Source organism: Perna viridis, chromosome 7 (genome assembly GCF_037379345.1).
Source record: "Perna viridis isolate PV_CMFRI_1.1 ecotype Kerala chromosome 7, ASM3737934v1, whole genome shotgun sequence".
Taxonomy (NCBI): Eukaryota; Metazoa; Mollusca; class Bivalvia; order Mytilida; family Mytilidae; genus Perna; species Perna viridis.
In genome coordinates this window covers 21,750,984-21,865,610 of record NC_142451.1, presented here as the reverse complement: position 1 = coordinate 21,865,610, position 114,627 = coordinate 21,750,984, and the positions used below count along the sequence as shown (strand labels likewise).

General features: G+C 31.7%; 4 protein-coding genes and 2 long non-coding RNA genes across 20 annotated transcripts; 4 read left to right on the top strand and 2 right to left on the bottom strand.

Annotated features, from left to right (window-relative positions):
* Positions 1-18,709: 18,709 nt before the first annotated feature.
* LOC148611787 (non-homologous end-joining factor 1-like) lies at positions 18,710-31,628 on the top strand. 2 transcript variants are annotated; one of them, XM_088592676.1, is made up of 8 exons: positions 18,710-18,984; positions 20,199-20,411; positions 21,134-21,272; positions 21,844-21,905; positions 22,564-22,672; positions 25,019-25,048; positions 27,229-27,404; positions 30,954-31,628. In XM_088592676.1, the coding sequence occupies exons 1-8, from the start codon at positions 18,790-18,792 to the stop codon at positions 31,053-31,055; spliced, it is 1,026 nt and encodes a 341-aa protein (XP_088448802.1). In that variant the 5' UTR covers positions 18,710-18,789; the 3' UTR covers positions 31,056-31,628. The 2 variants fall into 2 exon arrangements, with proteins under 2 accessions (XP_088448802.1, XP_088448803.1); XM_088592677.1 differs by lacking the exon at positions 25,019-25,048.
* Positions 31,629-36,886: 5,258 nt separating this feature from the next.
* On the top strand, positions 36,887-55,599 carry LOC148611786 (WD repeat-containing protein 37-like). Of its 6 annotated transcripts, none has more exons than XM_088592663.1 (14): positions 36,887-37,007; positions 41,609-41,803; positions 42,531-42,601; positions 43,559-43,657; positions 44,211-44,393; positions 45,252-45,433; positions 46,083-46,143; positions 46,650-46,829; positions 48,352-48,490; positions 49,973-50,107; positions 51,185-51,299; positions 52,340-52,366; positions 52,607-52,651; positions 54,436-55,599. In XM_088592663.1, the coding sequence occupies exons 2-14, from the start codon at positions 41,670-41,672 to the stop codon at positions 54,559-54,561; spliced, it is 1,497 nt and encodes a 498-aa protein (XP_088448789.1). In that variant the 5' UTR covers positions 36,887-37,007; positions 41,609-41,669; the 3' UTR covers positions 54,562-55,599. The 6 variants fall into 6 exon arrangements, with proteins under 6 accessions (XP_088448789.1, XP_088448792.1, XP_088448793.1 ...); XM_088592664.1 differs by having other exon boundaries at positions 36,939-37,080; XM_088592665.1 differs by lacking the exon at positions 36,887-37,007 and adding an exon at positions 37,816-39,590.
* An 895-nt stretch (positions 55,600-56,494) lies between these two features.
* LOC148611785 (uncharacterized) lies at positions 56,495-64,982 on the bottom strand. 8 transcript variants are annotated; one of them, XR_015924210.1, is made up of 7 exons: positions 64,704-64,972; positions 63,001-63,408; positions 59,610-59,780; positions 59,305-59,427; positions 59,075-59,113; positions 57,843-58,070; positions 56,495-57,222 (listed from the first exon to the last, which is right to left on the bottom strand). XR_015924210.1 is itself a non-coding variant. In XM_088592674.1 (6 exons), the coding sequence occupies exons 1-4, from the start codon at positions 64,750-64,752 to the stop codon at positions 59,306-59,308; spliced, it is 609 nt and encodes a 202-aa protein (XP_088448800.1). In that variant the 5' UTR covers positions 64,753-64,982; the 3' UTR covers positions 56,495-57,222; positions 59,075-59,113; position 59,305. The 8 variants fall into 8 exon arrangements, 6 of the variants coding, with proteins under 6 accessions (XP_088448800.1, XP_088448796.1, XP_088448797.1 ...); XR_015924211.1 differs by having other exon boundaries at positions 57,843-57,924; XM_088592674.1 differs by lacking the exon at positions 57,843-58,070 and having other exon boundaries at positions 63,142-63,408; positions 64,704-64,982.
* LOC148611784 (uncharacterized) lies at positions 64,313-65,527 on the top strand. Its single transcript, XR_015924212.1, has 2 exons — positions 64,313-64,435; positions 65,243-65,527. It is a non-coding gene; the product is annotated as an uncharacterized LOC148611784 (long non-coding RNA).
* Positions 65,528-70,130: 4,603 nt separating this feature from the next.
* On the top strand, positions 70,131-72,999 carry LOC148611783 (uncharacterized). Its single transcript, XR_015924209.1, has 3 exons — positions 70,131-71,595; positions 72,132-72,314; positions 72,824-72,999. It is a non-coding gene; the product is annotated as an uncharacterized LOC148611783 (long non-coding RNA).
* Positions 73,000-93,187: 20,188 nt separating this feature from the next.
* On the bottom strand, positions 93,188-100,502 carry LOC148611782 (uncharacterized). 2 transcript variants are annotated; one of them, XM_088592662.1, is made up of 5 exons: positions 100,364-100,502; positions 96,758-97,156; positions 95,758-95,919; positions 95,421-95,586; positions 93,188-93,625 (listed from the first exon to the last, which is right to left on the bottom strand). In XM_088592662.1, the coding sequence occupies exons 1-4, from the start codon at positions 100,380-100,382 to the stop codon at positions 95,435-95,437; spliced, it is 732 nt and encodes a 243-aa protein (XP_088448788.1). In that variant the 5' UTR covers positions 100,383-100,502; the 3' UTR covers positions 93,188-93,625; positions 95,421-95,434. The 2 variants fall into 2 exon arrangements, with proteins under 2 accessions (XP_088448788.1, XP_088448787.1); XM_088592661.1 differs by lacking the exon at positions 100,364-100,502 and adding an exon at positions 99,613-99,824.
* Between the last annotated feature and the right edge of the window lie 14,125 nt (positions 100,503-114,627).

Here is a 114,627-nt window from a genome sequence, read left to right as displayed (position 1 = left end):
AATGGTCTCATACTATGCATAGTATCATCAAGGTATATTAAGGGGGAGTAGACCTAGGGTAAGGGACACAACTCATACAAATCATTGGAACGTTTGTATTCAGCATTTTACATTAATCTCATGTAAGCATCAAAGTAACTTAGACTGATTTCATTCTGTTTCAAAAGAAAGCTTAATAGGCTCTGGTGAACTTGAATATATAAACATAACACTGATTTACTGATTTCAAGAGTTATTTCCCTACCGTTGGTCTACCTCATTAAGGTTTAATTCAATATATTCACTGACTACAAATATTCAAATTGTTTGGGGAAAGCATTTGATTGATAACACTAATCAATTAATTACTATTTGAATACTTCTTACCAGATGATATGTGAAATATTGGTAAAAATAACTAAATCTTTATTTCTAATATATAAAATAATCATTGGTACAGAGAAAAATATCAAAGTAATGTATATGTACAGTAAATGTATATGTACAGTAAATACACACTATGAATGAGCTCAGCGTAAGTTTAAAGTCCATTCCTTGAAGCTCGTGGCAATTTGTGTTGATGATTTAAAGATTTGGGGTAACTTACAAAATCTTGGATGAACTCTTTCAAGAATATCAGATTTTCTATAGCCCCATATGTCACATCCGTAAAGAAGTATTAGTTATTCATTGAAAGACAATGCAGATAAATCAATGATCGAAGTAAATAGCCATAACATGAAAACAGTCAAAAGATCTCAAGACAATTTACATAAATAACCAAATCCAGTTGTAAGTACATAAATAAAACTGAAGATATGAAAAACAGATCATTACCAACAAACTAAAGAACGTGCAATATGAACTTCCGAAAAGCCGGGGACACCAGGTGATCCAATAAGGTAAGCAAGTCATATACGTCGCATTACAAGTGAGTAAAGTCAGCTAAACGTCAAGTTCACAGTTTTGAATTAGGTAAGATTTGATAAATAACTGAAGATCTGTAATAGAAACACCATGTCAGTCAATTGTCCTGAAGATTATAAAGCGAAATAAATATTATAACGTCAATAATTTAAAGGATTTAAAAGATTTCTTTTAATGTCGACAAAACATCATCCCTACTGCTTATGGAAAGTCGGATGCTCGCCATCTCAAATGTTTTATCAACCAATCAATTGCCTTTTTTTTTAAATGAAACCAGAAAACACTAAGTTTTCTTGAATTATCTTCCTGAAATAAAACAAACTAGATCTGGTCAGTGGTGACTATTCAATATTTTGGTCAGTTTGAACATGAAGTTTTAATTTGACATACATCGTTCTCTCATCATGAAGTAACACAGCGTGCATTTGTTGTTTCTTTTAGTGTGAAATAAGTATAATATGCTGACATATTTTTCTGATAATGTAATAAAAAAGTGTCCCTTTGTGATCCGTAGACGAATTTGTCGTCGTAAATTAGTATTTTAACTTCCAGAATTGCCTCCCTTAAGTCAACATTCGATATCATTTATGGCCAATTATTTTCTTGCACACGCAAAATCAAACACACACAAAAAGAAACAATTATTCTTTAAAAAATACCGAGATTGAACGGAGAAGAAATGGAAGCCAAGTTTAACATCAATTCCATGGCATTCATTGAACATAGACTACGACATTTATTTTATAAAACGTAAATTCACTCAAGACTCCTATGAACTGCTGGTTACAGAAATGTCAAACTTTTGGTATGAGGAAATGTCTATAACGCGTTAAAGAAACGTATTCAGGTGACTAATTTTGATATTCAAAGTTATAAAAAAATGTCAGAAGATGGTATGAGGAGAATAATGAGGAAAGCAACGGCCTTCAGTCGGGGAAAAAGCTGTTGGATATTAGGGCAATCTCAGTCTAATCCCTCAACATCTGTAAGGTTTAGTCTAAAAACAAAATTGAATCAAATTACATTTAAGTTGTCAGACAAACTAATGGATCAAGCTTCACCACTTAATTCACAGAATGTCATTATAACAATCATGAGATGACAGGGGCAATAACAATTAAGATTATAATTTCATATATATATATATATATATATATATATATATATATATATATATATATATATATATATATATATATATATATACGTCGCAGAATGTGACGACTCTATTCGCTACACTGCTCCATTGGATCAAATTGATACAGGAAAGATAACGTAAACTTATAGAAGGGTCTGAAAAATTCCCAACGATGTTAGAACTTTTGGTCGTTCCCTCCGCGGGACTCGAACTCGTACCGCTGTGACATCTATGGCAACACCGCCTGCACTAAGTCCAGCGCCCTAGACAACTCGGTCAGCTAGGCTATATAAAAATATAGCTTTCGCTAAATTTATGTTTTATATGAAACTGCACTTATAAAAAAATAACCACAGAAATGCAAGCATTTCTATAAAAAAAATATTGATCTCCAACAGGGGAGGGAGGTAAACAAAATGATGCATCCACATTTGGGGTTTTCTTACCCCATATTTGTATACAATACAAAATGTGAAGTACATGATTATATGAAGAATCAAATCCCTGTTGATACCCACACACTACAGGGAAATACCAAAATTTCATTTTTCGATCTTTTTGTTTTTTCCTCCAGAAACTTAACCTAAGTGTAGAAACTCATATTACTAGAATACAAGATCAGATTAGGAATTGTTTGAAGAACCAAGAAAGAGGAACTAACGTATCATTTGGATTTACAAGAGAGGGGAATGGTGACACAAGAAAAATGATTCTAAAAATAAATTCACGGTGAGCTAGTTTACCATTCTTTTTTGGCAATTTATTGGTATTAATGCCGAAAGAGAATTAGTAAATGTCTTTTGAGTTAATTTAAATCAAAAGCTATTACGAAATTGATGTGAAAATTTGAGACCTGGTCAGTACTTTTGCGAATTATATTTTTTCACATACTGTAATAAAATCAAATTTAAATATGCACTTACAGGAGAATTTTCATGGTTCCTAAACAACAATATAATATACACACAATGTTTCGTTCTTATGCATACAGATGTTGATGTAATTTCATTCTTTATATTTCCCCATCTAAATGCATGTACATGAAGGTTACAGTTGCATGTGCAACCATATATGAAGCCTTTTGTTAAAGCTTTGACTAATAAGTTATTTTGTTGGCAAATTTACTAAAAAGTTGTAATCCAATATTAGCTAAACCAATAAAATTAGCAATAAAATTAAATATGAACATTTAAACAAAATCCATCGAACAAATATTGCTTTTTTGGTTGTACATACATGTACATGTATGAACATGTATACTATATTCTTACCCATCAATAGTCATATTTTAAAGAGATGTATATTTTGCAGACAACAGTTGTTTTATATCCTATGTAAAAAAAAAAGAATCAAGAACTGCAAATTCGATCCCAAAGTTCCTGTCGGGACATGGCACATTGTGGTACCATTTCGGAGCAATCCATTTTTTCTCACTCAAGTCATCGTTCAAAATTCAGAAAAAAAACCTGTTTTGTCGTTTTGTTTCCCCTTATATTTACTTGCCTCAAGTCACAACTCCATGAAATAAATCTCAGTCTAAATAAATTTGGTGGTGTAGCACCTTATAATACAATATCAAAGATATCAATTGACTGATTTGTCTGACCATTAAGGAAATGTATGATTCTGACCCTCGTTTGGCCTTTTATTTCTTAAAAGTTTTAGACTTTACTCCAAAAATCAATCCAAGTCTGACCATTGTGATATAGATTATTGTGGTACAGTATCATAGACATTCATAATGTTTTTTACAGGTGTTACATAGTAAAAATTCTATAAAATGCTTGTTTTATGCCACTTAATCAAAAATGGTTGAGGCCATAACCCCCAATTTAATAACAACCGTCGTGTTGTGGTTCGGAACCTTATCATTTAATTTTGAAAAGATCAAACGAATAAAACACAGATTTTTGTACAAAAACCAACTGTCTGCTGAAGACAGCGCCATAGCAAAATATCACTGCATTTTTCTTTTGCGGCCATATAAAAATTAAATACAGTTATGTTGTCTGTATCTGTTTCAGTGAGTTTTGTGGTTTTTTTACATGCATGAAACACCTCCTGCCTGTTTTTAATAGTGACATTTCTGGAGTTTTACTATCACAAACAATTATTGAAAAAAAGTTTGCTGTAATTGCTAAAAAACAAAGAGCTGCTGCACATTCTGTTTATGGTAGATTCACATTAAAGTTTTTCATTTTTCTATTTGATGAATACTATAAAAACAAATGCATTTTCGGTGTGTACAAAGTGTTACTATTTAGCGGTGAACAGAAAAAAAGGGAATTTATAACTAACACTGTATAACGCTTTATCATCTGACAAAAATGTAAAAATTTATATTTCCAAATATGTTCATTGCAGCCAAAATTGATACATTTACAATGAATTATCCTGATTTATAGCCATAGATAGTACTTTTTGACACAAAAGTCAATAAAAATAATAGTCTTGTTTTCTGCTACCAGCAAGAAAAACATAGGGTAGGAAGGTAGGGAAATTATTCCGTTTTTGTCAAAAACCTTTTACATTGAGTTGATTTGGAGGGGGGTAATCTAGACTTTAACAGTACTTGAGCCAAAGTGGCCATAAAATATTCAGGGTATGCAAACAAAAACTAGGCTTGGTAGGATAGCAGGAAATATACATATCATTTCGTTTGGCCTATATTGGTATAATATACAAAACATATATTAAAGTGATGGATATATGCATGTGTAGAACAACTCTGAGAGTCGTTTTTAACTTTATAAACATTTTCTTGTTTAAATTCACATACTTAGTGTTGTTCATAATATTGTGCACACTCTAACTATACAGCTGACACAGAAGTAGAGTTATCCTCTATAGATTTGTTATGATGTATACGCATGTAGATTTAGTTGGCTTTCTATCAGTTTTGCTATAATGCTTATGGGTACGGTAGCTTTTTGTCCCCCGTCGCTATGCAAAAGGGAACATAGGAATACTAGTGACCATGTATGGATTAGTTTATCAGTCCATCCGTCTGTCCTTCACATTTTATGGGCGCAACTCCTATGAAACAGCTCAACGGATTTTGTTCAAATTTTGTAGGATATTTTGTATTAAGTTGATCATATTGTGAAGCCATTCTGATTTGATAAATTTTACAGGGGTAAGTGGACTATTGCACGTGAGTACATATGGCTATTTGTATCAAACTTGTACATTTAAAAATGATATACAATCAGGTCTCTTATCCGAAGTTGCAAATCAGGTCATTGTAACACCATTGTAACAACATTTGCTGTGCAAAACTGGTTTTCAACAAATCTTCATCTTTAGTTAAAGTAGAGTATTTTCTCTAATTAAGTTTTTCAGCCTAAATTTTTCGGTGTACATGCTTCTTAAAAATAATCGAAGAAATTTATCAAAATTATGTTGTGGTTGACAGATACACCAGTAGAATTGAGAACAAACATCCAATTTATCAGTTTCTCATATGGTACCATGTATACTGTGAAAGTAATATTGTCCGTTGTACTAGTTTAAAAGCAATTTTCATGGTTTCATTGGTAATAAGTTTTTTCTCCAGTTCCAATTGTTCACGGTTATGTAAGAGTAATCAAGGGAACCAAGGTTATAGCGGTAATCAAAAGAATGTAATCCAGGGACAAAGACCAGACATGGAAAACAGACATACACAACAAAGAACATAAAGTAACTAAAATCATACAAAGTAACTGCTACAGTGGTCTTAGGGAGCATGTTTGCTGTAACTGCAGGAGGTCATGAGTTTGATCCCCGGCCAAGTTACACCAAATATTTTACAATTGGTATTCACTGCTTCTCTTCAAAGCACACAGTATTTAAGGAGATAGAGTGACAACTGGTTGGCTTGTAGTCCTAATGATGTGCTTAGTGTGATGGCATGCCTAATTGCGAGCTGCTTCTTCTAAAAAGTAGCACAATAAAGATCTGGCTAAGCTAGTTGGTCTAGTACAACTGTACAAAGCAGAGATTTTTCAATCGTCCTGAAATTCATGAAATGCCATAGGACATTAGAACCGTAATCAGTCATGGTATGATGGTTCAGTTAAACCACAAATTCAAAGTCAAATGAAATGTAAAATTTCATTTAAAAAGCAGAATGTTCCAATAAATTTCAAATTGTATTTTATAAACGTCTGGAAATTGATACCCACGAAAAAAAAATACCTTCACCTTATTTCAGTAAACTACCATTATTATCATCATGTACTTTTTACTTTAAGATACCAGTAACTTCTTTTACATTTACAACATTGAAAAAGAATATTTGTCCTACTCCTATGCTATCTGAAACTAAATAAAATCAATCAGTAAAATTATTATTTTGACTTGTGAAATACTACCTTAAGTACCAGTTGTACATAAGTTCTTTGTGTGATCACTATTTTTCTGTTTTAGAAGATGAAGAAATTAATGATATAAGGGAGAAAAAGAAACCATCAGTTGGTACCTCATTGAGCAGTAGTTGACTCCCTCCATCTGCTGCAGGACTAACAGTATATTTTCTAAGAAAAGTCCAAACAAGTCATCTGCATCATTCAATTCTAACACATCTGATGCATCACCTGTCAAGGTAAACAATACACACTTGGAACATGATTTTATATGTTTATCTTTAAGTACTTAAAATACTAATAACTATATGGTGACGCATTAAATCATCTTCATCACTCGAAATTCGGTATCTTTATACACGGACCTGCAAATATAAACGTCTGACTCTAATAACGTTAAAGGAACAATAGTCGATCAATGGTTAAAATAATGAATTTTCGTCTAATTCTACACATTTTACTCCATATATGGACTCTTACTTTTGCTGAAGCATTTTTTTGCTAACATCTTTGGGGATTACGTTGAGAAAAAAAATGACACACATGCAGAAATCACAGAAATTGGAATTCTGAAAGCGGTGGCAATATATTCTGAAGAGACACCGGCAGGTGGATCACAGGCTACACCTGGTTCTCTGACTGGAATCAAAGACATAACAGCAAAACAACTTAATGATCAAGTATATGGAGGTAAAAAGTCAATTCTATGAACATTTAAGTATTTTGAAAATTACAAATTCGAAGAAGCGGTTCTACATATTTAAATTTCAAATACCTTTTTTAGTAATGTCTTTATCAGTTGTATCTAAAGTACTTTTGAAATAAGTTAAAATTATCCTTTATAAATTCTGAAATATACCGGCTTTGTTATTTCTCAATAATACTCCATTTTTCACATTTTCTTCCATCAAAACTACTCGTAAAACTAGTTATAAAATTATAATCACTTTTTTATTTGCATTTATATAGACGTCGTTGTCTAATGGAATTTGACCTGTAAACACTGCAAATAATCTATTTTTTTCTTATCTAATCTGAAACAATGATATATTTGTTCTAAATCCTTATCACATAAAGAAATTCATGTCTAATTATTCCTTTAGAAATTTAATTATACCAGTTGATTTAGCTGTTCTCTGGTACTCAGTTATTATACATTCCAGCAGTCATTTATATGCGCTGGACGAACCACTATAAACATCACTCTCGCAGCAGCTTCATTTACAATTTAATCATTCTAGACATCTTTGACAGTTATGGATAAAACCTTCAGAAGTTTCCGCAATATGAATATCAATATGAACATTTGATTTATAGCCAATGTTTGATTTTTTATTGGTTCTATTTATCTGGCTAATTATTCATTTAATGTTCAATCATTTTAATTGTCAAATCTGAAATTCATTTTGGGCTATTTTTGTGTGTGTTTTGTTTTGTTTTGTTACGTTGGTTTTGGGTTTTCTTTTGTTGTTTTTATGCATCTCATTAACTCAAATACAATGTTTCACGGAGCTTTAGTTTTTCTATTGTTTGACCGCAGTCAGTTTATTTATGCCAACTAACCCATATCGAAAACAAGTGATGACATAATGGCATAAACTGTCTGTTCCATGATGAACATGGATAAATTTGAGCATTCATGAATAATTTGGTTTTGACAGATCCAGTATTTTTTTCTATATTTTTGAAGACTTGGGGTTACGTAATGGAATCGGTCATATGCGTAGCACTCTCATAATGTAGGCAGAGTTTGATTGCAAATGCTAATTTGTCCCGTCCGTATCAGGCATACGTTACATTGCTATAATTTATGTTGAATACATTCAATCCTGACCATTCCTAAGTTGACAATGACAGTTACTCCTTTTACCTTTTCTATTTAAATTTACCCACACCATCAAAAATGTCCAGGTGAAATGTAATCTGGAATAATATAAAATATAAATGTTAAATGATCAATAAAATGGATCCTTGTTTTTTTTAATATGCAGGAATACGAGACATTTTGAACGTTTGAGTATATCAGATAGCTTCCATCGTATTGTAATAATAAGAAGACCGAGGTGTTTGTTTAATGAAACGCAATAGATGTGATTTTCATTATCATCTATAATAATAATTATTATTAGAAATCATCTTGATCTAAAGGTAAAGTGCAACAATGTTTACATCAAAATAAGGAATTCAAGGAACAAAGACCCTGAATAGAATCTGACTGCAATATCTAAATACAAATGTGGTTTACCGTGAATTTGTTTTCCCGTTTCCCAGCCGATGCACATATTCATTGAACTGAATAATAAGTCCTTTATAAAATGTTTTAACCTTTACTTAAATGTATTTGTGTTAGAAAGAAGGAATGCATGAACATTTACAAAATTGTTTTCGGTCAGCAAGCTGATAAAGTAGTTATCAGTTCTAATGTGACTCATGTAGTCTGAAAGGCGTCCGTTAACTACACAAATGCATACCCCAAGTAGTCCTAGTGCAATCAAATCTTTGGTCAACTTCTCATATGTTCCGTTGTGACATCACAATATCATGTGGTAAATTCACGTGCCAAAAACCTTGCACGTATGCTTACGGCCAATAGTGTTACAATTTGTGAACTTGCTCCCTGGATTACATTCTTTTGATTACCGCTATAACCTTGCTTCCCTTGATAATTCTTCTACTCTGAAGACAAATACGATCATATAACAAACAAAACTCAATAAATAACACAAACTCAATAAAACATTGATAACATTACAAATTGTCCCATGAGATAGTGCTATTTTGATTTGCTATACTTTCTTCATATTGCAAAAACAAACGTATATCAACTCATTTTTTTATGTATAATTTTATTCAAATTAGGACATAAAAAACTACAAGGTTTGCGTTCTCATGTATTATCAGAGCTAAGCAAACAAAGCCCTGATTTTAAAATCGCAAGGGCGTTAATCGGACAGTTTCTTCACATAGTACAGATATTCTATAGCAACACTAATTGGTGTGATTATAACGGTAGCAGCATGTATCCAGCCATCGATATGTTCACGCAGTCTTGATTGTATGTACAAAACGTGAAGTTTAATTGGAGAGTGATATTGCATAGGTAATGAACGAGAATGTACATGAATCAAATGATTGGTATATATTGTCTTCTTTTCACTTTCTATAACAAAATCATGTTGTTTCGATATAGCTTCAGCTCAATGTACGTAAAGATCAATTGTGAAACATTTTTTAACAAGTTGTCTAATTTCATATTCAGTCACATATTCATGTATTATATAGGTCGAAATGTCAGCAAAGTACTTCCTACAGCCCCTACTAACGTGGATTCATGTTCAAACTGCACGTATGTATAAATATGTTATTATATTTTTGTTACATCAATGTTTTTGTTTTGACGCTTAATTCACAATGTTCAGCTTGTGAAAGTTAGAAAAAAAACCGTCGAAGTACACTTTACACTTCATTTTTATAATGAAAATTTAGGCTTTTAAAATGTATCAATATATCCTGGTCTCATTTAAACAGCTGAAAGACGTATTGACAATACGTTGACGAATGATGAGAATTCTAATGCTTACTCAAAGGGTGTAAATATTTGACTTCCAGCCTTCTCTAAGGAGCAACAAATGAGAACTAAAGAAAAAGGGAGGCTATATTACGTCCGAACTTGAAATTGATGCTAATGATCTGTCAAAATTAAACGTATTGATTAATAAATAGATAGGAGCATTATTCCACCTTTAAGTGTGGATTGCTACATGTAGTCTTGTTGTTAACCACTCATTACCAGAACATGTTGGTAGGCGAGACATAATAGTAGTTTTAGGTCGAGTAAGTGCAACCAACCACCCACAACACTTTACAATGTAAGATAGGTAAAAATTTCAAGGTATCAAATTTATCACCTGTTGGCGGATGGTATTTTTCTCGACTTTCAAATGCTACGAAAATTGTTATTCTTAGATCTTTTATATAACTTGACATTTAATACTTGAGGATACTAAGATACATTATAAAACAGTCTCATATCCATGAACCATTTTTTAAGAAAATAATAAAAATAAGTTAACAAAAAGTGAACCAAATTTAGTCGAATATTTAATGCGAATATGATCAGTTGATTCTGCGTCAATCTATAATGGAAAACTTGTTCACCTACCCCTTTTAAGAACATTGACTAGTAAGTTCATATCACTCAAAATTGCCATATTTTCATTTCACTGCAGAATTAGTTATTATGTTAAGTCATTGATGAGTAGTTTCTCAAGGAAATCAACGAAAATCCTGATCCCGGCACCACAAAATGTTGCTTAACTTAAAAAAACGAAACAAGTCGACCGTCAAATTCAATAATCTTAATATACAAAATATAGTTAGCGTCGCCAATAATAAAAAGGTACAACAGAATGTGAACGTACTTCGCCCTGTATTCACGACAACATCATCGAAAGGATAATTATGGGTAAAAAATGCACATTAAATCAAATTTGTTTATGTGCTTAATTTACATAGTCTTAAAGAGATGTGTATATTTTTAAAGCAACAATAAACATAGGGATTAATGCCTCAAACAACTTTACATACAAATGACTAGTATTTGCTAATATTCAATCACGCATGGGTGTGTACTTTCACGAGAAAAGGAGAAAACAATGTCCTGCTACATGTGAAGTTTAGTTGCACACGGTTAGATATTTATGGAAAAGTAAATTGAAAACTTGTTTAAAAATGTCCCTTTACTCAATTTAATGTCGTAATTCATAATAACACCTGTTTGTTTACATGTTGCTACTGTATAAACAACAAATGCTTTAAAAAGCACAGACCTCAACGGACGGGATAACTTCTGTGGTAAGAGCTTCTTTGGATATTGTCCAAATTTATTCGCAAATCGGTTGTCAAATGTTATAATGTGTGAGCGATACCGTGAGGAGTATGATATACACCTTTACAACATACATTGACGTAAAAAGATATTTATCAAATTAACAATCAATTGCTGTATCTATGTTTCAGATTGCCATGTGTTATGCAATATTCATGTTGATTGCACAAAATGTGCACTGATTGATATAGAAAATATTTTTTTACAGTTTGAAAGTCATCGCAGCCACTGTCATATAAGAATGCTATGGAACGTTTCTGCTACCGATTGTAGTTTATTTTCTTTTAAATTGCATTCAATGCAATTTCTGGGGAAAATATTTGTAAAAAAGGACGAAACGGTGTTAAACTGAAGTCAATAATGCACCGCTTTTTCAATGTCGTTTATTTAGAAAATGAAAATAACTTTTTTTCATTATCGATAAATTGTAAATATGGGCTGAACAAAAAATATTAGTTTTGTAAAATAGTTTACTTTGCGGGAATACTTTGTATAGATTATACATGTTACGCGCATTGCATGTTATTGAATATTCCATGTTACGAATTATTCCATTCATCTATTATGTTTGAGAGTTTATTAACTTTGCTCGAATTTATTGCATTTCAGTGTTGTAAACGTAGTACCATAATCTGTACTTTTAGGATAAAATAACATTAACCTTGACAGCTCAATTCTTAGCATTACGAGACCCCAACCCATCATTTTCCACAGCGTCATATGCATACAAACAGATACATACATACACACATACATGCATAATAACCACCATCTTCGCTTTGCACGTGGTGTATCAGCCAGGTTTCCCCACCTGACCTTTGGCATTCTCCCTAGTTAACCTTGCTATATCCGTGCTCCCCTTATTCTTTCTCAACTGTTCTTTGTAATGTGTATGCGTTTTGTTTAATATCAGATTCTGTCTCCCTTGCTTTTACTTACCTTATGGGGTCCATCTTAGTGTTCTCTAAACAGGTCTTGGTTGTTTCCTTCTGGGCACATGCTATATGTTTTTTTAAATATGTTTAATGGTCAATCGGCAAAAAACTTAAATAAATACTATAGTATTATATTTTGTATTCAATGAACTGATAAGGCGTTATCAATGGATTTTAAACTATGCTAATTGAAAAAGATACTGTACATATTTTTTATGACGGAAATCTTTACTTTCAATATGTTAATACATTTATGTTTTTATTTCCATTTCCTATACTCCGCATTCAAAGCTTCGTAGAATTGGAAAAAAAAAACTTCCTCAGCAAAAAAACATGCAAAAAATGACTTTACAAATCTGATCTAAAACAGCATACATTTTTTCAATTACGGATGTTGATTATGATTTCCGACGAACTCCTTTGATCATCATTATTTATCTTTTATGTGCGTCCTTACATTTCTCTGCACAGTTAAGCAATTTCTTGGTGCATTTTTGAAATTCAATTGCGGAGTTAAAAAAGTTAGTGTGTAATAAAAACTTTGAGTGTGTTATTAGAAATTTTGAGTGCGGAATAAAGATTTTGAGTGTAAGTTTACATCACATTGTATTCCCATACTTTTGACGTAAACGGCATGCCATAAACACGGTATCACAGTGTTATTATCGAAGACGTGTCTAAATCAAATTAAGGGTTACTAGTAATTAGAAGAAATAATTAAAATTTTCGATGATCAGCGTCTGAAGCTGGAGTTGGTTGGTAAGTAAAATTTAACATTTCTATTGGAAAAATATTATTTTCGTTTGAAAAGGTCTCTATGTTTCATAACATGAATAACTGAATATTACATTTATTGTGACTAATGCTGGAAGTCAAGATGAAGACGTGAAGGTTACTATTAAGGATGACAAAAAAATTGTAAATGGAAAACAGGCGATAACTTTCCATCTGAAAGCATGAACAAACCAGACTGGTTCAAGTACGCGGGGGTCTTTAAAAGGGAAAAGTTACGTAAGTGCCAAACTTTAACCATAATAATTTTGTAAGCTATTTATGCAATGTATTTCTTTACTTTTATAAACATATACTCACTGTACTCATTGTAATCCAACAGGATCAAGAATCCACATAATACAAATCGAAAATTTGATTTGTCGTAGTATTTGTTATTTTCTTACAACTGTAATGGGTAATGCAATTACGTATGCAATTCTCTATCCCCAAATGAGAAAAATCTACGCGGAGGGGAAAAATAAGTTATTTATTTGCCCTGCCTGTCTGTTTGTCCGTCACAATTTTGTAAGCGCAACTCACCGGAAACGACTGCCCAAAATGTCATAAAACTTTGAAGGTAGTCAGAATAGGATATGGAGTCGTGTCAATTACCAGAAATTCATTGTCAACTGAATTTGGTGCGGGTTATACCCTTCTGAACTTTATAATGATTGAGAGAGAGTAATCAAGGGAACCAAGATTCTAGCGGAAAACAATAGAATGCAATCAAGGGACTAACGCCACTCATGGAAAACAGACAAAGACAACAAATAATATAAAGTAACTAAAATAATACATACAAAGAAACAAGGTGAATAAACAACTCAGACTCCACTAAAACTGGGAGTATGGACCAGGTACACATCATCTGCTTTTCTAGAAACACCCGCCGTGTTATGTTGCTCATAAAAAGTCCGGGGTAGACAAAAAGAGGAAAGGAAAACAATGACAGGTTGAAGAAATCAGTTTTCATGAATACACTGTAATGATCCACGATTTCATTATGTCGACTATAAAACTGCTGTATTGCTGCCTTTAATCTTGTGGCAACATAACCCTGTTTGTAACGTAACTTCATTTTTAATTTCTTGTACTGACCCGTGTATATGTAGCCAGATTAATGAATTTATTACTGCTGAGATATGGGACGAGGGTACTAGATTGAAGGAAATAAAAGAGCCGAATACTACAGCCAATTATTTACATTCGGTTGGATTCTCAATAGCTTTAGTCAAGCAGAGGGGTATGTCAAGGCAATATTAGTGTAACTATTTTAACTTGTACAAAGCATAGTTGCAATCACCATTACCTATGTTCATGAAACATTGGTGTTGGTTTTTTTCTGCAATATTATTAATATATTTTATTGAAAATTAAAAGGGTTTTCTACTGTCGTAAAATTGTATCAATAATAGTGAAGGATCTGAAAAACATAACTGGGCTCTGTGATATTCCAATCGACCCAACTTATGTTCCAAATGCTTGTACAACAATGTCGACCACATTGACGACACGAGTAATTAATTCGTCATCGACGACACAATCTTCGATTTCATCGGATCGTCGAATGCTGCACTGAAATCAACAGTTTCGTATGGAACGCCTACACTGTCTGATGAGATACACATTTGTTTACGCGTTGTCAATTTTATATTTCTCGCTGTGGTTTTATAATTATATGTGGTCATTTTGTATTTACGTTATGTAGGAACATCTTTACATTATGTCGTTTTGTCTTTACGTTCTGTCATTTCGTCTTTACGTTCTGTAATTTTGTCTTTACGTTCTGTCGTTTTATGATTACGTTATGTCAACATATATTTACTTTATGTGGATTTATCTTTACGTGCAGTGGTTTTCTTATAACGAGAGGTCGTTTCATCTTTACGTTATGTCGATCTCTAAATACATTATGTGCATTTTCTTTTTTTCTTTACGTGCAGTGATTTCTTCTTTACGTGATGTGGTTCCGGTGTAAACTTCAAATCAGTCCGTAAAAGGCAAAATAGACGTCACAACACCGATTAGAAAAAAGCTAAGCGAAATATACTTGGGTAGTCTATCCAGTCACCCTAGAGTGTTTATTTTATAGTAAAAATAGCTTATTTGTTATTTACGTTCAATAATATCACAATTGATACACCTGGGACTCTGTTGATGACTTGTGGCGTTTTTCGTATTCAGAATATATTTTTTTAATTCCTAAAACATGGGAATTTCGACTCCACAGTTCCATAGTTTCGCCATCTTCCAGTGTATATTCGTCAGGGTCCATCACCAATAAATCGTCAAAGACATCTGTAAATCCTGTGTCGATTAATCAGGAGGCTAATGCAGCTACCGACACGACAACCGGAAATGTCACTACAACCGCTTCTGCAGTGCAGTCCCAGGTTTGTTTGTTTAGTCCTTAGACGAATATCATGTATCACATTGCTAGTTCAACAAATTAAAACATCATTCTAAATCTGTCGGTAAAATGAAATTACAGCGTGTTTGTGTAAAAAAAAAGACTTCATAAAATGACATCATAAATTATTTATCAAAGAGGAAACATTATGATCGATATCAAAAACGTTATATAGTTTTAATATATGCTTATAACAACCAGTAAAAACCCTTTATTAAAATAAAAAAAGTATAGAAGCATATCCATTGGTCACTTTCAGCAAAGCCCATGCACTACTCGACGAGGATATTAACAAAGACATAGTGCGATTCAATTCTAATTGTTAACTGCTGCAGTTGGTAGAGTTACCATGGCAACCACATGGTATAGTCATTTTCGTCATAAAAAATGCTTGCAGGATTTTCAAAGACTAAACCCGAAAACACAAACGCGAAGTGATTTTTGTTTTGTTTTTGTTTTGTTTGTTTGTTTGTTTGTTTTGTTTGTTTTGTTTTGTTTTGTTTTTTGTTTTTGTTTTGTTAATTTATTGATTGTTGTTATTATTTTTATTAAATGATCGAAATTAAATATTAAAAAGAGAAAGAAACTAATTAAGACGAATTTAAAATGTTGTTAAAATCAAAATTAATCTAGTGAATTTTATTGTAAAAATTATTTTTGATACGTTAAGAATTAAGATTAGTTCTATGATTTTTAGTTGTAAATAATATATTTTGGATATATAGCTGTATCTTTTTAATTGATTCAAATCTATTTTGGTAATACTACTTGCTGTTTATTCTTATTCTTTTCGTCAATCATCAATATGTGGTGCCATTCACTGTTACATCTGTAGTCAATATACTCTGTGATAAAAATAAACTTTAGTTTTTTATTTTTGCTTTGTATATGCGATCATAATCTCCTCGCAATTGATTTACTACATATCACTCTGCCAGGTTTTAGGGTGTAATATGGCGAATTACCCTCTTCGCAGATTGAATCCTACAATGTTGCACTTCTTTCTGTGCTTATCTTGTTTTGGTCAAATGAACTATAGTCAGTGTAAAATAATTTTAATGAAGAAATAGCACGCTTTCTGATTGGTAAAAAATATTTTGTTCGTCATCTCATAAACTAATTTTTGTAATGTGACTGTGACGTCATCAACCTTTTAAAATGATTTACTAGTTGAATTTTAATACTAAATTAAGTTATAAAGAATTACTGTTATATTATTTCGGACAATTTGAAATAACATCAATGCCCGCGGTGTACACTTGAAAAATATAAGCCTTTCCTTAAAAAATGGATAGGCAAAATGACCATAGTATCATCAAAGTATATCAAGGTTTAATTCAATATTTTCACTGACTACAGATATTCAAGTTGTTGGGGGGAAGTATTTTGATTGATAATACGAACCAGTTTATTACTATTTGGATGCGTCTATAGTAATTATATATAACCAGATAATACATGTATGTAGAATATTGGGAAAAATTAACTATATATTTAGTTCTCATAGTTACATACAATGGTGACTGGTTCAGAGAAAAAAATGAATTACAGGACACAGTAAAGTATATGTAAATTATATATACACAATAAGAATTAGCTCAGGGTACATTTAAAGTCCATTTCCTGAAGCTCCTGGCAATTGATGTTGTTGATTTCAAGTTTAGGAGTAACTTTCAAAACCTTGGATGAACTCTTCTAAGAGTATCAGACTTTCTATAGCTCCATATTTCACATTCGTGAAGAAGTATTGGTTTACCATAGAGGAACAATGTAGATAAATCAATAATCAAAGTGCATAGCCATAACATGAAAACAGTCAACTGATTTCGAGACATTCTACATGCATAATCAAATCCAGTTATAACTACATACATAAAACTGAAGATATGAAAAACAGAACAGCACTAACAAACTGAAGCACTTACAATATGAACTCCCAAAAAAAGCCGGGGAAACCAGGTGATCCAGAAGGGTAAGCATGACCTATACGTTGCAATGCAAGTGCATGGGTAAAATCAGGTGAGCGTCAAGTTCACAGGGTTGTGAATTAGGTAAGATGTGATAAATAACTGAAGATCTGTGATAGAAGCACCATGTCAGTCAATCAAATTATCGTAACGACTATAAAACGAAGTAAGTAATCAAACATCAATGCTTTAAAGGACTAATTAAATCTTTTATAGGACCGGGGTACAGGGGCACCGTATTTTGTTTTCTTCTTCTTCTCGATAATAGGGAACTACTGCATCACCTCAATTTTTCCAACCCCACACTTATCAATTGCCATCATATTGTAGCTTGAGTGTAGATGAAATGCATGGAAGTATGTAGCGATACACGATATGATTAAAAACTGTTCTGTATAATTATCAATTGATCGTTTAGTATTATCACAAGTAATACTTCTGGTGTTCTTTTGATGAATTTTGGCGATTTTTGTGGTCAGGATTTATCCGTAAAAGCGAAAAATGGGATTTTCGATTTTTCCGTAAAAAGTCCCATAAAGTCGACTCTACAAGTTTTGCTCAATTATAACGTCTCAAATTTTGTATTATACATGTATTTGGTATCATTCGAAAGATAACTCAATTTTCGACATAAATAAACTACGAAGAACTAATGTCCAAGAAGGACTTTTCAAAAAATGTTAAAAATACTACCACTACCTCTAGAAAACTCCTATCAGTATCAAACAGAATTCTCATTCACAGCATACCAACACCGTAATTAAAACTCCCGAGTAATGAATATTTGAACTTTTCCAAATCAAATTATATGAAAAAAAGCTTTAGAATAGTATACATTAAAACCACCTGTTTTGTGTTACATTGATATAATACGTTTGATCACTTGTGACCATTTTTAGAACAAAATTTATCATGAAAATACTGGAAGTGGAAATCTTTAGTTTTCCTTAAAAGTCGACAAATCTAATATCTTGTCGGTTACTCGGCATCTCAAATGTTTTAGCAACCAATAAATTGTTTGTTTGTTTGTTTGTTTTGGTTCTTTTAATTAAACCAGAAAACACTATTGTCTCTTGAATTATCTTCCTAAAGGTGCTAGACCTGGTCAGTGGTGATATGTTTTGACTAGATAATGAAATTTTAATGTGACATACGTGTACATCTTTCTTTCATCGTGAAGGGACACGATGTGCTTTTCTGATTTCTTTCAGTATAAAACAAGTGTAATATGCCGCCATATCCGATATTATAATAAAACGGTATTAACTAATCTTCTAACTGTAAAAATGGTGTTATTTTGTGATCCATTGACGAATTTGTCGTCGTAATTTAGCAATTAAACTACAAGAATTACCTCCCTTATATCAACATCCGATATTATTTTCTTGCACTCAAAAGGAAACAGCTTGAAATAATTCTTTGAAAATGACCGAAATTGAATGGAGAAGAAAATGGAAGCCTAGTTTAACGTCTATTCCATGGCAGCCGTTGAACATAGATGGCGAAATTTATTTGATAAAATGTAAATTCACTCAGGACTCCTACGAACTGCTGGTTACAGATTTGTCAAACTTTTGGTATGAGGAACTGTCTGAAAACGCTTTAAAGAAACGTATTCAGGTAACTAGTTTTGATATTCAAAGCTGTAAAAAATGTCAGGGGATGGAAAGCAAGATATGGATTAAACTCTTCGTTAGCCTGAGATTTAGATTTCTCTGAAGTCTGATGTCCAACGGTTTTTTTTTAGACAATCTGGGGTGGCCCAACTTGTCTTGGAAAAAAGGTGTTGGACAGCAGACTAATCTCAGACTAAACCTTCTACAATTTGTAAGGATACTACAATTGAACAAGGTTTGTATTATTACGCAGCTGACAGTATACCCTCAGGCCATTCTAAATTTCATCTTAAAGGCAACATTGTGTTTCACCATATCTTTTCCATTTTCTTTAATTTAGTAACATATTACTAATCATTATAAATGTTGATCTGTACATCCAAACAAGGAGTGTGCATGTATGTTAGATCAAAATCGTGTGTATACATTTGTTACATGTATATATTCATTTAATTGCATTAGCTGTGAATTTTCAACCCTATTTAGTTTAAAATTTTGGCCCTATAGTAAAAATTTCCTAAATTTTAGTAGTGTAATACCCTGTTGTGATTTGAAACATTGTCTCAAGATATGTTTGTGATTAAAATGGAGATACAAAATATATGTAAGATGTACATGTACGTGTAATGGTCCTCATTTTGCTTTGAAAGATAGTCTCAAGATACAGTTACATCTATGTATATGATTAAAATGGATATACACATATGTATGTAAGATGTACATTTTTTTGTACATGTAATGGTCCTCATCAAGGATTTTAATTACAAATTAAATACTGTTTAAAAATCCTTACCTTCATGTACAAAGTACTTGTATATAGCTTATTTCCAAAAATTACAGTTTTCACTCTTTTTCTCAATTCCCCAAAACAGAAGAAAAATCACTGCCTTGCCCTAGATACTTGTTAAAAGGTCAAATTTCCTTTGATCATTATAAATGTATTATTTGTCAATAATTTATGTTTTATATGAAACTGCACTTTTTAAAAAAACACTATAGAAATGTTATCAAGTATTTTTAAAAAAGAAAATTATTTATTTCCAACAGGAGATGGAGGTCAACAAATTATTGTATCTACAAATGTACATTTTGTGTTTTCTTATCATATGTATAAAGTACATGATTGTATGAAGGATCAGCTCCATGCCGATACCCAAACTCTACATGTCAAGGACATTGTTTGCACATTTTTTTTTATCTTTTTGGTTTTTCTTCCAGAAACTTAACCCAAGTATAGAAGCTCCTGTTACTAGAATACTAGATCAGATTAGGAATTGTTTGGAGAGCCAAGAAAGAGGAACTAACATATCAGTTGGATTTAAAAGGGAGGAGAGTGGTGACACAAGAAAAATGATTCTAAAAATAAATTCACAGCTAGCTGGTTTACCATTCTGTTGGCAATTTATTGGTATTAATGCAGAAAGAGAATTGGTAAATGTCTTTTTAGTTACTCTGAATTCAGAAGTTATTGCGATATTTATGTGAAAATGTGAGACTTGGTCAGAAATGCATATATATTAGGTTTTTGTAACTTTTTCTTATAATTTTTCCACATATCATTAGAAAATCAAATTTAACTCTGCATTTACAGGAGCATTCCCATGGCTCCTAAACAACAACAAATAATACACACAATGTTTTGTATGCATAAAGATGTTCATATAATTTCATTCTTCACATTTTCCCACCTATATGCAAGTACATGTACATGTAGGATACGGTTGCATGTACAACTGTACATGTAACTATTCAATTAAAACAGTTGACAAAACCAGAGGAATTTTGTTTTGTTATACAAATTTATAAAAATGAGAACATTTAAACATGCTAAATTAATAGAGAGGTCAAGTTTGAAATTTTGACAAATTTAAGTTCAATATGATAAACATTGCACATTGTTTTTTTTTAATGTACATGTATATAAAGTATTCAAAGAGTAATCAAGGACCCAAGATTATAGCAGTAATCAAAAGAATGTAATCCAGGGACAAAGACCAGATGTGCAAAACAGACATACACAACAAAGAACATAAAGTAACTTAAATCATACAGACAAAGTAACAAAAGCAAATAAGCAACTCGGACTCCACTAAAAACTGGGAGCATGGACCAGGTGCACCGGTAGGGTAAGCGTCCTCTGGTTTTACTTATAGGCATCAGAAAATCTTATAGTTCCACTGATGGCCATGGTTGGTGAATTGACTCGTAGACAGAAGGAGTTGTTCAAAATAATGCAAAGTAAAGACAAAGAAATAGACGATTACAAGTCACAGGGTGTGAAAGCAAGTAGAAGTAAGTATAAAATTCAATGAAAGAGATATGGTGTGACTATTGCACATTAGCAGTATTCACTGCATGTCTAGAAAACTTGGGTTTTCATTTACAGGAAGTAAAAATACCAAAGTTTCAAATATAGGGAGATCTGTAGCCATAATCAATTATGCAAGGAACACTGTAAAATCCCAGCAAGTGAAGAAGAGGCACAAAATGGATTATACAAGGAACACTACAGAATTGCAGCAAGTGAAGAAGAAGCTCACATTACCCAAAGGAAATTTCTTAAATACAGAAACAATCAGCATTCACTACACTAAAAAAATAATATAAGCAAAACTTGATAACTATCAACAAAATTATTCCTCTTGTTGTCTAAAGTTAAGAACTTAAATTAAGGAAATAACCTCCCAAAAATGATGCACAATAGGTGAATGAATGAATACACACATCCATGCATATCTTGAGAATACAGAGTTAAAAGCAGGAATTAAAACATTTTGTGCTGGAAAGAAAAACTTCTATTGTTTAAGTATAAGTATTCATAAAATTAATCATGCATAATTTTGTTTCCTGTTTAATTTTTCAGAGCACATAGAAACGCAAGAATTTGTACAAACAGCATTTGAAAATACAATGTTAATGTCAAAGGTATGATTTTGTATGAAAAACTGAAAAAAAAAAACAAAAAAAAAAACAAACATGCAAGAATTTCTCTTTTAAAAGAAGCCGTTAATAATATCATTTTGTGTCTTTTTCATTCTGACTGTTTGCATTAAGATTATAATTCTGTATTAAGTACATGTACTTTATTCAAATTAATGCTCTAAAACATATACATCTGTTTGTTTACAGCTTATGTATTGCAGTATACTTATAAAACTTATCTGCTAAAGACTCATTTAAGAATTGGCTATTATAAAAATTTTGTCTATTGAAAAATAACATAAATTTTCCATGTGCATATTGTTTATTGCGCGAAGTTCAATAAACATAATATGCACATGGAAAATTTATGTTATTTTTCAATAGACAAAATTTTTATCATTGCCAATTCTTATAAATTATTTTTAAAACATATTTTTATCTTTAAACATGAGAAAAGTAGCTCTGAATTTAACTGAATAGGGGTGTGTCAATATTTTATTATCCATTGAGATATAACAAAATTATTTTAACCAATCAGATTACTGTATTTATCTCAAATTAATTTATTCATGAATATCACTTTCAATTGTTATAATACAATTTTAGATTCAGATAATTTTTGTTATCACATTGTAGTTGATGATAGTTCTTTTTTATTAAGGGTTTTGAAGAGGAAGTAAAAAATCTAGGTAACACAGCTTTTGATGAGGAAGGACAAGACTTGTATCGACAGATAATGACAAAGCATGCCTGGTTACACAGGGAGAAAAGTAAGTTTAGGATATGTTTTTAATTCCACACTATAAACATTTCACACATTGACAAAGCTACTTTTTAAAATTTCTTCTTATATACAAATTATCCTCTCTTGCAGCACTCTTAAGGCTTGTAATGTTTAAGTTTCAGTAAAGAGTTTATTAGTCCATTTTTATTGATTTTCAAATTAAGAGTTTCGAACTATTTTTCTTAACATTCAATTCTTTTATAGCCTTTGCATAACAATCATTTCTTTTTCATTATTTCACCATGTCATACACTCACTTCATTTTCTTATTCATTAGCTAGTAGATCAAAAAGTATTCTTCAATCTCTCAACCTAATATCAATTTGGCTTTCTTCTGAATTTATAAATTCTATATAAATACCTGTACCTTTCCATAAATGTTTAGACGTTGAGGTGATTCAAGTTGTAGAAAAAAACACTGAACAAACATTGCTTTTTTGGTTGTACATACATGAACATGTACCAGTATGTTATATTTTTACCCATCTATAGTCATATTTGTAAAGAGATGTATGTTTTGTAGAAAACAGTTGTTTTATCTCCTGTGTAAATCAACCAAATCAAGAACGATAACTCTTGCAAATTTATTTCATACACAAAATATATAATTTCTTTTTCAAAAATGAAAGATCAGAATGAATAAAATGTTTGGCTGTATGCAGCTTGATACAACAACAGGGATCAAACTCTGAATAATTTGGGCAAGTATGACCTCACATGTCAAACTTGATACATCTTTGAATTTTGATAAAGATTAGACATTTTACACAAGATAAAAATTTGTCCAGATCCAAAAATAGTCTCTTTGGCCCTTTTTTCCAAATTTTTCAACCCAAAACCTGCAAATTGGATCACAAACTTCCTGTTTGTATATGGCAACTTGCGGTACCATTTGAAAGCAATCCATTCTTTCTCACCCAAGTTATCATTCAAAAAATTTTTAAAATCTTGTTTTTGGTCCTTTTGTGGCTCCTAATTCTTACTTGGGTCAAGTCACAGTCCCATAAAATCCATCCTTGACTTTCTTTGGTGGTATTGTACCTTGTAATACAATTTCAAAGAGATTAATTCACTAATAGTCAAGTTGTTGTCCGGATATCAGGAAAATGTATGTCTCTGTCCCCTCTTTTTGGCCCCTAATTTCTTAAAAGTTCAAGTCTTTACCACAAAAATCAATCCAGGTCTGACCATTGTGGTATGGAGTATTGTGGAACAATATTATAGACATTCCTATGCTTTTACTGGAGTTACATACTTAACTTCTATAAAATACTTGTTTTAGGCCACTAATTCTAAAAACAGTTGGGACCATACCCCACAATTCATTACCAACCTTCTTTTTTTGTGGTTTGCAACCTTATTATTAAATTTTATAAAGATCCAGTTTTTGTACAAAAACCAAGTGCCTGCTGACAACAGCACCATATCAATATAGGACCCCAATTTTTCGCAGCCATATAAAAATTAAATACAGTTATGTTGTCTGTACCTGTTTCAGTGAGTTTTGTGTTTACATGCATGAAACACCTCCTGTCTGTTTTTATAGTGACTTTTCTTCAGAAGTTTCACCTTCACAAACACTTTTTCCTAATAAATTTTCTGTAACTGATAAAAACAAAGAGCTCTGTACATTCAAGTTGTGGTAGATTCTCATTGATTTTTTTTCATTTTTGTATTTGATGAATACTGTACATGTATTCATTTTCGGGTGAATTAATTTTCGTTATTTAGTGGTGAACAGAAAAATAGGAACTGTGAAATTTATATTTAAACTATATAACGCTTTATCATCTTACAAAAAAATGTGATATTCCCAAATATGTTCACTTGCAGAATCTGCAAAAGTTTATACGTTTATAGTAAATTATCCTGACTTAAAGCCATAAATTGTAATTTTTCACACAAAAGCCAAAAGAAATGCTAGTTTTGTTCCTGCTGTCAGCAAGAAAAACATAGGGTAGGTAGGTAGGGAATTTGTTTTCTTTTTTGTCAAAAACATTGTGCATTGAGTTAATGGGGGGGAATCTAGACTTTAACAGTGCTTGAGCCAAAGTGGCCGTAAAATATTCAGTATATGCAAAAAAATAAAAAAACTAGGATAGGTAGGATAGTAGGAAACAGACATACTGGTAGTATTTCTTTTGACCTTTTGGACTTTTAAAAGCAATTAAAAACAAGCACAGAATTATTAAAATATACAAAATATGTATTGATGTGATAGATTTGTGCATGTGTTTCACAACTCTGACAGTGGTTTTTGACTTTAAAACATTTTCTTATTTATATTCTCTTACTTGGTGTTCATAACATTGTGTGCACTCTAACATTACAGCTGATACAGAAACAGAATCATCCTCTCTAGGTTTGTTCTGCATGCATTATTTGTTTTTTTCCAGGTTGTCTTGTCGATACATGTGTATGTTTTGTATCATGATGATGCTATTGTATGTTTACGCATGCTTTATTCTTCATTACTGGTTAAATTATCTCCAGGAAATTTTATTACAATTAATTACCTTTATGTTTAAATATATTAATCAATAAATTATATAAGTGGTTATGGTGTATACACATTTAGATATAGTAGGCTTTCCATCAGTTTTGCCATAATGCTTATTGGTATGGTGGCTTTTTGTCCCCTGTCGCTATGCAGAATGGAACATAGGAATACTAGTGACCATGTATGCATCAATCTGTCCATCCATCCGTCTGTCCTTCACACATTGTGGAGGCAATACCTTAGAAACTGCTCAACGGATTTTGTTCAAATTTTGTAGGACATTTAGTTACCATATGTAGTAGATCATTTTGTGTAGCCATTTTGATTCGATAAATTTACAGAAGTAATTGGACAATTGCACTTAAACTTTTAGGGACAAAGGAGGATGTATGGCTATGTGTAGCAATCTTGTACTTTTGAAAATGATATACCATCAGGTAGCTCATTCAAAGTTGCAAACACTGTTTCCAGGTGTTTCTAAAAAACATTGTTCAAAGAAATGTTATTACCCAATCAGGTCATTGTACCACAAAAAATATTTGCTGTGCCAAATTAGTTTTACTCAAATTTTCATCTTCAGTCAAATTAGAGTATTTTCTCTTGTAAAGATATTCTCCTATTCAAACATCTTTTTTCCAGCCAAAATTTTTCTGTGTACATGCTTCTTAAAAACATTCTTAGAAACTTATCCAAAATATGTTGTGGTTGATAGATATACCAGTACAATTGACAACAAAGCTCCAATTTATCAGTTTCTCATAAGGTACCATGAATACTGTGACAGAACTATTGTTCATTGTTAATAGTTTGAAACCAATTTTCATGGTTTTATAGGTAATAGGAGAGTTCACCAATCTCATTAGTGATGTCATATTCACTAATTTGCATATCATTAATTGTCAGATTGGTTGGCAAATAAACAACTAAATAAACAATTGACAATTTCATTATTAGAATCCATGTTTTCAAAACTTTATAACCTAGTTATTTTATATCCAATTGTGGTTCTGTAAAATGTCTCATTTAGATAAAATAATTCCCATTTTTCAAATTTATAACTCTTTTACTTGAAAAATAAATTTGTAATAATACAATGTATTTATATGTAAACCTCTATTTTTGTATAAAATTACAATTAAAATCTTATGCATGTATTGTCTTATTACGGAATATTTATTTAAAATTTCCATTGATGAAATAAATTTTATTTGCTATTTTGGGAACCAAAAGAATTTTTTCAATTAAAATTAAAAAGTTATGATGATTTAAAATTGATACCACTCAATGGATTTTTTGCCAACCAAATCCAAATCACAGGTAAGTGATGACATCATGAAGAACTCTCCTTTAAGTCTCCTGCTTGTTTTTTTTTTCTTCCAATTTTCATGGTTTTATAACTGCCATACTGGTATCAGGGAGCATGATCCCTGACTGAGTCACACCAAAGATTTTAAAACTGGTAGTCACTACTCCAAGCACATAGTATTTAAGGAGATAGAGTGACAACGGGTTGGCTAAGGCTTGAAGTCAGAATAATGTGTTAGAGTAGGATGGCATGCCCACTTGCGGTTGTTGCTTTTGTGAGCTAGCACAATAAAGATCTGGCTTAGTGTGTTGATCTAGAAGAAAGCAGGGTCTGTTTGATTGGTCAGTTGTGCTGAATGTATGAAATACCTGCCATAGGACATCAAACTAAAATCAATCAATCAATCAATCAATCATGGTTTTGTGGTTCAGTCCAACCACAAATTCAAATTCATAAAGAAATGTGAAAGTTCAATTGAAATCATAATTTTCTAATAATATCCACCAACAAAAATTAGATAAACATGGGAAGTGATACCTGTGAGTAAAGATACTTTTTCCTTATTTCAGTGAATTAAACTATTCAAGTACTTTTTAACAAACTCATATTTACTGCATTGAAGAAAGAATTTTTTTGTTCTATGCTATGTGAAATAAATAAAAAATTATTTTTTGACTAGAGGAAAGTACCTCTTGTGTATAAGTTCTAATGTGTGATCACTGCTTTTCTATTTTAGAAGATGAAGAAATCAATGATATAAGTGAGAACAAGAAACCATCAACTGGTACCTCATGGGGCAGTAGTCGACTCCCTCCATCTGTTGCTGGACCTAACAGTATATCTCCCAAGAAAAGTCCGAACAAGTCACCTGCATCATCCAATTCTAACACACCTGATGCATCACCTGTCAAGGTAAATGAAACACACTTTGTATATGATTGTGTATGTTTAATACACATTGTTCAGTTTGATGTTGTTTCTTGTAGTACAATCCACTTTTAGATTTCTTCTACAAGTACTGTAAGTGTACTAACTTAAGCTGTGGATAGAAAACTGAGAAAAATAATACCCACGAAATTGATTTGAAAACTTTTTGGTTTCTGCTTCTTCTATTAATACTGTAAACGTACCAACTTAAGCTGTGTTAAAATTTTCGCTATTTTAGCATTGAACAGAAAACGTAGAAAAATAATACCTGCGAAATTGATTTGAACAATTTAAAATAACACTAAACACTTTTTTTGAAACTATAAATATGTTAATCTGATAGAATCCATAAAATTTAGCAACTGCAAAAATGAATGCATTTGGAGTATGATGGTTTTCTGTAAGTCTTCCCTGTTCTATATAGCTTATCCTTGATAGATGTTGGTAATGGCTGTATCCGTTGTCTCAATGCCTGATGGTTCTTGCTTGTATGTAAAATGTGGGTTGTATCCTGTTCTGCCTCACCACAGTGAGATAAGGGCAACTTTCATCTCTCTGTTTAGGTGTTGATTATTCAATCTAAATATTATACTCCGGAAACATCACCAATATAAATTAACTCACCATATATCACCTATCAAGGCAAATAAAACAAGTTTAATGTAACTTTCAATTGTAAAACAATGGTAAAACAAACTCATTTTAAATATATTCTTCAGATTGATAGTTAAGTCAATCAAGATAACAGACTAACAATGTCACTTCTCTTAGGCTCCAATATTAATTTCACTAAGTTCTTCTACCTTTAGTTTAACCTGAACAAGTCTATATATGACCTAAATGCTTACACTAATAGTACTGAAAATATCATAGGTTTACAACCCTGCAGTGCAACACTGGCTCCTAGAAGTCAATGGACTAAAATAGAATGGGAATCCCCTACATTTCACAAAAGAGATCTTCAAGCAAACAAATTAAGTCAGTTACAGTGACCATTTTATACACAAATAAAGAAAATATGACTCTCTGCTAAAACAGGTTCACTTTGTGCAGATTTAATGAGTACTTCTTCAAAAGTGACACAACACAAATGCACTAGAATTTGTATAGGACTATTTTTGCATACATTCTAAAAGCTCATTGGTTGAACTAGTGATGTGTAACCTAAATTTAGCAAAAATTTGTCTTTTACCTTAAACTAATTGAAACAGAAGATTTTTATTAGTTTTAATCTATAACTTTATATCCCAGAAGAAACATATTAAGTCTTATCAAATCTTAGTTGTGGGGACCTCAAAATAAGCATTTCAAATTTTCTATGTTAATTTACATAGAAGAGGGGAGATAATTCTGTAAAAAATATTTGAAATATTAATAGAATTTGATGCAAGTCATAATTATGTGGTAAGCAGACATTAAGATCCTCTACAACTTAAGAACAGTTATAATATATTTTATCAAAGAACAACATAGGTTTAGTAACATAATAATATACCATGTGTCTATTTTTCGAATTTTGATGAAAATTTAACTTTTTTTTTTTTGGCTCACCTGGCAGAAGGCCAAGTGTGCTATTGTCATCATTTGGTATCTGTCATCTTCATCGTCTGTCGTGGTCGTTATTAATAATTTTTCAAAACTCTCCTCCTCTGACACTACTTGACCGATTGGAATCAAACTTGGTATTAATGTTCCTTGAGGGTATCCTGCAAAGAACTGATGAAGGGATTTTTGATTTGTGGAAAAACCTGGTTGCTGTTATTTAAAATAGAACATAGGGGTCAGGCAGTAGTTTTTCGCAAATTATATTTCCAACACTGGTGGGTTTAGCCACATTCTTTCTGTTGCTGAAATGATCCTTATTACAAGGCCTACAAATGTCTTCAGGGATAAAGTTGTCAGCAGACTCCTTGTAAGAGTTATTGCCCTTAAAAGATGAAAAATTACATTTTTTTTTGCAGTTTTCAGCCAATATCCTGAAAATTATGATAGATAGAGACTTCAAACTGCTGAAATGATCCATATGATAAATCCTACCAAAGTCTTCTGGAGTCAAAATTTTTGGACAACATCTTGTTAAATTTATTGTCCTTGAAAGGCAAAATTTAACAGAATAGTTAGTATAGGAAGACATACTCCTCCAAAGTAATATTCTTCACATGCGAGTAACAAAACTGACAAAAAAAAAAAATCATAATTTTATGGAGTTATCTCCCTTTCATGTATTTTTTTTTTATGGTTTTCCTCATATTAGATTTTAATAGCCTTTTTCTATTTATGTATTGGCATAATGCTATAGAAGTCATTTTAAAAACCATAACGAAATGCATTTTACAAAATCAACATAAATCAAACACACCTAAATTGTTACCTTTAATGGTAAATTAAACACACCTGATAAATCACATGAGAAGATATCTAAAACACACCTGACATATCCCTTGTCAAAGTAAATCAAACACACCTGATTAGTCACTACATACAGTGAAGGATAATCAAACACACTTTGATTGGGCCAATGTAATGCATCTGATCAATTCAAACTTACCTAATGCACCTGTAAATCATTCGCAGGTTTTATCAAATACACTTGTTTTACAGTTATGTAAATAAAAATTGCATTCTAATATGACATCTTTATATCGTCAAACAGTACATGTCAGTACAACCCCACCTTTAGCACCTGCGTACTGACTCTTTTTTCACTGTTGCTTCAAGACAAACCACTCATTTAAAAACGTTTACACGATGATTTAACGGCTCAGAGGCTATCTAATTGAAATCAGTTATATAAATACACACATTTAACACGTACGATGACATAAATATACAAATTTAATCCAACTGTCATACAGGGAGGTTAAATGGAACAGCCGCTATTTTGGCTGCGCCCAGGGAAATTTTTGTCACAAAAACTACCGTATCTGTCATGTAAGAAAAGTAATACAGTAATTCCTTCTGAGGGTAGATTTGTACTCAATTAACATGGATTTGGCATTTATATTCTCATTTAACTCCTCGCTGTTGCTCGATATTAAATAATCGAATATAAATGCTGTACCCATGTTAAAATGAGTACAAATCTACCCCCTCCACGAATTATTTCTTAATTGTTCTGATTGAAGCAATACACAATACACATTACTTTAAAGATAAAAAAAAATACATCAGGTTATCTCACATAGACATCCATATCAGAGTCACTTCTGTAGCAATATTTTTTTTATTGTGGAGTATCTACAATGTAAATAGAAAATGGGTTTCTAATGAGTGTAAGTGACAATTGTCCTAAGCAAAAAGAATATGTACTGTATGTACACTGTACAGGTAGTATATGTATCATTGCAAGTTCATTCATATTCAGTTTTCTATTCCAGTGATTTATGAAGCTGGAAATTGTAAAATATATGAATTGCTTAAATAAAGAACAAATTATGATAGTTTTGAAACTTTGTTATTTTTTCTGATGACTAATATTAAGGATTTAAGTTAAAAAAATCACATTGTCATTACCACCTGCTATGCTATTTGTAGGATACAGAATTGATGAGAAGACAAGCACTGGAAAGAAGATTAGAGACTGAAGAAGCTAAAAAGCAGGAAAAGACAAAGAAGAAAAAGAAGATGGCATTCTAATTCTTTCATGTTTTACATTTATCAGGACATTTATTTAAAATACAGATGGGTTAATGGCATCCATTTCACATAAGCTTGAAAAATGAACTATTTAAGATGTTCTAACATTAGCTCAATAATAATATCTGAAATACTCTTTATAAAAAAGGTTCTTAAAAAGAACTGACAGAAGAGGCTAGGGGTTTAGGTCTTATGATACTCAAAATTACTCATTATTGAACTAAAGAATTGTCTTGTTCGTTTCTTTTTTTTTGTTTTTTTAGGGGAGCAGCAGAGGTGCAACATTTATCTTTTAATGAAATGAAATATAATATACAATTTTAGTGGACATTTATCCACCCTTCCAATCACATGGGATCAGAATTTTTCTTGCGTTACTCCATGAAGATAAAATGATCATTTAATAAGTCAACTTTCTGAATTCTTATCAATACAATTCAGTGAAGTATGGTGCAATCATCATTATTACATCTCCAATATTTTGTATCAACTCTTAAATCATGTGATGTAATTCATTAATTAGATTTTATTGAATATTTATTATGTAAAATAATAAATGTGATATGGCAGCTACTTTGTATTACTTTATTTTTTACGCACCAGTGTTTCCAACAGTGAAAGCAGGTCTATAAGCCACTTGACTGTCCATCTGTCTGTTTATCATTCTGTATTATAATGAAATATACAGTGAAGCCTGTCTAAACTGAACCCTGAATAATCCAAGAACCTGTCTGAACCAAAAACTTTTTAAAGTTCCCTTTATATCAGTTTAAATGCATTTTGAACCTTCGTTGACCAAGTATAAAAATATTGGCTTCTGGTAAAAAAAACCTACCTGTAAATAGTTTCAGTTTAATTTGTGATAAGTACAGTATTGAACACATGAAAGAAAATTTCCTTAATGTTCATATTTGTTTCATGATTGGTGAATCCTTCATTATCAATACTATGGAAGTGTCTATAATTTAATTACACATCCTAGTAACATTGTGTCTGGTTATTCATCTGATAGAAATTGACCTGCAGTAATCAATTTAGTTAAACATATTTTTTGGTGAAAAAGCCTTTATTTAAAGAAAAGAAGGGATAAACTTTAATGACATTTGGACACAGTTTCACAGTAACAATGGGTGTACAATGTTCAGTGCTGTATCTATTTGCATAAGCAATGACACACTTTGACCTCATGACAGGTCTACTCTGATTGGTCAATTTTACTATTGGTGTATTCCTGATCATTTTTACTACAGATACTCACCTTGAACTTTGGATCCAACAATGTTATTCCTTAACATTAAACCGAAAAATAACTTGCCATAAATAAACTATAGATTTTTACTTTAAGTTATGAAGATATTAATTCATTTTTTAATTTCCTCAATATAGAGACCACAAGTATGTTTTAAACTGTCATTCAAACTGCCATCCTAAAAACGACATTAACACAAAGTTATCCATGAAAAGGACTATAATTTTAGCTCAGTTACCACAGATATCTTGGGCGGCTGAATCGAAAGTGAAGATGAAGTAGAGTACGACTTAAAATCAATGGATCCCAAGCCCAAATACCGAAGAAAAAATTACCACAATTCGGAGACATTCTAAAAAATTTGTAAGTCCAATTATTGAAACAAATAATGCAAGCGAATCTACAAACTATATTCTCAAGTTACCAACAAACTGGAAAAATCTAAAACTGTGAACCTTTTGAGCTTAAATGTTGATGTTTATAAAACAAGGATATAAGAAGAGCCTCACATGGCAATGGAAACTACACATTAATACATTAATTTTTTTCGCTCCCTGGCACTTTTTAGTAGAACACGGGAACAGGGAGAGTCGGGAAAGAAAGAGAAAGGGACAAGAGAAATTAAAGAAGGTAATAGAAGAGAAGATAAATTGTATGTTTAAATGTATATAATGTGGATATCGTACAGAAGTACTTCGTAACAAAATACCTCGAGTACTTTTCCAATTCATATAAATTCAATAATGAGTGTAACACCAGAACATCATGAATCCTTTTAAACATGATCTGCTTGGTGCATGAATTGATAATACCTTTAGATACATATTTGATATTTTGACCGTAAATAATCATAACTTTGAAAATCACATTCAAGATCTAACAATTTATTACTCTTCCGTCATGTTAGAAACTGGCAACCTAAGACAAAAGAGATTTTTTTCCTTTTGTTAATTTTCGATTACTAGATAGTGATATTCCTGAAGCTCCTTATTACGGTATTTAACTTTCACAACTGGTCCGTTTTGCTCGCATGTAAACTATGTAAGATATGGCAAGCCGTTGTGGAATTTATTCCTTATTTATTGATATAATATTGACATAATGGTTAGGCTAGAATTAATGATTTTTAAAATGTTTTTAGAAAAAAATATTTTTCTGTTTTCAAAAGGTCTAAAATGTGTAACCCGAAATTCCCTTACCCAAAATGAAAGTGCGTTATTTTTGTTTTCTGTACAATTTTAAATGTATATTTGACAATAGAATATCATAATATTATGAAAATTTCATTGACGATAATAATTAAGACTGTTTATGATACTTTCTTTTCTTATTGTGGATAAGATTGTATACATTCTTTGCAAGTACGGGGATTCAAAGTCAATCAGTTCTTTTTATAATTATAACAATGTCAAATCTTTCAATACTTTATCAAAAGTCTAATGGCGAAGTTTTAACCCCTTAATGATTTCAGAAAAACGTAAAATTCGGACAGGAAAGGGAGAAATAGTCAATAATTAGTTTGGTACGGAAATTTTCGGTTACATATTTAAGACCGTTGGAATTCAGAAAACCGATCAAACAAGAATTTTTAGAAAAAATATACATATTTTTCTTGACTCGAAATGAATTGAAATAGACGTTTCCACATCTCACGCAATTTTCAGTTCTTAACATACCGTAAGAATGAATATTTTAGCAAAACTTATCTGGATACCGGGAAAAGTTGGTACAGTACGGGTACGCGTTACACATTTCAGGCTCGAAACCACTAATTCCACTTCCCATAGGCTTCTATGCTAATTTCACAATATTCAATGGCTTCTCTGGACTTTACCTTAACTTTAACCTGCAGAGGACTATATGTCAGCATGATTCTACATATGTCAGCTCACAATGCCCAGAATGGCATGTGGGGTTAGCAGACTTGCAGTGCAGTACTGGTCACCGGAAGTGAAGGGTCTATAAATTGAATGGGAAATCCCAGTGTTTTCACAAGATAGGGGTATATTTAGAAACCATTATGGAGATTAGGCTTCACATCACAAGAAGCAAAATGCACCTATAAAATGTACAGAAATGTTTTTCCTTTCAGAGACTGTTTAAATTTTTTAAATAAGATGAGCACTTTTTTCACAGCACTATGAGGAACAGGGGTAATTTCTGCGTGGGACTATTTTTGCGTACGTTCCAAATGCTCATTGGTTGAATTGGTAGTCTGTAACCTAAATTCACACCATACCTTGATCGAACACGTAATTTATTGCACAAAATTTAAAGAAATCAGCAGCTTAATATTTTCTTCTTGTCGTCTTTTTTTTTAAGAACATCTACATTGATTCTCTGTTAGAGTGGTTAAGGCACGAACCATTTTTATGGTGGGAGGGCCTGGGAATTCCTAATTTTTATTTTTTTTTTTTCAGACCAAAATAAAATTCGATTTTTTTTTACACTTTCAGCAAATATTTTCATTTATTTATTTTTTTTAATTTTTTTTTTTTTTTGAGAAACTAATCTATTTTTTTTTATTTATTTATTTATTTATTTTTTTTTTTGAATTTCCTGAAATATATGCTTTTTGATCTCTACAAGAGCAATATCTCAACGTATGCTTATAGGAAAAATGCATATTATAAAGCACATGGTTCAAGGTGATATTTTATTACGGTAATATAAAACAATTTTGTCTATAGCCTTGTCTTGGTTTTGGTGAGCATAGTTTCTGTAGGCCAGTTCCTGCACTATGGTACTCCTTTAGACCATCATAGAGATACCAAGATCCTTGAATTTTCATGTTGCAATTAAAATGTCCTCCATTTCCGTATGTTATCGCAAGCAAGGAATACCTGAAAAAATCATAAGTAAATACATACTCAAAAATCTTTTTGCATTATTTTTGTTTTGTTTCAGAGAATATCAGGTTTGAACAGTGACTACAAATGATCCCTAGAGATATTTAGCGTCAATAGTAATAGTTCTATAATGTAAATTACACCATAATATATGGTATAGAGTATAAAATGATATTAACAAAACATAGGTAAAAGCTACGTGACAATCATCTTAGCTAAACTTAACTATTCAATATAATAAAACTGAACATATAATTATGAAGAAAGAATCACTGAAAGGTCTGGTGTTTCGGCTAGAGAAAAGGGGATTGTAAGAAAAATACACACAAAAAAACAAGAAAAAAGTAGAGAAGAGGAAAGCTCGAGCAGTTTTAAAATGTGGTAAACCAAAAAACAAAACAAAGTTCAAACAGACAATATTTCCCGCTTCCTAGTAAAAAAAAAACAACAGATAAAAAAAAACCTTTAAAAATGTTTATGTTCCGCCATTGTCTTGCATTGCTTGGAAGACTATGTTTTAGACATTTGCAATATTTTCCTTCGTTTCTAGTTAAAATCACATGTTGTGATCTGCTTTTTTGTTTTTTCTTATGAAATATTAAAGTGTTATGTTTTTCTTTCAGTTTTGTGTTTGGTATTTATTGGTTTTGTATTCAGTTCATATCCAATCATTAAATCTATGGTACAATCATTTAGTATATTACAAAGGCTAGGTGCAAAAAAAAACAAACAAAAAAACAAAAAAAAACAAAAAAAAAAAAAAAAAAAAAAAAACAACAGAAAATAATCAAGAGATTACAAATCCAAGGCATAAAAAGAATGGAAATCGGGAATATGTCAAGGAGACAACCACTCAACCAGTAATGGAAAATCGACAGCCCTATAAATCTTCAATGAACGGTAGCCTGCAAATCAGATAAAACAACCAACATGCATATATACAAACGCATATAAAGCACACAAAAAACTAAAATCAACAAAGACATAAGAAACATGAGTAACATAGACCCCTATAGAAAATAAACTACCCCCCCCCTTTGCCCACCATAAGAAAATGGTTCATGCCCAAAGGCCGTGGGCTCTTTAATTTTGAAACTAATAAAAGTTTTAAGTAGATCAGTGAGTGCCAATGCTACATCAGTTAACAAAGACCCCGAAGTAGCAAAAACCTTGTCTACTATACATGAATGGAAGCCCCGTGCAGGTCCGAGTGTTAAAAGAATAGGCCTGCAGCAGCGCTAAGCTTGTCGTATAAGGCGACTAAATAGTGCTCAGAAATCTAGCCGGGGGCTAGGCGCTCTGCCCACAGAGCAACTGGGATGTGTGCCCCAGGTGGTGGAATGGGGTACCCCTGGCGTGTTACATGCTGGGGTTGTCAGGCTATAATACGGAAAACCTGACCGCAAACCATAGTGGTGCACCGTGTTGGGAAAGATGCCACGTTCCTCGCACGTTAAAGAACCCTGCTGTGGTATTCGATAGGAGTAGGAACCTTTGCGCTCCGCCACAGGAGGCTAAATTGCCCGACCTTACCCATCCCCCCTTTTTTCAGGGGCAATCAAAATTTGTCGACCCTATTATCCTTGTCACCCATCCTTTCTTATTTTCATTTCATGTTCATTTTATCATCCATTTCATGTTCATTGTCTGAATATAGCTGAAATATTGCTGCTCGGACGTTAAACCCCAACAAACAAACAGATAGATAAACGGAAATGTATTCGTGTCTATGTCCGTAATTGTTAAGAATTATGAATTTTTATACAGGAAAAGAGAAATATGTTAATTTTGACAGATGAAATATCACACATCTTAATCAAAATATTAAGAAAATTTACTCAGTTATGTTCTTAGGTACTCTTTTTAATTTACTTATTACAAAGCAATGAACTGTTAGGAACTACATGGAGCGGATCCAGGATTTCAGGTCAATGCTAATAATGGGAACGGAACGTCGGAAGGCAATAGAATAAAATGCCGAGTTGAGCGAGCCAAAACAATTTCTGGAAGTAGAATTTGTAAAAAAGTCTAGATTTAATGCAATTTTTTCTTGCATTTATTGGTAGGGGTATGAATGTCCCTTGATCCACTCCTGCCATAGAATTACATTTAATTGTACATGTATATACACTATACATGTATGAGTATACTAGATCAGTGCAAGTCCTTTTGGTCATAGTTATCTCAGCTGCAGCTGGTATACTTTGTCCATTCAATGTAAATATAATTTTAAACACATTTTCTTTTGTTTTGTTAATACACAAGAATTTAGCTTTTCAGCTCCAGAATCTTTAGAGATCTGTAGATCTATTGTGAGATATATTCATCAGAGATGCACATTATTATAGAAATGCTAGTGACGGGAATTTTAATTTCCATTTTGGTAATATGGCTGGACAATGTCTTTTACTTGATGTTACTCCAGCATTGTACCGGTAATTCACAGGCATCTTGAAGTATAAATTTCTCTAATTTCTTGTGAAGTAATATACCAGCTTCATCTCATAAGCTGCCTAAAAAGTTTTTTTTTCGATATTGATATCTGGTTTTTTACCTGATATTGCCATTTGCTATACAGACTTTTCTTTCAACTTTTCATTGACTGCTCCCTAGATTTCATTAATTGGTTAATTTTATTATTACCTTTCATTTGATGACTAAATTGGTTCTTTTTATGACATTTAATTCTGATTTGATATAACATACATTTAAATATTTAACAAATTAATGTTGACCCAAGAACCAAGTGTTATCCATATTAGCTTTATATCTGTCCATTGCTACAAATCATTCTTAACAAGGATTGCAGTTTGTAAATCACCAGCTCAATATAATCAAATTACTTGGGTATTTTTCTCTGCTTCAAATGCCTAACAAGACATTTTTAAATCTAATTTTTTAACATTTTGCCTTGAAAGAAACATGGTCACAAGACTAATATATTAAATGCAATTTTTTTATACAAATTAAATTAATTGAAAGCCTCACTAGCAGCAATTCAACCAAGCAAAATAAAAATTGCCTCCCAAGATGGTATGATTATTTGGACTAGAGTATAGATGACTTTCACATTGTGAAAACTAGTTTACAGTTTAATACATGTTCTACCAGTAGACAAAGTAAGTATTTTAGATTAGAAGGATTTATGACCAGGAATATTTATTCAGAAATACAAATGTACGTCTGCGAACATAAAAGATTCTGAAGTACTTCTAAGTTAATGAATCACTTCATAAATTCTTTGCAGTCAGTACAGTTATCAATTCAAGTTTCTTTTCCCTTGGCTTCCATTACAATGTCTCTGATCTTATGCTTGTGGACCCTAGACTATAGACCTTGATTTAAATAAAGAACTTTTCTGGAACAGAAGTGAATGTGAAAGTTGTCTACAGTGTTTTCTCTCAACACAGGACCTTGTTCCTATTATCAAATATGTTGCCTGATTAGTACATTTTTGTACATGTAAATATATAAATAAACAAGAGAAGGTTGATCCTAGACTGGGAATGGGGTGCTTCACTTTAACGTAATTTTCTTAAAAAATAAGGTGGAACATACATGTACTGCTATTCATTGGCGGATCCTGAGTGGGGGTGCAGTGGGTTTGCATACCCTCTTTTTGTTGGAAAACTTGTCATTTTCATGCGTAAAATTGACAAAAAATGGTAATTAATGACATAGCACCCTTCCCCCTTTTTTCTGAGGAACCTTGGCTGGAACCCCGCCTGTTCAAAATGTCTAGATCTGACCCTGCTATTTACTGCTCTGCAATCACTGAACAAAGTTGGAATCAAGTAACTTAGTTTTTAAAAACAGGTTCCATGATCAAGAACTTTTTAAATCAAAACAAGGATTTGTGCATTTGAACTCCGTACGATATTTCTTCAATTACTTGTGGAGAGAGTGAAGCTACCATGACCTTCACATTTCTAGACAAACAGGATTAGCTTGGACTGTATCATTAGAAATAGTAGAAAATTTTTAATTTTTTGACTTAACAGGTACCAAATGATGAAACTAGTTTGTCTAGAAATGTCATGGTTTGATAGTTTCACTTTTGCTGCTGTTGTTTTGAGGGGAACTGTAAAGTTGACAAAGTATTGACATTGCTGCAGTGATATCTGTCTAAAACAGATACTTTTTGAAGTCACTTAATATTAGTTTAAATGTATTTTAACATGGATAACTCTATCACCTAAATTCTGCACTTGCTATTGCCTTCACTTGGCATCCGTTGTTATTATCAATTTTTCTAAAATATTCTTCTATGAAACAACTGGATTAATTAGAACCAAACTTAGCATGACTGTTCCTTAGGGTATTCTACATAGAATTCATGTGTGGATTTTGATCCATTTAAAAACAAGTCTGCTGTTACTAAAAGTAGAACAAAGAGGGCTGACAGAAGTTTTTTGCATACATCTCCATAACTGTCAGGTAAAGCAAAATTCTGATCGGGTTGGGGTAAAAATGTTTAGCATGATGAGATCTATCTGTGTTGAGCCATGTTAGATATGTTGCCCTTTTCAATGTTTTTTTTTGCTATTGTACATGTAATTAATTTCAAAAATGTTCTCAGAAAGAAACTACAGGATAGCATTCAATGATAATTAATATGATTGTTTCTTAGATATGAGCGTTAAAACTTTTTATCTAAGAAAAATAAATGGCTGCTTTTACAAAAAATAGAATGTTGCTTCTCAAGCCAGGTAGGCAATTCAGGCTCTTTAGAGCCTCTGGTTTTATGTTACTGTACAAAATGTAGCTTGATGTTGTCATACACTAGCTTTGAAGTCGTATATTAGTAGTCTGATTGGGTCACGAATTTAGGAGGTACATGTAGATCATATCTAATGCTTTTTATATATAGATGTTTCCATTTTTTCTCTCTGATTATCTTAAATGAGCATACTGTAAATATAAAAAAAAAACATAGAACTTCTTATTGAGATAATTGAGCCTTAAAAGGGGTCATTTTTTCGACATCTTATATACACGTACTGGTAGATTCTGTAGGTATTTTGGACTATTTTGCAAACTATTCAAAACTGGTATCTGAATTCTTAAATGTTGCAAAAAAAAAGTTGGAGGTAACAAAACTTTTTTTTCTTTTGATATCAAAATAACTAAAATTCCTATTACACTTATGTAGAGCATTTTCCTCCCTTAAAAAAGCTTTTTTAAAATAAATCTTGTTTGTAATTTTACTGTAATGTATTATATAGTTTTATACCAAACATTCTTTTTAAATGATTTAAAGAAAATTTCATAACATTATTTCCAATTTTTTTTGCTCATTGAAATTAATTTATACCTCTGTAAGAAAAAATGCTCAATGTTTTGGGTATGATATACCTTAATGACAATGGGTTTTTACTATTCAAGTACAGTGTACATCAAACATGTACCAGTATACATACATGTAATACATTTGAATTAGTCAAAGATGGAATTGACATGGTAGGCTTCTCAGTATGAGAATAATGAGAAAAATGGTTTTTACTCTCTCAACTTTAGACTTAACCATACATGTATAACTCAATGCATCTTAAGACAGAGGCTTTTTTCTTGGTTATTAATTTCCTGTATACATGTACATTTATGGTTGTAAATTAGTATAGTATGTGGGCTGAGATAACCCCCTTTGCAACCCCCCCCCCCCATCAACCAAATTATGATTTTCAGGTACACCCTTAAACCTCTTACTTATGAATCATTTTGTCACCAAAAATAAACTGAAGCCTTTTTGTATTTTTTTGGTCACTTTTTATATCTCGTGGAGGACAAAATCCATTTAATTTTTTTTTCTTTTCTTTAAAACGAAGTCAACTAACATATATAGGTATTGTCAGACAGCCAAATATATCAGCTTTTCAATGATACCAAAACTTAATGGTAATACTTGGGGTTTTGGAGTAAAATAAAAAATATGTAGCCCCTAACCCACTGAAAAAAACAGTTTAATGACACATATTCAATGTCTAAACCCCTAAAAAATTAATGCTTCAGGAAGAGATGGCTGATTTAGTATTTTCCATTCTTTATCAATTATGATACATGTACATCTACCTGTATTTTATTGAAGTGCAAGAAATACATTAAAGTAATTACATTAGCTTCTCCAAAGAGAATAACAGTAACACACTGTACTTTGAAAAATCCATAATTTGGCAAACAGATAACAATTAAGGGTTTAATATAATAAGTCACTTAGTTGAGTCTGAGCTGTTTTTTTTTTCCTTTTACAAATCTATTTCTCCCCTTGGATCAGTTTACTAGCTCAGACATCTAAATTTATTAGCAGACACCTGATTAAAGTTCATATGGTTAGCTAAAGAAGAATCAATTTTCTGTACAGCTTGAATTATTGACTGTATTTTTCTACAAAGAGTTAATTACAGTCTTAAGATAGCTGTGAACAGAAGTTCATTCATTATTTACTTATTTAATTACAGCATGGTGGTTAAGGGTGTAAATTTCAATTTCTTGTGAAGGATATACAACCTTACACTAATCATGCCTGGAGATAATGCTAACAAAACAAAACAGAAAGTAGTACGAGGAAATAGAAGACATCAGATGAGGACTGATGCTCCCACTATGACCAGATACGAATCTGAATGTGATGGATTTTTACCTGCAGAATACAGGTAAGAGAAATGACATTTTAAAGTTAATGTGCTTTATGCATATATATTCTATTGAAATGTTCAAAATTCATTAAACATTAAAAAAATAGTCTCTTTTCTGTATAGAAAGAGGTACTCAATTTATGTACAAATGTATATTCTACTGACAATGATAAATCACGATGGATGTTTGGATTTAAAATGTATTATTTCTTTAGGAAATCACTTTCTCCTTATAAGGATGATATAAAATTTACATGTACTAGTATAAGCTCCTGATTTATCTGTAATCATATCTTCATTAAGTCAACTGTATCTAGTTTTAGTGTCACATTTATTTTTATATAACTAAAAAAAATTCTTTTAAATATTCTTTCTCAACCAGTGTTGGAGAAAATACATTTTTTTCAGTATTATTTACATGCACATTCACTTCTTTACTCATTAAAAAATGGTCAGTAATACAAATATATTTGTGCAAATTATTGAAAAATAGTGGTAAAGCTTTAAATTCAGTTATGAGTTTATTGTCTCAAAATTTGTAAAGCTTTCCAGATAGAAATCTATCCTAAGTTAAAAAAAAAATTCTGTACAAGTGTGAATACATTATGTACTACATGTACTTCTTTTGGATGGAATTGACTCTTTTTGTATTTGTCATGAGAGTACTTAGAAGTTTTCTGAGATACTGTAGGCACAATTCTTTGATGCATTTTTAGTACCAGTACATGTAACTTTCTACTTTCAGAGAAAAGTTACACACATATTTTGGACAGATTGAGAAAGAATTTGAAAATTTATATGCTGAGAATCAAGCTTGTAAGTCACAGTAGGTTAAATATATCTTAAGTAAGTTAATAGTAATGCATTTTTTTACTTTGTATTGTAAGTGAACATGATAAATTTCATGATCGTATAAAAAGAATTTTTAGCTGTTTTTCTGATCAATCCTATATTATGAATGTAAAAGCGGTGTCACACTGGAACAATTCATCCGTCCATTCCCTTTATGTTTCTTTTTCATATTTTCTATAAACTTTTCAAGTTTATACTTGTTACAAATCAAGTTTCAAGTTTATACTTGTTACGAGTTGCTCATTTACTTTTGTTACTTTGTATATATGGTTTTAGTTACTTTATGTTCTTTGTTGTGTGTGTCTGTTTTCCATGTCTGGCCTTTGTCCCTGGATTACATTCTTTTGATTACCGCTATAACCTTGGTTCCCTTGATTACTCTTTCAACTTTTGTTTTAATTGTACTATAGTTTTGTTTCAATTTTTTAAATTGTATTGTCAAATCAAATTCAAAACTGTCTTGTTAATATTTATTATGATATAATGCATGCCCTTACTATTTTAATTTTTGTATTGTATATTATTGTTGGGAGAAGGCTTAGTAAGTTCGTAAAACCTGTATTCTACCCGTTTTGTAAAGTTAACAAATAAAATTGTTGTAAACTAAACCTGTTTTTCAAGGAAAGGAATTTTACTATGGATGATGAAATACATAGTACATTTATAACAAAGGGGCTCTTTGTTGAATACCAATATGACTACAAATACTGGTTCATGTGATGTAAATATGCATTAATTACATAGATGATGAAAATATCTGTTTTAGGAAATCAATTTTTTATTTTAATTTGAACTCAGTCTCTTCATTTTAAAGTAAGTAATTGTAATAGCTGTATGTAACTTAATTATGTTGCTGTTCTGTGCTTGCAGTAAATCATTACATTTCTCTGTCTCCTTAACTTTACAACTTTTTTAATGCAGTACATGAGAGAATCAATGCTTTAGAACGATTAGAGACTGAGAAAACTTTAACGGACAGTTTAGATGCTCCTGATCTTGGGGCTGGCAAACCAAAGAGAGGTATGTTATTTTATTAAATAGTGTTAGCTGTTTTTGTAAACCATCACATATAGCACGGTATAATAACCTCAGTGTTATTCATTTAATCTGTCTATCATCAGTGGTTTCCAGATAATTTGAGAAAGGATCTAAGGATTGGTTCTAACTTACTATTGTTTAGTACTATAAATACATATTTAGTTCCCATTTATAGTTCTTGATGGTGTTTGAAAATTTTTTCTCAGTGGTACATTAATTAAGAACAGAGTTAGATCTGAAATTACAAAATCACTAATGTTGCATGCAATAATTTCCCGATTTACAGTGACTCTTATATCACATCTAGTTCTGTTGGACTTAAAAAAAAAAATATCTGTGTTGTCCTTCAATACATGTACTGCTGTTGTTTTATGTACATGTATATTCTGTCATAGATCTTAAATTGTTTTATGTGATCGTATCATTTGATATCTTATATGCTTCTATTTGCATTGCATTCTAAAAATATGTGTATGCTAAATTTTACTTCCTATTACCAATGCTTCAGTTGATACAACAATCCTCTATATTTCAGCCACACAAATATCTCAGAAAATAAAAACAACATACAAGGCATCAACCAGTAAAATTGTGTCCAGTTTTAGAAATCCGTCTCCTAACTACACTGTTGTTAGGAGTTACAGGGGTCACAGAGATGGTGTATGGGAGGTCAGTGTGTCAAGGTCAGAACAGCCAGTTCTAGGGACTGCTTCAGCAGGTATGGTTAACCAAACATGTTATAAAAAGCTAACACATTCAGTAGAGTTAAATGACAATAATAAAGAACAAGTGCACATATTTTTAAGGAAACAACCATTTGATATTATTGGGGGCTAGTATGAAATTTGATGAAAAAGGAAGGATCCAAATTTTCCTGAAGTAAAAAGACAGGACACGCCATAAGGTAAAATATTATAAGGTGGGATATATAATTACTGTAAAAGTACATTAATTCGTGAATACCAGTTTTCATGGATCAGGGAAGAAAAACAAGTCTGCGGATTCTTGGCAGGACCAATATTTTGCTTAAAAAAAAAGGCAGGATAGAAAATTTCATCCTCTCCCACTTCATAAAAAACAGTTGTTCTTTAAGTGGAAAAAACTGCATTCATTATACATTCCACTTGCAAAGTCCTGTCCTTCTTTCCTTCCATCCATACTTCCTTCCTTCTATTACACAGGGGTGACCTATCTCTTATCCGTTATTCCTCCTACACCACTGAATAAAATTGAATGAAACTTTCACAAAATCTTTATTACATGTTTCCTTTGTGCACCTCCTATTTTAGATTATGATCCAAATCAAATCGGAGGTTGACATGGACTTAGTCATTTGTGAATATAGGGAAAAAGGGGATTCATCTCTTATCTGTTACTCCTCTTATATTGCTGAATGGAATTGATTGAAACTTTCACAGAATCTTTATCACATTCTCATTGTACAACTTCTATTTTAGAAATTGATCTGCATCAATTTGGGGATTTCACATAGCAAAACATGGACTTGTCTTTATGAATATGGGGACATGGATATTATTACAACATTTCTTAATTGATGATTTTTTCATGACTTTAGACAATACTGCCAGAATATGGAACATTGGAACCAGTCAATGTTTACTACAGTACAATGGTCACCAGGGGTCAGTCAACTCAATCAGATTTCATCCCAACCAAGAACTGGCCCTTACTGCCTCGGGTGATCAAACTGCTCACATTTGGGGTGCCCATGTTACTCAACTCACTCAGAATATCATGGTAAGAATAATGAAACACAAAAAGAAAACTGACAGAATTATTGGAGAAAGTTAGCCAGGAATATTCATACTTGTAGGAGAAATTATTCCAATAAATCTACATTTGGGAGAATCGTATGCTCTTTATCTTACCAAGAATATCAGACATGTATCAGTAGTGATTTAATTTTGCAAATGATACACATATGTGCAGTTTGAGTAAATTTTGCAGATGATACACATTTGTGCAGTTGTGAGTAAACTATAAAAAAAACACTTATCTAAGTTCAATGAATACCAATTTCCATATAGCGGGTTTTTTTGGCAGGTGTAAAAATTGGCAATTTTGAGGTTAAAAGGTATATGAAAGATTTTGCCGTTTCTAAATTTGGCAGATGCTAAGTGTTGAATTGAACTCTTATTAAAGCCCAGAGTAAAATTTTGCCTAATTTGTTTTGGCAGTTTTTGAAAGACCCCTAAAATACACCAAAATTAGTACCCAGTGAAAATTTCCTGCTATACAGTTTTTTTTTAGATAATCATATTTATTGCTTAAAGGGAGGATTTCTTGTTATAAAGATGCCAATGACAAATAAAATGTTAATGAAAGGCAATTTTCAGCATTATTATTTTTCTTTTGATCATTGTATGAATATAATTTTAATTTTTAGAAGTCACAGTCTTCTGGAGAAGATGAGATAGAAGGATCAGAAAAAGAAGATATTGTTGACGGTATGTTTAAAACTTAATCCTGAAGCAATGCTAATATTTATCCAATTGATTTTGAATTTGTAGGTATATTTTTATGCACCATTAATGCAATGCTTCATAGTGATAGATTTTATGTTCATAGCCATTTTTGTTGATGTGTGATTTGAACATTCTGTTGATTTGATTTGAACTTGATTTTTTTAGTACATGTGAGTGAAAATTTCCATAACAAAAGTTTTTGCTCACTTTATTGGAAATATCTGAAATTTGGTTTGTAGCTTCAATTTGAGGATTTGTATTTTGAAGCAGTTTTTGTTGCTGCATAATGCTAATTTACTTGTATGTATAAATTTTAATTTTTCTACAGGTATAATGCTTCATGGAGTTAACAACTCCACCAAAGAGTGATGACACTAAAGCAATCCTTAGTAGGGATTTTTTTTACCCAGAGTGGAATATACCTATAGTGCCTTACAATATATACAACTTCTTGGTTATAACTTTTACTGATTTGTTGTTTATTGTAGATCTGTGTGATCAAGAGGTCAGTTCATTAAGGACACCTAAAATGGAGCTTACTGGTCACATGGGTGTGATAATAGCAGCTGATTGGATGGCAGAAGGGAGTCAGGTGATAACTGCATCATGGGATAGGTCATCCATTTTGTTTGATGCTGAAACTGGTGATCATATCATTACTCTAACTGGTAATTGAATTTTTAAAGATATATTTCTTTCATTTTCATATCTTACATTTGAGTATGGACATTTTAAGTTTTTGTCTATGCTGCATTCTGAACTTTTCATCTCACCACCAGTTAAAGTTTCCATTAAATTTGAAGTTTTAAAATATTATAATGACAAACTTGGTGTAATGAAAGAATATTGTAATATCCATTTATATGCTGTTCTATTATTTTGAGGAAAAGTTCCCTTTTCAGTAATAAGTACTTTATCAATTATCATGTGCTTTAAATTGGAAGTAACAAAAAATTTTTGTGGCATTAAAAGAAGAATTTCACACTTCTGAATTACATACTCACAGTTGCTAAACTTAATGATTAAATATTTTTTCATTATGAGCAGTTTCTCAGTTTCATTTTCTGTTTATTGGGCAAAATTAAATATTAATTTGTTTTCCATAGCCTGAATGACATTTTTAATTTTATTGGTAATTGTTTCTGCTTTTTCAAGATCTGTTTTGATCTTATTGATAAGAATTGTAACATCAACAACAAAACTTATTAGTAATGATAGTATTAATGTAATACACATCACCATAATATGATGAAGGTGACACCTTTTAATGATCCCGAAGAATCATTAATTAAAAACAACTTTGATAATTTTTGTCAGCTCTGATTTGATATATTATATTTATAACCTTCAAATATGATAAATTTTGTAATGATATATGTTCTAAAGCATTATATTGATTGTCATGGTGTTATATGTGTATTGGCCGAAATGTCCGGCAATCATACGGAATTATTGATTGTCGTGGTCTGAAATGTCTTTGGGTCGAATTATCCGGCACCGGCAAACATTATGGTTCTTATAATTTGCGAAACGTCTTATAAGATTTCTTTTATTCAATTTAGTTTCGCTTCATTCTGTTTCGATCTGTATCGTTTAATTATGCTTTTATTACTACCTGATTCATTTGACGGAAATGTATCGTTTTGATTCTTTCTTTTGTCGATTATTTTCGTTTCGTTTCGTTTTCGTTTCGCAATATTTATCACCTGAGAATTATGGGTAGTATTGATTATGTAATTTTCGTAAACATCTGGGTGCCATACTTCAGAATATTATGGCCAACCCTATGACTTGGAAAAGCTATGATTCGATTTGTATTTAATTATCAAAACTAGCGAATATTTTCTGAGACTGGTTTGGCTCTCATTCACATATATACAAGTATAACCAAATGAAGCTGCCATTATGCTGTTTTTCAGCTCCTGAAAATGAAGGTACAAACCGGATATTGATGCTTTTTCTTGCTATAAGTATACAGGCAAGTTGATAATACAACCATTTTTCGGGAGCATATTAATCTTTTGATAATGAAAGTACAGACATGAAATGATTGGAGAGAAAACAAATTACTTAACGTTCCCACCCACCCTTTTCCTAAGTCTAGCCTTTGCTATTGTATCATCATGTGTGTAACATTTCCTTCTTTAATCTGTAAAGGTTTAAAACAGTTTTTGTATGTAATACTTTCAGGTCATGACCAGGAGCTGACTGATGTTAGAGCTCATCCTAGTCAGAGATTGGCTGTGACATCATCCAAGGATGCCACATTCAGATTATTTGATATGAGGGATCCTAACTTACTAGTCAATGTGTTTCAAGGACACTCACAGTAAGACTTATTTACACCTGATAGACATTCCTTTTCCACACAAAACTATGTATCGACTATTAATTTCAATAAGCCTGATTTTTTTACCAGCATATTATGGCATACTGCTGGCTGGTGGCATGTCTGTTCATGTATAGTGTGATGGGCAAAAGTTTTTTTTGAAGATTTTTTGAGAAAAATTAACTGTAGTAACATTTTTCTACACAAAAGGAAGCTTCATTTCCTTATCAATGTTTTCTATGCTCAACGTCAGTTCAGGCCCATTTTTGATTTAATCATAGTTTCGTCAGCCGTTCTTTAATTGAGACAGAGTTGTCTTTCTTTTCATTTGTTATGGGTTTCTCATTTTATAAAAACCAAACATCGGTACTTACATTGATATGATTTAATCATAATTTTCTTTAGACGTCATTTTAATGAGGCAGGGTTGTCTTTCTTTTCATTTGTTATGGGTTTCTCATTTTATAAAAATCAAACTTCAATACTTACAATTGATATGCACAATCAAAAAGAATTGTATAATTCCTTACGAGATATTCCATTGAAATTCCACCAGTTTTGTTGCTAAGTGCCGATTTTTGACAAAAAACTATATTTTTTAATTTCTGTGTTGACAAAAACATAATTTCTCACGAATTTGAAAATAAACAATTATTTAGTAGGTACAATAACCTTCAGAAGAATTTTTGACACAAAATAAGGCAGTAAATCTTTATTTTTGTCAAAATACCAACAACAAAAATTCATCTTGGTAACAAAATCATGGTTAATTTGACAACTTAAACATTATGATCTGGATTTAAAATGTCATCGGATTTGAACGATTCACATTTAACAGAGAAGACGTTTTGTGATATTAATGAGCGAGTTATTTTACTTATTTTAAATATTGGTAGGCGTCAATAATACTGTAGACTTATTTTTATTTTAAATTTGTATGATATGTTATATATGTGATAGTATAAATATATTGTTTTTGAGTTGAAGCATGAAACTTCGAACAAGGGGAATGAGTGTATCAAATACTTTGGTGCATCAATATATTCGAATTTAACTGAATTATTAAGTAGCTGTCTTTATAAGAATCATCCAAAATCTGAAAAATGTGATACACCCTAAAAAATGGCTACATATTTTTATTTTTGTAATTAACTTGTTTTATGGATCTATACTATGAAGTTTGTAATTATTCATTCAAATCTGCCTGCTCTTAGGAGATAATCAACATTGAAATTCCAGTAGATTCTATTGTATTTGAGCGTCATTTACAGAGTTATCTCCCTTAATTTTGAAATTTACAGTGCATTCTATACAATTTTTATCTCCTAAGAGCACGGGTTATATGAAAAACTGAATGTTAATTTCTGTTTACTATGGCAATTCAAACAAAATATCAAAAATAAAAATATGTAGGCTTTTACCCATGAATCACATTTTGCATGATTCTTAGCTGGAGTGCTACTTAATTCCTTTACATTTAAGACCTGTGACCAGTGCTGTGTTTGCTGAGACAGAGAAGGTTGTATCCGGTAGTGATGATCGAACAGTTAAAGTTTGGGATCTGAAGAACATGAGATCGCCTATATCAACAATTCGCACAGACTCTGCCGTTAATAAGTAGGATATCTAAAGTCTAATTCGTCATTTGTTGTAACTTTAAATTTCATGCTACAGATCATAAATTTCAGAATATCAATTTCATGATTGACCACCTTAAAATTTTATGCATTTATAGATGTTATTTAAAAAAAATTAATTACCATTTTCACAGATATATTGGTAATTGCAGAGATAATTTTGGTCTGAAGATTTGTTATTATCGGTCTGATTTGATATTGTAAATACTGACAATTACAAATGCATGTTTTCACCTGAAGTCTTTAAATACAATACTTTTTTCTCCCTTATGTTAAAACTGTTGTATAAAATATTCTTTGGAAGTTTTTTTTTGTGGATATTTATTTTCTTGTTTTGACAAGATTTTATAATGTAATGTTTGAGTGTTAATGTTTTCAATGGAATTAGATTTTAAGTTTGAATTTTGAATTGTTGGTATATCCCTACACATAAAATACATAGAAAAAGTACCCACAAACAATTCTTCTTTTATTGTATACATAATTTAGTTCATTCATAAAGTAAACTTCTTGAGTTTAGAAACATGCTAGGTAGTTTTCCAGGTGTGATGAACTTGTCATTTTAGCTGCAATTTTTCCAAAGTAAATATGATAAGGATTTGTTTATTTATATTTAAAATATGTTTATGAGGCAAACCGTAACAGTAAAGAAAAATAAAACATCCACAAGGCTTGTTTAGAGGATCTTATATTTGTACAGTATATTAACAAAATGACAGTGTGTGTGTGTATGTGCATTGGCCTTTCCTAGTCTGACAGTAGAATATTTTGTCCTGCTCTTTTCAAGCTACCTTTCTATAAATGTATATAAGAGCAACTATATATCAACATGATTTTTTTAGGGGGCTTTATATGCAAAAAACAGGTCTACTTATAATTTTCTAACAATATATATAGTAAAATCGAGGCATATTTCTTTCACACAAGATTCTTTTCCACCTCAATCAAAACACAATACATCAAAATCTATCTGTTAATTTTAGGATTGCTGTCTCTCACAATCATAGCTGTATAGGTATTCCTCATGACAACATCAAAATCTATCTGTTAATTTTAGGATTGCTGTCTCTCACAATCATAGCTGTATAGGTATTCCTCATGACAACAGACATATTCGTTTGTACGATATCCATGGCAACAGAATTGGTAGATTACCAAGAAGCAACAGACAGGTTTGTTTTCTACTCCGGTTGATATTTTATTACTCTTGAGTTGTGTTGGGCGGATAACAATATGTTAAAGTTTGTTTTATGATTATGCTAATGTTTGATTTCAGGTTCCACTTGTCACTTTATTTTGAGAAATGAATATAAACAATTGCATGTCATAAATGTCAATAAGTTTATTATGTCAATTAGTTATTTTGTGTTGCATGTCTGTCAGTCAGTCACAAGATATTTCCCTTGTATGTTAGATTTTAATGAAAACTATCACATTTATTTGGTACAGTGTGAAATTGCTCCTGAATACATTTAGATTTTCATATGCTGTGGCTGCTCATAGATAAAAAAAATAGCAGACATAATGTATTTTGTTAACTTTGACTTATTTTTATATTTATCTTTATTTGAAAAAAAAAGAAGTCTCTTTAGCTTAAACTAACTGCCCTTTGTTTCTAACTAATATTGGTCTTTATACCAAGGAATCAGATTATTGTAAGTCAGCCATTATAATTATCTAATTTAGGATAAAACAGAATATATGGTCTGTGGGCATTATGGTCCTAAGTAGTTATGACAGTCATGTATGCTAATGGCTAAATCCATTTCATCATTCATTTCATTGACTGAGATTGAAACATAATTAACATTTGGCAAATCAGAAATAAATTTCATAATATAAACAATCCCAATGAATAATAATGTACTTATATTTGTCTTTTAATGTTGTACCTCACTCATTAGAGTGGAGGCTATATTGCAATCACTTCGTCTGCCTGTCTGTCTGTTACATATTTCTGTAACTGATATCTCAGCGTCTTTTTGAAGAAATGCTTAAATATTTGGTATATTTGCTTTTACATGATGACTTGCACCATGTCCGCCCTTTTCAGGTTCCTCACTTATCTACTTCTTGCTTAGCATACAACTTAATTTGACAGAAATGGTTGAGTGGGGGTATTCTTAGCACAAAGTACTGTGCTACATTTTGTTTTAATGCTTTCATTTTTAAACTATTGATTGACAATGTCATGCTTTGATGTGTTTTTTAGATTAAAAAAAATAGGGTTCGGGGTGAGGTAAATATCTAATGATTTACAATCAGAGAGTTGAGAAATTATGTTTTTTTTGGTGATGTCTTATAAATCAATACTAACTTGAAATAATACACAGTATCTTTAATAGATGCACTATTTAATTGCTTTATTCAAATGTTATAAATGATTATTTAAATTAAGAATGACTTTGTGATGTATGTTTGGCTTTCTAGTAAATGGAAATATCACTAACTGCTTCCAAAATATGTACATGTATTTCAGAAAATTATGGGAAGCAAACCAGATTTTAGCCAGGAGTTACTTTTGGTGATGGATTTGCTTATGAACTTGTCTTTGCTATATCTTATTTTCAGCATATTCCTTGAGCTAAACCATTGCTTGATTGAAAGATTGTCTTTGGCTTATAAGACTCTATTTATCAACTTTTAAATGTTTGAAACTTCATCTGATTTTAAAAAAAAGATAAATTTTGTATACTGAGCCTGAACTATTTTTTAATAGTCTAAAACTGTGCTGTGATATTTAAAAGCATGAGTCTCAATATTATTTAATGATCAGTTTCACTGCTTTCTGTATAATGACTTGAAAATTAATTATGTTTTTCATTTTTATTCAAATTATACTACAAAGATTAATTTAAAACCAAAACTAGAATATTTTTTGTTCTTCTCAAAAGTGCAAACTTTATTGTAACTGCCTAAGATATATGTAAGACCTGAAATCAACATCTTCATTTGTGCATTACCTAGATTTGTTCTGGTGTATGTGTCATGTTTTATTATGAAACAATGTATCTTCCTCCCATTATTCCTTACAGGCCAAACATATTCCAATAGTTCTAATATATTGATTAAATTCTATAAACACAATTCAATATGAACAAAATATTATTTGAATTGAAATTATTTTGAAATAAGAAAATGTGTAAAAAAATTGTGAAACAAACGTTTACTTAGGGGGTAAATATTGGCAAAAAATACTGAAGTGTCAGCAGTGGGATGATTTAAATATGTAAAAATTAAAAAAAAACATGGTATAAACATTAACATATAAGACAGAGAGGATCCATATACACAATGTAGGGAACCAAATTAAAAAGATTACATACAAAAACTGAAAGTAAGTCATGCTGGCATGGCTTAAGGGTTAAGTTAGTTAGATAACAGAAGACAAGGAAAACTTCTTACCCTATAAGTGGGAGATTGTCTTACTAATTTATATTTTTACTCATTTTATTAAATCGAAAATAGTTTCGAATTCGAATATTACCAGATTGATAGTAAAAGCTGAAATGATTACTGTCATTGTCCATGACTCTTGTATACTTGGTATTGTATGTTTGTGACTTTTTTGTATTGTTTTGTTTATAGTTATATGTTTTTTGTCACCATGGAATAGTTTGAGTGAGAGATGTACTTTTCAAATTCATTTTACAACTTTTCATTACAAAATTCGTCTTGGTATTTGACATTTTGTTTGGTTACATGTATTCATGGATAATAAATATCTTCTAGCAACTAAAAATCAAGTGGAAGAAAATGTCTTTGTAATCTATATTCAACCATGTAAGAGAGTATTAATAAAACCTTCGTTTGCTCTGACAATTTATAGAAGTTGACATTTGTAGATGCTTATTAAAATATTGCAATTAAAAACTATAGTTTTATTGAACTATGTCAGAAAAATAGGCTTCAAGTTTGTGATATGCATAGTTAAATATTAATATCTGTAAAGAAATGATTATTTAGTTAGATAAACATTCAAAGTATTTTAGTATTTGTAATAAAGTTAGGAACTGTGCATTGTAACAAAACTGAAACATTCAAATTAAAAATTATCATTATGAAAAGAGTATAATCATTCTGCATTTTTATCAGATTCTGTTTGAATTACCTCCCTTTGAAAACTGAAATGAGATATTGTGTTAGATGACGGGAAATGGAATTAGCATCTTTTTGAAATTAAGGTATTTCTGTATACATGTAGTTTGTACATTTGTGTCTTTTTTTCTGATAATCAATCTTTTTTTCCTCAAAATGTCAATTGCTGAGTGATACTCTTAACACAATATCTTCGTTTTTTTATTTTAGGGTCACAGTAAGATGGTAACATCAGTTTGTTGGTCAGAGACAGAGCATGCTACTTGTAACTTATTTTCCTGTGGATTTGATAGACAGGTCTTAGGATGGACCATTGATATTCAGAATAAGGAGTAACTCATTTTAAATTTGTGACTGTAATGTTTTAATATGTCTTCAAACAAACTTAATATAATGAATAATTTATAACTGCATGTCTATCATTTTCTAGTTAATGATGCATATAACCTGCACAAGCCATAATTACATAATTTATATCGTAAACAAGACAAACCAAAGGTAAGTAAGAATATTCAGTATTTTTAAATTGACAAAAATATGCCCTTGAAACATTTTTTTTCCCAAAATATTGAAGACATATCAAATTCGTGACTTATTTTGAAAAATAATAGGCTTCTATTTCTGAAATTTTTGAAGGATCTATATTTGAAACACATTTATAAGTGCTATTAGGTGTCATTTAAATGTAATTATTTGAAAAAAATGATTTATGGTACTTTGAATATCCAAACTTTTTAAAACATTGAATGAATCTGATTTGAATATTTTGCAATTTTTTTCTAACATGAGTATGGTACAAGTTAATTTTTTGTATCACTCATATTGGACAGAAAGATGTTATTTTTTTCTATTTGTTAAGACACATTTCACTTTTTACTTTTAACGAACCATATTTATGAATTGATACTCATAATAACAGTAAACTCTTACAGTATATAATTCAAGACTTTTTTGCATTAGTAGAAAGGTTTGAAAAGAATATTTAAAAAATGTTGAGTTCTCTAGAAATGTTATTTTTATGCTTTTGTATTCTTATTTTATTTTTTTTGTTTGTGGTGATGTATTATCTGTAGCATATACAATTTACTTACAATATACACCAGTAATATGTAAATTCTCATTATTTGTATGAAGAATGATTTTTTTCCTCCTGTGTTCTACAATGTAACTGAATTTGTTAACAATATTTTTCTTAACATCTTTGTAAATTGTCTAATGGTTTTTAATCAAATTTATTTTCAATACATTGACATTGACTGCCACAAAGTGTTATATGTTGTAAGTTATTCATTATGTGTCAACCCATTTTGCTGTACTGTAGTAAAAGTTATGGTGCTTATATAAGAACTAGAAAATAAAATTAACTTAATGATACTAGTGACATCTTTATCATTCCCTGTTCCCTCCTTTACTTTATAAAATATTGGTACAAGATGATCATGCTGTCTATCCACCAATCTCCTTCAAAATATTGGTAGAAAATACCGAAACATGAACAATGGAACAAATTAATGAAACTGCATACATTCAAAATCACATAATGACATTATGCACCTCCTTTTTGTATTTCCATATGAAGAACTTTTTATACCTTGCCACACGTAGTGGCAAGGTATTATGTGATAAATTTTGGGGTTGTGTGTCAGTATGTCCTTGGTCTATATGTCTGTCCCCTGTGGTTTCCAGTTGATAAATTTAGAACATATCAATAGTTTTAAAACTCTGCACAGTTCTTTAATACTACAAAATACGGGTTAAGAACAATTTTTAGTTAAATCCAAAATCGAGTTACAAGATTTTTCACTCTTTACCACCCCCTTTTTTACTGATACATGTTTTCAGATGATAACTTCAGAACAAATGAAAGAGTTTGTTTGAAACTTTGTACATTTGTTTTTACTGTGAAATACTACTCCTTTATTTACATGTATAAACAACGTTATGGGATATCATTTATTGTCCCATTAATGTTTTTTTAAGGTTTCCTGATGCAAAACATGGGCTTACTCGTGTAGATAGAGTGGGCAGTTATCTCTGCAACTACTATAACAGTTACATGATATTTTGACAAAAGTCATTCCTTTTTTGAGCTTTGCTGTCAATTTTGTAGTTAATGTACTAAATGTAGATTGACAATAGACTTGCTTTCCTATGACACTGCATAAGATGGTTCTGAATATATTTTATTGTCTTATGATCTTCGGATATTTCTGTAACTGTTGACTTGTATGTTGTATGCATTGGTATGTAGGAATCATGTATCTTAGGATTACCTTTTAATGCTTTATTTCACATTAAAACAAAACAAAACAAAACAAAAAACATGTCAATCATCATCCAGTTAACCATTAAATATTAATATTACTTTGCCAGCAATATCAGTTTTTTTTGGGACCGTGGTACGGTCAACACTCACATTTCAAGTTTGGTGAATAAAACATGATGCTTTTTTGAAAACCACAAATATTGAAACTACTATGTTGGAAAATTGATACCAAACAAATTATTGTACCTTCAATAGTTACATGGTTTTATTCGGGGACTGTAAGTTTTTATTTAAAAAGATACTTGCCCCTTCTTTCATTTTTTTATCATTTGACTCCCAATTATTTTCTCTCAAAGTTGAATTCTACACATGTTTATATCAATATTAGACTGTTTCTTGTTGATAATTTGACGAAAAGAAACAAAATATATTTCCATATAATTTTTCATGAATGGCCATTTTAAAACAAAAAAAAATAAAACGAGATTTATACGAATAGTAACGTATTAATCTAAAAATGTTCATGATACATGTCTTGTAGTAGCGGGATTATTGTCAGGATAGTTTCGAACAACTCCGCATAAAGCAGTACACACAATTTTTCTGACTCTGCGTTGTTCCTTTCTAACTAGATATATTCCCTTCTCGAGCACTGCCGTCGAATGGCACTAAATAGTGCACATCTGTCATCATTCTTCCGTCGAGTAAGAAACTCACGCGTCATTATCCATCTAAAACAAAAAGAAGCACTTTTATCATTTCATCAATGCTCACACGGCATTTATACTACATACTACCTTATGTAACAGATTAGAAAACAGTACTTCAGAAATTTGCATCAATGAGCGCACTGAAACGATACAGTAAAAATGCAAAAATAACATCAGAATCCAAAGATATGGCTTGAATTTGGAAACAGGAAGCAGAGTGATCCAACAGGCAACACAATAAATTCAATTAAAAAAAAAAAAAAAACAAAAACAAAACAAAACAAAACAAAAAAACAAAACAAAAAAAAACAAGATGGCACAAAAAAAAAACCCAAAGCATTTGCAATGTGAACTCCCACAAAACAAATTGTGACTGACAACATGTAGCGTCAGATTTGCAAAAAACAGATCGACTAAGAAGGTATTCCAATATGATTAAGTGAGTGGCAAAGATACTGTTAATTTTTGTACTTCAATTAACTATAAGTACAATCAGCAATGAGCATTGACAGTTTTTTTACAGTTTAACGATAGAACGAAATAAAAATTACCGTTGGTATACTCTCGTTAGGTATTAATGTGATGTGATATTTAACAAGTATCTGAATTCTGCTAAATATAAATATTGCTAACAAAATTACCGAACACTAATCCGATCCATAATCAAGTCAAGTCCAAAACAAATCTGGCAAGATAGATATTACACCATAGGAGCAGCTGGTACTGCAATGGTCATAACTTCGTACATGCATTTCAAACATAAGGGTGGATTAAATATAGGTTTTACAGCGCGATAACCATACTTCTTCCATTGCGGCATGAATGTATTGCTGGTGATTAAATAACATTTGCATGCTATTGCGTCAAGTCTACACAATTTAAAAACAATTAAAAAAAACAATTATTACTCATTATTTTACAAGAGACTGAGTATTTTTTAACTAAGGACTGATATATAAAAATAATTTAGTAAGAGACATTTTAAGACGCATTTCCTCATCCCCCTGATTCAGGAGTCTGTTTCGCGATATATATATGGCGTTCTAGGAAATAAGAGAAGTTTGTCTGTTAATACTTACTCCAGTGTAGTGAATAAATTGTGAAATATAAACCAAATATGTAGGAGATGAAGGTATATTCCTGCACAGGTAAGGTAAATTTATATTGTTAGAATTAAACTCGGCTTTTTTTTTATCACAAATCCAAGGGCTGAAATGAGCACTGTGGTCTTATTCGAGATGTAGATCCAAAAGACGCAGAACAAGCAGATTCTGAAGTTTCCGTTATCGCGTGCTCTTGGGGATACATTGAAGTTAAGTATTTACCAAAAGATGGGTTGTTAATGGACAACACATAATCAATATATTTGCATGTGAAGTTAAAGGATTTAGCATCTTTTATATTTTGATTCTTTACGAGATTCTGAAGAAATTCAGTCTCGTATGAATATAAAAAACAAATCGGGTAGAAGACGAGCACATTTAGTGCCCACTGGAATACCAAATTGTTGATGAAAAATATCTCACCCAAATGTGGTAAATATATCTTACCAATGAGGAAATCAAGCATATTGCAAACCAGCTTTTTTGGTGTAGCATACTACACCCTTCTGTGATATTTTAGAAAAATATATAGGTTTGGAACGAAGAACAACAAAACATTTTCAAATATGTCCTTTCAAACGAGATTTCAATTCATCATGTGGCAAACGTAGTGTAAAGAGTTTGAGAAGTAAAAAGTATGGAGAAAACTTATTTCCGAAAAGTTGTGGGATTTCAGGTTTTGAAGTAAATCTCTAGAATTTTTAAGTATCCACATATAAATAATGCCACTACGAGAGCAGGTAAAAATAGAAAAAATATAAAATACATACTAGACTTCTGAACGTCTTCAAACTATGTCCGTCCTGGATCTATAATAATGAATGATGACACAATATATATGTAATATGTAAACCAGTAAATGAGGTTTTCATTACAATATAATCAGTCATTTTTCCAATTCTAATTTATATATTTATTTCACTTACCGCAAAAGTTGTGTCAAGACTCTTCAGACAGTTCTTCACTTTAAATTAGTGTTATTTTTCTACAGAAAGCATACCTCATTGTTGATTATCTTGGCTGCTTTGGCTCTTATTTTCACAGAAGACAGCAATGACTATAATAATCATGCATACGAAGGCAGTTATACCGATGATACATCCTATTTTCACAGTATCTGACCCTGTAAATTATATATCAAATGTAAGTGTATGTTGATTTGGAAAAAGGGAATATCAATGCCATGGGAATCTTTAATAAAAGGCAAAATGAATTAGATAAGCTAGTAGTTATAAATAATTATGATACTTTTCACATCTAGCGTATAAACACATGAATGTGTAATCATAAATCAAGAACGCTTACCATTCTCTTCACCTTGAACATTGGGTATACCAGCCGTTAACATTGTCGATATAGAATCTATCGTTGATGTCGTGTCATTCAAAAGAGAAGTTGTCACTTCAGTTGTTGTTGATGTTGGTGTTAATGTTGAGGGTTCAACAGAAGGCCTTGTTTCTGTTCCTGATACTGAATCTTTAAAAAGAAATGTTATTGAGGGTTACTGACAATTCAAGTGAACCTTGAGACAACGTCATTTTTCTGCTTAAGTTACCACAAATCACATTATCAGGAGCGTAGTGCCTAGTATAATGCAGTACCAATCATTTTCGTTAATACGGCATGCATTACCTAACATTTCTCTAAAAAAATATTGAAAACATGATAGTTTACTCATTCTGCAGTCAATCAGTCTGCTATGCCCCTGATTGTGCATGGAACATAAAAATATCATAAAGTATCACAAAATTATAATTCAAATATGCATAAAGAACGTGTTGTTAAAGTAATGGGACGACTGCTCATTTAAAAAGGAAATGACAGTAAATAAAAAGGCGCAACGTTATAGAGTGAAAAACGTATATCGCTAAGAAGGCGTAACGCTTTACCAACTGTTTTGCATGGAAAAGTTTAAGCCAGAATTAAAATTATTCGTATGAAAAGTGAAGTCAACGCTTAACATCGAATGCGTATTCAAAATATAATCCAAAGGACAAATAAAGATCTATTTAATAAAGGGGAGGGAGACAGCAATAATGACAATATAAAAAACTACCAGTATGACCCTTGGAATATATCTGTTTCCATTAACGAGATTTATAAAATGAATTGTTAAATCAATCAGTTATACATGTATAGGCTAGTCAAATGCAGGGAATTTACAAAATACTTACAGTACTCGTATGGCGTAAACTTGCCATTCTATGGAATGGGCGTGGAAAATGGGGGATTTCGTATTGAGGATTGTGAATGAGGAGAATGGGGAAATCAATTAGTTTGTATACACCTAATATAAATAATTTATAAAATAATAGTTTAAATTCTGACGAAGTAAAAGATACAAAAGAAATTGGTTGATAATGTAATATAATGATGAAAAAGCAAGTAAAATAGGAATATTTCTAAATGGAATCTGGAATTATATATGGGGAATAGGTAATGAAGGAATTGTAAATAGTGTAAATGTGAAGTTTTAAAAAAGTCAAGATAGTCTTTATATGGTTGAATCTCTTGGTGATGGATTTGGCTCCCTCTTTTATAATTTTGGGTGTTTTCAGACTTCTTGTATATCACTAATATTTTGATTTATGATCTTCCTATATATTTGATTTAAATGCTGCTGATGAGAGGTTACTCCTTGAAACACGTGTACAGCATATCGACATTTACAATATATAAAACTGGTATTTTGTACAAACTAACAGATGAATTCATTTCTATCACTCCGAATCGACATAATTGACCATACAAATAAATAGGCCTGAATCGTATATAAACGCAAAACCCATATGATAAAAATTCTTTTGAAGTGAGTATACGTGAGTATATTTGGTATCTCGAAATTACCCATTGAATAAAAAATCTTATTTGTATTATTTGTTTAAAACTAAAAGTTTTAAATATCTAAGTGAATCTGTAGGTAATACTCCTGTTGGTGACGATCAGGACTTTTTTGTATCCCTTAACTATACTCGGCGTCACATAAATAACTGTTAAAAATAGAATAAAAATATTTGCTACGACTTTATTGACATCGACCGTCGTTTAAATTGTCTTAAATGACTTGCTCATTCGTTTAGCCAAACGGCTTCTCCCTAAACAAGTCGCTTATTAGCTTAAATCATGCGTAACAAATCCTTACGGAAAAATCCCATACTAATATCCGCCATGTTGGTTTCTACGGGACGATTTGTTTACAAACGAAGTTCGTAAGTTCCCGTCGAACTCCGGTGACGATCGTCTGCTTGATCAACTTTTCGGTATTGTACGTTGTTCGCGTAAAATAAATCCGAGATATCCGAAATAACGCCGAAGTGCATTCTGGGTTCTTCGGTTTTTGGACAAACCATTTAAACGTAAACAACATCTCCTAGCAACCCGATCACTGTAAACATGGCCGACTTTTTACAATGTAAATATTGGCACCTAGAATTAAAATCTGACCGGAATTTAACGATTCATTGTTTAGGGAGAAGCCGTTTGGCTAAACGAATGAGCAAGTCATTTAAGACAATTTAAACGACGGTAGGTGTCAATAAAGTCGTAGAAAATATTTTTATTCAAATTTTAACAGTATGTTATTTATGTGACGCCGAGTCTAGTCGAATATCAGTTTGAATGTATTTTTGTCATATATCGTTTCAAATTTAAATACAAGTGCGTTCATGCACGAATTTGTCTATGTTTGTTTTGGAACAATAATAAAAAGACCAATCTATAGTCATAACTTTGTCAATATATTTTAACTTTAAATAATAATCAATAAAATAGATATAAAAGATAACAAGAATCAATAAAAAGGGAAATATATTTAAATCATAACCAACAGATTCCCCAGTTTCAAGTCGAATATATATTTATACAGTATATACAGTAGTACAGCAGTACTGTAAAATGCTATTTTTTTTCGACAAAGATAGAACTGTTATTTTCACGAGTTGATAAAACGATAATTTGAAAAAAAAGGATGAAATTATAATAAAAAGAATCTTAACCAAAAGCTATGTATAAAACGAAGTACCAGAGTTTGGCTAGAACTGACAGTATTTTCCTCTTTCAATTACTACTTCGCACTTCTTAGAAATTAAGTTGTTAAAAGATATATGACGTCTTCAGGTCATGATTACCCGTTTGTTTTTGTTACAAAAATAAATAAATAAATAAATAAATAAATAAAAATAGATTAACATTTTTTTTAGTATTTTTATCAACAAACTTGCTCTTAAAATAAAACTTTCTTTTTTTAAATAAAATTTTTGTATGTTTAATCAATCTTAATTTCCACACAAATTCCAATGACAATTTCGGATATTTAGTCAACGGATATTTGACCGACTGGAGAAATTGCGCAGATTCTTTAGGATTTACAACTTACATCGAATGAAAACACGAGCTAGCTTATCCATCAGAAATAACAGTACTTAAAGGTTTTAAATTCTGCATAAATATCATCATATTTTAAGAAGCTTCATAGAAAAAAGAATATACATTTTCTATTTTCTAGTCGAATACCGACGTTTTGTTCTAAAGACGAATTTATACAAGGCTAATTCTTTTATTTTTGTTCCGCACAATGCTAGGGACAACAAATAGCTGTCACGGGAACCAGCATCTTTTTGACTGACTTCACTGTGACCCTTATACACCAAAACAGTTGCAGGTTTCGAGAAGGTTCTTTTAAAATCACCCAACTTACCAACAACTTCAATATATTTTGTGGCATTAGGAGTGAAAACCTCAGGTTTTGGTTGTAAAGTAAGCCATTTCGCCGAACATTTGTATATTCCAGAATCGTTAAACTCGACAATTTCAGCAGGAATTGTAAAATAAATTATACCGTTCAGAGTCATCGACGAATTAGTTATTGCTCTCTGTGCAATGCTATTGTTGCGCCATTCCAAGCTCAATATTCCTGCATGCGGACGAATGATAAGAATGCTCTCTATTTTGATTTCTGCATTGAACTTGAATAGCTCCATGAAATAAAAAGTGTCCACTTCCATTGTAGAGTTAATTAAACAACTAATGGTCAAACTGTCGATGTTCTTGTTAACCTTTTCACTAACATTAAATATGACATCTTTTCCGTGGAGGCTTTTTATTCCTGAAAGATAAAAGTACTGCAACTTATATAATGTATAATGTTTGTTACCCTTTCAATAAAGTTTAATTTACATTTGGCAAGAAAGAGTAATCAAGGGAACAAAATTCGATCAGAAATCAAGAGTGTATTCCTAGGATAAAGAGTAGATAGGGAAAACAGACTCACACAATAAAGAACATGAAAAACTTGCACAGGTGGAACAGTACTTTCTGCTAGTTTTGCCAATATTTCATCGTTTAAATTTGGAATATTGAACATAGGAAGAGAACATTATCTATACGGTCTATATCTGCAATTATTTCCTTTTTTATTTTCCTTAGTATTATTAACCAATGAGTTATCTTGAACATTGTCTTGAAAGTTTTGTTAGAGTGAGTCTCTCGCTTACAAAAACAATTTTTAAAACCAGCCAGCCAATGCACTATTCGTCTTATATGTTTAATTTCACTTTCAAACATGCGCTTTCATGCATACTTACGTGGTAAAAATTGAAATCAAAATTTTACACCACAATTACAATTTAATAATGACAGGTCTATATTTTTGAGAATATTTCTCTGTAATAAAACACTATAATTCAATATAAAAGATATATTTAGGAAATTTTCTCAGGTAATTGTTATATAATGGTTTAAATGCATGTAATATGAGTACTAATTGAAACGCAATACAGATAATTCACATACCAGACATGTGTATACGTTCTCTGTAGTTTTCTTACGAAACACTTTATAAAACAGTCATATATTGTTGATTAATGAAATACCAAAAAATCTATTAACATTTTTAATACATGCCTGAACTGACCATCGTCAACCTCTCAAGTGACATATTGGTTTAGAATTGAAAACTACATATTCAGGAGCGGACTGAATATAACCATTAACAAATAGAAAATGATCAATGACGGCTTACCGAGGCTTTGTTCTGTAACGTATTTTGACGGACGAACGGAATGAAGGACAAATGGAAAACCGAATTCAATACTTTCAAGAAATGGAACAACAATCACGTTTCCACAGAAACGGTATCATTATTCAGTCACCACTTCATGTTTTTATCTTGAAATACAAATGAAATGTTTCCAGTGTATATACTTGTGTACATTTCAGCCGATGTTTTCATATCTCCATATCTCATGGAAAGTATCAAATAAAATTAGAATACAATAAATGAATGTGTATTATGGCAAATGAAAAATAATATATCATTTTATATCATTTTCTGTATAGATAACGGACCAAAACGGTGATAAATTTATATCTATGATTACTGTATAAATTTTTAACACTTACCGTTCAAAATAAACGAAAAAGGTAGGGCCCAACAAATTAGACGTGCCATTTCAATCCGTCTGATGAGAGGTTAGTCCTTGAAACACGTGCTCAGCATATTGAAAATATCTGGATTGTATTTAGTCTATATTTACTGGTTACATTTTTCGATGTCGGGTATTTACGGTTATATTTATAGAAATGATGAAATTTTAATTTGGTTAAGATATTATAAAACAACAATAAAATTAGAGTCTTAACTTTAAACACAAATTTTGAATCATGATTTGATCATCTGATCTATTTTCTTTTGATTATATTTATTCCTGTTCATATATGATTATTGGACTTTCTTATCAATAAAATATTTCGTATATCAGTTTTAAAGAGCACTCGCACTCAACAAATATTTTAAAGGATACACTAGAAAATAATATTACTGCAAATATCTTTGACTATTACATCCACTTCCACAGAATTAGTCTTTATCTAATATTTATATAAATGTTTACTCCAAGAGAAGTGAATTATAAAGTAATATTCAGAAATTTCATTTGCAGGTGTGACTTAAAGTACATGTATACACCAGTAAATATCAGCTGTACAACTTTGGTTTTGTTGGTTGAATCTCTGTTTAAGTGAACTGCATGACTACAAAATGAACATCCTAGGGGACATACATCCTATCTTGAATTACTTGCCCAACTTTATTCCATACAGTTTATGGACATCGGAACACTCAGACTTTTATATAAAATATGAAAAGAAATCTTGTATAATTGTACCTTGTTATCTAAATGACTCCATTAATGTGTAAGAAGTCAATTATATTCATTTGATCGGTATTTGTGTAGTAAATCAGTTAAAAGTTTATATTGTAATTGTTGGCAAATTCACAGATAAATCGGTGGATAATATAGATCATATATAAAACCTGTCCGCAATTTATTTATACTTATCTTGTAATTCTGGAGATTACCAAAAGTTCATGACTTTGCTTTCAATTTGTAATTATATGAATAAATGCCGGATTTATCGAATTTGTCAACAATGTGTCCGTTCACAATTTATGAATAGAATATTAATTTATCCAAACAATTTGGAACATATTTACATATAATCGATATGCACACACACTTTCATCAGGTCAACATGCAAATAGTTTCAGTGCTAGTTTAAAATGTCTCACTAAAGAAATCATAAAAAGTATCAAAAGAAATTACTTTTAACGTTAATATCAGTATGTATGAGTTTCTGATTTTCAACTCATTTATGGGGGAATGGAAATATTGCCAATACAAAAGAGGAAAAAAGTGATCTTGTTCTACACATATAAAAATAGTAAGATGATTTTATTTATTACGTTTAAGTCAGTTTTACAGTATTGATGGTCGAAGCGATATTCAGGTCGAAAATGAACGTTTTAAGTAGGTCGATGAGTGTCAATGCTACACAAGTTTTCAAAGACCCGATGTAGCAAAAATCATTATCTACTATATATGACAAAGCAGCAGACAAAGCCTAAACCAACATTGTTTTTGACTGTAAAATGTTTTAAATCCAATGTTTACTATCAGCGGTAGACGTAGAAAATAATAGCAGTATTAAGTCCTATATATACTGCTACCACACTCTCCAAAGAAGAGATTGTGGAAAACCATAAATCTGCGCTATCCTCTTTTGATCTCTCTACCAAGGACGATGATTGTGATTTACCGTCTATGTACTGGATCTAAATTCCACAATAATCCATACAAACAACGTCATATAGGTGGATCTGTAAAATGTACCATCAAACCACTTTCAAAATACTTCTATACTCACAGCTGTCAAAGAGGGTCTGCAGTCCTACCAAAGCACTTGTTATTCCCGTAGTGGTATTAATTCAATGTGGATCCTGAAAAATTTAAAGATCTTTTTGAGACAATCAGTTCAAGACTATTATCAGAATATAATAGCATTACAACCTATGATTTTTCAACACTGTATACTTCTATTCCCTATACTCAGTTACAATTCCGACTTAAAATCATTATACATCGTTGTTTGTTTTCAAAAAAGATGGTACACCTAAACACAAATATATAGTTCCAGGTAGATATTCCTCATACTTTGTAAGAAATAATTCCAAAACCATCTTCCAGAAGAAGATGTTTACAAAATGCTGGAATTTCTAATCGACAACACATTTGTCCAGTGTAGTGAACGTATTTTTTTTTACAAACGAACGGCATTCCAATGGAACTAATTGTGCTCCTCTTCTTGCTGACCTATTCCTTCATTCTTATGAGGCTGACTATATAGCTGATCTGATCCGAAAGAAAGAATTTCGTTTAGCTAGATCCTTTAATCTCTGTTTCCGCTATAAAGATGACGTATTATCTTTAAAACAATCCTAATTTCGGGGATTTCATACATCGCATCTTCCCCAACGAACTTGAGATAAAGGATACTACAGACACTGTGAAGTCAGCCTCATATCTTGACCTACACTTAGAAATTGATGGTAAACTATTGACCAAACTTTACAACAAACATGATGAATTTTCATTCAGAATTGTCAACCTACCTTTCATCTGAGGCAACATCCCTTCAGGACCTGCATATGTAGTGTTCATATAACAACTCATACGTTATGCCAGAGCGTGCTGAAACTACGCAGACGTTTTGTATCGCGCTGGAATTCTAACAAATAGGCTTCTGGAACAGGGTCATGTTGCTACATGATCGAAGTCATCACTGCAGAAGTTTTATGGATGTCATCATGAACTCGTGGATCGTTCTGGTGTATCTTTCTGTACCATGAAAACTGATTTATTCAACGGGACATAGTTTTCCTTTCCTCGTTTGTCTACCTCGGACTTGACTTTTTATGAGCAACTCGGCAGGTGTTTCTAGAAATGCAGAGGACGCTTACCCTACCGGTGCACCTGATCCATGCTCTCAGTTTTTAATGGAGTCCGAGTGGCTCATTTGCTTTTGTTACTTTGTATGTATGATTTTAGTTACTTTATGTTCTTTGTTGTGTATGTCTGTTTCCATGTCTGGTCTTTATCCCTGGATTACATTCTTTTGATTACCGCCATAACCTAGGTTCCCTTGATTACTCATTTCTTTAGCATACCAAACTTACTCTGACAGTTTGATTGCCTGAAAGTTCATTTTACATTTTTAAATGATACATAATCATTTCATACGTCAGTTTTTGGACTATCTTCATTTCGTTTATCTAATTTATGACACGCGTCTGAACGTTCATCTCGATCTATACAAAAATGGAATTTTGACAACAAAACTCTTCGACAAACGTGACAATTTTGATTTTCCCATCGACAACTGTCCATTACTATGTAGTAACATCACAGTCGCATGTGCGCATGGCGTTATCCTTTCACAGCTTAACTAATAGATTAGGCAAAAAAATCACGTAAGGATTAAGTAGTTTGCAAAAAAACTACTAGAACAAGCATGCGTTGTCCCAAATCATCATTTCGAATTTTCTACATGATATAGTTACTAGTGATGACATATCTGTTTCAATAATAACTGATAGATTTTGAGTTAGATTGTGTTCCTTCTTTTCGGAAAGATCTCCATCGGGATTCATGACGGATGTATTATAAGAAGCAGGGGCTGTTAATACCCGGTTTTTTGGTGGGGATCGAGCTGCTCGTCTTAAATGAAAATCTGTCAAAACAAATAAAAAAAAGTCTGACTCTAACGTAAATTAATCAAAAATTGTACATGAATATTTTAGTTGTATAAATCATTACGTTTAATAGATCTATGCCAATATATTCGAATCCTGTCTTTTATAAGTCTTCTTTAATTTCACTGAATTTTATACATATCTTATACTTAATGCTTCAATAAAAAAATGCACATATTTTCTGTGGTATAATTTGAAACAAATCTTAAATTTCATTATTTTCTGCAATCAGACTGCATGGTCTACATGGCCTCATGAATTGCATATCATAAACATAAACATATCATAAACATTATTTCACATGAAATTAACTTTTTTCTGTTCAAGTGATTTCGTTTCTTTAATGGAGAATATAAAAAAAATATATTTGATAAATAGAATAAAAAAAAAAAACACTTACAGACAGGATCTAAATGTACACCCTCTACTTTGCTATCATTTTGCTATCACTTTGATTATACATTTTGTAACTGTTCTTCTATTTTTTTCCGTCACCAAATCCAAATAAACAATACCAAGGAAGTAACGGATATTGTAAGTAATAATCGAAGACCATGTCACAATTTCAGTCGTGTCGAAGCTGTAAATGACCAAGAAGTTAAAATTACTGATACAGAATATTAGGTACGTCAGTTAGAGCATTGTGCTTTTTACAGTAAATATCATATTAGTAAGTTATTTTGACATAATTGCATTTGAAATCATAAACAGTGACAGAAGAACTTACTCTCTTTATTTTGAAGTTCGTATATTTATAAGACTTTGATACAATTATTACTGACTTGTTTGTCTATTCGTGTATAAACTTTTGTATTATTTGAAACAAAATATGAGAACGATGTTGTTTTGTATAATATTGTTCGTATGTCATATGCCGAGGTTGTTATTAATGTTGTAGATTCTTCAGACCCATCACTTATTGAACTAACTGTTAAAGTGGATGTTGCTAAGTTAGGGCATGCTAAGTGAAATAATAATTGGGTTGAGCCTATAATAGAAATTGATAATTGGTAGGGCCAATTGTAAAAGGAATAAATAATGATGTATGTTCAGATTAAAGTACTTTGAAATGTAATACTCTTTTCTGTGACACGAAAGGGTAAGCACCGTATGTTTTTTTTAGAAACACCTGCCGAGTTGATCATAAAAATCAAGTAGACAAAAGAAAAAACTAGGAGACGTTGAACAAATCAGTTTTCATGGTAGTTTTTAGGAGGTCACCCTATGTTTGCTTTTAATTACTATTTTCTAGAGCTAACCTAGTGTCCAAATAAGCATCTAAGATAAAACAGAAAATGAAACGTCGTCCAAAACTTTTTCCATAGTGAAGCTAATGCATATTTCCTAAACTGTTCTAGAATCCATTGCATATGGTTTATTCATAGATGATTTTTCACTAAAAGTTTTATTTTGAATGTTAAAGGTACATTTTTGGCCTAAACTATCGTTTTTGTACAAATGTTTTGTATAAAGTATTTTTTATTCAAAGGAATATATATGTCATTCTGAACATGAGCCTATTATACTTCACTATCGTACACACTCTATTTTCAGTCAACTTAAGAAGTTGACTGAAAATGTTGTTATTTATATTGTCTCATAGTGTGACACCTTTATCGTTATCGTTGCATGATTCTCAAATATATATTGTCCACAGACCTATACCCCAACCAACAAAAAAAAAAAACACCAGTACTTTACCTTTTTTATTCATAAGTTTATTTTTTGGGCGTGGACCAATTTCGTACCCTTTGACTCACTCCAAAATGGTAAAAGATAAATAAACCCTGTACAAACATTCTAAACACAAAGTCAAAAGGAACACATTGACATCTGAACCAAACAAATTGAATAAAAAAACCTCAATATCAAATATAATGATAACTTCCTCTGCCCTTAATCTCCTTATTGTCTAAGGGGTAGACAGAAACCTCAACAAACTGAATAGTTATCCGCAATGTCCCTAGGAACAATGTGCTAAAATTTAAAACAAAAGATTTTTACTCAGGTTATCATTAATGAACGAAAATTAACAGACACGAACTACTACGCCAGAGACGACGACGATGGTAGGGTGATACCATTATACGACCAAACAAATGTGTTTGCTCTCCTATAAAATTGAAATTTTAGGGCATCAATTCTCTTGCTAGCAGAAATTCTTATACCTTATAACTCGCTTATTAGCAATTTAGTAATCCGACTTCCTAAACACCTATTCAAATTAAGGTCTTTATCTTTCATATGACGATGAAATCTGTCACCCAAAAAGATATACAAACTGATAATATATGTCATTTTTATATGTCCAATAGCAGCATTAAGAAAACAAAGACACCCATTTACCAAAAAGGCTGCCATACAATATCAGTTGCATTTTCGTTGGGAAGTTGACAAATGTGTATTAATATCAAGGGCGGACTTTGCATCCCCAGCTTCAAAGCAGCTCCAGTTCCGTACCGTTGACGTTCTATTTCTAAAAGTAGTGCTGGAATGGAAGAGACCAATGCTGTGGACTCAGTATGCAACCGGGGAACTTCTCCTTCGAAACACTGATAAGTTAATTTTTCTGAGATGATTTTGTCATGTTAATCGTGTGCTGATAAGAGAAAATGTTTACTTTTATTAAAAAATAAACATTACTATCTTAACAAAAAGATAGCTGAGGCATATTCTCTCTTTGCTAATACCCAAATCTGATTAAGATTTTATTTGGTGAATTGTGTGATCATTGTGCTATGTTTCGTATTTCAATTCTTTTAGTGGCCCGAAGAGTAGACTATTTCAAATTATTCAATTTATAAAAGATTATTCAATATAGAAAAGTGATCAAAATATTCTGGACACCAAAACTCCAATGGAGTCTTAAATTGCACGGTTGCCACCACAGTTGTCCAATGAAATGCGATTTTGCATTAATTACGTACATGAAGAATATATCTGTTTTTGGGAAATCAATTTTTTATTTTAATTTGAACTCAGTCTCTTCATTTTAAAGTAAATAATTGTAATAGCTGTATGTAACTTAATTATGTTGCTGTTCTGTGCTTGCAGTAAATCATTACATTTCTCTGTCTCCTTAATATTTCAACTTTTTTAATGCAGTACATGAGAGAATCTATGCTTTAGAACGATTAGAGACTGAGAAAACTTTAACAGACAGTTTAGATGTTCCTGATTTTGGGGCTAGCAAACCAAAGACAGGTATGCTATTTTATTAAGTAGTGTTAGCTGTTTTTGTAAACCATCACATATAGCACGGTATGATAACCTCAGTGTTATTCATTTAATTTGTCTATCATCAGTGGTTTCCAGATAATTTGAGAAAGTATCTAAGGATCTAACTTACTATTGTTTACTACTATAAATACGTATTTAGTTCCCATTTGTAGTTCTTGATGGTGTTTGAAAATTTTTTCTCAGTGGTACATTAATTAAGAACAGAGTTAGATCTGAAATTACAAAATCACTAATGTTGAATGCAATAATTTCCCGATTTACAGTGACTCTTATATCACATCTAGTTCTGTTGGACTTAAAAAAAAAATATCTGTGTTGTCCTTCAATACATGTACTGCTGTTGTTTTATATACATGTCATAGATCTTAATTTTTTATGTGATTGCATCATTTGATATCTTATATGTTTCTATTTGCATTGCATTCTAAAAATATGTGTATGCTAAATTTTACTTCCTATTACCAATGCTTCAGTTTATACAACAATCCTCTATATTTCAGCCACACAAATATCTCAGAAAATAGAAACAACGTCTAAGGCATCAACCAGTAAAAATGTCTCCAGTTTTAGAAATCCGTCTCCTAACTACACTGTTGTTAGGAGTTACAGGGGTCACAGAGATGGTGTGTGGGGGGTCAGTGTGTCAAGGTCAGAACAGCCAGTTATAGGGACTGCTTCAGCAGGTATGGTTAATCAAATATGTTATAAAAAGCTAACACATTCAGTAGAGTTAAATGACAATAATAAAGAACAAGCGCACATATTTCTTGACAGGACCAATAATTTGTTTAAAAAAAGGCAGGATAGAAAATTTCATCCTCTCCCCCTTCATAAAAACCAAACAATTGCTCCTCCTATACCACTGAATAGAATGGAATGAAACTTTCACAAAATCTTTATTACGTGTTTCCTTTATGCATTTCCTATTTTAGATTATGATCCAAATCAAATTAGGGGTTGACATGGACTTAGTCATTTGTGAATATAGGGACAAAGGGGATTCATCTCTTATCTGTTACTCCTCTTATATTGCTGAATGGAATTGATTGAAACTTTCACGGAATCTTTATTACATGTTCGCATTGTACACCTTCTATTTTAGAAATTGATTTGAATTTGGGGATTTCACATAGCAAAACATGGACATGGATATTTTTAATTTCTTAATGGATGATTTGTTTTATAACTTCAGACAATACTGCCAGAATATGGAACATTGGAACCAGTCAATGTTTACTACAGTACAATGGTCACCAGGGCTCAGTCAACTCAATCAGATTTCATCATAACCAAGAACTGGCCCTCACTGCCTCGGGTGATCAAACTGCTCACATTTGGGGTGCCCATGTTACTCAACTCACTCAGAATATCATGGTAAGAATAATGAAACACAAAAAGAAAATTGACAGAATTATTGGAGAAAGTTAGCCAGGATTATTCATAATTATAGGAGAAATTATTCCAATAAATCTACATTTGGGAGAATCTTATGCTCTTTATCTTACCAAGAATAACAGACATGTATCAGTAGTGATTTAATTTTGCAAATGATACACATTTGTGCAGTTTGAGTAAATTTTGCAGATGATACACATTTGTGCAGTTGTGAGTAAACTATAAAACAAAAACACTTATCTAAGTTCAATGAATACCAATTTCCATATAGCGGGTTATTTTGGCAGGTGTAAAAATTGGCAATTTTGAGGTTAAATGGTATACGTAAGATTTTGGCGTTTCTAAATTTGGCAGCTGCTAAGTGTTGAAGTTAACTCTTATTAAAGCCCAGAATAAAATTTTACATAATTTATTTTGACGGTTTTTGAAAGACCCCTAAAATATACCAAAATTAGTACCCAGTGAAAATTTCCTGCTATACAGTATTTTTTTAGATAATCATATTTATTGCTTAAAGGGAGGATTCATGTTATAAAGATGCCAATAAAATGTTAATGAAAGGCAATTTTCAGCATTAATATTTTTCTTTTGATCATTGTATGAATATAATTTAAATTTTTAGAGGTCACAGTCTTCAGGAGAAGATGAGATAGAAGGATCAGAAAAAGAAGATATTGTTGACGGTATGTTTAAAACTTAATCCTGAAGCAAAGCTAATGTTTATCCAATTGATTTTGAATTTGTAGATATATTTGTATGCACCATTAATGCAATACTTCATAGTGATAGATTTTATGTTCGTAGCCATTTTTGTTGATGTGTGATTTGAACATTCTGTTGATTTGGTTTGAACTTGATTTTTTAGTACATGTGAGTGAAAATTTCCATTACAAAAGTTTTTGCTTCACTTTATTGGATATATCTGAAATTTGGTTTGTAGCTTCAGTTTGAGGATTTGTATTTAGAAGCAATTTTTGTTGCTGCATAATGCTAATTTACTTGTATGTATAAATTTTAATTTTTCTACAGGTATTGCTTCATGGAGTTAACAACTTCACCGAAGAGTGATGACACTAAAGCAATCCTTAGTAGGGATTTTTTACCCAGAGTGGAATATACCTGTTTGAATTACCTCCCTTTGAAAACTGAACTGAGATATTTTGTTAGATGATGGGAAACAGAATTGGCATCTTTTTGAAATAATGTATTTCTCTATACATGTAGTTTGTACATTTTTGTCTTTTTCTGATAATCATTTTTGAGTGATTTGTTGAGTGATACTCTAACACGATATTTTCTTTTTTATTTCAGGGTCACAGTAAGATGGTAACATCAGTTTGTTGGTCAGAGACAGAGCATGCTACTTGTAACTTATTTTCCTGTGGATTTGATAGACAGGTCTTAGGATGGACCATTGATATTCAGAATAAGGAGTAACTCATTTTTAAATGTGACTGTAATGGTTAAATTGTCTAAGAACAAACTTTAGATAAATGTAAATTTACACCTGTAAGTCTATCATTGTCTAGTTAATGATGCATATTACCTTCATAAGCCATCATAATTGGTTTTTATATCTGAAACAAGACAAACCAAAGGGTTTAAATAAGAATATTCTGTATTTTTAAATTGACAAAAAATATGCTCTAAAAACATTTTTCAAAATATTGAAGCCATATCAAATTCATGACTTTATTTGGAAAATAATAGGCTTTTATTTCTGACATCTTTGAAGGATCTAAACTTGAAGCACATTTTAAGTACTATAAGGTGTCATTTAAATGTTATTATTTAATCATAGATTTATGGTACTTTAAACATCCAGACTTTTTAAAACATTGAATGAATCTTATTTGTATATCTCGTAATTTATTTTCAAACATGAGTATGGTACAAGTTAATGTTAGAATTTTTGTATCGCTCACATTGGAAAGAAAGATGTTGTTTTTTTCTATTTGTTAAGACACATTTCACACCCCATTACTTTTAACGAACCATATTTATGAATTGATTGTCATAATAACAGTAAACTCTTACAGTATATAATTCAAGACTTTGTCTTTCTTGGCATTAGTTGCAAGGTTTTAAAATAACACTTAAAAACTATTGAGTTCTCTAGAAATGTTATTTTCATGCTTTTGTATTCTTATTTTTGTTTGTTTGTGGTGATGTATTATCTGTAGCATATACAATTTACTCACAATAGGCACCAGTAATATGTAAATTCTCATTATTTGTATAAAGAATGATTTTTTTTCCTCATTTGTTGCTACAATGTAACTGAATTTGTTGACAATATTTTTCTTAACATCTTTGTAATTTGTCTAAAGGTTTTTACATGGACATTTTAAGACTACCCTAAAGTGTTGTATGTTGTAAGTGATTCATTATGCGTCTACCCATTTTACTGTCCTTTAATAAAAGTTGTTATGGTGTTTATTTAAGAACTAGAAAATAAAAATAACTTATTGATACTAGTGACATTCTTTATCATTCCCTTACTTTATAACATGGACGTACAAGGTGATCATGCTGTCTGTTCTTCATTCTACAACTCCTTCAAAATATCGGCAAAAATTCTGAAGCTTTGAACAATGGGACAACTCTGATATGTCAAATCAATAAAACTTTCATAAAATCGAAATTACATTATGACATTGTGCATCTATTTTTTGCAATTATCATATGAACAACTTTTCACACCCTGCCACATGTTGTGGCAAGGTATTATGTGATACCCTCAGAAAAATTATGTAGTTGTGTGTCCGTTAGTCCATCAGTCTGTCTGTTCCAGTTAATAGATTGAGAATATAATAATAAATAGTTTTAAAACTCTGCACAGTTCTTTAGTACTACAAAATAGGGGTTAAGAACAATTTTCAGTTAAATCCATAAAACAATTTTCAAGTTATGTCATTTTTCACTGTTACCATCCCTGTTTTACTGTTACATGTTTCCACATGATAAATTGAGAAAGAATCAATGACTTATTTTGAAATTTTGCACAGTTGTTTAGTACCAGTACAGAAATATACAGACCAAGTTAATTTTTCGTGTAAAGTAAAATAAATATTTTTCTAGTTATGCCATTTTTTACTGATACATGTTTCAAGTTGACAACTTGAGGACGGATGAAATAATTGCTTTGAAACTCTGCACAGTTGTTTAGTACTATGAAATACAACTCCTTCATTTATATATATAAATAACATGGACAAAATCAAGTAGATAGAGTGGGAAGTTATCTCTGCAACTACTTTCACAGCCACATGATATTTTAACAGAAGTCAATCCTTTTTAGCTCACCTGGCCCAAGGCCATATCAGCTATTGCAATTACTTTGCGAATGTCGTCGTCGTCGTCCGTCGTTAACCATTATACAAAACTCTTAACTGAAACTACATGACTAATTAGAACCAAACTTGTTATGAATGTTTCTAGGAGTATCTTGCATAGAACCGAAGTGGTGATTTTTGATTTGTAGAAAAACATGGCCGGCGTTACTAAAAATAGAACATTGGGTCAGACTAATTTTTCGCATATATCCCCAAAACCGTTAGGTTTAGCTAAATTCTGAGGTAGGCTAAAAGTGTTCAGCATGATGAGAATTATTTGTGGTGAAATATTCGTTTTAATCCGTTAATCCATGTTGGAGTTACTACCCTTTTTGACGTTTTTTTTTTTTTTTTTTTTTTGCTATTTTTAATGTTATTTCTTTCAAAAAATCTTCTCCTCTGATATTATTTGATCAATTGGAACCAAACTTGGTATGAATGTTCCTTGGTGTATCTTGTATAGAACTGATGTGGGGATTTTTGATTCGTCGAAAAAACATAGCCACTGTTACTAAAAATAGAGCATTGGGGTCAGACAGTAGTTTTACGCATATATCACCAAAGCCGTTAAGACTAGCCAAATTCTTTCAGTAGCTGAAATGATCCTTATTATTAGGATTACAAAAGTCTTCAGGGATAAAAGTTGTCGGACGACTCCTTGTAAGAGTTATTGCCCTTGAAAGGGGAAACATGACGTTTTTTTTTTTTACAGTTTTCAGTCAAAGTCTTGAAAACTTTTATTCATTAAAAGAAACTTTCAATTGTTGAAATGATCCTTATGATAAGTCCTACCAAAGACTTCTTGAGTCAAAACTGTTGGACAACATTGTTAAATTTATTGCCTTTGAAAGGCAAAATTTAACTAGATGAGCGATTCAGACTCATGAGCGCCTCTTGCTGGAGCTTTGTTCTCAATTTTATAGTTTATGTACTAAATGTAGATTAACAATAGACTAGCTTTCAATCTAATACTGCATAAGATTGTTCTGAATATGTTGTATTGTGTTATGATTTTTGGATTTTTCTATAATTGTTGACTTGAATGTTGTATTATTGGTACATTGTGTTTAGAAACCAAGCGTCTTAGGATTACCTTTTAATGCTTTGTTTTACTGTCAAACCGCACATTTAAAGTTTGATGTATGAAACTAATGTGTTAAAATGAAAACCACAAATATTGAAACCACTATAGATGTTGGAAAATTTATACCAACAAATTATTGAACCCTCAATAGTTTAATGGATTTATTCGGGGACTCTAAAGTTTCTATTTAAAAAGCTACATGCCCCTTCTTTCATTTTCTTATTATTTGACTCGTAATTGTTTTCTCTCTCAAAATTCAATTGTCTCTTGTTGATAATTTGACGAAAAGAAACAAAATATATTTCCATACGATTTTTCATGAATGGCCATTTTTAAAAATTTACAACGAGATTTATATAAATAGTAATATATCAATCTAAAACTTTTCATGATGCATGTCTTGTACCAGCGGGATTATTGTTTAGTTAGTTTCGAACAACTCCGCATAAAGCAGTACACACAATTTTTCTTACTGTGCATTGTTCCTTTCTAACTAGGCATAACCCCTTCTCGAGCGCTTCTGTCGAATAGCACAAAATAGCGCACCATCTGTCATCATTCTTCCATCGAGTAAGAAACTCACGCATCATTATGATCCATCTAAAACAAAAAGAAGCACTTTTGTCATTTCATCAATGCTCATGCGGCATTTTTACTACCTTATGTAACATATTAGAAAACAGCACTTGGGAAATTTTCAACAATGAGCGCACTGAAACGATACAGTAAAAATGCAAAAAATAACATCAGAATCCTAAAATATGGCTTGAATTTGGAAACAGGAAACAGAGTGAACCACAGACAACACAATAAATTCAATTTAAAAAAATGAAGATAAAAACAGGATAGCACAAAAAACCCAAAACATTTGCAATGTGAACTTCCACAAAACAAAATGGGACTGACACCATATAGCGTCAGATGTCTAAAACAGATCGACCAAGAGTGGCACACAGTTTGTTCAAAAGGTATCCCAATATAATCAAGTGAGTGGCAAAGATACTGTGAATTTTTGTAATGTAATTAACAATAAAAACAATCAGCAATGTTTATTGACATTTTTTTACTGTCAAACGATAGAACAAAGTAAAGAATTACCGTTGGTATACTCTCGTTAGGTATTAAAGTTATTTGAAATTTAAGTATCTGAATCCTGCTTATATAAATAATGGTAACAACAAATTACCGAACTCTAATCCGATCCATAATCAAGTCAAGTCCAAAACAAATTTGGCAAGATAGACATTACACCATCGGAGAGGCTAGTACCGCAATGGTCATAACTTCGTACATGCATTTCAAACATAAGGGTGGATTAAATCTAGGTTTTACAGCGCACAAAACCTACTTCTTCCATTGCGGCATGAATATATTGCTGGTGATAAAATAATATTTGCATGCTATTGCGTCATAATCGGACGATTAGTGGTCACGTCTACACAAAGAACAATTAAAAAACAACCAAGGACTGATATCTAAAAAATAATTTAGTAAGAAACATTTTGAGACGCATTTCCTCATTTTCCTGATTCAGGAGTCTGTTTCGCAGATATCTATATGGCGTTCTATGAAATCAGAGAAGTTTAACTGTTAATACTTACTCAAGCGTAGCGAATAAATTGTGAAATATAAACAAATTATGCAGGAGATGAAGGTATATTCCTGCACAGGTTAGGAAAATTAATATTGTAAAAATTAAACTCGCCTTTTTTTAACACATGGGCTGAGATGACCATTATTGTCTCATTCAAGATGTAAGTCCAAAAGATGCAGAACAAGCAGATTCAGAAGTCTCCGTTATCTCGAGCGCTTGTGGATACATTGGATGTACTTACTTACCAAAAGATGGGTTGTTATAGGACAACTCATAATCAATATATCTGCATGTAAAGTTAAAGGATTTAGCATATTTTATATTTTGATTCTTTACGAGATTCTGAAGAAATTCAGTCTCGTATGAATATAAAAACAAATAGGGTAGGAGACGAGCACATATAGTGCCCATTGGAATGCCAAATTATTGTTGAAAAATATCTCATCCAAATGTGGTAAATATATGTTATCAATGAGGATATCAAGCATGTCGCAAACCTGCTTTTTTGGTATAGCATACTACATCCTTCTGTGATATTTTAGAAAAAAAATATGTGGATTTGTAACCAAGAACAACATAATTTTTCGAGTCAACAAAAGATTTACTAATAAGTCCTTTCAAACGAGATTTCAATTTATCATGTGGCAACGTAGTGTAAAGAGTTTAGAAGTCAACAGTATGGAGAGAACTAATTTCCGAAAAGCTGTGTGATTTTAAAATTAATCTGCATTTGTTTCAAGTATACGACGGTCTGAATAATTTAAAGAAAACTATATCAGTATAATTTAGGGAAATTTTAAAATACGTACTAGACTTCTGAATTTCTTGGTAATTTGTGTAATTTCCACTTCTTCAACAAACTGTGTCCGTCCTGGATCTATAATAATGAATAATGCTACAATATATATGTAAACCAGTAAATGAGTTTTCATTTTCAATAGAATAAGTCATTTTTCCAATTCTAATTTAAATATTTATCTCACTTATCGCGAAGGTTGTGTCAAGACTCTTCAGACAGTTTCTTCAGCTTAAATTATTGTCTATTTTCTACAGAAAGCATACCTCTTTGTGGATTATTGTGTCTGCTTTGATTCTTATTTTCACAAAAGACAGCAATGCCTATAATAATCACGATTACGAAGGTAGGTATACCGATGATACATGCTATTTTCACAGTATCTGACCCTGTAAATTATACATCAAATGTAGGTGTACGTTGATTTGGAAAAAGGGAATACCATTGCAAAATGTCCTAAGAAAGGATTGGAACTCGTCTGAATAAGCTTGGAAGATTGACAATATATTATTCTGTTACCTTATCAAACTTTAACTACTGTCTACCGGTATGACAGTTTTGTGGTGAGACAAGTACAAAGAAAATTGAATACATTCAGGAAAGAACATTAAGATTTACGAGTATTTATAATTTGGAATCTTTAAAAATAAGGCAAAATGAATCATATAAGCTAATAGTTGTGAATAATTTATAAACGTTTTTCACATCTTGCAGATAAACAGATGAACGGGTATTCATAAACCAAGAACGCTTACCATTCACTTCACCTCGAACATTGGGTATACCAGACGTTAATATTGTCGAAATATAATCTATTGTTGATGTATTGTCATTCAAAAGAGAAGTTGTCACTTCAGTTATTGCTGATGTTGGTGTTAATGTTGAGGGTTCCGCTGAATGCCTTGTTTCTGTTTCTGATACTGAATCTTTACTAAAGAAATATTATTGAAGGTTACTGACATATTAAGTGAACCTTGAGACAACGTCATTGTTCTGCTTTAGTCACCACATCACATTATCTGGAGCATATCGCCTAGTAAGGCAGATACTGCTAGCTAGAGCAGTACCAATCATTTTCGTTAATACGGCATGTATTACATGGATATTTCTAAGTGGAATCCAATTATAAATGGGAAATAGCTAATGAAGGAATGGTAAAGTTTTATGCCATTTATTAGCTGTAAAAAGTCAAGACAGTGTACGATCGATTTAGTAAATAACAGATAAATTCATTTCTATCACCTCGAATTGACATAACTGACCACACAAATAAATAGGTCCGAATCTGTTCTTGCAAAAACCCTCCATTCAAATATGATCCTTATGGTCACTTCATTACAGGAAATTTAACCATCATTGAAAACGAAACTCTGCGTAATATCCTCTCCAAAGATACCGTGAACCACGCTCCATAAATTGGAATCATAAATTTAAAGTTTTTATAGATGCTGTGAAAGACTACGCAAGAAAATTGATAAAACGAGAACATGAAGACATTGATTCTCTGTTAGAGTGGCTAAAGGCCGTGAGGACTTTAATTTTGAAACGAATGAAAGTTTTAAGTAGGTCAATGAGTGCCAAAGCTACATCAGTTTTTAACGACCCAGATGTAGCAAAAACATTGTCTACTATACATGACAAATATGTTGTCGCACCAGCAGATAAGGCCCAAAACAACTTTGTTTTTGTCTGCAAAACGTTTTACATTCGATGTTTATTATCAGAGATAGACGTAAAAAATAGTAGTGATGAGACCTATACAGTCCTACCACAACACATGTTACTCCCGTAGTGGTTTTAATTCAATGTGGATCCTGAAAAATTCGAAAGATCTTTTGGAGACAATCAGTTCAAGGCTATTATCAGAATATGATAGCATTAAAACCTATGATTTTTCAACACTGTATACTACTACTCCCCATACTCACTTCAAATCCCGACTTTGAAACATTATCTATCGTTGTGTTTCATCAAAAAGCTGGTACACCTAGATACAAATATATAGTTCTTGGTAGAGTTTCCTCATATTGTGTAAAAAAGAATTCTAAATCATCATCCAAATATACAGAAGAAGATGTTTACAAAATGCTGGAAATTTTAATCGACAACATATTTGTGGTGTACATGTTTTTCAACAAACAAAAGGCATTCCAATGGAACATATTGTGCTCCCCTACATGCTGGCCTACTAATATTCCTTCACTCTTATTAGACTGACTTTATAGTGATCTTATCCGAAAGAAGGAATATCGTCTTTAATCTCAGTTTCCGCATTATGTATGACGTATTATCTTTAAACAATCCTAATTTCGGGGATTTGATACATTGCATCGACCCCAAAGAACTCAAGATAAAGGATACTACAGACACTGTGAAGTCGGCCTCATATCTTGACCTACATGGTAAAGGAAAACCATTGACCGACAAACATGATGACTTTTTCATTCAGAATTGTCAACTTACCTTACATCTGTGGCAACATCCCTTCAGCACCTGCGTATGGAGTGTTCATATCACAACTCATACGTAATGCCAGAGATTGTCGAAACCTCGCAGAATTTTTGTATCGCGCTAGAATTCTAACAAAAAGGCTTGTGAAAAGGGTTTTGTTGCTAAAAGACTGAAGCCATCACCAGAGAATTTTTATGGTCGTCATCATGAACTCTTGCATCGCTACAATGTATCCATCTACGCCATTAAAATTGATTTGTTCAACGTGTCATAGTTTTCCTTTCCTCGTTTGTCTACCCCGGACTTGACTTTTTATGAGCAACTCTGCGGGTGTTTCTAGAAAAGCAGAGGACGCTTACCCTACCTGGTCCATGCTCCTAGATTTTAATGGAGTCCGAGTTTCTCATTTGCGTTTGTTATATTGTATGTATGATTTTAGTTACTTTGTGTTCTTTATTGTGTATGTCTGTTTTCCATGTCTGGTCTTTGTCCCTTGATTACATTCATTTGATTACCACTGTAGAGGTGTGTATTTTCATGATAATTAGTTACATGTCTAGATAAGTATATTTTGATTTAGTCATTGTACCGTCATTCTTACATCCAGACGTTTATCTTTATTATGATTTTAAGCGGTTTTCTATAGGAAAGGTGATGAAGTAAAATATCATGTTACCCATGTAGGATGTTGTTTTTAGTAGTTGTCAAAGTTTTTGATTTATTGGAAATTTGTGCTAAGTTGGTGTTGAATTGGTGCTTAATTTAAGTCAGTTATAGAAGTTATGATAATTAAAATAGTTGGTGCATAGTTGGTGTAAAATTGGTGTTGAAAAGTATATAAGGGCTTTGATTATCAGTTTTAAAAAAAAATTGGAGATTGAAATTTAGTAGTGGATTAAAATGGGATAGGTGGCCAAAAAGGAGAGAAGGAGAAAGAGAGGAGGAGGTTTTTTTTGCAGATTTTATATTAAGGAATATACGGTTGCAGACTGAAAGTAAGATTGGAATTTATTTTTATGTGGTTAAGGGGTGTGTTTTTCGAGACAAGTGATGCAAGAGGAATATTATTTTTGAGAGTTGTAACTTGCCATAACTGGAAGTTAACTCGTTGTTGTTGATAATGTTTGTTTGACGTTTTGACGTATACTTGCCTTAACAGGGAGTGTCTGTATTCCGGACAATATGTTCCGAGGTTCCGGACAATGGTCCGAGGTTATTGTGAATTATTCACGTTAGTATAACGTGCCTTAACAGGAAGTTACCGTGTTCCGGACAATGGTCCGAGAAGCCGGACCGTGGTCCCAGGTCGTAGATTGTATGTGTTGACGATAGTGTAACTTGCCTTAACAGGAAGTTATCGCTATATGGAGAATTCCTCGATTGTTGATGTCTGTTGTGTTGCTCCCCTGTATCATATGGATCCCATCCGTATTAAGGAATTTGAGAACTTTTAGATGATAACTTGATTGAGCGCACCGTATATGTGAGTTTTCGTAATTTTCTTATGTCAAAATAACTTTTTATCCTGTAACATGTAATAAAATGTTGATTAGTGAACCCGCCTGGAATTGTGAGCAACTTTGCATCAGTGGTTAAAACATACCAGCCAAGAGCTTTGCACATACTCGGCCGCCATGGCACCACTTTAACCTTGGTTTCCCTGATTATTCTGAAATAAACGCAAAACTCGTATGAAAAAAATCCTTTTAGAATTGACTTACACGTGAGTATACTTGGTATCTCGAAATTACTCATTGAATCAAACATCTTATTTGTATTGTTTGTTTAAAACTGAAACTTCCTAAATATCTACGAGAATCTGAAGGTAATACTCCTGTTGGTGACGATCAGGACTTTTTTATAACCTATAGTAGTCGAATTTCAGTTTGAATGTACTATTTGTCATATATCATATTAAATTTAAACATAAGTGCGTTCATACACTGTTTGATCTATGGTATGATCAAAGGACCAATCTATAGTCATAACTTTGTCAATATATTTTACTTTTAAATAAAAATCAATGATATAGATATAAAAGATAACAAGAATAAATAAAAAGACAGATATATTTAAATCATTACCAACAAATTCCCCAGTTTCACGTCGAATATATATTTGGTCGATTAAAACACCTGGTACAAAAATAAAATAGTTCTTTCCAGGGCCTGATAAAACGATAATTTGAAAACAAAATATGAAATTATAATAAAAAGAATATTAACTTAAAGCTATGTATAAAACAAAGTACCAGAATTTGTCTCGAACTGACAGCTTTTTCCTCTTTCATTGACTACTTCGCACTTCCTAGAAATTAAGTTGTTAAAAGATACATAATGTCTTCAGGGGGCATGATTACTCGTTTGTTTTTGTTACAAAAAAATAAGAATAGATTAATACATTTTTAAGTATTTTTATCAACAAACTTGCTCATAAAATAGAACTTTCTTTTTTTTTTAAATAATTTTTTTGTGTTTAATCAATCTTAATTTCCACACAAATTCCATTGACAATTTCTGATATCTAATCAATCTATTTTGATTGACCGACTAGAGGTAAAAATCCTGGGGGAAAACTGCGCAGATCTTTTAGGATTTACAACTTAAATCGAATGAAAAGACGAGCTAGTTTATCCATCCGAAATAACAGTACTTAAAGATGTTTTTATTCTGCATAAATATCATCAGATTTTAAGAAGCTTCAAAGGAAAAATGAATATACATTTTTTATTGTCTAGTCGAATACAGATAACAAGAAATTGTATATAAATCCATGAGAGCTTTCCGATGTTTTATTCTCAGGACGAATTTATAAAAGGCTACTAGCCAAATTCTAGGGACAACAAATAGCTGTCACGAAAATCAGCACATTTTTGATAGCATCAGTTAATATATCTACTAACTAACTTCAGTGTGATCCTTATACACCAAAGCAGTTACAGGTTTCAAGAAGGGTTCTCTCAAAATCACCCAACTTACCAACAACTTCAATATATTTTGTGGTATTATGAGCGAAAACATGAGGTTTTGGTTGTAAAGTAAGCTATTTCGCTGAACATTTGTATATTCCAGAATCGTTAAACTCGACAATTTCTGCATGAATTTTAAAATAAATAATACCGTTTAGAGTCATCGACGAATTAGTTTTTGCTCTTTGGTCAATGCTACTGTTGCGCCATTCCAAGATCAATATTCCTGCAAGCGGACGAATGGTAAGAATGCTCTCTGCATTGAATTTGAATACCTCCATGAAATAAAAAGTATCCACTGCTATTGTAGGGTTAACCATACAACTAATGGTCAAACTGTCGATGTCCTTGTTAACCTTTTCACTAACATTAAATATGATATCCTTTTCGTTGAAGATTTTTTTTTTCTGAAAGATAGAAGTATTGCAGCCTATATAATGTATAATTTAAGCAATATAAGTGGCATATAATTTTATCGTCATAAGCTATTAAGGAAGATTTCACATGTTTCAATAAAGTTTTATTTACGTTTAGCAAGAAAGAGTAACCAACGGAACCATTCGGTCGGAATGAAAGACGGATGGAAAATCGATACTTTCATCAATAGTTCTTGTAATTATCTTGAAATACAAATGAACTGTTTCCAGTGAGTATACTCATGTACATTTCAGTCGTGGGGCTTAAGCGTATAAGAAGGCTATTCCAAAATTAACATACCGCAAGCGTACAGTTAGCAAAACTGCCATTAGAGGTGAATCCTAGTATGCCAATGTTTTTTTTTTATTAATTTAAGTAGCAGTCTTTGTAAGAATCATGCAAAATCTGAAAAACGTGATATACCCCAAAAAAGCTACGTATTTTTATTTTTGTAATTAAGTTGTTTTATGGGTCTATATTGTGAAATGTGTAATTATTCATTCATGTCTGCCTGCTCTTAGGAGATAATCAACATTGAAAATATAATAGATTCTATTGTATTTGAGTATCATTTATCTCCCTTAATTTTGAAATCCACAGTGCATTCTATATCATTTTTATCTCCTATGAACATGGGTTACGTGAAAAACTACATGTAACTTTAAGTTTACTATGACATTTCAAACAAAATATCAAAAATAAAAATGTGTAGGCTTTCCAACCATGAATCACATTTTGCATGAATATTATGTTGAGTACTAATTATATCATTCCGAATCCTAGCAAAACATTTTTACTTAACAATGGACAGAAAAATATGATTCAGTATTTCCTCCATTATTTAACAATGTTGATTCTGAAATATAAATTTGAACTCCGGCTGCTGCTTAAAAAAATAAAATTATTTTTGCGCGCCTGCACGAAATTTTAAATCGACCAAGAAAATGGTCTATCAATAGATTCTAGTATCGTTATGTAGGACAAATCAGCAGCAATTTCAAACTAAATTGTTGTATTTGGTCGATAGTGAGTTTATCATTTCTCTACGTTTTCGGCGAGAATGCTTTCCAGACCATTCCTTTGCATTGAACTTTTTATCTCGATTGAAAATGAAGATTTTCACAGCTGCTGTAGGACTAATCATATAAGGTATGGAAGCATAACGAGGTTTATTGAGAACTTTTTTCATTAACAAATAATATGATTTTATAATATTGTTATATGTACATGGTTTATCTATAGAATGTATTTTTTAAACATATTGAAAGATTTAATTTTATTTTGTTTTAATCATTTATGGAAGAATGCATGTTTTTTTTTATATCATTATTGAGGAACATTTCAAGGTCTGACTCAGAAATTAAGGCAACTTTATTTTTATCTTTATGTTATATATCGCCAATGATGTATGCTTTTAGTAAGTGGAAATTGTGTTTCATGTTTTCATGTTTTGGAGTAAAGCCAATGTTTTTATATCTCCATATCATAAGGAAAGTGTCGGTTAATATGTAAATATAATAAATGAATGTGTATACTGGCAAATGAAAAATTACTTATCAGTTTCAGCCCAGATAACGGACCATGACGGTGATATATATGATTACTGTATAAATTTTAAATACTTACCGTGAAAGATAATAGAAAAAGTATGGCCCAACAAATAAGACGTGTCATTTCAATCCGTCCGATAAGCGATTACTCCTTGAAACACGTGCACAACAATATGTGTTTACATGGTTGGTATTTTTGTGTCACCAATCCATTTTTAGATGTCGGGTATTTACTGTTGTATATCTATAGCAACAATGAAGTTTTTTAGGTTAAGATAACTAGATGATAAAATATTAAAACGATTTGAGTCTAAACTTTAAATAAAATTTTGAATTATGATTTGATCATCTGATCTATTATATATGTCTTTTTTACTAGAAATTGTGGTTCTCTTCTAGACAATCTGTTTTCTTTTATGATGTTCATTCATGTTCATACATGATTATTGGACTTTCCTACTAATAAAGTAGTTATTATGTCGTTATAATAGAACACTTGCATTCAGTTTTCTTTTTTGAAGGCTGCACTAGAGAAAGATTATTTAAGTTTCTATCAACAACAAAAATATATAAGCAAATCAACGATTTGGAATTACCTCTAACAAATTAGTTCAAAAAGAACTTAAACATATCTATAAATCGAAAAATCACTATGAAATACCTCAACAACTTACTATACTGTAAGATCAGATGATATCGATAATTTCATTTTTTAATTTTGTCCTGTTAGCACCTTGCTTAACAATAATTATACTACATCAATGTTTCAAAATACCATTAATTTACTATCTTGCACATAATGACGTCTCTAATTTACTATGTTGCACAAAAAGACGTCTCTATTTAATTTACTATGTTGCACATAAAGACGTCTCTATATTGTATTACCGTAAAAACGAACATAATCAAAGGAAACTACGAAAAGAATGTTATTTTGTCGGGAGATAATTCTGTTGTCGTTACAGTCTTAATAAGATAAAATTTTCATTCGGGGATTTAACTGTAATTTAGGCGTTTTTTTTAGCAGATTCAGGGAACGCTCAATTCTGGTCAAGCACACGTTTAGATTGTTCAACCCATCTACCCCTTTCTTGTTGAGTTTCCTTTAATGCATTTTGGGGAGATTTTTTATTTGTAGAATTTGCTGATGTTTTGTTACTTATATATTTTGAAACTTCATGTGATAATCTAACAGCCGGAGACATTATTGGATACACATCAGTCCATGTGCATGCATATATTTCTTGCGCTTATCAAATTAGAAAGCGACAGTTCTTGATGGAAAATTTGAAGCTTCTTGTAATAAAGGATTATGTAAGAAACGTAAAATGTCACTCATTTCTCATTTTTATCTTTAAGATGATCCATGGTTTGTGCAGCTCTTTCATTTCCAAAATTATACATATATGAGAGTAGGTGAATTTTATAGACCTCACAGTCTTCAAAGTTTGATAAAGAAACCTTTCTACTTAATAGTGGTCTGAATTTGTCCCAGTTCGTTAATATTAACAGATAAATTAATATGTGTACAGCATATCAAAGAGTTTTTGGGGGTAAATTTCAAACCTCTCTCTATTGCAAATTTACGTAGAATATTAACATACGACCAGTAAAACACGGACAAGCCATTGTATTCATGTCGGTCCATCTCCTTCACCTTCCCTCATCCTGCCTGCTCAAAAACTATTATCTTTGACCATTACATCCACTTCTACAGAGTAAGTCTTTATTTAAAACTGTACATAAATGTTCACATCAAGAAATGTGAATTGTAATGTAATATTGAGAAACTGTATTTGTTCGTGTACCTTAAAGTACATGTATACTCCAGTGAAGTTCAGCTGTATAGTTTTGGTCTTGTTGATTGGTATGTTGAATCTTTGATTCAGTGAACTAAATGATTGCAAAATGAACATTAAAGGTAACATCTGTTTTATCTCAAATTACTAGCGCAACTTGATACACATTATTCCATACAGTTTATGACCATCGGAACCCTTAGACTTTTTACAAATATTAACAGAAATCCTGTATAATTGTACCTTGTTATATAAAGGACTTCCATTTACACATAAGAAGTCATTCATTCTTATTTAGATATTTTTGTAGAAAATCAATCGAAAGTTTAAATTGGTATCGTGGGAGTATACAGAGATACATCGAAGGATTATATTGATTAGAAATTCCTGTTCGTACGGCAAGCCAAAGTGGACAAAAATCAATATTTTGTAATATTAAAAAAATACATTTTTCATATTACAAATAATTTTTTAATATTAGAAAAGTTTTTTAATATTAGAAATTCACTTTCTAATATTACAAATTCCTGATTTAGTAATATTACAAAATATCACACATTTTGTAATATTACAAATTGAATTTGTAATATTAGAAAATGAATTTGTAATATTGAAAAATCACTTTGCAATATTGCAAAATCACTTACATTTTTTAATATTACAAAATGATTTTCTAATATTAAAAAATCGTAACTGAATACGACAAATCTATTTTCTAATATCAGAAAATCAATTTCTATAATTAAAAAATGATTTTTTAATATTAGAAATTCAATTGAATTTTTAATATGAAAAATGATTTTTTAATATTAAAAGTGTTTTGTAATATTAGAAATATAAATTGTAATACTAGAAAATGAATTTGTAATATTAAAAAAACATTTTTTAATATTAGAAAACACTTATTTTGTAATAGTAGAAAACATACATTTTTAATATTACCAAATCATTTTTAATACCAGAAAATATTTCTTAATATTATGAATTCATTTTCTAATATCACAAATTCCTGAGTTAGTAATATTATAAAATATCACAAATTTTGTAATATTAGAAAATGAATTTGTAATATTAGAAAAATTACAAATTCATTTTGTAATATTAGAAAATGATCTTGTAATATTAGAAAATGATCTTGTAATATTAGAAAACGAATTGTAATGTTAAAAAATCACTCACATTTTTTAATATTACAAAATTATTTTCTATTATAAAAAATTCGTAATTGAATATGACAAATCCTTTTTTTAATATTAGAAAATCAATTTCTAATATTAAAAAATCGTTTTATAATATTACAAATTCAATTAAAAAAGTGTTTTGTGATATAAGAAATCTAATTTGTAATATTAGAAAATGAATTGTAATATTAGAAAATGAATTTGTAATATTTAAAAAAAAATATTTTTAATATTAGAACATGCTCATTTTTGTACACTTTAGCTTGACACGTGTTCGCACTCTATTTATACTTATCTTGTAATTCTCGGGAATACCAACAGATTTTAAGTAGTAATTATATCAAGAAATGCCGGATTTATCGAATCTGTCAACAAGTTTTTCATTCACGATTTATGATTTATCGAAACAATTTCGATCGATATGCAAATACACTTATGTCGGGTAATCACGCAAATAATTTCAGCGCTAGTTTAGAAAGTCTCACTAAAGGAAGCATTAAATGTGTCAAAAAAAAATACCAATCAATGAATTCAAAAGTATATATCAAAAAGTCTATCACTCTGAAACTCATTGATGAGGAAATGGAGAATTTACAATACAAAAGAGGAAAAAGCCGAATTTGTACTACACATATAAAAATAGTAAGATGAATTTTCTGAATACAATAAAGTTAGTTATGGTCGAATCGATATTGAGATTAGTGGAAGGATAAAAACTTTTTACAAATAAGGTACAAGACTTTCAAATATTTTGTAACAAATTCCCGCCGCCAAGCCTCTTACATTAGGGTAACAATCATTGGTATTTATTTGAAGGGTGCGTATCGTTGGTTATTTACAACTGCAGATTGCCAAGTCATGTCTCTTAAAGCAATTATTTCAGTAGACCACAATACTGCTTATATGTGTGTTCTTTTTAACATTCATTAATAATTGCTTGGAATACCAAACGTACTCCATTTTGGTAGTTATCTTAATTCATTCGATTGTCTGAAATTTTTATTATACTCTTTTAATGATACATAACCATTTCTTACATCGGTTTGGAACTGGTATTTGTCCTTGCGATCTGAAAAGTGTTTGAATTCCCTTCTTTGAAATCTATCAAGTCTGTATTTTGCGCTTTGTCGGTTCTAGACAGCCATCAATAATTTCTACTATCCACATTAAATCTACACAGATTCACATTATGTGTACATAATCTTACTACATAGTGGGGCATAGAGGCCATCAACAACGCTCTTCTATCAAGTTCTTTTTTGTGTGCAAATCTGACCGTGTCGTGCTACTTGTAACCCTCTACTTCCATTTTAGCTTGTAGATTTCTTCCTACGTGTTTTTTGGTCTTCCAACTTTTTTTTTCTCCCAGGAGGGTTCCATTGCAATGCTTGTCTGGTAATGGAGTTTTCTGGCTTTCGTACGGTGTGACCTATCCAGCGCCTTTTCCGCTTCTTCTGTTCTGACTCTATAGGGATTTGTTTGGTCTCCTTCCATTAATCAACATTTGTGATTTTCTCAGGCCATGTGATCTTCAGTATTTGTCCTAAGCAGTTGCACATAAAAACTTTAAATTTATTTATGATTCGCTTTGTTGTTTTCCAAGTCTTGCCGCCATATGATTGGATGGACCGAACAATGGAGTTGAATGATCTGATTTTGGTATTTAATGTGATATCTAATATTGGCTGCTCTCCAAATTGTTATCATCATTCTAAATACTGTTTTTGCTTTTCTTATTCTACTTTTGATGTATTTTGCAGAACCTCCCTAACCGTCCATGACACTGCCAAGATATGCAAAGGAGTCGACTTCTTCAAGCTGCTGATAACGCCAGTCTCAGCTGTTCTTTCTTCTAAGTGAGAAGGTTTATCTTCCATATGTTGGTGGTTGTATGACAGAAGAGCGATGTCATCGACAAAATCTAAGTCATCTAGTTGTTGCATTATTGTCCATTGGAGCCATATCTTCCGCTGGGTGTTGCTTTAGTCAAAACCCAGTCCACTGCTTGGCGGAATAAAAAAAAGTGACAGCAGGCATCCTGTTCAACCTCTGCTGTGATGTAAATAGAGTGTGTGAGCTGACCTTCATGTAATATACGACTACGCATTCCTGTCTTATACCTGATATAAGTATTGTTTATGATTGTTATAAAATGTTTTTCAGGAATTCCATAATGCCCCATAAGTTTCCATAAGACGACTCTATCTAGGCAATCAAAAGTATATGAACAGTGTGTATAATAATGAATTGAATTGAAGGGATGGTTCAATGATAATGCGTCTAGGGTGACTGTTTGGTCTGCACATGATCGATTTTGACGGATTACTCCCTGGTTGTCTCGCAGATTTTGGTCAACATCCTTCTTCACTCTTTTCAATATTGTCCTATTCAACACCTTTCCAGGTACCAATAAAAGAATTATTCCCCTGTAATTGACACAAATGCTGAGATCACCTTTTTTCGGTAGTTTTACAAGGAAGGTACAAGGTGTCAATCTTTCCAATCTTGTGTTACATCTTCATCCATCCAGATTTTGCCAATTAAGTCGGATAATATTTGTGTTGATATTTCAACACGCATGTGGATTAAGTACTTCAGCCGGTATATTATCTTGACCAGGGAACTTGTTCTTTTCTGAAGATGTTAATGGCTTTGCTGATTTCTGCCTTTATTGATTCGTTGCAGTTGATTGGTAACTGGTCTGTAGCTGGATGTATATCTGCGTCATTTGTTGGTGGTTGTTGGTTAAAAACTTCTTTGAAAAGTTTTACCCATCTCTTCATTTGCTCTTCTTTAATTTTTAGAGTGTTTTCATTTTTATCCTTCATTGGTCTACTAGACTTTTTGAACATATTAGTCAGCAATCTGATGTTATCATACGAGACTTTGGTGCTGTTCTGCCTGGCTGTCTCAGATGTCATTTTAGAGATAAACTTCCTCCTGTCTCTCCTAGCTATATTTTTCCACCTCCTTATCAGCCTGAGTGTTTTATTTTTTTTTTGTGCTTATTGCTTTGCTGCTCTTATTTCCCTATTATTTAGGTTTTCCTTCAGATTTTTCCTCCTATCAATTCAAATAAATGTCTCAAGTCTTATCCATTCTTGGTGTTTTCTGTTTCTAATCCAGATTGATGCATCGCAATGTGATGTTAGTATATGTTTCACCTCATTCCAGTAACATTCAGTAGACATCAGATCTTGTTCCATGCTTTGTAGAGTGGTGAATCGATTTCTAACCTCAATCGGAATTCTGTCTGTTTGTCTGTTTTTCAGCTTATTAAGTCATATCGTTTGCACGTTTGTCCAGTGATTTGTACATAAGACCAAGCTTTTATCAACAAGGTTTGCTCTGTTTCCTTCAGTATGAGGTTTCTTTGGTTATCAACAGTCTGTCTTTTTTTTAAGACAAACGGTTCCTTTCCTCTCTGAAAAAAAATTAAGTTTATGAATATCACGTATTGATAACTTATTCAATTTATCAACCATACAGCCTAGACAACATGCGTATACAAACAAGTAATGGAAGAGTAATCAAGGGAACCAAGGTTATAGCGGTAATCAAAAGAATGCAATCCAGGGACAAAGACCAGACATGGAAAACAGATATACACAACAAAGAACATAAAGTAACTAAAATCATACATACAAAGTAACAAAAGTAAATGAGCAACTCGGACTCCACTAAAAACTGGGAGCATGGACCAGGTGCACCGGTAGGGTAAGCGTCCTCCGCCTTTCTAGAAACACCCGCCGTGTTGCTCATAAAAAGTCAAGTCCGGGGTAGACAAACGAGGAAAGGAAAACTATGAACCGTTGAATAAATCAGTTTTCATGGTGCAGATCATATGCGTTTCTTTTAATAAAATGAAAATTGGCTCAAAATGAATAAAAATAATCAGACTTTAACTCAAATCAATTACAAATTATACATGAAAACTTTAGCTGGATACATTCAAATATCATTACGTTTTATAGATCTATATACGTTGATGGCATTATTTACAAACACTTTTTCATATGAACATAAACTGCTCGTGGAAAAGTTACTCAAAATATGCTTCAATATATTCCAATCTAGTTTTATAAGTCTTATAAAATTCCTCTGCTTTTTATATATATTTATACTATAGTCAAATGCTTCAATGTAGCAATGTACATATGTTTGGGAAACAATGATAATTTTACATTATTTTCTACAATCAGACCGCACATGACCTTATTAATTGCATGTCATTAACACTGTGTCACATGAAATCGACATTTCCTGTTCAAGTGAGTCCATTCTTTAATTTAATGATAAATATAACTAGATGCTCTGACGAGCCTAAATCTCTCACCTGCTTTGGTAAGATACATTCTTTTTATGTAAAAGCGACCATATTTTTTATTGAATAAAAATTACTAACGCTAATACCTAAGGAACAATCATATCAATCCTTATTACATTATGTCCAGTAGTTTCTGGGAAGAAGATTTTTGAAAGAATTAATGTCTTAAAAATAGCGAAAACAAAGATAGAAAAAGGGCAATAACTCCAACATGGCTACAAAGATTAGAACAAAAATTTGACCACAAATAGGTATCATCATGCTTAGAACTAATACCTCAAGTCAGGCTTAACCTAACTGTTTTGAAGGTTGTTCTATTTTTAGTAAGGCAACCATGTTTTTTCGACAAATAAAAAATCCCAAAACATTTCTATGCAGAAGACCCTAGCGCTAAAACAACATTCACACTAATTTTGGTTTAATTGGTCATGTATTTTCTGAGGAGAAAATGTTTGGAAGAAATAACATTAAAATAGCGAAAACAAATCGATAAAGGGCAACTCCGACATAGCTTACCAGATTAACACGACAATTTGACCACAAATAGATCTCATTATGCTTAACACTTTGGCTAAACCTGACAGTTTTGAAGATATATGCGAAAAACTTCTGTCTGACCTCTGCGATCTATTTTCAGTAACGGTAGCCATGTTTTGACAGATCGAAAGTTCCTTCATAAGTTCTATGCAGAACACCATAAGACACATTCACACTAAGTTTGGTTTTTAATAGTCAAGTAGTTTCAGAGAAGAGTTGTGAAACGATGACGATGTCGAAGTACGATGATGGACGCCAAATGATGGCAATAGCTCACTTGGCCTTTGGCCAGGTGAGCTCAAAAGAGTGGGACAATTATTTTGGATAACAAATATTTCAAACAAAAAATACTCACTGACAGGACGTAGATTACACTGTCATTTCTATACCATTTTGATCAGTAGTATTTATGTTGTAATTATCCATGTACTTTTTCCGCCACAAAATACAAATAAGCAAAACCATGCAAGTAATCACTGATATTGATAGTGGTAAACCAATACTAAGTCCCAATATCAAAGCTGTAAATAGAAGCAAAGAGTACTGATACAGAATATTAGTTTAATATATTTTTTGTACATTTTCTTGACATTATTACATTTGATATTACAAGCAATGACAGAGGGAGGAACTTACTTTTAATTATTTTGAAGTTTATATATTTTTAACACTTTAATAAAATTATTTCTTACTTGTTTGTCTACTTATCAGACTGTTTGATGTATTAACTGTTGCATTATATGAAGCAAGATCTGTTTCCATGTCATATGACGAGGCTGTTATTGATGTTGTAGATTCTTCAGACCAATCACTTATTGAATGAAATGTTACAGTGGATGTAACTGGGTTAGGATCTGTAAATGGAACCATTAATTAGTTAGAACTTATAAAAGGTATCAGTAAATGGTTATGGCATGTAAAAGGAATAATCTGATGGGTTCAGGTAAAAGTACTTTGACGCATCACCTATTTTATTTTGGAACATAAGTATGTAACAAGACTACTATAATATTTACGTGCTACACATTGCCGCAAGTGGCCTTATTTTCATATTTTTTTACATTTAAATCGCTTATGGGGGTGTGATACGTATTTGCAGGCTGGAAGAGAAAACTAAAGCATGTGTACATGTATATGCATGTCAACTATATTTCTGAATAGTTTTCTATACTACTGAAGATGAAACAAATTACTCGATGATATTACATTTTGAACTGTTGCTTCCAAGCTTTTAAAGAAAGCCTATCAGTTGTTGAAGCCTATATAGTTCGTATATGAGTGGCTTAATGTTGTTTTCCCATCCTGTCAATTTATTATAATTGTTATCAAGCATCGAGACAAACTTGGTATATATAAATAGTTTGATTACAATCATGTTATAGTATTTCAATGGTTCAATGCCAACACAAATAGTTCTACGTATCATTATCTTATTACATTGTCTCATATAATTATCTTCTACAGATTAATTAGACATGAATAAGAAATAGGAATAATTTCTAAACGTGACAACATGAGTTGAAAAATATTTTCAGTTAAACCAATAACTAAAATGATCTATTATTGGTCAACTGGTCTGTATATTAACAAATTAAAATTTTGCTTTCCAACGTGAATTAAATAACTGAATGTTTAATGAACATGCAGGTTTTCAAGTGCCATATTTTTCTTTTCGTGATTCACCGAACTTACCAACGACTTTAATTGATTTATTAACGTTATCGTCGTGTATCCCCTCTTGCGTTAACCATTTTATTCTACAGTTGAATGTTCCAGTGTCGCTATCTAATACATTCTGTGCAGGTATTTTAAACCGAAGTATATAATTTTCTGTTTTAGATGAATTTGCTATTGCTCTGCGTCCTACGTGCAGATCAATCCATATTACGGACATTGTCGAATTATTTGGTTGTAAACGAAGAATTTTGTCAAATAAATCACTGGTGTTCAGCTTCGAAATTTCTATGAAATACAAAGTATCTGTTTTAATTGTTGGGGCAATCATACAAGTAAGGATTAAATCATCTGTACTCTTCATTACGGTTTTAGTAACGTTAAACATTATGTCATTGCCTTTGGTGCTTTTTAAACCTGAAAAAAAAAGAAAAAAAAAAGAAAAAAATTTTTTTTTGTGCAGTCTACTATTTTATTTTCAATATGTTAGCAAAATACAAAAAAATAGAACCCTTGGCATTTCAACTGTCATTCTTCTACTTAAGAGCCGTTATACAACATCGATCTCATAAAGAGTTTGTAGCAGAAGAAAGAAAAAAGCCACTTTTAATTCTATTACAGGGACAATAATTCTGTTTGCTCGAGCAACATAACACAAATTTAGCTAGATACAATAAGAGTGATGATGACTAAATTGTATGAATCCACTGAAGGAGGAAAATGTATTAAAAAAAAGATAACTTCGGTCAAAATACATCACAATGTCGGAAAACAAGGTGCATTAAAAAAAAGGATTTCAAAAATTGCTAACTTGTACAGAGAAATGAAAGGAAGGCTAAAAACCACTAATTCCACTTCCCATAGGCTTCTATGCTAATTTCACAATATTCGATGGCTTCTCTGGACTTTACCTTAACTTTAACCTGCAGATGACTATATATCAGCATGATTCTACATATGTCAGCTCACAATCCTCAGAATGGCATGTGGGGTTAGCAGACTTGCAGTGCAGTACTGGTCACCGGAAGTGAAGGGTCTATAAATAGCATGGGAAATCCCAGTGTTTTCACAAGATAGGGGTATATTTAAAAATCATTATGGAGATTAGGCTTCACATCACAAGAAGCAAAATGCACCTATGAAATGTACAGAAATGTTTTTTCTTTCAGAAACTGTTTAAATTTTTTAAATAAGATGAGAACTTTTTTTTCACAGCACTATGAGGAACAGGGGTAATTTCTGCGTAGGACTATTTTTGCGTACGTTCCAAATGCTCATTGGTGAATTGGTGGTCTGTAACCTAAAGAGTCACTTTTTGCCTTAGAAAAAATAAATAACTATACAGGTATCTTTCTACACACATACTGCATGCATTTGCAAAGTTTAAGTGAAATGTAACGAGCACTTTTTTAAATATTTGATTTTTAAATATAGGGTAATCAAGTTGTGCGAGCAAAAAAGTGACAATATTCTACCATACTTAAATGCATTAAATATTTGCAAAGAACTTTTTCTGACTTTTCAAATAAAAAATATCAATCACAACTTGTTTTTTAACAATATTAATGAAGAGATAGTTTTAAAAGTAATCATTTTCTGAGAAATTGGTCTATTTTTAAAAATTTATTTCTGACATGCCTCCCCCTTTTTCTTGATCACATGTCAAAAATCCTAAATCTTTAAATTTTCACAAAAGGTGATATCTTTGGCTTTAAATTTGTAAATACAGTGTTTTCACATTAAAACATGACCAGTAAAGGGCACCTAAAGCAAAAAAAGTACTCAATAATGGATTTTCCATGTTGCCATAGGGGAATGCTTATATGGCCTTAACCGCAGTAATGAAAGTGAGTTTTTCCACATTTCTAACCTAATTTTTGCTCAAATCTACACAAAACTTGATTTCAAGTGCTTATTACTACCATATTTAGGAAAATATAGCCCTCAAAGTTTAATATTTGATATTTTTACTAAATTTTCTACACTTTTTACAAGATAGGACATAAAAATCAGCCAAAAAGACCAATTTTCCATAATTTGGACCTATAACTTAAAAAAATGCATATTTTGAAGGCTTTTTGTAGTGTATTCCTCTCATGGCAAAGTTAACAAGATCTTCAAGTAGTTTAAAGCTATTTCAAGAAACTTTTCATTTTGCCATGGCTTCATATTAAGGCTAAAAACCACTAATTCCACTTCCCATAGGCTTCTATGCTAATTTCACAATATTCGATGGCTTCTCTGGACTTTACCTTAACTTTAACCTGCAGATGACTATATATCAGCATGATTCTACATATGTCAGCTCACAATCCTCTGAATGGCATGTGGGGTTAGCAGACTTGCAGTGCAGTACTGGTCACCGGAAGTGAAGGGCTCAAAATTTGTGCACAAGTTTTACGCACAGAAATCATAAAAAATCTATGGATAAACAGACGAAATCTGTGCTAAAACTGTAACTCATTGTCTAGAGATTAACATAAGCATTTAATTGTTAAAGGCAACTACTTTTTTATCATGTTTTTTTTATTTTGTTTTGTTGTGTCGAAATCGTTATCCTCAACTCGGATCAGTTGTGTATTAGTTCTTCACTCCGAAAAATATCATAGAGGTTATAACCCGTGAAAAAAGATTGACGTTAAAATGAATACAGAAAGTAATACATGTAGCAGGTTCTGGCATATTGAAATTCATAGTTGTGATTTTATGACGAACTCTTAATACACAGTGTGACATAAAATCGTTTAATGAATTTAAATACTATTCACATTTATCGTTTAAGTATTTAGTATCCATCTGTGTTTAAACGCTAGTTACCGTTATGAAATATATTAATAAGAAATATAATTCCTTTACTATTTTACCGAACTTACCTAATATGCCAATAAACACAAATGACAGAGCAGAAAATGATACTATGTCCAAGTACTTCTCCATAGTTGAGTGAATGTCTATTTCATAAACTTCATTGAATAAAACCTTATAACAGCATATAAATCAAAAACGAAAGAAGAAGCCAAATACTAAAAAAACCAAGCAAACATGTCCAGATTAAATTTGTACTTCAATACATATGGTGTGTTTAAACTTTTCAATACATAGATAACGTATTTGTCTCTTAAAAATTTAAGGTATGTTATAGGTAAAACTAGATTTTAAATTTAATCGTATGGTTTAAACTATTTTATATTTTAGCAATATATAAGTCATACCGAATTGAAACCTATTCTTACTGAAATTATTTTTTTAAAGTGATTATCAAATAAATGAATGAATATATGTGTAAATCAAATGAACCAGGATTCGAACAGCAGTCGAAAAAAAGAGCATAATTAAGTTATTCAACAAAATTAGACACACACAACATATAACATGAAATAACCAAAACAACATGCACACAGAAACAAAATAAAAGAACAACCCGGACTCTATTACAAACACTGGGAGTATAGATCAGAAAACAATCCAAATCTTATGGTGCCGATTGACACACCATAATAATCCACGAATTCATGATGAAGAACATAAAACTTTTGTAGTGATGGCTTTAATCTTGGATCAACATAACCCTGTTCAAGAAGCCCACTTTTCAGAAGTCTAGCGCGCTTAAAAAAATCCACTTACACGTAGTTTCGATAAGCATGAGTGGAGATATAAAAATCCATACGAAGGTGCTGAAGGCATGTTGTCATAGATGAATGGAAAGTTGACGATTTATTAGAGGTGATCATCCAGAAATATCATGAGTCTCATCAAATCATATTAGTAGAGGGCATGAATGCTACTCTGCTTATGTCACACAAGTTTTCACACAAGTTTTCACACCGACAACGATGGGTAAACCCCAACATACCAGTATGGAATTGGATCATCACAAATAGACTATATACTCTTTAGTTCTGACAAAGTGGAGTCATCTATTCATGCATATATCTACTGCACCATAAACTGGGACATTCAGCTGGTAAAAACATCTGCAATTTTATTTCATCATCATTACAGGTACAATAAATGATCATACAATTGAGGAAACTATCCCTGCTTATTTTGATAATACTGAACTCCCTTCTATTTGCTATATTAACAAAAGTCAGCCCATAAATATGTCTTTAATTATAGTGAATACTGCAAAGAAGTGAACACTGAGAAAAATATGCCAATATCTTGAAAAAACATAAAAATATATATTTATGGTCCCAGTTCCCATGTTATTACAGGTAATCTGAATGCCGTTAAAGACCGGATGATGAAAACATTTCTTCAAAAAGGATGTAAGTATCGTCCTCCAACCACTATCAATTGGAATAAATGTTGTAAGATTACCCAGGACTCACGCCATTCGTATTGCATAAAATGGATAGAACGTGAGAAAGTAGACAGGAAAGCATTAGATTTTTTCTTCAAAACAATTGACATCCAAATATAACATTTCGAGGAACACGTTACTCCTAATAACCAACATCAAACCCGTATTTTCAGAATAAAATACAATTTGAAAGAACTCAGCAAGGAATGTGTTTCTGTTCCTGTTGAGAAAGCTGCAAATAATATTATTGTTATTTGTCGTAACTTTTATGCAGAAATTCTACAAAAAGATATTCACCACCTTTCCAACTGACTTAATCTTCAGACAGTGAAATTGTGAACAAACACAAACTCGCCGCTACCACTTAACAAGCTGAGACTAGTAGCATGGGAGTTCCTACTCTGTTCTGGCTTCCCAAACTTCACAAATCATCTCATAAATATAGATCATTTCCTCTTCAAGTCATTGCTCTACTACTAGACTTTCTATTTTATTGACTAGTGACTAGATACCATAAAAATCTGTAACAAAGCTTATTGAAATAGTGGAACTAACTATTTATGAGTTTTAAAACACGCTTGAAGTGTTTGATAAATTACATGCCCAGGTGGAATCTTCCGACTCTATTCAGAGTTTATTTTTTTTCAATTTTATACACTACATTTCCACATAATCTCAAAAAACCAAAAAATCACATATCTTATCAAATGGTCATTTAATTAATCGGGATGTGAATATGTTTGTTCGAATTCTTTTAGATCATTTGAGTGACGAAAATAACATTGAAAAAACTACGTACAGCATTATACAATGAGAACATAGTTAATAAATTGGTTTTAAATAAAAAAACATGTGTACCTTTTCATATGCTTACGACACTCGAATTTCTGAAATACAACATTTTTGTACGCTCTGGCGAAACCGTTTATCATCAAGTTATTGAAACTCCCATGACAATTGTGCAACAATTATTGCTGACCTCTTTCTGTACTGTTACGAATCACAATGTATAAAATAAATAAACACCCTTCCAAGCAATATTTGAAAAATATAATAACACAATTCATGTATTTGAACGATATTTTGACACTCAACAATGTTAGCTTCAAAATTAATACTTCAGGTATATATCCTGTAGAACTGTCTTTCAATAAAGCAAATATTGATAATACCGGATGCCCGTTTCTTGATCTTAAAGCATTCATATCTACAATGGTAAACTTAATACTACAATTTATGATAAAAGGGATGATTTTTCATTCCTATTTTCAACTATCCTTTTTCAGATGGTAATGTCCCCATGTCACCATCATATGGTGTTTACATATCACAATTGGTTCAATTTAATTGTATTTGTAACAATATTTCTGATTTTAACGAAAAGAATATAACCGTGAAAGTAATACATCAAGGTTTTCGATATCACAAGCTTGTAAATACATTCACAAATTGTTTTCAACCGTTACAAGAAACTCACTCTCAAATACAGATGTACTTGTAAAGGATTAATACATGCGGGTATCTCTCACCCTTTGATTTACGGTAATATTTAACAAAAATGCACGGAAAGCTCGATACTCACAAAAAGTTAACTAAACCGTTGAATAGCCTAATTCGTGAGGGATATAGTTATGATGTTGTTGTCAAATCGTTAATGATAGCAGTTTTTTTTATTAGCATTGATTCACTCATAGGGTCTTTACATAGAAATAAAACACTATATCTTAAACCATGTTTTGGCATGATATGGGTTGTGTTACTTATGATGTACCGTGATTTTCAGCCCCGAATGGTAAAAATTGGGATTAATTTTACATAATTACGATGAAAACATAACTTTTTTTACATATAAACTGGTGTGGATTTTGCATGACTGTTAACTGCTAACAGTCCTTAGTTTGTACCTTCGTGTTATTTAGATTGTTTTTCTTTTTATTTGCGTTGCAACAAGGGACTCAGACCTCTTTGAACTGATTTTAGGTGTGTTTAGTTGTGTAATATTTTTTTCCACAGAGGACACATTTTAAAAGGGGAGGGTTGTGATCACTCCAAAATACTTTAACCTGCTGCATTTGTTTTTGTCCCAAGTCAGGAATTTCTGGCCTCTGTATGTCATGTCTTGTTTGGTAAATAGTAACCGTCAATATATCCACCAGAGCTCGAGATAAAGGAAACTACAGAAAGAGTTTGTTCTGCATCTCTTTTGGACCTACACCTCGAATTTGACAACAGTGGTCATTTCAGCACTAATATTTATGATAAAAGAGGCTACTTTAATTTTTATATCATTATTTTTTCTTACCCATGCAGCAATATACCTCCATCTCCTTTATGTGGTTTTTATATTCCACAATTGATTCGCTTCGCTAGAGCAAGTAATAACTACTCTGATTTCCATGAACACTGTAAATATCTGGGTAACAAACTCCTGAATCAAGGGTATGAGGAAATGTGTCTCAAAAGGTTTCTTACCAAATTCTACTTTAGTTATAAGTCCTTGGTAGAAAAATGCTCAGTTTCTTCAAAAATAATTATTGTTTTTTACGGATCGGACTGGTATTCGATAATTTTGTTGTTACCCTTTTTCACCTTAAGTTTATTTTTATGTTACTTGAGTATATAAGGTATATAAGGGCCACACTCTGTATCTGTGTATAATTATGTTTTGGGAGCAGCTACAAACTGCCCTGTGGCATTAGGGTTTCCTCTTCGTTAATTGAAAACCAATGGATGGCCTTGGGCTGACATTTTCATCCCAGTGGGATTGCTGTCTCTGACATGAACATCACATCTATTCTCTTTATAAGTGCAGTTGTAGTTAATTTGTTTGTTTGTTTTTTTTCTATTCTAATAACACTGAATATTGATATATTATATTTGAATACTTTAATACAGACCTTCATAATTGCAATTGTTTTCAGAAGAGCTTGATCAATACCAGTGATATGCTTCATATCTTAATGTCATTTTGTGCTCTAATCATATTTTCTACTCACTTCTACATGTATTATACAACAAAGTAAGGTTAAAGTAACGGAGTTGATTGTTGTTGAACCTAAATATGTTTTTTTTAATGTTGCACATCGTCACACATAAAAATACCCAACATTTATAGACATCCACAGGTACATAAAATGTGCATTAGTATGCCAGTATCTTAAATATAAGAAAATAGGTATGGTGTATATGTCAAAGAGACAACCCTACCAGACCCAACCATTTTCCATCCATGGTACAAAGAAACAAATGTCAATGCAAAGAAAAGATAGTTTTGAGTGAATAGAAGTGAAGCAATTTAAACTATATATTCTCTAACCTTTTTGATTTAAATATATTGTTTATTAGTATTTTAAACACTTTATATGGTTGATACTAAAGCGTTTATTTTCAAATTTTATGTTCATTTTTTAAAAAAATTATAGGGTCTGAAATCTTAGGAATTTTATTATTGCATAATAAAATTGAATTGAGAGATTTAATAAATGCATTATTTTTTCTAATACTTATATTATGTAAATACATATGTTACCTTAATTGTCCACGTGATTGTCGGTTCAATCTCTGTTGTTACTGCCGATCCATGTCGTACACTCATGACTGTACGAACTAACTTGTGCCGTATGCGTGTAAGAGATATTTTGTGAAAATACTGAGTCTAGTTTTGATATAATCACACATTAGGCTGTCTGTGTTGGCCTTTTATTTTACGTGAGAATGAAGTGTGAGGTGACAGTAGACCTAACGAATGAAAAACAAACTGTAACTATAACCATTGCTTACAATTGTTTCCTTTTTTTACTCTATATTGCATTCGTTTATGTCTTACAGTTTTGGTCCTCCCCTAATTACCGATGTATAAGCTAGTTCATGCAAATTTTCCCGTCTTCTCCATTATAATTTCATCTAGCATTCCCTTTGCAATTCTTGTATTTTGGATTGTTCACAGTTTATATCTCTTCCCGACTAACTCCTGATCGGACGGTAATTGACAACTTGGTTAATATCTCACAAAAAAGAAGACATTTTTGAATTAAATTAAAATGAATTTAGAGAAGTTTTGAAAGTCCATCATAACCTACAAAAAACACTTAATTTACAAATGTAATAACTTGATATACTGTACAAAATAGTTTTCATAGCAACAATTTATAATAGATTTAATTAAAACAGTGTAGAGTTAAAATAATTATAAGCAACACAGCTCATATTTTATGTGAGTAAAATATTGGAACATTAATTTTATAAGTATAAAATATTAAACGATTTCCCTGAAGAAATGTAATGCATATAAAACAGTCATAAACATACAACAACCTGTCAAGATACCTACATAATTGTTGAGTTCTGTGAGAATAAGTACTGTTTCGCCATTTTTTCTCATATTGTCTGTCTGTAATGTACGGAAATCGTAATATAATAGTATAACACTTCTTTTGCCCATTGAATATTCACAAATTTTCGTAATCTTAAAATAAAGGATTTTCTTGTATTTCTAATGTTTGTATTTATAACTTACCTTTGGTTGAATATATTTCTTAATTGATATACCGTATCAAAATCGCATCCGATCGTCTATTTATTTTACATTTTATCCGACGACATATTGGAACGCTTAATCCTAACAGCAGTAGCAACGATAATCAATGATAATTCCTATCATCATTTTATTTGACTCTGCAAAATGGAAAAAAAACATATAAGATGAAGACTTCTCTTAGTTTATTAAAATTTCGAAACAGTTTTATTGTAATGTTTTATCATTTTCATCGGGCGTTCACGTCGGTACAAGGCCCAAAAATATTAGTATACATTTTGTTTCAAAGTGTCTCAGCATGAAAAAAAATTGCATATGATCTCATGGTTAAAACAAGAATAAAACTTATCACCATATAAATGATTATTTAGTTTCCGCTATATTCGCGGTCAAAGTTGGAACGCGAAAATTAAATTACGCTTTATATTTATGAGTATAAGATAGAGTTATTCAACTTCGTCTTATCTTACAATTTGTCGGCTGCGAAAATTACATCACACACACACACACACACGCGCGCGCGCGCGCGCGCGCGCAACAGTTTTTGAAAAAAATCTACTTATACGGCATGTCATTGTCTATACATTGCCTCTTATTTCCCTTTCCCTTAATAATAGTATCTTGTGTTGCACTTGAGTTAGGATAACTAGTCGTTATATTTGAGTTTTCTTTTGTTAAAGAGTTTTCCACGTATTTTGTCTTTTCAATGGAAGTTAACGGTGTGCCAGTTGAAGAATTTTCACAAAACTTTGATGATATCGAGGATTGTGCATAATGGACTCTAGATGTTGGTGCAGTTAGCGTAATTGGTTGCGTAATGGCGTCTGGGAATGAAATAATATATCTAAAAGAGCAATCAAGGGAAACAAGGTTATAGCGGTAATCAAAAGAATGAAATCCAGGGACAAAGACCAGACATAGAAAACAGACATACACAACAAAAAACATAAAGTAACTAAAATCATACATACAAAGTAACACAAGTAAATGAGCAACTCGGACTCCACTAAAATCTGGGAGCATGGACCAGGTGCACCGGTAGGGTAAGAGTCCTCTGCTTTTCTAGAAACACCCGCCGAGTTGCTCATAAAAAGTCAAGTCCGGGGTAGACAAACGAGGAAAGGAAAACTACGACCCGTTGAATACATCAGTTTTCATGGTGCTGATGGATACATCATAACGATCCACGAGTTCATGATAACGACCATAAAACTTCTGTAGTGATGACTTCAATCTTGTAGCAACATAACCCTGTTCCAGAAGCCTATTTGTTAGAGTTCTAGCGCAATACAAAAAGTCTGCGTAGTTTTGGCAAGCTCTGGCATAAGTATGAGTTATGATATGAACACTCCATACGCAGGAGCCGAAGGGATGTTGCCACAGATGAAAGGAAAGTTGACAATTCTGAATGAAAAGCCATCACGTTTTTCGTAAAGTTTGGTCAATAGTTTTCCTTTACCATCGATTTCTAAGTGTAGGTCAAGATATGAGGCCGACTTCACAGTGTCTGTAGTATCCTTTATCTCAAGTTCTTTTGGGTAGATGCGATGTATCAAATCCCCGAAATTAGGATTGTTTAAAGATAATACGTCATCTATATAGCGGAAACTGAGATTGAAGGATCTAGCCAAACGATATTCTTTCTCTCTGAACAGATCAGCTATAAAGTCAGCCTCATAAGAGTGAAGGAATAGGTCAGCAAATAAAGGAGCACAATTTGTTCCCATTGGAATGCCGACCGTTTGTTGAAAAACGCTTCCACCACACTGGACTTTTATATCAGAATATAAAAGGTGTAAGTCATTTCTAAATGCATGTATTGTTTTTCAAATTCTTGAAAGTGTTAAAAATGAAGATGATTTGTAAATATAAGCTTTAAAGGTAAATAATGATAGCACAATAACATATATATATTAGATTTAGACTAAGCATTAATTTTCACTGACGAATACAGTCTAGTATTGATTACTTATACAAAGTATAATACAGAGTTCGGGAGTTATTTCAGTGACTTTAACCCGAAGATGACTTCAGCAGCAGATCACATTGAACTCCGAAAGTGTGACGTTTACACTATGAATCAGTGTAAGATTTTAATAAATGCAATAAATTCCTCAGGCAAAAGCTTTTGCACTAGGGGTATCGATCTTACAAACTTCTAAAAATATTTACTAAGTTTTTTTTTATGTTGTTACAAAATAATACCAATGGCAGGTTCTTAATTGCAAATGGAATTGCACACCCATTTTTACGGATAAATAGTCTATAAGGCACATTCTTTTAAACATATCGACTGCCCATTAAAGATTTATTGATAAAGGAAACTGTTTTCATATTATAATAGTCTATTCTTTCAACCTTTTGACAAATAGGGATACTCAGCCTCTAATTGCATCCCTACGTAAAAATTAAGCTATTTTTGACCTATTTAGTACTTAACGTTACTACGTCAAATTTAGGTATTGTAGTGACCGTTTTTACTTCAATTGCTGGTACCTTTGATAGTATTGTCATTCTTTATATGACATGTTCTGACTAGCTTTCAGTACCCTCAAGCTTTCTTTAATTGGATATATCATTCGTTTTATATATAATGTATGTTGAGAATCGGATGTATTATTGAGTGAATTTCATGTGTTTGTTTATTGCTTCAGTACATTTTTGGCCTTTCAATAAATGGGATGGTTGAGGCGTTATGAAACTAGTTTAACTCCACTGGAGATTCCATGTATCCGTCCAAAACCTTGGTACCTCTATAACCTTGGTTCCCTTGATTACTCTTCCAAAGCCTGGAGATGTTGGCCATCGATGTGTTTTTGTCGTTATATTAAGTTTTAGTTTCGACGCTAGACGATTATATATCATTCAGTTGCAGTGGATTTTATTACTTTTTGTCGGGGCCTTCCAGAGCTTACTTAAAGATGTGTTTACACCCATTGAAAACGTTTAGGTAATCTCTGTGAATATTTACGTTTTTTGTATTTTGAAACAGCAGCGCAACATAATAGAGAAAAAAATGCTTACTTTGTCCTTAAAAATTTTGACACATCTTTTGAATGATATAGTCTTATCATCATCTCACACCCTATCATTAGGACCCCATTCCTCTATAGAATTTTCTGATTTTCTAGAATTTACTGATACTTGTACATAATGATCGTAAAATATCATTATTGTTACTAAGATTACGTATAGTTTTTAAACAGTCCCTCATTTCCCAAATCTCCACATTCCACATATTGAAGTGCCATTCGACAATCTTCATCTCTATACCCTTTAAAAGAGAATGCAAAACTCATAGATCGACTATACTTTCGCTTAAATGTTAAATTTTACATGTTTTTCAGGCTCTTACTGTATTGTTTCTTTTAACTTTTCCTATTAAATTATGCCCTTATGAATACGTTTTAATTCTAGAGTTACTGTAAACGTATTAATTTTTGCGGTTACTAATTTTCGCGGATTCTGTGAAGTGAACATATTCGCGGGTATCAATTTTTGCGGTTTCAAAAATGATAAGCGTTATATGGTGTTAAAACTCAATTTAGCAGGTAATATTTCGGGTTTTTGTGTCCACCGCGAAAAATAACGAAAATTAGTACACCGTAAAAATTAATACTTTTACAGTAATTATTGACAATATTTAAGTACTGATTTCAACTAAACCAACAATACAAAATAAGTTTGATTTACAAAGAAATGATACTCAAGTGTTTATGCAAATACATTTCATCATTATTTTTGGTGAAAAAAAAGAGAGTTAAAATCCTACTCTAAAGATTAATTAGCAAAGGATGAGGGTACATTAGGCTCTGTAGCACCTACGAGAAGAAATGAAATTATCTCCCTTTAGTAAACTCAAAGTTTTCCATTTTTAAAAAATTATAACAATTTGTTTTATCTTTCTTCTTAACAAAATAAAAAAAAATATGTTTCGTTTACAAACGAAATAAAGAAAGCTATATTCGTATTCCATCACTATATATTGAATAAAGTTAAAAACAGTTACACCTTGGTGTTTTATTTTACACTATTTGTTTGAGTTATAGAGTAACCTATTTAATGAGGACCTATTAACTTTATAAGTAATAAATACTTAGTTTGTCTTCAGTGGCCGACGTAAGAGTAAGATAAATGTTGGGTAGCAATGATTTGGTACAGTCACGTGTGTAATTCTGTACAAAAATCTTTACTTCAATCTACGCAATAAAAAGCTATAAGCAGCCAATAATTTCTGTCTCCCGTTCCTTAAAGTAGTGTTTTTTTTTCAACAATGATTGACGTAAATAAAAATTAACGGTTATAGGTTATATAAATTCGGAGATCATCGAGAGAGTTTCGCTGAAAGTGAAACAAACAGAGAAGAGACAAAAATACAAATCATTTGTTACCGTTGCCTCCTCAACTACATAGTTGCACCGCATTAGAGACTATATCCTCAATATAAACGCTTAAAAGTCAATGATGTTTCTTGTGGTTCACGACCGACAGACAGGCAGGCAGGCCAATTGACAGACATATAGAAAGTTCCTTGCTGTGCCGTGTTTAATATTTTCTTAAATAAGTAAAATAGGTAAAACACAGAACTCAGGTATAACGAATAATTCATTGTTGATAAACTTATTACTTTGAGTAAAAACTGATTGGAATATAAAACTTACGAAGTTTTGATATGTGTAAATGTGAAAAATAACAAATGACACTTTTTCAGTTAAAACTTATGTTTGCGAATTGTCCTGAATTGATGTAGGAAAGTTTGAGTTTGAAATAAATGCATCTGTATATAGTTGTGAACTCTCCCTCATTCAGCAGGAAACTCTCGGTATTTCATCATATTTTCCGTAAACTTCTACTTTCTTGTCCGTCTCCCGACAAGAGCTTAAAACCTGCGGCTTTCGGAATTTTCGGTATTCATCTGTCACAATGATGGGGAGAAAGTCATGAAGATCAGAAATGACACACTTCAATTTTGGATGAAAATTACAATTATTATTTCTAAATACCAATTAAGCTTAGTAATGTTTGAAATTAATTTATCATAAATTCCAGCGAAGTGTTTTAATGACTTTTCATTAAGAATTGTAAACTTTCATTTCATCTGTGGCAACATTCCTTCAGCATCTGCGTATGGAGTTTTCATATAACAACTCATGCCAGAGCTTGTCGTAACTACACACAGACTTCTTACGGTTGGGCTTCTGGAGCAGGCTATGTTGCTACAAGATTGAAGTCATCACTACAGAAGTTTTATGCTCGCCATCATGAAGTCGTGGATCGATATGGTGTATCCATCTGCACCATGAAAACTGATTTGTTGTTCGTGTCATTGTTTTTCTTTCCTCTTTCGTCTACCCCGGACTTGGCTTTTTATGAGCAACATGGCGGGTATTTTTAGGAAAACAGAGGACGTTTACCTTACCGGTCACCTGGTCCTTGCTCCAAGTTTTTAGTGGAGTTCGAGTTGCTCATTTATTTTTGTTACTTTGTATGTATGATTTTAGTTACTTAATGTTCTTTGTTGTGTATGTCTGTTTTCCATGTTTGGTCTTCGTCCCTGGATTGCTTTCTTTTAATTTTCCCTAGATTACTCTTCAACAATAAGATATGTCGTGAAATAGACGCCACGCTAAATCTCCCTATTTCAAAAAGTCAAAGAGAGGAGGTCTACTTCTATTCGGTCGAGTTCCGAACATTAACGCCTATGCAGGTAGTATTTCCAATCAAATGTCATATCTTAACATCAGGTTCAAAAACTGTTTCCTTTAAATGTCACATGGATATTCTTACCACAAAACCTGAAATGGTTCGCGGCCAGGGCACGATTATATAACTAAATAAACCACAATATATTGTCGCGCCTCTCCAAATCCAATACTCGGGACGCGCCTGCCTTTAATATTCAAGATTTTCGAGAGGCGGATAACAAAATGTCGAAAGACATGAATTTAATACAAACCTAACACGGGAAGCAGGTGACTGAAAAGAGACAACTTTGTTTAACACAAAATATAGACGCACCTTGCATATATACCTTGCAATAGCGAACACATGCAGGGATATGTTTGATATCTATAGGAGAGTTCGCCAATTTCATTAGTGATGTCATATTCATTAAGTGTCAAATTGGTTGGCAAATAAACAACTAAATAAACAATTGACAATTTCATGATTAGAATCCCAATTTTGAAAACTATAGAACTTTGTTATTTTATATCCAATTTTGGTTCCGTAAAATGTTTCATTTAGATAAAATAATTCATATAATGTATGTGAATTTATAACTGTTTTGCTTGAAAAAATAAATTTGTAGTGATATTTATATGTAAACCTCTTTTTTGTATAAAATTATAATTAAAATCTTATGTGCATATAGTCTAATTACTGAATATTTATTTAAAAATTCAATGAATAAAAAGAATTTGCACTGTTGGGAACCAATAGAAGTTTTCAATTATCTTTAAAAATGAAAAAGTTATGATGATTTAAAGTTGACACCCTATGCCACTCAATGGATTATTTGCAAACCAAAACAAAATCACAAGTAAGCGATGACATCACGAAGAACTCTCCTATTATACATTATACATATACACGTACTGGAGATATATTTTCCGGAGAGAGAAAGCAATCTTTGGATGCACTATAATTATCATTTTATTAGATAAATAAACACAGCTTGCTTTTTGTCATACAAAAATATAAATCAGGAGAGACTTAAATCTTTATTTGGATTTGATATTAAACAGTTTCCAACTTTGCCTGAATCATAGTAGGGAATGGACTGCGGTGCTACAGTTATTACTGACAAAAGTATCTTTTATTAGAGAGCCTGGTCTGGTTTCTATACACTAATGCTTATATATGTACCAGCGTAGTTTAAGCCTCTTGGTCAACGCGAAAGTAAATTATTATGTAGTACACTATGAGTTTTATACGGGTACTAAAACAAGTATTGAAAACAGACGCTGTAGTTAAGTAACACGGATGGCCATGTGTTTAACCATGTTACAGTTAGACATATGTACAGGTAAAGTTGGACTTAGTCATTTTTGAAGCGATTTCTAGCTTGAATTTTGAAAGTTTTTGTTAATAAATGGACATAGAGATCCCGCGTTAACCAAAAACATCATTGTTCCTGTAAAAAAGAATGAATACAAGTCATACACACTTTCAGTTTCAATCTTGTTTTGGTAAACGCAGGATCTCACTATGAAATAAGTTACAAAAGAGTGAAAAAATGCTGTATTTACTGAATAGCCTTCAAAACGGTTTTTGTGCTATTATTTCTCAATCGTTACTTTTTAAATTACAAACTTGATGCATAAAATTGCAAATTTACAATATAAATTATATGATTATTTAGTGTATTTCCGAATTTTTGACAACTGTGTTACCAATTATTTCAGTAGGCAGAATAAGGCCTTATATATGGGCCCTTATCCAAATTTGGTAACGTTTTCTTCTTAACCGAAGGTAAAAAAATATATATATTTTTTGGCACGGTGCCTATCTAAAATGCATTAAAAGACAAGCAAATAGTATAACTGGTACTGTTGTAGATATTTATTAAATTTTTTTTTCATGATTTTTAATAACAACTACTAAACAAAACTATTGACCAAACTTTACCACGAACGTGATGACTTTTCATTCAGAATTGTCAACTTTCCTTTCATCTGTGGCAACATCTCTTCGGCTCCTCCTGCGTATGGAGTGTTCATATCACAACTCATACGTTATTCCAGAGCTTGCCAAAACTACTGTGGTTTGTATCGCGCTAGAACTCTAACAAATAGGCTTCTGGAACAGGGTTATGTTGCTACAAGATTGAAGTCATCACTACAGAAGTTTTATGGTCGTCATCATGAACTCGTGGATCGTTATGATGTATCCATGAAAACTGATTTATTCAACGGGTCGTAGTTTGCCTTTCCTCGTTTGTCTATCCCGGACTTGACTTTTTATGAGCAACTCGGCGGGTGTTTCTAGAAAAGCAGAGAACGCTTATCCTACCGGTGCACCTAGTCCATGCTCCCAGTTTTTAGTGGAGTCCGAGTTGCTCATTTACTTTTGTTACTTTGTATGTATGATTTTAGTTACTTTATGTTCTGTGTTGTGTATGTCTGTTTTCCATGTCTGGTCTTTGTCCCTGGATTACATTCTTTTGATTACCGCTATTACCTTGGTTCCCTTGATTACTCTTTGTATGTGTCAAGGAGTGAACTTTTAACAATTTTTCTTTTGAATTGGTCATAATATTAGTGCATCTTTGGTTGTCAAGATTTTAACATGCATGTACATAATTTACATTTCTATAACACATGGGCTTAAACAGGTTTTGTATGCCTTTCATAATAAACTGTAATTATTAACAGAGCTGAGAAAGTCACTAGGGGCAAACTGAGCAGCATTTAATGAGGATTTATTACGACTCTATTCGCTACACTGTTCCATCGGATCAAATTGATACAGGGAAGATAACGTAAACTTATAGAAGGGTCTGAAAATTCCCAACGACGTTAGAACTGTGAAATTTGCGAAGCAAATTTTTTGTCGTTCCCCCCGCCGGATTCGAACTCGTACCGCTGTGACATCTATGGCAACAGCGCCAGCACTAAGTCCAGCGCCCTAGACCACTCGGCCAGCTACGCTATATAAAAATATAGCTTTCGCTGGCCGGGTCATTTCTCCTCGTAGGATTAATCTAGGGCTGTAACTTAGTACACGACGTATGGTGTACTATCGATTTGTTGTGACATGCATTATTAATATTAGGTGTGAATACTCTGCGTACTGGTATGCATATTTAGGCCAATACATGACCCGTTCAGTAATTTTTCAGGAATTATTGTCTGAATTATCCCTGTCTAATATTTCTCTATTATCCCTACTGGTCTTCACCGTGTCATCTTTAATCTACATTTTCCTTTTGTCAAGTAAGTAGCCCATGCTTATTCTACCATGAAAGCATAGAAAGCAGGGTACAATTTATTCACACGCCTTATCTTCGTCCATCTTTTTTTATCTCCTGACATAGTAATGTTGCAT

Coding starts and splice junctions, on each gene's coding strand:
- LOC148611787 (XM_088592676.1), top strand. CDS start 18,790: ATGACCGAAATTGAATGGAGAAGAAAATGGAAGCCTAGTTTAACGTCT. Junction 20,412..21,133: donor TTAATGCAGAAAGAGAATTG/GTAAATGTCTTT, acceptor TTTTACTTATAG/GCATCAGAAAATCTTATAGT. Junction 22,673..25,018: donor CTGGTTACACAGGGAGAAAA/GTAAGTTTAGGA, acceptor CTAACATTACAG/CTGATACAGAAACAGAATCA.
- LOC148611786 (XM_088592663.1), top strand. CDS start 41,670: ATGCCTGGAGATAATGCTAACAAAACAAAACAGAAAGTAGTACGAGGA. Junction 43,658..44,210: donor GGCTGGCAAACCAAAGAGAG/GTATGTTATTTT, acceptor TCTATATTTCAG/CCACACAAATATCTCAGAAA. Junction 46,830..48,351: donor TCATATCATTACTCTAACTG/GTAATTGAATTT, acceptor TAATACTTTCAG/GTCATGACCAGGAGCTGACT.
- LOC148611785 (XM_088592673.1), bottom strand. CDS start 64,752: ATGGCACGTCTAATTTGTTGGGCCCTACCTTTTTCGTTTATTTTGAAC. Junction 59,781..63,000: donor AAAATATATTGAAGTTGTTG/GTAAGTTGGGTG, acceptor TTCTTTTTAAAG/ATTCAGTATCAGGAACAGAA. Junction 59,428..59,609: donor TGTTCAAGGTGAAGAGAATG/GTAAGCGTTCTT, acceptor TATAATTTACAG/GGTCAGATACTGTGAAAATA.
- LOC148611782 (XM_088592661.1), bottom strand. CDS start 99,676: ATGGAGAAGTACTTGGACATAGTATCATTTTCTGCTCTGTCATTTGTG. Junction 97,157..99,612: donor TGTGTTTATTGGCATATTAG/GTAAGTTCGGTA, acceptor TTTTTTTTTCAG/GTTTAAAAAGCACCAAAGGC. Junction 95,587..95,757: donor TCTGATAAGTAGACAAACAA/GTAAGAAATAAT, acceptor TTCTATTTACAG/CTTTGATATTGGGACTTAGT.